Source organism: Taudactylus pleione, unplaced genomic scaffold (genome assembly GCF_031769625.1).
Source record: "Taudactylus pleione unplaced genomic scaffold, aTauple2 ptg000317l, whole genome shotgun sequence".
Lineage (NCBI taxonomy): Eukaryota > Metazoa > Chordata > Amphibia > Anura > Myobatrachidae > Taudactylus > Taudactylus pleione.
The window spans coordinates 5,261,615-5,389,986 of NW_028284718.1; the positions used below are offsets into that span (position 1 = coordinate 5,261,615).

Below are 128,372 nucleotides of genomic sequence, written 5' to 3' on the forward strand. Positions count from 1 at the left end.
CCACCTTGTATACATTAGTGACTGCTTTAAAATAATAAAATTTTCACATAAAAACAGTAAAGAAATCAAATAAAACATGCTTATTTGATGACTCTATCATTCTCACTTTGGGTGCGAGAGGTCACGGGTTCAAATCCCGGACGAGCCCAAATTTTTAGATTCTTTGACATGGTTCCTTTATCTTATTGAAGTCAATTTCCAGAGTGAATTTCAACTGAATATTGTTTTTTCAAAACTCTCAAAATAGATTGGATTTACTTATTTGCACAATTGAATTTTGTTTTTTGTCAAACTGCTAAAATTATTTGTAAGTACTTATCTGAACATAGCATGTGACATGTCTTGGGTTTTATCCATCAGAAAAACTCTGCTGGGCATCATAAAACTTTGCACAGCAATTTCCAAGCAAGTATACTTAGAAAAATATTGACTATTAGGAAATATTTTATTTATGCTAATTTTTCCTCCTTGTATACATTAGTGACTGCTTTAAAAGAACACCATTTTCACATAAAATAGTTAAGAAATCAAATAAAACAGACTTGTTTCAGTTGGCTCGTTAGTCTAGGGGTATGATTCTCGCTTTGGGTGTGAGAGGTCCCAGGTTCAAATCCCGGACGACCCCTCTATTTCGTTTTTATGGTGCTTCTCCTGGTTTATATATATCTGATTTTCTCAATTGGCTAAGTTAATAGCATCAACTGAGTTTTGTTTTTGCCATACTCCCAATAGAATTTGTACATACTTATGAATCTTGCCTTCATCATTTTTCAATTGCCTTTCTTCTATTTATGCATGATTTACACATAGCTTTTGACAAGTCTTGGGTTTTATCGATCAGACAAGTCCAAACTCTGTAGCCATTTTTAAATCTTGTCACTGCACTTTCCAAATAAGCACACAAAGAAAACTATCAATAGAATCTTACGGAAACATTTTAGTTGTTCTAAAAATAAGAGCATACTTATTCAAATTTCAACTGTATTGTAGAATATTAGGAAACCTGCAGGTTCCCTACTGTCTAGATAGCTTTGAATGTTTTAAAAGAATAGTCTCATTTTGAAACACAAAAAGTTCAAAAATGAAATTGCAAGGTTTTCTTTTGCCTTTCTTCTGTGTCTGGAAGCATGATTTGTACATTGCATATGACAAGTCTTTAGCTTTGTCCATGAGAGAAGTCCAAACTCTGGAGGCACTCACAAATCTTGTCCCTGCACTTTTCCTATATGCATACTTAGAAAACTATCTACTGGACCATAAGGAAATATTTTATTTATTCTACAAATTCATTTTTACATAAATGTATATGGTGTTTTTAAAAACAAAAAGCTATTTTCATTAAATCAATTGAAAAATCAATAGAAAAATGTTCAGGTAGGTGGCTTGTTGGTCTAGGGTTAAGATTCTCGCTTAGAGTGTGAGAGGTCCCAGGTTCAAATCATGGACGAGCCCAAATTTTCAGATTCTTTTACATAGTTCCATTATCTTATTGAATACATTTTCCTGAGTAAAATCTTCAAATGAATATTATTTTTTAAAAACTCACAAAATTGATTGGATTTACTTATTTGCACAATTGAATTTTGTTTTTTGTCAAACTGCTAAAATTATTTGTAATTACTTACCTGCACATAGCATGTGACATGTCTTGGGTTTTATCCATCAGAAAAACTCTGCTGGGCATCATAAAACTTTGCACAGCAATTTCCAAGCAAGCATACTTAGAAAAATATTGACTATTAGGAAATATTTTATTTATGCTAATATTTCCACCTTGTATACATTAGTGACTGCTTTAAAATAATACAATTTTCACATAAAAACAGTTAAGAAATCAAATAAAACATGCTTACTTGATGACTCTATCATTCCCACTTTGGGTGCGAGAGGTCACGGGTTCAAATCCCGGAAGAGCCCAAATTTTTAGATTCTTTGACATGGTTCCATTATCTTATTGAAGTCAATTTCCAGAGTGAATTTCAACTGAATATTGTTTTTTCAAAACTCTCAAAATAGATTGGATTTACTTATTTGCACAATTGTATTTTGTTTTTTGTCAAACTGCTAAAATTATTTGTAATTACTTACCTGCACATAGCACGTGACATGTCTTGGGTTTTATCCGTCAGAAAAACTCTGCTGGGCATCATAAAACTTTGCACAGCAATTTCCAAGCAAGTATACTTAGAAAAATATTGACTATTAGGAAATATTTTATTTATGCTAATATTTCCACCTTGTATACATTAGTGACTGCTTTAAAATAATACAATTTTCACATAAAAACAGTTAAGAAATCAAATAAAACATGCTTACTTGATGACTCTATCATTCTCACTTTGGGTGCGAGAGGTCACGGGTTCAAATCCCGGACGAGCCCAAATTTTTAGATTCTTTGACATTTTTCCATTATCTTATTGAAGTCAATTTCCAGAGTGAATTTCAACTGAATATTGTTTTTTCAAAACTCTCAAAATAGATTGGATTTACTTATTTGCACAATTGAATTTTGTTTTTTGTCAAACTGCTAAAATTATTTGTAATTACTTACCTGCACATAGCATGTGACATGTCTTGGGTTTTATCCGTCAGAAAAACTCTCCTGGGCATCATAAAACTTTGCACAGCAATTTCCAAGCAAGTATACTTAGAAAAATATTGACTATTAGGAAATATTTTATTTATGCTAATATTTCCACCTTGTATACATTAGTGACTGCTTTAAAATAATACAATTTTCACATAAAAACAGTTAAGAAATCAAATAAAACATGCTTACTTGATGACTTTATCATTCTCACTTTGGGTGCGAGAGGTCACGGGTTCAAATCCCGGACGAGCCCAAATTTTTAGATTCTTTGACATGGTTCCATTATCTTATTGAAGTCAATTTCCAGAGTGAATTTCAACTGAATATTGTTTTTTCAAAACTCTCAAAATAGATTGGATTTACTTATTTGCACAATTGAATTTTGTTTTTTGTCAAACTGCTAAAATTATTTGTAATTACTTACCTGCACATAGCATGTGACATGTCTTGGGTTTTATCCATCAGAAATACTCTGCTGGGCATCATAAAACTTTGCACAGCAATTTCCAAGCAAGTATACTTAGAAAAATATTGACTATTAGGAAATATTTTATTTATGCTAATATTTCCACCTTGTATACATTAGTGACTGCTTTAAAATAATACAATTTTCACATAAAAACAGTTAAGAAATCAAATAAAACATGCTTACTTGATGACTCTATCATTCTCACTTTGGGTGCGAGAGGTCATGGGTTCAAATCCCGGACATGCCCAAATTTTTAGATTCTTTGACATGGTTCCATTATCTTATTGAAGTCAATTTCCAGAGTGAATTTCAACTGAATATTGTTTTTTCAAAACTCTCAAAATAGATTGGATTTACTTATTTGCACAATTAAATTTTGTTTTTTGTCAAACTGCTAAAATTATTTGTAAGTACTTATCTGAACATAGCATGTGACATATCTTGGGTTTTATCCATCAGAAAAACTCTGCTGGGCATCATAAAACTTTGCACAGCAATTTCCAAGCAAGTATAGTTAGAAAAATATTGACTATTAGGAAATATTTTATTTATGCTATTATTTCCACCTTGTATACATTAGTGACTGCTTTAAAATAATAAAATTTTCACATAAAAACAGTAAAGAAATCAAATAAAACATGCTTATTTGATGACTCTATCATTCTCACTTTGGGTGCGAGAGGTCACGGGTTCAAATCCCGGACGAGCCCAAATTTTTAGATTCTTTGACATGGTTCCTTTATCTTATTGAAGTCAATTTCCAGAGTGAATTTCAACTGAATATTGTTTTTTCAAAACTCTCAAAATAGATTGGATTTACTTATTTGCACAATTGAATTTTTTTTTTGTCAAACTGCTAAAATTATTTGTAAGTACTTATCTGAACATAGCATGTGACATGTCTTGGGTTTTATCCATCAGAAAAACTCTGCTGGGCATCATAAAACTTTGCACAGCAATTTCCAAGCAAGTATACTTAGAAAAATATTGACTATTAGGAAATATTTTATTTATGCTAATTTTTCCTCCTTGTATACATTAGTGACTGCTTTAAAAGAACACCATTTTCACATAAAATAGTTAAGAAATCAAATAAAACAGACTTGTTTCAGTTGGCTCGTTAGTGTAGGGGTATGATTCTCGCTTTGGGTGCGAGAGGTCCCGGGTTCAAATCCCGGACGACCCCTCTATTTCGTTTTTATACCCCTCTCATGGTTTATATATATCTGATTTTCTCAATTGGCTAAGTTAATAGCATCAACTGAGTTTTGTTTTTGCCATACTCCCAATAGAATTTGTACATACTTATGAATCTTGCCTTCATCATTTTTCAATTGCCTTTCTTCTATTTATGCATGATTTACACATAGCTTTTGACAAGTCTTGGGTTTTATCGATCAGACAAGTCCAAACTCTGTAGCCATTTTTAAATCTTGTCACTGCACTTTCCAAATAAGCACACAAAGAAAACTATCAATAGAATCTTACGGAAACATTTTAGTTGTTCTAAAAATAAGAGCATACTTATTCAAATTTCAACTGTATTGTAGAATATTAGGAAACCTGCAGGTTCCCTACTGTCTAGATAGCTTTGAATGTTTTAAAAGAATAGTCTCATTTTGAAACACAAAAAGTTCAAAAATGAAATTGCAAGGTTTTCTTTTGCCTTTCTTCTGTGTCTGGAAGCATGATTTGTACATTGCATATGACAAGTCTTTAGCTTTGTCCATGAGAGAAGTCCAAACTCTGGAGGCACTCACAAATCTTGTCCCTGCACTTTTCCTATATGCATACTTAGAAAACTATCTACTGGACCATAAGGAAATATTTTATTTATTCTACAAATTCATTTTTACATAAATGTATATGGTGTTTTTAAAAACAAAAAGCTATTTTCATTAAATCAATTGAAAAATCAATAGAAAAATGTTCAGGTAGGTGGCTTGTTGGTCTAGGGTTAAGATTCTCGCTTAGAATGTGAGAGGTCCCAGGTTCAAATCATGGACGAGCCCAAATTTTCAGATTCTTTGACATAGTTCCATTATCTTATTGAATACATTTTCCTGAGTAAAATCTTCAAATGAATATTATTTTTTAAAAACTCACAAAATTGATTGGATTTACTTATTTGCACAATTGAATTTTGTTTTTTGTCAAACTGCTAAAATTATTTGTAATTACTTACCTGCACATAGCATGTGACATGTCTTGGGTTTTATCCATCAGAAAAACTCTGCTGGGCATCATAAAACTTTGCACAGCAATTTCCAAGCAAGTATACTTAGAAAAATATTGACTATTAGGAAATATTTTATTTATGCTAATATTTCCACCTTGTATACATTAGTGACTGCTTTAAAATAATACAATTTTCACATAAAAACAGTTAAGAAATCAAATAAAACATGCTTACTTGATGACTCTATCATTCCCACTTTGGGTGCGAGAGGTCACGGGTTCAAATCCCGGAAGAGCCCAAATTTTTAGATTCTTTGACATGGTTCCATTATCTTATTGAAGTCAATTTCCAGAGTGAATTTCAACTGAATATTGTTTTTTCAAAACTCTCAAAATAGATTGGATTTACTTATTTGCACAATTGTATTTTGTTTTTTGTCAAACTGCTAAAATTATTTGTAATTACTTACCTGCACATAGCACGTGACATGTCTTGGGTTTTATCCGTCAGAAAAACTCTGCTGGGCATCATAAAACTTTGCACAGCAATTTCCAAGCAAGTATACTTAGAAAAATATTGACTATTAGGAAATATTTTATTTATGCTAATATTTCCACCTTGTATACATTAGTCACTGCTTTAAAATAATACAATTTTCACATAAAAACAGTTAAGAAATCAAATAAAACATGCTTACTTGATGACTCTATCATTCTCACTTTGGGTGCGAGAGGTCACGGGTTCAAATCCCGGACGAGCCCAAATTTTTAGATTCTTTGACATGGTTCCATTATCTTATTGAAGTCAATTTCCAGAGTGAATTTCAACTGAATATTGTTTTTTCAAAACTCTCAAAATAGATTGGATTTACTTATTTGCACAATTGAATTTTGTTTTTTGTCAAACTGCTAAAATTATTTGTAATTACTTACCTGCACATAGCATGTGACATGTCTTGGGTTTTATCCATCAGAAAAACTCTGCTGGGCATCATAAAACTTTGCACAGCAATTTCCAAGCAAGTATACTTAGAAAAATATTGACTATTAGGAAATATTTTATTTATGCTAATATTTCCACCTTGTATACATTAGTGACTGCTTTAAAATAATACAATTTTCACATAAAAACAGTTAAGAAATCAAATAAAACATGCTTACTTGATGACTCTATCATTCTCACATTGGGTGCGAGAGGTCACGGGTTCAAATCCCGGACGTGCCCAAATTTTTAGATTCTTTGACATGGTTCCATTATCTTATTGAAGTCAATTTCCAGAGTGAATTTCAACTGAATATTGTTTTTTCAAAACTCTCAAAATAGATTGGATTTACTTATTTGCACAATTAAATTTTGTTTTTTGTCAAACTGCTAAAATTATTTGTAAGTACTTATCTGAAGATAGCATGTGACATGTCTTGGGTTTTATCCATCAGAAAAACTCTGCTGGGCATCATAAAACTTTGCACAGCAATTTCCAAGCAAGTATACTTAGAAAAATATTGACTATTAGGAAATATTTTATTTATGCTATTATTTCCACCTTGTATACATTAGTGACTGCTTTAAAATAACACAATTTTCACATAAAAACAGTTAAGAAATCAAATAAAACATGCTTATTTGATGACTCTATCATTCTCACTTTGGGTGCGAGAGGTCACGGGTTCAAATCCCGGACGAGCCCAAATTTTTAGATTCTTTGACATGGTTCCATTATCTGATTGAAGTCAATTTCCAGAGTGAATTTCAACTGAATATTGCTTTTTCAAAACTCTCAAAATAGATTGGATTTACTTATTTGCACAATTGAATTTTGTTTTTTGTCAAACTGCTAAAATTATTTGTAAGTACTTATCTGAACATAGCATGTGACATGTCTTGGGTTTTATCCATCAGAAAAACTCTGCTGGGCATCATAAAACTTTGCACAGCAATTTCCAAGCAAGTATACTTAGAAAAATATTGACTATTAGGAAATATTTTATTTATGCTAATTTTTCCTCCCTGTATACATTAGTGACTGCTTTAAAAGAACACCATTTTCACATAAAATAGTTAAGAAATCAAATAAAACAGACTTGTTTCAGTTGGCTTGTTAGTCTAGGGGTATGATTCTCGCTTTGGGTGCGAGAGGTCCCAGGTTCAAATCCCGGACTACCCCTCTATTTCTTTTTTACGGTGCTTCTCATGGTTTATATATATCTGATTTTCTCAATTGGCTAAGTTAATAGCATCAACTGAGTTTTGTTTTTGCCATACTCCCAATAGAATTTGTACATACTTATGAATCTTGCCTTCATCATTTTTCAATTGCCTTTCTTCTAGTTATGCATGATTTACACATAGCTTTTGACAAGTCTTGGGTTTTATCGATCAGACAAGTCCAAACTCTGTAGCCATTTTTAAATCTTGTCACTGCACTTTCCAAATAAGCACACAAAGAAAACTACCAATAGAATCTTACGGAAACATTTTAGTTGTTCTAAAAATAAGAGCATACTTATTCAAATTTCAACTGTATTGTGGTATATTAGGAAAACTGCAGGTTCCCTACTGTCTAGATAGCTTTGAATGTTTTAAAAGAATAGTCTCATTTTGAAACACAAAAAGTTCAAAAATGAAATTGCAAGGTTTTCTTTTGCCTTTCTTCTTTGTCTGGAAGCATGATTTGTACATTGCATATGACAAGTCTTTAGCTTCGTCCATGAGAGAAGTCCAAACTCTGTAGGCACTCACAAATCTTGTCCCTGCACTTTTCCTATATGCATACTTAGAAAACTATCTACTGGACCATAAGGAAAAATTTTATTTATTCTACAAATTCATTTTTACATAAATGTATATGGTGTTTTTAAAAACAAAAAGCTATTTTCTTTAAATCAATTGAAAAATCAATAGAAAAATGTTCAGGTAGGTGGCTTGTTGGTCTAGGGTTAAGATTCTCGCTTAGGGTGTGAGAGGTCCCAGGTTCAAATCATGGACGAGCCCAAATTTTCAGATTCTTTGACTTAGTTTCATTATCTTATTGAAGTCAATTTCCTGAGTAAAATCTTCAATTGAATATTATTTTTTAAAACTCACAAAATAGATTGGATTTACTTATTTGCACAATTGAATTTTGTTTTTTGTCAAACGGCTAAAATTATTTGTAATTACTTACCTGCACATAGCATGTGACATGTCTTGGGTTTTATCCATCAGAAAAACTCTGCTGGGCATCATAAAACTTTGCACAGCAATTTCCAAGCAAGTATACTTAGAAAAATATTGACTATTAGGAAATATTTTATTTATGCTAATATTTCCACCTTGTATACATTAGTGACTGCTTTAAAATAATACAATTTTCACATAAAAACAGTTAAGAAATCAAATAAAACATGCTTACTTGATGACTCTATCATTCCCACTTTGGGTGCGAGAGGTCACGGGTTCAAATCCCGGACGAGCCCAAATTTTTAGATTCTTTGACATGGTTCCATTATCTTATTGAAGTCAATTTCCAGAGTGAATTTCAACTGAATATTGTTTTTTCAAAACTCTCAAAATAGATTGGATTTACTTATTTGCACAATTGAATTTTGTTTTTTGTCAAACTGCTAAAATTATTTGTAATTACTTTCCTGCACATAGCATGTGACATGTGTTGGGTTTTATCCATCAGAAAAACTCTGCTGGGCATCATAAAACTTTGCACAGCAATTTCCAAGCAAGTATACTTAGAAAAATATTGACTATTAGGAAATATTTTATTTATGCTAATATTTCCACCTTGTATACATTAGTGACTGCTTTAAAAGAACACAATTTTCACATAAAAACAGTTAAGAAATCAAATAAAACATGCTTACTTGATGACTCTATCATTCTCACTTTGGGTGCGAGAGGTCATGGGTTCAAATCCCGGACGAGCCCTAATTTTTATATTCTTTGACATGGTTCCATTATCTTATTGAAGTCAATTTCCAGAGTGAATTTCAACTGAATATTGTTTTTTCAAAACTCTCAAAATAGATTGGATTTACTTATTTGCACAATTGAATTTTGTTTTTTGTCAAACTGCTATAATTATTTGTAAGTACTTATCTGAACATAGCATGTGACATGTCTTGGGTTTTATCCATCAGAAAAACTCTGCTGGGCATCATAAAACTTTGCACAGCAATTTCCAAGCAAGTATACTTAGAAAAATATTGACTATTAGGAAATATTTTATTTATGCAAATTTTTCCTCCTTGTATACATTAGTGATTGCTTTAAAAGAACACCATTTTCACATAAAATAGTTAAGAAATCAAATAAAACAGGCTTGTTTCAGTTGGCTCGTTAGTCTAGGGGTATGATTCTCGCTTTGGGTGCGAGAGGTCCCGGGTTCAAATCCAGGACGAGCCCTCTATTTCTTTTTTACGGTGCTTCTCATGGTTTATATATATCTGATTTTCTCAATTGGCTAAGTTAATAGCATCAACTGAGTTTTGTTTTTGCCATACTCCCAATAGAATTTGTACATACTTATGAATCTTGCCTTCATCATTTTTCAATTGCCTTTCTTCTAGTTATGCATGATTTACACATAGCTTTTGACAAGTCTTGGGTTTTATCGATCAGACAAGTCCAAACTCTGTAGCCATTTTTAAATCTTGTCACTGCACTTTCCAAATAAGCACACAAAGAAAACTATCAATAGAATCTTACGGTACATTTTAGTTGTTCTAAAAATAAGAGCATACTTATTCAAATTTCAACTGTATTGTGGTATATTAGGAAAACTGCAGGTTCCCTACTGTCTAGATAGCTTTGAATGTTTTAAAAGAATAGTCTCATTTTGAAACACAAAAAGTTCAAAAATGAAATTGAAAGGTTTTCTTTTGCCTTTCTTCTGTGTCTGGAAGCATGATTTGTACATTGCATATGACAAGTCTTTAGCTTCATCGATGAGAGAAGTCCAAACTCTGGAGGCACTCACAAATCTTGTCCCTGCACTTTTCCTATATGCATACTTAGAAAACTATCTACTGGACCATAAGGAAATATTTTATTTATTCTACAAATTCATTTTTACATAAATGTATATGGTGTTTTTAAAAACAAAAAGCTATTTTCATTAAATCAATTGAAAAATCAATAGAAAAATGTTCAGGTATGTGGCTTGTTGGTCTAGGGTTAAGATTCTCGCTTAGGGTGTGAGAGGTCCCAGGTTCAAATCATGGACGAACCCAAATTTTCAGGTTCTTTTACATAGTTCCATTATCTTATTGAAGTCAATTTCCAGAGTGAATTTCAACTGAATATTGTTTTTTCAAAACTCTCAAAATAGATTGGATTTACTTATTTGCACAATTGAATTTTGTTTTTTGTCAAACTGCTAAAATTATTTGTAATTACTTACCTGCACATAGCATGTGACATGTCTTGGGTTTTATCCATCAGAAATACTCTGCTGGGCATCATAAAACTTTGCACAGCAATTTCCAAGCAAGTATACTTAGAAAAATATTGACTATTAGGAAATATTTTATTTATGCTAATATTTCCACCTTGTATACATTAGTGACTGCTTTAAAATAATACAATTTTCACATAAAAACAGTTAAGAAATCAAATAAAACATGCTTACTTGATGACTCTATCATTCTCACTTTGGGTGCGAGAGGTCATGGGTTCAAATCCCGGACGTGCCCAAATTTTTAGATTCTTTGAAATGGTTCCATTATCTTATTGAAGTCAATTTCCAGAGTGAATTTCAACTGAATATTGTTTTTTCAAAACTCTCAAAATAGATTGGATTTACTTATTTGCACAATTAAATTTTGTTTTTTGTCAAACTGCTAAAATTATTTGTAAGTACTTATCTGAACATAGCATGTGACATATCTTGGGTTTTATCCATCAGAAAAACTCTGCTGGGCATCATAAAACTTTGCACATCAATTTCCAAGCAAGTATAGTTAGAAAAATATTGACTATTAGGAAATATTTTATTTATGCTATTATTTCCACCTTGTATACATTAGTGACTGCTTTAAAATAATAAAATTTTCACATAAAAACAGTAAAGAAATCAAATAAAACATGCTTATTTGATGACTCTATCATTCTCACTTTGGGTGCGAGAGGTCACGGGTTCAAATCCCGGACGAGCCCAAATTTTTAGATTCTTTGACATGGTTCCTTTATCTTATTGAAGTCAATTTCCAGAGTGAATTTCAACTGAATATTGTTTTTTCAAAACTCTCAAAATAGATTGGATTTACTTATTTGCACAATTGAATTTTGTTTTTTGTCAAACTGCTAAAATTATTTGTAAGTACTTATCTGAACATAGCATGTGACATGTCTTGGGTTTTATCCATCAGAAAAACTCTGCTGGGCATCATAAAACTTTGCACAGCAATTTCCAAGCAAGTATACTTAGAAAAATATTGACTATTAGGAAATATTTTATTTATGCTAATTTTTCCTCCTTGTATACATTAGTGACTGCTTTAAAAGAACACCATTTTCACATAAAATAGTTAAGAAATCAAATAAAACAGACTTGTTTCAGTTGGCTCGTTAGTCTAGGGGTATGATTCTCGCTTTGGGTGTGAGAGGTCCCAGGTTCAAATCCCGGACGACCCCTCTATTTCGTTTTTATGGTGCTTCTCCTGGTTTATATATATCTGATTTTCTCAATTGGCTAAGTTAATAGCATCAACTGAGTTTTGTTTTTGCCATACTCCCAATAGAATTTGTACATACTTATGAATCTTGCCTTCATCATTTTTCAATTGCCTTTCTTCTATTTATGCATGATTTACACATAGCTTTTGACAAGTCTTGGGTTTTATCGATCAGACAAGTCCAAACTCTGTAGCCATTTTTAAATCTTGTCACTGCACTTTCCAAATAAGCACACAAAGAAAACTATCAATAGAATCTTACGGAAACATTTTAGTTGTTCTAAAAATAAGAGCATACTTATTCAAATTTCAACTGTATTGTAGAATATTAGGAAACCTGCAGGTTCCCTACTGTCTAGATAGCTTTGAATGTTTTAAAAGAATAGTCTCATTTTGAAACACAAAAAGTTCAAAAATGAAATTGCAAGGTTTTCTTTTGCCTTTCTTCTGTGTCTGGAAGCATGATTTGTACATTGCATATGACAAGTCTTTAGCTTTGTCCATGAGAGAAGTCCAAACTCTGGAGGCACTCACAAATCTTGTCCCTGCACTTTTCCTATATGCATACTTAGAAAACTATCTACTGGACCATAAGGAAATATTTTATTTATTCTACAAATTCATTTTTACATAAATGTATATGGTGTTTTTAAAAACAAAAAGCTATTTTCATTAAATCAATTGAAAAATCAATAGAAAAATGTTCAGGTAGGTGGCTTGTTGGTCTAGGGTTAAGATTCTCGCTTAGAGTGTGAGAGGTCCCAGGTTCAAATCATGGACGAGCCCAAATTTTCAGATTCTTTTACATAGTTCCATTATCTTATTGAATACATTTTCCTGAGTAAAATCTTCAAATGAATATTATTTTTTAAAAACTCACAAAATTGATTGGATTTACTTATTTGCACAATTGAATTTTGTTTTTTGTCAAACTGCTAAAATTATTTGTAATTACTTACCTGCACATAGCATGTGACATGTCTTGGGTTTTATCCATCAGAAAAACTCTGCTGGGCATCATAAAACTTTGCACAGCAATTTCCAAGCAAGCATACTTAGAAAAATATTGACTATTAGGAAATATTTTATTTATGCTAATATTTCCACCTTGTATACATTAGTGACTGCTTTAAAATAATACAATTTTCACATAAAAACAGTTAAGAAATCAAATAAAACATGCTTACTTGATGACTCTATCATTCCCACTTTGGGTGCGAGAGGTCACGGGTTCAAATCCCGGAAGAGCCCAAATTTTTAGATTCTTTGACATGGTTCCATTATCTTATTGAAGTCAATTTCCAGAGTGAATTTCAACTGAATATTGTTTTTTCAAAACTCTCAAAATAGATTGGATTTACTTATTTGCACAATTGTATTTTGTTTTTTGTCAAACTGCTCAAATTATTTGTAATTACTTACCTGCACATAGCACGTGACATGTCTTGGGTTTTATCCGTCAGAAAAACTCTGCTGGGCATCATAAAACTTTGCACAGCAATTTCCAAGCAAGTATACTTAGAAAAATATTGACTATTAGGAAATATTTTATTTATGCTAATATTTCCACCTTGTATACATTAGTGACTGCTTTAAAATAATACAATTTTCACATAAAAACAGTTAAGAAATCAAATAAAACATGCTTACTTGATGACTCTATCATTCTCACTTTGGGTGCGAGAGGTCACGGGTTCAAATCCCGGACGAGCCCAAATTTTTAGATTCTTTGACATTTTTCCATTATCTTATTGAAGTCAATTTCCAGAGTGAATTTCAACTGAATATTGTTTTTTCAAAACTCTCAAAATAGATTGGATTTACTTATTTGCACAATTGAATTTTGTTTTTTGTCAAACTGCTAAAATTATTTGTAATTACTTACCTGCACATAGCATGTGACATGTCTTGGGTTTTATCCATCAGAAAAACTCTGCTGGGCATCATAAAACTTTGCACAGCAATTTCCAAGCAAGTATACTTAGAAAAATATTGACTATTAGGAAATATTTTATTTATGCTAATATTTCCACCTTGTATACATTAGTGACTGCTTTAAAATAATACAATTTTCACATAAAAACAGTTAAGAAATCAAATAAAACATGCTTACTTGATGACTCTATCATTCTCACTTTGGGTGCGAGAGGTCACGGGTTCAAATCCCGGACGTGCCCAAATTTTTAGATTCTTTGACATGGTTCCATTATCTTATTGAAGTCAATTTCCAGAGTGAATTTCAACTGAATATTGTTTTTTCAAAACTCTCAAAATAGATTGGATTTACTTATTTGCACAATTAAATTTTGTTTTTTGTCAAACTGCTAAAATTATTTGTAAGTACTTATCTGAACATAGCATGTGACATGTCTTGGGTTTTATCCATCAGAAAAACTCTGCTGGGCATCATAAAACTTTGCACAGCAATTTCCAAGCAAGTATACTTAGAAAAATATTGACTATTAGGAAATATTTTATTTATGCTATTATTTCCACCTTGTATACATTAGTGACTGCTTTAAAATAATACAATTTTCACATAAAAACAGTTAAGAAATCAAATAAAACATGCTTATTTGATGACTCTATCATTCTCACTTTGGGTGCGAGAGGTCACGGGTTCAAATCCCGGATGAGCCCAAATTTTTAGATTCTTTGACATGGTTCCATTATCTGATTGAAGTCAATTTCCAGAGTGAATTTCAACTGAATATTGCTTTTTCAAAACTCTCAAAATAGATTGGATTTACTTATTTGCACAATTGAATTTTGTTTTTTGTCAAACTGCTAAAATTATTTGTAAGTACTTATCTGAACATAGCATGTGACATGTCTTGGGTTTTATCCATCAGAAAAACTCTGCTGGGCATCATAAAACTTTGCACAGCAATTTCCAAGCAAGTATACTTAGAAAAATATTGACTATTAGGAAATATTTTATTTATGCTAATTTTTCCTCCTTGTATACATTAGTGACTGCTTTAAAAGAACACCATTTTCACATAAAATAGTTAAGAAATCAAATAAAACAGACTTGTTTCAGTTGGCTCGTTAGTCTAGGGGTATGATTCTCGCTTTGGGTGCGAGAGGTCCCGGGTTCAAATCCCGGACTACCCCTCTTTTTCTTTTTTACGGTGCTTCTCATGGTTTATATATATCTGATTTTCTCAATTGGCTAAGTTAATAGCATCAACTGAGTTTTGTTTTTGCCATACTCCCAATAGAATTTGTACATACTTATGAATCTTGCCTTCATCATTTTTCAATTGCCTTTCTTCTAGTTATGCATGATTTACACATAGCTTTTGACAAGTCTTGGGTTTTATCGATCAGACAAGTCCAAACTCTGTAGCCATTTTTAAATCTTGTCACTGCACTTTCCAAATAAGCACACAAAGAAAACTATCAATAGAATATTACGGAAACATTTTAGTTGTTCTAAAAATAAGAGCATACTTATTCAAATTTCAACTGTATTGTGGTATATTAGGAAAACTGCAGGTTCCCTACTGTCTAGATAGCTTTGAATGTTTTAAAAGAATAGTCTCATTTTGAAACACAAAAAGTTCAAAAATGAAATTGCAAGGTTTTCTTTTGCCTTTCTTCTTTGTCTGGAAGCATGATTTGTACATTGCATATGACAAGTCTTTAGCTTTGTCCATGAGAGAAGTCCAAACTCTGTAGGCACTCACAAATCTTGTCCCTGCACTTTTCCTATATGCATACTTAGAAAACTATCTACTGGACCATAAGGAAAAATTTTATTTATTCTACAAATTCATTTTTACATAAATGTATATGGTGTTTTTAAAAACAAAAAGCTATTTTCTTTAAATCAATTGAAAAATCAATAGAAAAATCTTCAGGTAGGTGGCTTGTTGGTCTAGGGTTAAGATTCTCGCTTAGGGTGTGAGAGGTCCCAGGTTCAAATCATGGACGAGCCCAAATTTTCAGATTCTTTGACTTAGTTTCATTATCTTATTGAAGTCAATTTCCTGAGTAATATCTTCAATTGAATATTATTTTTTAAAACTCACAAAATAGATTGGATTTACTTATTTGCACAATTGAATTTTGATTTTTGTCAAACGGCTAAAATTATTTGTAATTACTTACCTGCACATAGCATGTGACATGTCTTGGGTTTTATCCATCAGAAAAACTCTGCTGGGCATCATAAAACTTTGCACAGCAATTTCCAAGCAAGTATACTTAGAAAAATATTGACTATTAGGAAATATTTTATTTATGCTAATATTTCCACCTTGTATACATTAGTGACTGCTTTAAAATAATACAATTTTCACATAAAAACAGTTAAGAAATCAAATAAAACATGCTTACTTGATGACTCTATCATTCCCACTTTGGGTGCGAGAGGTCACGGGTTCAAATCCCGGACGAGCCCAAATTTTTAGATTCTTTGACATGGTTCCATTATCTTATTGAAGTCAATTTCCAGAGTGAATTTCAACTGAATATTGTTTTTTCAAAACTCTCAAAATAGATTGGATTTACTTATTTGCACAATTGAATTTTGTTTTTTGTCAAACTGCTAAAATTATTTGTAATTACTTTCCTGCACATAGCATGTGACATGTGTTGGGTTTTATCCATCAGAAAAACTCTGCTGGGCATCATAAAACTTTGCACAGCAATTTCCAAGCAAGTATACTTAGAAAAATATTGACTATTAGGAAATATTTTATTTATGCTAATATTTCCACCTTGTATACATTAGTGACTGCTTTAAAAGAACACAATTTTCACATAAAAACAGTTAAGAAATCAAATAAAACATGCTTACTTGATGACTCTATCATTCTCACTTTGGGTGCGAGAGGTCATGGGTTCAAATCCCGGACGAGCCTTAATTTTTATATTCTTTGACATGGTTCCATTATCTTATTGAAGTCAATTTCCAGAGTGAATTTCAACTGAATATTGTTTTTTCAAAACTCTCAAAATAGATTGGATTTACTTATTTGCACAATTGAATTTTGTTTTTTGTCAAACTGCTATAATTATTTGTAAGTACTTATCTGAACATAGCATGTGACATGTCTTGGGTTTTATCCATCAGAAAAACTCTGCTGGGCATCATAAAACTTTGCACAGCAATTTCCAAGCAAGTATACTTAGAAAAATATTGACTATTAGGAAATATTTTATTTATGCAAATTTTTCCTCCTTGTATACATTAGTGATTGCTTTAAAAGAACACCATTTTCACATAAAATAGTTAAGAAATCAAATAAAACAGGCTTGTTTCAGTTGGCTCGTTAGTCTAGGGGTATGATTCTCGCTTTGGGTGCGAGAGGTCCCGGGTTCAATTCCAGGACGAGCCCTCTATTTCTTTTTTACGGTGCTGCTCATGGTTTATATATATCTGATTTTCTCAATTGGCTAAGTTAATAGCATCAACTGAGTTTTGTTTTTGCCATACTCCCAATAGAATTTGTACATACTTATGAATCTTGCCTTCATCATTTTTCAATTGCCTTTCTTCTAGTTATGCATGATTTACACATAGCTTTTGACAAGTCTTGGGTTTTATCGATCAGACAAGTCCAAACTCTGTAGCCATTTTTAAATCTTGTCACTGCACTTTCCAAATAAGCACACAAAGAAAACTATCAATAGAATCTTACGGTACATTTTAGTTGTTCTAAAAATAAGAGCATACTTATTCAAATTTCAACTGTATTGTGGTATATTAGGAAAACTGCAGGTTCCCTACTGTCTAGATAGCTTTGAATGTTTTAAAAGAATAGTCTCATTTTGAAACACAAAAAGTTCAAAAATGAAATTGAAAGGTTTTCTTTTGCCTTTCTTCTGTGTCTGGAAGCATGATTTGTACATTGCATATGACAAGTCTTTAGCTTCATCCATGAGAGAAGTCCAAACTCTGGAGGCACTCACAAATCTTGTCCCTGCACTTTTCCTATATGCATACTTAGAAAACTATCTACTGGACCATAAGGAAATATTTTATTTATTCTACAAATTCATTTTTACATAAATGTATATGGTGTTTTTAAAAACAAAAAGCTATTTTCATTAAATCAATTGAAAAATCAATAGAAAAATGTTCAGGTATGTGGCTTGTTGGTCTAGGGTTAAGATTCTCGCTTAGGGTGTGAGAGGTCCCAGGTTCAAATCATGGACGAACCCAAATTTTCAGGTTCTTTTACATAGTTCCATTATCTTATTGAAGTCAATTTCCAGAGTGAATTTCAACTGAATATTGTTTTTTCAAAACTCTCAAAATAGATTGGATTTACTTATTTGCACAATTGAATTTTGTTTTTTGTCAAACTGCTAAAATTATTTGTAATTACTTACCTGCACATAGCATGTGACATGTCTTGGGTTTTATCCATCAGAAATACTCTGCTGGGCATCATAAAACTTTGCACAGCAATTTCCAAGCAAGTATACTTAGAAAAATATTGACTATTAGGAAATATTTTATTTATGCTAATATTTCCACCTTGTATACATTAGTGACTGCTTTAAAATAATACAATTTTCACATAAAAACAGTTAAGAAATCAAATAAAACATGCTTACTTGATGACTCTATCATTCTCACTTTGGGTGCGAGAGGTCATGGGTTCAAATCCCGGACGTGCCCAAATTTTTAGATTCTTTGACATGGTTCCATTATCTTATTGAAGTCAATTTCCAGAGTGAATTTCAACTGAATATTGTTTTTTCAAAACTCTCAAAATAGATTGGATTTACTTATTTGCACAATTAAATTTTGTTTTTTGTCAAACTGCTAAAATTATTTGTAAGTACTTATCTGAACATAGCATGTGACATATCTTGGGTTTTATCCATCAGAAAAACTCTGCTGGGCATCATAAAACTTTGCACATCAATTTCCAAGCAAGTATAGTTAGAAAAATATTGACTATTAGGAAATATTTTATTTATGCTATTATTTCCACCTTGTATACATTAGTGACTGCTTTAAAATAATAAAATTTTCACATAAAAACAGTAAAGAAATCAAATAAAACATGCTTATTTGATGACTCTATCATTCTCACTTTGGGTGCGAGAGGTCACGGGTTCAAATCCCGGACGAGCCCAAATTTTTAGATTCTTTGACATGGTTCCTTTATCTTATTGAAGTCAATTTCCAGAGTGAATTTCAACTGAATATTGTTTTTTCAAAACTCTCAAAATAGATTGGATTTACTTATTTGCACAATTGAATTTTGTTTTTTGTCAAACTGCTAAAATTATTTGTAAGTACTTATCTGAACATAGCATGTGACATGTCTTGGGTTTTATCCATCAGAAAAACTCTGCTGGGCATCATAAAACTTTGCACAGCAATTTCCAAGCAAGTATACTTAGAAAAATATTGACTATTAGGAAATATTTTATTTATGCTAATTTTTCCTCCTTGTATACATTAGTGACTGCTTTAAAAGAACACCATTTTCACATAAAATAGTTAAGAAATCAAATAAAACAGACTTGTTTCAGTTGGCTCGTTAGTCTAGGGGTATGATTCTCGCTTTGGGTGTGAGAGGTCCCAGGTTCAAATCCCGGACGACTCCTCTATTTCGTTTTTATGGTGCTTCTCCTGGTTTATATATATCTGATTTTCTCAATTGGCTAAGTTAATAGCATCAACTGAGTTTTGTTTTTGCCATACTCCCAATAGAATTTGTACATACTTATGAATCTTGCCTTCATCATTTTTCAATTGCCTTTCTTCTATTTATGCATGATTTACACATAGCTTTTGACAAGTCTTGGGTTTTATCGATCAGACAAGTCCAAACTCTGTAGCCATTTTTAAATCTTGTCACTGCACTTTCCAAATAAGCACACAAAGAAAACTATCAATAGAATCTTACGGAAACATTTTAGTTGTTCTAAAAATAAGAGCATACTTATTCAAATTTCAACTGTATTGTAGAATATTAGGAAACCTGCAGGTTCCCTACTGTCTAGATAGCTTTGAATGTTTTAAAAGAATAGTCTCATTTTGAAACACAAAAAGTTCAAAAATGAAATTGCAAGGTTTTCTTTTGCCTTTCTTCTGTGTCTGGAAGCATGATTTGTACATTGCATATGACAAGTCTTTAGCTTTGTCCATGAGAGAAGTCCAAACTCTGGAGGCACTCACAAATCTTGTCCCTGCACTTTTCCTATATGCATACTTAGAAAACTATCTACTGGACCATAAGGAAATATTTTATTTATTCTACAAATTCATTTTTACATAAATGTATATGGTGTTTTTAAAAACAAAAAGCTATTTTCATTAAATCAATTGAAAAATCAATAGAAAAATGTTCAGGTAGGTGGCTTGTTGGTCTAGGGTTAAGATTCTCGCTTAGAGTGTGAGAGGTCCCAGGTTCAAATCATGGACGAGCCCAAATTTTCAGATTATTTTACATAGTTCCATTATCTTATTGAATACATTTTCCTGAGTAAAATCTTCAAATGAATATTATTTTTTAAAAACTCACAAAATTGATTGGATTTACTTATTTGCACAATTGAATTTTGTTTTTTGTCAAACTGCTAAAATTATTTGTAATTACTTACCTGCACATAGCATGTGACATGTCTTGGGTTTTATCCATCAGAAAAACTCTGCTGGGCATCATAAAACTTTGCACAGCAATTTCCAAGCAAGCATACTTAGAAAAATATTGACTATTAGGAAATATTTTATTTATGCTAATATTTCCACCTTGTATACATTAGTGACTGCTTTAAAATAATACAATTTTCACATAAAAACAGTTAAGAAATCAAATAAAACATGCTTACTTGATGACTCTATCATTCCCACTTTGGGTGCGAGAGGTCACGGGTTCAAATCCCGGAAGAGCCCAAATTTTTAGATTCTTTGACATGGTTCCATTATCTTATTGAAGTCAATTTCCAGAGTGAATTTCAACTGAATATTGTTTTTTCAAAACTCTCAAAATAGATTGGATTTACTTATTTGCACAATTGTATTTTGTTTTTTGTTAAACTGCTAAAATTATTTGTAATTACTTACCTGCACATAGCACGTGACATGTCTTGGGTTTTATCCGTCAGAAAAACTCTGCTGGGCATCATAAAACTTTGCACAGCAATTTCCAAGCAAGTATACTTAGAAAAATATTGACTATTAGGAAATATTTTATTTATGCTATTATTTCCACCTTGTATACATTAGTGACTGCTTTAAAATAATACAATTTTCACATAAAAACAGTTAAGAAATCAAATAAAACATGCTTACTTGATGACTCTATCATTCTCACTTTGGGTGTGAGAGGTCACGGGTTCAAATCCCGGACGAGCCCAAATTTTTAGATTCTTTGACATTTTTCCATTATCTTATTGAAGTCAATTTCCAGAGTGAATTTCAACTGAATATTGTTTTTTCAAAACTCTCAAAATAGATTGGATTTACTTATTTGCACAATTGAATTTTGTTTTTTGTCAAACTGCTAAAATTATTTGTAATTACTTACCTGCACATAGCATGTGACATGTCTTGGGTTTTATCCATCAGAAAAACTCTGCTGGGCATCATAAAACTTTGCACAGCAATTTCCAAGCAAGTATACTTAGAAAAATATTGACTATTAGGAAATATTTTATTTATGCTAATATTTCCACCTTGTATACATTAGTGACTGCTTTAAAATAATACAATTTTCACATAAAAACAGTTAAGAAATCAAATAAAACATGCTTACTTGATGACTCTATCATTCTCACTTTGGGTGCGAGAGGTCACGGGTTCAAATCCCGGACGTGCCCAAATTTTTAGATTCTTTGACATGGTTCCATTATCTTATTGAAGTCAATTTCCAGAGTGAATTTCAACTGAATATTGTTTTTTCAAAACTCTCAAAATAGATTGGATTTACTTATTTGCACAATTAAATTTTGTTTTTTGTCAAACTGCTAAAATTATTTGTAAGTACTTATCTGAACATAGCATGTGACATGTCTTGGGTTTTATCCATCAGAAAAACTCTGCTGGGCATCATAAAACTTTGCACAGCAATTTCCAAGCAAGTATACTTAGAAAAATATTGACTATTAGGAAATATTTTATTTATGCTATTATTTCCACCTTGTATACATTAGTGACTGCTTTAAAATAATACAATTTTCACATAAAAACAGTTAAGAAATCAAATAAAACATGCTTATTTGATGACTCTATCATTCTCACTTTGGGTGCGAGAGGTCACGGGTTCAAATCCCGGATGAGCCCAAATTTTTAGATTCTTTGACATGGTTCCATTATCTGATTGAAGTCAATTTCCAGAGTGAATTTCAACTGAATATTGCTTTTTCAAAACTCTCAAAATAGATTGGATTTACTTATTTGCACAATTGAATTTTGTTTTTTGTCAAACTGCTAAAATTATTTGTAAGTACTTATCTGAACATAGCATGTGACATGTCTTGGGTTTTATCCATCAGAAAAACTCTGCTGGGCATCATAAAACTTTGCACAGCAATTTCCAAGCAAGTATACTTAGAAAAATATTGACTATTAGGAAATATTTTATTTATGCTAATTTTTCCTCCTTGTATACATTAGTGACTGCTTTAAAAGAACACCATTTTCACATAAAATAGTTAAGAAATCAAATAAAACAGACTTGTTTCAGTTGGCTCGTTAGTCTAGGGGTATGATTCTCGCTTTGGGTGCGAGAGGTCCCGGGTTCAAATCCCGGACTACCCCTCTTTTTCTTTTTTACGGTGCTTCTCATGGTTTATATATATCTGATTTTCTCAATTGGCTAAGTTAATAGCATCAACTGAGTTTTGTTTTTGCCATACTCCCAATAGAATTTGTACATACTTATGAATCTTGCCTTCATCATTTTTCAATTGCCTTTCTTCTAGTTATGCATGATTTACACATAGCTTTTGACAAGTCTTGGGTTTTATCGATCAGACAAGTCCAAACTCTGTAGCCATTTTTAAATCTTGTCACTGCACTTTCCAAATAAGCACACAAAGAAAACTATCAATAGAATATTACGGAAACATTTTAGTTGTTCTAAAAATAAGAGCATACTTATTCAAATTTCAACTGTATTGTGGTATATTAGGAAAACTGCAGGTTCCCTACTGTCTAGATAGCTTTGAATGTTTTAAAAGAATAGTCTCATTTTGAAACACAAAAAGTTCAAAAATGAAATTGCAAGGTTTTCTTTTGCCTTTCTTCTTTGTCTGGAAGCATGATTTGTACATTGCATATGACAAGTCTTTAGCTTCGTCCATGAGAGAAGTCCAAACTCTGTAGGCACTCACAAATCTTGTCCCTGCACTTTTCCTATATGCATACTTAGAAAACTATCTACTGGACCATAAGGAAAAATTTTATTCTACAAATTCATTTTTACATAAATGTATATGGTGTTTTTAAAAACAAAAAGCTATTTTCTTTAAATCAATTGAAAAATCAATAGAAAAATCTTCAGGTAGGTGGCTTGTTGGTCTAGGGTTAAGATTCTCGCTTAGGGTGTGAGAGGTCCCAGGTTCAAATCATGAACGAGCCCAAATTTTCAGATTCTTTGACTTAGTTTCATTATCTTATTGAAGTCAATTTCCTGAGTAAAATCTTCAATTGAATATTATTTTTTAAAAACTCACAAAATAGATTGGATTTACTTATTTGCACAATTGAATTTTGTTTTTTGTCAAACGGCTAAAATTATTTGTAATTACTTACCTGCACATAGCATGTGACATGTCTTGGGTTTTATCCATCAGAAAAACTCTGCTGGGCATCATAAAACTTTGCACAGCAATTTCCAAGCAAGTATACTTAGAAAAATATTGACTATTAGGAAATATTTTATTTATGCTAATATTTCCACCTTGTATACATTAGTGACTGCTTTAAAATAATACAATTTTCACATAAAAACAGTTAAGAAATCAAATAAAACATGCTTACTTGATGACTCTATCATTCCCACTTTGGGTGCGAGAGGTCACGGGTTCAAATCCCGGACGAGCCCAAATTTTTATATTCTTTGACATGGTTCCATTATCTTATTGAAGTCAATTTCCAGAGTGAATTTCAACTGAATATTGTTTTTTCAAAACTCTCAAAATAGATTGGATTTACTTATTTGCACAATTGAATTTTGTTTTTTGTCAAACTGCTAAAATTATTTGTAAGTACTTATCTGAACATAGCATGTGACATGTCTTGGGTTTTATCCATCAGAAAAACTCTGCTGGGCATCATAAAACTTTGCACAGCAATTTCCAAGCAAGTATACTTAGAAAAATATTGACTATTAGGAAATATTTTATTTATGCAAATTTTTCCTCCTTGTATACATTAGTGACTGCTTTAAAAGAACACCATTTTCACATAAAATAGTTAAGAAATCAAATAAAACAGGCTTGTTTCAGTTGGCTCGTTAGTCTAGGGGTATGATTCCCGCTTTGGGTGCGAGAGGTCCCGGGTTCAAATCCAGGACGAGCCCTCTATTTCTTTTTTACGGTGCTTCTCATGGTTTATATATATCTGATTTTCTCAATTGGCTAAGTTAATAGCATCAACTGAGTTTTGTTTTTGCCATACTCCCAATAGAATTTGTACATACTTATGAATCTTGCCTTCATCATTTTTCAATTGCCTTTCTTCTAGTTATGCATGATTTACACATAGCTTTTGACAAGTCTTGGGTTTTATCGATCAGACAAGTCCAAACTCTGTAGCCATTTTTAAATCTTGTCACTGCACTTTCCAAATAAGCACACAAAGAAAACTATCAATAGAATCTTACGGAAACATTTTAGTTGTTCTAAAAATAAGAGCATACTTATTCAAATTTCAACTGTATTGTGGTATATTAGGAAAACTGCAGGTTCCCTACTGTCTAGATAGCTTTGAATGTTTTAAAAGAATAGTCTCATTTTGAAACACAAAAAGTTCAAAAATGAAATTGCAAGGTTTTCTTTTGCCTTTCTTCTGTGTCTGGAAGCATGATTTGTACATTGCATATGACAAGTCTTTAGCTTCGTCCATGAGAGAAGTCCAAACTCTGGAGGCACTCACAAATCTTGTCCCTGCACTTTTCCTATATGCATACTTAGAAAACTTTCTACTGGACCATAAGGAAAAATTTTATTTATTCTACAAATTCATTTTTACATAAATGTATATGGTGTTTTTAAAAACAAAAAGCTATTTTCTTTAAATCAATTGAAAAATCAATAGAAAAATGTTCAGGTAGGTGGCTTTTTGGTCTAGGGTTAAGATTCTCGCTTAGGGTGTGAAAGGTCCCAGGTTCAAATCATGGACGAGCCCAAAATTTCAGATTCTTTGAAATAGTTCCATTATCTTATTGAAGTCAATTTCCTGAGTAAAATCTTCAATTGAATATTATTTTTTAAAAACTCACAAAATAGATTGGATTTACTTATTTGCACAATTGAATTTTGTTTTTTGTCAAACTGGTAAAATTATTTGTAAGTACTTATCTGCACATAGCATATGACATGTCTTGGGTTTTATCCATCAGAAAAACTCTGCTGGGCATCATAAAACTTTGCAAAGCAATTTCCAAGCAAGTATACTTAGAAAAATATTGACTATTAGGAAATATTTTATTTATGCGAATATTTCCACCTTGTATACATTAGTGACTGCTTTAAAATAATACAATTTTCACATAAAAACAGTTAAGAAATCAAATAAACCATGCTTACTTGATGACTCTATCATTCTCACTTTGGGTGCGAGAGGTCACGGGTTCAAATCCCGGACGAGCCCAAATTTTTAGATTCTTTGACCTGGTTCCATTATCTTATTGAAGTCAATTTCCAGAGTGAATTTCAACTGAATATTGTTTTTTCAAAACTCTCAATATAGATTGGATTTACTTATTTGCACAATTGAATTTTGTTTTTTGTCAAACTGCTAAAATTATTTGTAATTACTTACCTGCACATAGCATGTGACATGTCTTGGGTTTTATCCATCAGAAAAACTCTGCTGGGCATCATAAAACTTTGCACAGCAATTTCCAAGCAAGTATACTTAGAAAAATATTGACTATTAGGAAATATTTTATTTATGCTAATATTTCCACCTTGTATACATTAGTGACTGCTTTAAAATAATACAATTTTCACATAAAAACAGTTAAGAAATCAAATAAAACATGCTTACTTGATGACTCTATCATTCTCACTTTGGGTGCGAGAGGTCACGGGTTCAAATCCCGGACGAGCTCAAATTTATAGATTCTTTGACATGGTTCCATTATCTTATTGAAGTCAATTTCCAAGGTGAATTTCAACTGAATATTGATTTTTCAAAACTCTCAAAATAGATTGGATTTACTTATTTGCACAATTGAATTTTGTTTTTTGTCAAACTGCTAAAATTATTTGTAAATACTTATCTGAACATAGCATGTGACATGTCTTGGGTTTTATCCATCAGAAAAACTCTGCTGGGCATCATAAAACTTTGCACAGCAATTTCCAAGCAAGTATACTTAGAAAAATATTGACTATTAGGAAATATTTTATTTATGCTAATATTTCCACCTTGTATACATTAGTGACTGCTTTAAAATAATACAATTTTCACATAAAAACAGTTAAGAAATCAAATAAAACATGCTTACTTGATGACTCTATCATTCTCATTTTGGGTGCGAGAGGTCACAGGTTCAAATCCCGGACGAGCCCAAATTTTTAGATTCTTTGACATGGTTCCATTATCTTATTGAAGTCAATTTCCAGAGTGAATTTCAACTGAATATTGTTTTTTCAAAACTCTCAAAATAGATTGGATTTACTTATTTGCACAATTGAATTTTGTTATTTGTCAAACTGCTAAAATTATTTGTAATTACTTACCTGCACATAGCATGTGACATGTCTTGGGTTTTATCCATCAGAAAAACTCTGCTGGGCATCTTAAAACTTTGCACAGCAATTTCCAAGCAAGTATACTTAGAAAAATATTGACTATTAGGAAATATTTTATTTATGCTAATATTTCCACCTTGTATACATTAGTGACTGCTTTAAAATAATACAATTTTCACATAAAAACAGTTAAGAAATCAAATAAAACATGCTTACTTGATGACTCTATCATTCTCACTTTGGGTGCGAGAGGTCACGGGCTCAAATCCCGGACGAGCCCAAATTTACAGATTCTTTGACATGGTTCCATTATCTTATTGAAGTCAATTTCCAGAGTGAATTTCAACTGAATATTGTTTTTTCAAAACTCTCAAAATAGATTGGATTTACTTATTTGCACAATTGAATTTTGTTTTTTGTCAAACTGCTAAAATTATTTGTAAGTACTTATCTGAACATAGCATGTGACATGTCTTGGGTTTTATCCATCAGAAAAACTCTGCTGGGCATCATAAAACTTTGCACAACAATTTCCAAGCAAGTATACTTAGAAAAATATTGACTATTAGGAAATATTTTATTTATGCTAATATTTCCACCTTGCATACATTAGTGACTGCTTTAAAATAATACAATTTTCACATAAAAACAGTTAAGAAATCAAATAAAACATGCTTACTTGATGACTCTATCATTCTCACTTTGGGTGCGAGAGGTCACGGGTTGAAATCCCGGACGAGCCCAAATTTTTAGATTCTTTGACATGGTTCCATTATCTTATTGAAGTCAATTTCCAGAGTGAATTTCAACTGAATATTGTTTTTTCAAAACTCTCAAAATAGATTGGATTTACTTATTTGCACAATTGAATTTTGTTTTTTGTCAAACTGCTAAAATTATTTGTAAGTACTTATCTGAACATAGCATGTGACATGTCTTGGGTTTTATCCATCAGAAAAACTCTGCTGGGCATCATAAAACTTTGCACAGCAATTTCCAAGCAAGTATACTTAGAAAAATATTGACTATTAGGAAATATTTTATTTATGCTAATTTTTCCTCCTTGTATACATTAGTGACTGCTTTAAAAGAACACCATTTTCACATAAAATAGTTAAGAAATCAAATAAAACAGACTTGTTTCAGTTGGCTCGTTAGTCTAGGGGTATGATTCTTGCTTTGGGTGCGAGAGGTCCTGTGTTCAAATCCCGGACGAGCCCTCTATTTCTTTTTTACGGTGCTTCTCATGGTTTATATATATCTGATTTTTGCAATTGGCTAAGTTAATAGCATCAACTAAGTTTTGTTTTTGCCATACTCCCAATAGAATTTGTACATACTTATGAATCTTGCCTTCATCATTTTTCAATTGCCTTTCTTCTAGTTATGCATGATTTACACATAGCTTTTGACAAGTCTTGGGTTTTATCGATCAAACAAGTCCAAACTCTGTAGCCATTTTTAAATCTTGTCACTGCACTTTCCAAATAAGCACACAAAGAAAACTATCAATAGAATCTTACGGAAACATTTTAGTTGTTCTAAAAATAAGAGCATACTTATTCAAATTTCAACTGTATTGTGGTATATTAGGAAAACTGCAGGTTCCCTACTGTCTAGATAGCTTTGAATGTTTTAAAAGAATAGTCTCATTTTGAAACACAAAAAGTTCAAAAATGAAATTGCAAGGTTTTCTTTTGCCTTTCATCTTTGTCTGGAAGCATGATTTGTACATTGCATATGACAAGTCTTTAGCTTCGTCCATGAGAGAAGTCCAAACTCTGGAGGCACTCACAAATCTTGTCCCTGCACTTTTCCTATATGCATACTTAGAAAACTATCTACTGGACCATAAGGAAAAATTTTATTTATTCTACAAATTCATTTTTACATAAATGTGTATGGTGTTTTTAAAAACAAAAAGCTATTTTCTTTAAATCAATTGAAAAATCAATAGAAAAAATGTTCAGGTAGGTGGCCTGCAGGTCTAGGGTTATGATTCTCGCTTAGGGTGTGAGAGGTCCCAGGTTCAAATCATGGACGAGCCCAAATTTTCATTTTCTTTGACATAGTTCCATTATCTTATTGAAGTCAATTTCCTGAGTAAAATCTTCAACTGAATATTATTTTTTAAAAACTCACAAAATAGATTGGATTTACTTATTTGCACAATTGAATTTTGTTTTTTGTCAAACTGCTAAAATTATTTGTAATTACTTACCTGCACATAGCATGTGACATGTCTTGGGTTTTATCCATCAGAAAAACTCTGCTCGTCCTCATAAAACTTTGCACAGCAATTTCCAAGCAAGTATACTTAGAAAAATATTGACTATTAGGAAATATTTTATTTATGATAATATTTCCTCCTTGTATACATTAGTGACTGCTTTAAAATAATACAATTTTCACATAAAAACAGTTAAGAAATCAAATAAAACATGCTTACTTGATGACTCTTTGATTCTCACTTTGGGTGCGAGAGGTCACGGGTTCAAATCCCGGACAAGCCCAAATTTTTAGATTCTTTGACATGGTTCCATTATCTTATTGAAGTCAATTTCCAGAGTGAATTTTAACTGAATATTGTTTTTTCAAAACTCTCAAAATAGATTGGATTTACTTATTTGCAGAATTGAGTTTTGTTTTTTGTCAAACTGCTAAAATTATTTGTAAGTAAGTATCTGCACATAGCATGTGACATGTCTTGGGTTTTATCCATCAGAAAAACTCTGCTGGGCATCATAAAACTTTGCACAGCAATTTCCAAGCAAGTATACTTAGAAAAATATTGACTATTAGGAAACATTTTATTTATGCTAATATTTCCTCCTTGTTTATATATATCTGATTTTCTCAATTGGCTAAGTCAATAGCATCAACTGAGTTTTGTTTTTGCCATACTCCCAATATAATTTGTACATACTTATGAATCTTGCCTTCATCATTTTTCAATTGCCTTTCTTCTATTTATGCATGATTTACACATAGCTTTTGACAAGTCTTGGGTTTTATCGATCAGACAAGTCCAAACTCTGTAGCCATTTTTTAATCTTGTCACTGCACTTTCCAAATAAGCACACAAAGAAAACTATCAATAGAATCTTACGGAAACATTTTAGTTGTTCTAAAAATAAGAGCATACTTATTCAAATTTCAACTGTATTGTGGAATATTAGGAAAACTGCAGGTTCCCTACTGTCTAGATAGCTTTGAATGTTTTAAAAGAATAGTCTCATTTTGAAACACAAAAAGTTCAAAAATGAAATTGCAAGGTTTTCTTTTGCCTTTCTTCTGTGTCTGGAAGCATGATTTGTACATTGCATATGACAAGTCTTTAGCTTCGTCCATGAGAGAAGTCCAAACTCTGTAGGCACTCACAAATCTTGTCTCTGCACTTTTCCTATATGCATACTTAGAAAACTATCTACTGGACCATAAGGAAATATTTTATTTATTCTACAAATTCATTTTTACATAAATGTATATGGTGTTTTTAAAAACAAAAAGCTATTTTCTTTAAATCAATTGAAAAATCAATAGAAAAATGTTCAGGTAGGTGGCTTGTTGGTCTGGGCTTATGATTCTCGCTTAGGGTGTGAGAGGTCCCAGGTTCAAATCATGGACGAGCCCAAATTTTCAGATTCTTTGACATAGTTCCATTATCTTATTGAAGACAATTTCCTGAGTAAAATCTTCAAAAGAATATTATTTTTTAAAAACTCACAAAATAGATTGGATTTACTTATTTGCACAATTGAATTTTGTTTTTTGTCAAACTGCTAAAATTATTTGTAATTACTTACCTACACAGAGCATTTGACATGTCTTGGGTTTTATCCATCAGAAAAACTCTGCTGGGCATCATAAAACTTTGCACAGCAATTTCCAAGCAAGTATACTTAGAAAAATATTGACTATTAGGAAACATTTTATTTATGCTAATATTTCCACCTTGTATACATAAGTGACTGCTTTAAAATAATACAATTTTCACATAAAAACAGTTAAGAAATCAAATAAAACATGCTTACTTGATGACTCTATCATTCTCACTTTGGGTGCGAGAGGTCAAGGGTTCAAATCCCGGACGATCCCAAATTTTTAGATTCTTTGACATGGTCCATTATCTTATTGAAGTCAATTTCCAGAGTGAATTTCAACTGAATATTGTTTTTTCAAAACTCTCAAAATAGATTGGATTTACTTATTTGCACAATTGAATTTTGTTTTTTGTCAAACTGCTAAAATTATTTGTAAGTACTTATCTGAACATAGCATGTGACATGTCTTGGGTTTTATCCATCAGAAAAACTCTGCTGGGCATCATAAAACTTTGCACAGCAATTTCCAAGCAAGTATACTTAGAAAAATATTGACTATTAGGAAATATTTTATTTATGCTAATTTTTCCTCCTTGTATACATTAGTGACTGCTTTAAAAGAACACCATTTTCACATAAAATAGTTAAGAAATCAAATAAAACAGACTTGTTTCAGTTGGCTCGTTAGTCTAGGGGTATGATTCTTGCTTTGGGTGCGAGAGGTCCTGTGTTCAAATCCCGGACGAGCCCTCTATTTCTTTTTTACGGTGCTTCTCATGGTTTATATATATCTGATTTTCTCAATTGGCTAAGTTAATAGCATCAACTGAGTTTTGTTTTTGCCATACTCCCAATAGAATTTGTACATACTTATGAATCTTGCCTTCATCATTTTTCAATTGCCTTTCTTCTAGTTATGCATGATTTACACATAGCTTTTGACAAGTCTTGGGTTTTATCGATCAAACAAGTCCAAACTCTGTAGCCATTTTTAAATCTTGTCACTGCACTTTCCAAATAAGCACACAAAGAAAACTATCAATAGAATCTTACGGAAACATTTTAGTTGTTCTAAAAATAAGAGCATACTTATTCAAATTTCAACTGTATTGTGGTATATTAGGAAAACTGCAGGTTCCCTACTGTCTAGATAGCTTTGAATGTTTTAAAAGAATAGTCTCATTTTGAAACACAAAAAGTTCAAAAATGAAATTGCAAGGTTTTCTTTTGCCTTTCATCTTTGTCTGGAAGCATGATTTGTGCATTGCATATGACAAGTCTTTAGCTTCGTCCATGAGAGAAGTCCAAACTCTGGAGGCACTCACAAATCTTGTCCCTGCACTTTTCCTATATGCATACTTAGAAAACTATCTACTGGACCATAAGGAAAAATTTTATTTATTCTACAAATTCATTTTTACATAAATGTGTATGGTGTTTTTAAAAACAAAAAGCTATTTTCTTTAAATCAATTGAAAAATCAATAGAAAAATTTTCAGGTAGGTGGCCTGCAGGTCTAGGGTTATGATTCTCGCTTAGGGTGTGAGAGGTCCCAGGTTCAAATCATGGACGAGCCCAAATTTTCATTTTCTTTGACATAGTTCCATTATCTTATTGAAGTCAATTTCCTGAGTAAAATCTTCAAAAGAATATTATTTTTTAAAAACTCACAAAATAGATTGGATTTACTTATTTGCACAATTGAATTTTGTTTTTTGTCAAACTGCTAAAATTATTTGTAATTACTTACCTACACATAGCATTTGACATGTCTTGGGTTTTATCCATCAGAAAAACTCTGCTGGGCATCATAAAACTTTGCACAGCAATTTCCAAGCAAGTATACTTAGAAAAATATTGACTATTAGGAAACATTTTATTTATGCTAATATTTCCACCTTGTATACATAAGTGACTGCTTTAAAATAATACAATTTTCACATAAAAACATTTAAGAAATCAAATAAAACATGCTTACTTGATGACTCTTTGATTCTCACTTTGGGTGCGAGAGGTCACGGGTTCAAATCCCAGACAAGCCCACATTTTTAGATTCTTTGACATGGTTCCATTATCTTATTGAAGTCAATTTCCAGAGTGAATTTCAACTGAATATTGTTTTTTCAAAACTCTCAAAATAGATTGGATTTACTTATTTGCACAATTGAATCTTGTTTTTTGTCAAACTGCTAAAATTATTTGTAAGTACATATCTGCACATAGCATGTGACATGTCTTGGGTTTTATCCATCAGAAAAACTCTGCTGGGCATCATAAAACTTTGCACAGCAATTTCCAAGCAAGTATACTTAGAAAAATATTGACTATTAGGAAATATTTTATTTATGCTAATATTTCCACCTTGTATACATTAGTGACTGCTTTAAAATAAGACAATTTTCACATAAAAACAGTTAAGAAATCAAATAAAACATGCTTACTTGATGACTCTATGATTCTCACTTTGGGTGCGAGAGGTCACGGGTTCAAATCCCGGACAAGCCCAAATTTTTAGATTCTTTGACATGGTTCCATTATCTTATTGAAGTCAATTTCCAGAGTGAATTTCAACTGAATATTGTTTTTTCAAAACTCTCAAAATAGATTGGATTTACTTATTTGCACAATTGAGTTTTGTTTTTTGTCAAACTGCTAAAATTATTTGTAAGTAAGTATCTGCACATAGCATTTGACATGTCTTGGGTTTTATCCATCAGAAAAACTCTGCTGGGCATCATAAAACTTTGCACAGCAATTTCCAAGCAAGTATACTTAGAAAAATATTCACTATTAGGAAACATTTTATTTATGCTAATATTTCCTCCTTGTATACATTAGTGACTGCTTTAAAAGAATACCATTTTTACATAAAAACAGTTAAGAAATCAAATAAACCACACTTATTTCAGTTGGCTCATTGGTCTAGGGGTATGATTCTCGCTTTGGGAGCGAGAGGTCTCGGGTTCAAATCCCGGACAAGCCCTCTATTTCTTTTGTATGGTGCATCTCATGGTTTATATATATCTGATTTTCTCAATTGGCTAAGTCAATAGCATCAACTGAGTTTTGTTTTTGCCATACTCCCAATATAATTTGTACATACTTATGAATCTTGCCTTCATCATTTTTCAATTGCCTTTCTTCTATTTATGCATGATTTACACATAGCTTTTGACAAGTCTTGGGTTTTATCGATCAGACAAGTCCAAACTCTGTAGCCATTTTTAAATCTTGTCACTGCACTTTCCAAATAAGCACACAAAGAAAACTATCAATAGAATCTTACGGAAACATTTTAATTGTTCTAAAAATAAGAGCATACTTATTCAAATTTCAACTGTATTGTGGAATATTAGGAAAACTGCAGGTTCCCTACTGTCTAGATAGCTTTGAATGTTTTAAAAGAATAGTCTCATTTTGAAACACAAAAAGTTCAAAAATGAAATTGCAAGGTTTTCTTTTGGCTTTCTTCTGTGTCTGGAAGCATGATTTGTACATTGCATATGACAAGTCTTTAGCTTCGTCCATGAGAGAAGTCCAAACTCTGTAGGCACTCACAAATCTTGTCTCTGCACTTTTCCTATATGCATACTTTGAAAACTATCTACTGGACCATAAGGAAATATTTTATTTATTCTACAAATTCATTTTTACATAAATGTATATGGTGTTTTTAAAAACAAAAAGCTATTTTCTTTAAATCAATTGAAAAATCAATAGAAAAATGTTCAGGTAGGTGGCTTGTTGGTCTGGGGTTATGATTCTCGCTTAGGGTGTGAGAGGTCCCAGGTTCAAATCATGGACGAGCCCAAATTTTCAGATTCTTTGACATAGTTCCATTATCTTATTGAAGACAATTTCCTGAGTAAAATCTTCAAAAGAATATTATTTTTTAAAAACTCACAAAATAGATTGGATTTACTTATTTGTACAATTGAATTTTGTTTTTGTCAAACTGCTAAAATTATTTGTAATTACTTACCTACACATAGCATTTGACCTGTCTTGGGTTTTATCCATCAGAAAAACTCTGCTGGGCATCATAAAACTTTGCACAGCAATTTCCAAGCAAGTATACTTAGAAAAATATTGACTATTAGGAAACATTTTATTTATGCTAATATTTCCACCTTGTATACATAAGTGACTGCTTTAAAATAATACAATTTTCACATAAAAACAGTTAAGAAATCAAATAAAACATGCTTACTTGATGACTCTATCATTCTCACTTTGGGTGCGAGAGGTCAAGGGTTCAAATCCCGGACGATCCCAAATTTTTAGATTCTTTGACATGGTTCCATTATCTTATTGAAGTCAATTTCCAGAGTGAATTTCAACTGAATATTGTTTTTTCAAAACTCTCAAAATAGATTGGATTTACTTATTTGCACAATTGAATTTTGTTTTTTGTCAAACTGCTATAATTATTTGTAAGTACTTATCTGAACATAGCATGTGACATGTCTTGGGTTTTATCCATCAGAAAAACTCTGCTGGGCATCATAAAACTTTGCACAGCAATTTCCAAGCAAGTATACTTAGAAAAATATTGACTATTAGGAAATATTTTATTTATGCTAATTTTTCCTCCTTGTATACATTAGTGACTGCTTTAAAAGAACACCATTTTCACATAAAATAGTTAAGAACTCAAATAAAACAGACTTGTTTCAGTTGGCTCGTTAGTCTAGGGGTATGATTCTCGCTTTGGGTGCGAGAGGTCCCGGGTTCAAATCCCGGACGAGCCCTCTATTTCTTTTTTACGGTGCTTCTCATGGTTTATATATATCTGATTTTCTCAATTGGCTAAGTTAATAGCATCAACTGAGTTTTGTTTTTGCCATACTCCCAATAGAATTTGTACATACTTATGAATCTTGCCTTCATCATTTTTCAATTGCCTTTCTTCTAGTTATGCATGATTTAAACATAGCTTTGGACAAGTCTTGGGTTTTATCGATCAGACAAGTCCAAACTCTGTAGCCATTTTTAAATCTTGTCACTGCACTTTCCAAATAAGCACACAAAGAAAACTATCAATAGAATGTTACGGAAACATTTTAGTTGTTCTAAAAATAAGAGCATACTTATTCAAATTTCAACTGTATTGTGGTATATTAGGAAAACTGCAGGTTCCCTACTGTCTAGATAGCTTTGAATGTTTTAAAAGAATAGTCTTATTTTAAAACACAAAAAGTTCAAAAATGAAATTGCAAGGTTTTCTTTTGCCTTTCTTTTGTTTCTGGAAGCATGATTTGTACATTGCATATGACAAGTCTTTAGCTTCGTCCATGAGAGAAGTCCAAACTCTGGAGGCACTCACAAATCTTGTCCCTGCACTTTTCCTATATGCATATTTAGAAAACTATCTACTGGACCATAAGGAAATATTTTATTTATTCTACAAATTCATTTTTACATAAATGTATATGGTGTTTTTAAAAACAAAAAGCTATTTTCTTTAAATCAATTGAAAAATCAATAGAAAAATGTTCAGGTAGGTGGCTTGTTGGTCTAGGGTTAAGATTCTCGCTTAGGGTGTGAGAGGTCCCAGGTACAAATCAAGGACGAGCCCAAATTTTTAGATTCTTTGACATAGATCCATTATCTTATTGAAGTCAATTTCCTGAGTAAAATCTTCAATTGAATATTATTTTTTAAAAACTCACAAAATAGATTGGATTTACTTATTTGCACAATTGAATTTTGTTTTTTGTGAAACTGCTAAAATTATTTGTAATTACTTACCTGCACATAGCATGTGACATGTCTTGGGTTTTATCCATCAGAAAAACTCTGCTGGGCTTCATAAAACTTTGCACAGCAATTTCCAAGCAAGTATACTTAGAAAAATATTGACTATTAGGAAATATTTTATTTATGCTAATATTTCCACCTTGTATACATTAGTGACTGCTTTAAAATAATACAATTTTCACATAAAAACAGTTAAGAAATCAAATAAAACATGCTTACTTGATGATTCTATGACTCTCACTTTGAGTGCGAGAGGTCCCGGGTTCAAATCCTGGACGAGCCCAACTTTTCAGATTCTTTGACATGGTTCCATTATCTTATTGAAGTCAATTTCCTGAGTGAATTTCAACTGAATGTTGTTTTTTCAAAACTCTCAAAATAGATTGGATTTACTTATTTGCACAATTGAATTTTGTTTTTTGTCAAACTGCTAAAATTATTTGTAAGTACTTATCTGCACATAGCATGTGACATGTCTTGGGTTTTATCCATCAGAAAAACTCTGCTGGGCATCATAAAATTTTGCACAGCAATTTCCAAGCAAGTATAGTTAGAAAAATATTGACTATTAGGAAATATTTTATTTATTCTAATATTTCCACCTTGTATACATTAGTGACAGCTTTAAAATAATACAATTTTCACATAAAAACAGTTAAGAAATCATATAAAACATGCTTACTTGATGATTCTATGACTCTCACTTTGGGTGCGAGAGGTCCCGCGTTCAAATCCCGGACGAGCCCAAATTTTTAGATTCTTTGACATGGTTCCATTATCTTACTGAAGTCAATTTCCAGAGAGAATTTCAACTGAATATTGTTTTTTCAAAACTCTCAAAATAGATTGGATTTACTTATTTACACAATTGAATTTTGTTTTTTGTCAAACTGGTAAAATTATTTGTAAGTACTTATCTGCACATAGCATGTGACATGTCTTGGGTTTTATCCATCAGAAAAACTCTGCTGGGCATCATAAAACTTTGCACAGCAATTTCCAAGCAAGTATACTTAGAAAAATATTGACTATTAGGAAACATTTTATTTATGCTAATATTTCCTCCTTGTATACATTAGTGACTGCTTTAAAAGAATAACATTTTCACATAAAAACAGTTAAGAAATCAAATAAACTACACTTATTTCAGTTGTTTCGTTGGTCTAGGGGTATGATTCTCGCTTTGAGTGTGAGAGATCCCTGGTTCAAATCCCGGACAAGCCCTCTATTTCTTTTGTACGGTGCATCTCATGGTTTATATATATCTGATTTTCTCAATTGGCTAAGTCAATAGCATCAACTGAGTTTTGTTTTTGCCATACTCCCAATAGAATTTGTACATACTTATGAATCTTGCCTTCATCATTTTTCAATTGCCTTTCTTCTAGTTATGCATGATTTACACATAGCTTTTGACAAGTCTTGGGTTTTATCGATCAAACAAGTCCAAACTCTGTAGCCATTTTTAAATCTTGTCACTGCACTTTCCAAATAAGCACACAAAGAAAACTATCAATAGAATCTTACGGAAACATTTTAGTTGTTCTAAAAATAAGAGCATACTTATTCAAATTTCAACTGTATTGTGGTATATTAGGAAAACTGCAGGTTCCCTACTGTCTAGATAGCTTTGAATGTTTTAAAAGAATAGTCTCATTTTGAAACACAAAAAGTTCAAAAATGAAATTGCAAGGTTTTCTTTTGCCTTTCATCTTTGTCTGGAAGCATGATTTGTGCATTGCATATGACAAGTCTTTAGCTTCGTCCATGAGAGAAGTCCAAACTCTGGAGGCACTCACAAATCTTGTCCCTGCACTTTTCCTATATGCATACTTAGAAAACTATCTACTGGACCATAAGGAAAAATTTTATTTATTCTACAAATTCATTTTTACATAAATGTGTATGGTGTTTTTAAAAACAAAAAGCTATTTTCTTTAAATCAATTGAAAAATCAATAGAAAAATGTTCAGGTAGGTGGCCTGCAGGTCTAGGGTTATGATTCTCGCTTAGGGTGTGAGAGGTCCCAGGTTCAAATCATGGACGAGCCCAAATTTTCATTTTCTTTGACATAGTTCCATTATCTTATTGAAGTCAATTTCCTGAGTAAAATCTTCAAAAGAATATTATTTTTTAAAAACTCACAAAATAGATTGGATTTACTTATTTGCACAATTGAATTTTGTTTTTTGTCAAACTGCTAAAATTATTTGTAATTACTTACCTACACATAGCATTTGACATGTCTTGGGTTTTATCCATCAGAAAAACTCTGCTGGGCATCATAAAACTTTGCACAGCAATTTCCAAGCAAGTATACTTAGAAAAATATTGACTATTAGGAAACATTTTATTTATGCTAATATTTCCACCTTGTATACATAAGTGACTGCTTTAAAATAATACAATTTTCACATAAAAACATTTAAGAAATCAAATAAAACATGCTTACTTGATGACTCTTTGATTCTCACTTTGGGTGCGAGAGGTCACGGGTTCAAATCCCAGACAAGCCCACATTTTTAGATTCTTTGACATGGTTCCATTATCTTATTGAAGTCAATTTCCAGAGTGAATTTCAACTGAATATTGTTTTTTCAAAACTCTCAAAATAGATTGGATTTACTTATTTGCACAATTGAATCTTGTTTTTTGTCAAACTGCTAAAATTATTTGTAAGTACATATCTGCACATAGCATGTGACATGTCTTGGGTTTTATCCATCAGAAAAACTCTGCTGGGCATCATAAAACTTTGCACAGCAATTTCCAAGCAAGTATACTTAGAAAAATATTGACTATTAGGAAATATTTTATTTATGCTAATATTTCCACCTTGTATACATTAGTGACTGCTTTAAAATAAGACAATTTTCACATAAAAACAGTTAAGAAATCAAATAAAACATGCTTACTTGATGACTCTATGATTCTCACTTTGGGTGCGAGAGGTCACGGGTTCAAATCTCGGACAAGCCCAAATTTTTAGATTCTTTGACATGGTTCCATTATCTTATTGATGTCAATTTCCAGAGTGAATTTCAACTGAATATTGTTTTTTCAAAACTCTCAAAATAGATTGGATTTACTTATTTGCACAATTGAGTTTTGTTTTTTGTCAAACTGCTAAAATTATTTGTAAGTAAGTATCTGCACATAGCATGTGACATGTCTTGGGTTTTATCCATCAGAAAAACTCTGCTGGGCATCATAAAACTTTGCACAGCAATTTCCAAGCAAGTATACTTAGAAAAATATTCACTATTAGGAAACATTTTATTTATGCTAATATTTCCTCCTTGTATACATTAGTGACTGCTTTAAAAGAATACCATTTTTACATAAAAACAGTTAAGAAATCAAATAAACCACACTTATTTCAGTTGGCTCGTTGGTATAGGGGTATGATTCTCGCTTTGGGAGCGAGAGGTCTCGGGTTCAAATCCCGGACAAGCCCTCTATTTCTTTTGTATGGTGCATCTCATGGTTTATATATATCTGATTTTCTCAATTGGCTAAGTCAATAGCATCAACTGAGTTTTGTTTTTGCCATACTCCCAATATAATTTGTACATACTTATGAATCTTGCCTTCATCATTTTTCAATTGCCTTTCTTCTATTTATGCATGATTTACACATAGCTTTTGACAAGTCTTGGGTTTTATCGATCAGACAAGTCCAAACTCTGTAGCCATTTTTAAATCTTGTCACTGCACTTTCCAAATAAGCACACAAAGAAAACTATCAATAGAATCTTACGGAAACATTTTAATTGTTCTAAAAATAAGAGCATACTTATTCAAATTTCAACTGTATTGTGGAATATTAGGAAAACTGCAGGTTCCCTACTGTCTAGATAGCTTTGAATGTTTTAAAAGAATAGTCTCATTTTGAAACACAAAAAGTTCAAAAATGAAATTGCAAGGTTTTCTTTTGGCTTTCTTCTGTGTCTGGAAGCATGATTTGTACATTGCATATGACAAGTCTTTAGCTTCGTCCATGAGAGAAGTCCAAACTCTGTAGGCACTCACAAATCTTGTCTCTGCACTTTTCCTATATGCATACTTAGAAAACTATCTACTGGACCATAAGGAAATATTTTATTTATTCTACAAATTCATTTTTACATAAATGTATATGGTGTTTTTAAAAACAAAAAGCTATTTTCTTTAAATCAATTGAAAAATCAATAGAAAAATGTTCAGGTAGGTGGCTTGTTGGTCTGGGGTTATGATTCTCGCTTAGGGTGTGAGAGGTCCCAGGTTCAAATCATGGACGAGCCCAAATTTTCAGATTCTTTGACATAGTTCCATTATCTTATTGAAGACAATTTCCTGAGTAAAATCTTCAAAAGAATATTATTTTTTAAAAACTCACAAAATAGATTGGATTTACTTATTTGCACAATTGAATTTTGTTTTTTGTCAAACTGCTAAAATTATTTGTAATTACTTACCTACACATAGCATTTGACCTGTCTTGGGTTTTATCCATCAGAAAAACTCTGCTGGGCATCATAAAACTTTGCACAGCAATTTCCAAGCAAGTATACTTAGAAAAATATTGACTATTAGGAAACATTTTATTTATGCTAATATTTCCACCTTGTATACATAAGTGACTGCTTTAAAATAATACAATTTTCACATAAAAACAGTTAAGAAATCAAATAAAACATGCTTACTTGATGACTCTATCATTCTCACTTTGGGTGCGAGAGGTCAAGGGTTCAAATCCCGGACGATCCCAAATTTTTAGATTCTTTGACATGGTTCCATTATCTTATTGAAGTCAATTTCCAGAGTGAATTTCAACTGAATATTGTTTTTTCAAAACTCTCAAAATAGATTGGATTTACTTATTTGCACAATTGAATTTTGTTTTTTGTCAAACTGCTATAATTATTTGTAAGTACTTATCTGAACATAGCATGTGACATGTCTTGGGTTTTATCCATCAGAAAAACTCTGCTGGGCATCATAAAACTTTGCACAGCAATTTCCAAGCAAGTATACTTAGAAAAATATTGACTATTAGGAAATATTTTATTTATGCTAATTTTTCCTCCTTGTATACATTAGTGACTGCTTTAAAAGAACACCATTTTCACATAAAATAGTTAAGAAATCAAATAAAACAGACTTGTTTCAGTTGGCTCGTTAGTCTAGGGGTATGATTCTCGCTTTGGGTGCGAGAGGTCCCGGGTTCAAATCCCGGACGAGCCCTCTATTTCTTTTTTACGGTGCTTCTCATGGTTTATATATATCTGATTTTCTCAATTGGCTAAGTTAATAGCATCAACTGAGTTTTGTTTTTGCCATACTCCCAATAGAATTTGTACATACTTATGAATCTTGCCTTCATCATTTTTCAATTGCCTTTCTTCTAGTTATGCATGATTTAAACATAGCTTTTGACAAGTCTTGGGTTTTATCGATCAGACAAGTCCAAACTCTGTAGCCATTTTTAAATCTTGTCACTGCACTTTCCAAATAAGCACACAAAGAAAACTATCAATAGAATGTTACGGAAACATATTAGTTGTTCTAAAAATAAGAGCATACTTATTCAAATTTCAACTGTATTGTGGTATATTAGGAAAACTGCAGGTTCCCTACTGTCTAGATAGCTTTGAATGTTTTAAAAGAATAGTCTCATTTTAAAACACAAAAAGTTCAAAAATGAAATTGCAAGGTTTTCTTTTGCCTTTCTTTTGTTTCTGGAAGCATGATTTGTACATTGCATATGACAAGTCTTTAGCTTCGTCCATGAGAGAAGTCCAAACTCTGGAGGCACTCACAAATCTTGTCCCTGCACTTTTCCTATATGCATATTTAGAAAACTATCTACTGGACCATAAGGAAATATTTTATTTATTCTACAAATTCATTTTTACATAAATGTATATGGTGTTTTTAAAAACAAAAAGCTATTTTCTTTAAATCAATTGAAAAATCAATAGAAAAATGTTCAGGTAGGTGGCTTGTTGGTCTAGGGTTAAGATTCTCGCTTAGGGTGTGAGAGGTCCCAGGTACAAATCAAGGACGAGCCCAAATTTTCATTTTCTTTGACATAGTTCCATTATCTTATTGAAGTCAATTTCCTGAGTAAAATCTTCAATTGAATATTATTTTTTAAAAACTCACAAAATAGATTGGATTTACTTATTTGCACAATTGAATTTTGTTTTTTGTGAAACTGCTAAAATTATTTGTAATTACTTACCTGCACATAGCATGTGACATGTCTTGGGTTTTATCCATCAGAAAAACTCTGCTGGGCTTCATAAAACTTTGCACAGCAATTTCCAAGCAAGTATACTTAGAAAAATATTGACTATTAGGAAATATTTTATTTATGCTAATATTTCCACCTTGTATACATTAGTGACTGCTTTAAAATAATACAATTTTCACATAAAAACAGTTAAGAAATCAAATAAAACATGCTTACTTGATGATTCTATGACTCTCACTTTGAGTGCGAGAGGTCCCGGGTTCAAATCCTGGACGAGCCCAACTTTTCAGATTCTTTGACATGGTTCCATTATCTTATTGAAGTCAATTTCCTGAGTGAATTTCAACTGAATGTTGTTTTTTCAAAACTCTCAAAATAGATTGGATTTACTTATTTGCACAATTGAATTTTGTTTTTTGTCAAACTGCTAAAATTATTTGTAAGTACTTATCTGCACATAGCATGTGACATGTCTTGGGTTTTATCCATCAGAAAAACTCTGCTGGGCATCATAAAATTTTGCACAGCAATTTCCAAGCAAGTATAGTTAGAAAAATATTGACTATTAGGAAATATTTTATTTATTCTAATATTTCCACCTTGTATACATTAGTGACAGCTTTAAAATAATACAATTTTCACATAAAAACAGTTAAGAAATCATATAAAACATGCTTACTTGATGATTCTATGACTCTCACTTTGGGTGCGAGAGGTCCCGCGTTCAAATCCCGGACGAGCCCAAATTTTTAGATTCTTTGACATGGTTCCATTATCTTACTGAAGTCAATTTCCAGAGAGAATTTCAACTGAATATTGTTTTTTCAAAACTCTCAAAATAGATTGGATTTACTTATTTACACAATTGAATTTTGTTTTTTGTCAAACTGGTAAAATTATTTGTAAGTACTTATCTGCACATAGCATGTGACATGTCTTGGGTTTTATCCATCAGAAAAACTCTGCTGGGCATCATAAAACTTTGCACAGCAATTTCCAAGCAAGTATACTTAGAAAAATATTGACTATTAGGAAACATTTTATTTATGCTAATATTTCCTCCTTGTATACATTAGTGACTGCTTTAAAAGAATACCATTTTCACATAAAAACAGTTAAGAAATCAAATAAACTACACTTATTTCAGTTGTTTCGTTGGTCTAGGGGTATGATTCTCGCTTTGAGTGTGAGAGATCCCTGGTTCAAATCCCGGACAAGCCCTCTATTTCTTTTGTACGGTGCATCTCATGGTTTATATATATCTGATTTTCTCAATTGGCTAAGTCAATAGCATCAACTGAGTTTTGTTTTTGCCATACTCCCAATAGAATTTGTACATACTTATGAATCTTGCCTTCATCATTTTTCAATTGCCTTTCTTCTAGTTATGCATGATTTACACATAGCTTTTGACAAGTCTTGGGTTTTATCGATCAAACAAGTCCAAACTCTGTAGCCATTTTTAAATCTTGTCACTGCACTTTCCAAATAAGCACACAAAGAAAACTATCAATAGAATCTTACGGAAACATTTTAGTTGTTCTAAAAATAAGAGCATACTTATTCAAATTTCAACTGTATTGTGGTATATTAGGAAAACTGCAGGTTCCCTACTGTCTAGATAGCTTTGAATGTTTTAAAAGAATAGTCTCATTTTGAAACACAAAAAGTTCAAAAATGAAATTGCAAGGTTTTCTTTTGCCTTTCATCTTTGTCTGGAAGCATGATTTGTGCATTGCATATGACAAGTCTTTAGCTTCGTCCATGAGAGAAGTCCAAACTCTGGAGGCACTCACAAATCTTGTCCCTGCACTTTTCCTATATGCATACTTAGAAAACTATCTACTGGACCATAAGGAAAAATTTTATTTATTCTACAAATTCATTTTTACATAAATGTGTATGGTGTTTTTAAAAACAAAAAGCTATTTTCTTTAAATCAATTGAAAAATCAATAGAAAAATGTTCAGGTAGGTGGCCTGCAGGTCTAGGGTTATGATTCTCGCTTAGGGTGTGAGAGGTCCCAGGTTCAAATCATGGACGAGCCCAAATTTTCATTTTCTTTGACATAGTTCCATTATCTTATTGAAGTCAATTTCCTGAGTAAAATCTTCAAAAGAATATTATTTTTTAAAAACTCACAAAATAGATTGGATTTACTTATTTGCACAATTGAATTTTGTTTTTTGTCAAACTGCTAAAATTATTTGTAATTACTTACCTACACATAGCATTTGACATGTCTTGGGTTTTATCCATCAGAAAAACTCTGCTGGGCATCATAAAACTTTGCACAGCAATTTCCAAGCAAGTATACTTAGAAAAATATTGACTATTAGGAAACATTTTATTTATGCTAATATTTCCACCTTGTATACATAAGTGACTGCTTTAAAATAATACAATTTTCACATAAAAACATTTAAGAAATCAAATAAAACATGCTTACTTGATGACTCTTTGATTCTCACTTTGGGTGCGATAGGTCACGGGTTCAAATCACAGACAAGCCCACATTTTTAGATTCTTTGACATGGTTCCATTATCTTATTGAAGTCAATTTCCAGAGTGAATTTCAACTGAATATTGTTTTTTCAAAACTCTCAAAATAGATTGGATTTACTTATTTGCACAATTGAATCTTGTTTTTTGTCAAACTGCTAAAATTATTTGTAAGTACATATCTGCACATAGCATGTGACATGTCTTGGGTTTTATCCATTAGAAAAACTCTGCTGGGCATCATAAAACTTTGCACAGCAATTTCCAAGCAAGTATACTTAGAAAAATATTGACTATTAGGAAATATTTTATTTATGCTAATATTTCCACCTTGTATACATTAGTGACTGCTTTAAAAGAATACCATTTTTACATAAAAACAGTTAAGAAATCAAATAAACCACACTTATTTCAGTTGGCTCGTTGGTCTAGGGGTATGATTCTCGCTTTGGGAGCGAGAGGTCTCGGGTTCAAATCCCGGACAAGCCCTCTATTTCTTTTGTATGGTGCATCTCATGGTTTATATATATCTGATTTTCTCAATTGGCTAAGTCAATAGCATCAACTGAGTTTTGTTTTTGCCATACTCCCAATATAATTTGTACATACTTATGAATCTTGCCTTCATCATTTTTCAATTGCCTTTCTTCTATTTATGCATGATTTACACATAGCTTTTGACAAGTCTTGGGTTTTATCGATCAGACAAGTCCAAACTCTGTAGCCATTTTTAAATCTTGTCACTGCACTTTCCAAATAAGCACACAAAGAAAACTATCAATAGAATCTTACGGAAACATTTTAATTGTTCTAAAAATAAGAGCATACTTATTCAAATTTCAACTGTATTGTGGAATATTAGGAAAACTGCAGGTTCCCTACTGTCTAGATAGCTTTGAATGTTTTAAAAGAATAGTCTCATTTTGAAACACAAAAAGTTCAAAAATGAAATTGCAAGGTTTTCTTTTGGCTTTCTTCTGTGTCTGGAAGCATGATTTGTACATTGCATATGACAAGTCTTTAGCTTCGTCCATGAGAGAAGTCCAAACTCTGTAGGCACTCACAAATCTTGTCTCTGCACTTTTCCTATATGCATACTTAGAAAACTATCTACTGGACCATAAGGAAATATTTTATTTATTCTACAAATTCATTTTTACATAAATGTATATGGTGTTTTTAAAAACAAAAAGCTATTTTCTTTAAATCAATTGAAAAATCAATAGAAAAATGTTCAGGTAGGTGGCTTGTTGGTCTGGGGTTATGATTCTCGCTTAGGGTGTGAGAGGTCCCAGGTTCAAATCATGGACGAGCCCAAATTTTCAGATTCTTTTACATAGTTCCATTATCTTATTGAAGACAATTTCCTGAGTAAAATCTTCAAAAGAATATTATTTTTTAAAAACTCACAAAATAGATTGGATTTACTTATTTGCACAATTGAATTTTGTTTTTTGTCAAACTGCTAAAATTATTTGTAATTACTTACCTACACATAGCATTTGACCTGTCTTGGGTTTTATCCATCAGAAAAACTCTGCTGGGCATCATAAAACTTTGCACAGCAATTTCCAAGCAAGTATACTTAGAAAAATATTGACTATTAGGAAACATTTTATTTATGCTAATATTTCCACCTTGTATACATAAGTGACTGCTTTAAAATAATACAATTTTCACATAAAAACAGTTAAGAAATCAAATAAAACATGCTTACTTGATGACTCTATCATTCTCACTTTGGGTGCGAGAGGTCAAGGGTTCAAATCCCGGACGATCCCAAATTTTTAGATTCTTTGACATGGTTCCATTATCTTATTGAAGTCAATTTCCAGAGTGAATTTCAACTGAATATTGTTTTTTCAAAACTCTCAAAATAGATTGGATTTACTTATTTGCACAATTGAATTTTATTTTTTGTCAAACTGCTATAATTATTTGTAAGTACTTATCTGAACATAGCATGTGACATGTCTTGGGTTTTATCCATCAGAAAAACTCTGCTGGGCATCATAAAACTTTGCACAGCAATTTCCAAGCAAGTATACTTAGAAAAATATTGACTATTAGGAAATATTTTATTTATGCTAATTTTTCCTCCTTGTATACATTAGTGACTGCTTTAAAAGAACACCATTTTCACATAAAATAGTTAAGAAATCAAATAAAACAGACTTGTTTCACTTGGCTCGTTAGTCTAGGGGTATGATTCTCGCTTTGGGTGCGAGAGGTCCCGGGTTCAAATCCCGGACGAGCCCTCTATTTCTTTTGTATGGTGCATCTCATGGTTTATATATATCTGATTTTCTCAATTGGCTAAGTCAATAGCATCAACTGAGTTTTGTTTTTGCCATACTCCCAATATAATTTGTACATACTTATGAATCTTGCCTTCATCATTTTTCAATTGCCTTTCTTCTAGTTATGCATGATTTAAACATAGCTTTTGACAAGTCTTGGGTTTTATCGATCAGACAAGTCCAAACTCTGTAGCCATTTTTAAATCTTGTCACTGCACTTTCCAAATAAGCACACAAAGAAAACTATCAATAGAATGTTACGGAAACATTTTAGTTGTTCTAAAAATAAGAGCATACTTATTCAAATTTCAACTGTATTGTGGTATATTAGGAAAACTGCAGGTTCCCTACTGTCTAGATAGCTTTGAATGTTTTAAAAGAATAGTCTCATTTTAAAACACAAAAAGTTCAAAAATGAAATTGCAAGGTTTTCTTTTGCCTTTCTTTTGTTTCTGGAAGCATGATTTGTACATTGCATATGACAAGTCTTTAGCTTCGTCCATGAGAGAAGTCCAAACTCTGGAGGCACTCACAAATCTTGTCCCTGCACTTTTCCTATATGCATATTTAGAAAACTATCTACTGGACCATAAGGAAATATTTTATTTATTCTACAAATTCATTTTTACATAAATGTATATGGTGTTTTTAAAAACAAAAAGCTATTTTCTTTAAATCAATTGAAAAATCAATAGAAAAATGTTCAGGTAGGTGGCTTGTTGGTCTAGGGTTAAGATTCTCGCTTAGGGTGTGAGAGGTCCCAGGTACAAATCAAGGACGAGCCCAAATTTTCAGATTCTTTGACATAGTTCCATTATCTTATTGAAGTCAATTTCCTGAGTAAAATCTTCAATTGAATATTATTTTTTAAAAACTCACAAAATAGATTGGATTTACTTATTTGCACAATTGAATTTTGTTTTTTGTCAAACTGCTAAAATTATTTGTAATTACTTACCTGCACATAGCATGTGACATGTCTTGGGTTTTATCCATCAGAAAAACTCTGCTGGGCTTCATAAAACTTTGCACAGCAATTTCCAAGCAAGTATACTTAGAAAAATATTGACTATTAGGAAATATTTTATTTATGCTAATATTTCCACCTTGTATACATTAGTGACTGCTTTAAAATAATACAATTTTCACATAAAAACAGTTAAGAAATCAAATAAAACATGCTTACTTGATGATTCTATGACTCTCACTTTGAGTGCGAGAGGTCCCGGGTTCAAATCCTGGACGAGCCCAACTTTTCAGATTCTTTGACATGGTTCCATTATCTTATTGAAGTCAATTTCCTGAGTGAATTTCAACTGAATGTTGTTTTTTCAAAACTCTCAAAATAGATTGGATTTACTTATTTGCACAATTGAATTTTGTTTTTTGTCAAACTGCTAAAATTATTTGTAAGTACTTATCTGCACATAGCATGTGACATGTCTTGGGTTTTATCCATCAGAAAAACTCTGCTGGGCATCATAAAATTTTGCACAGCAATTTCCAAGCAAGTATAGTTAGAAAAATATTGACTATTAGGAAATATTTTATTTATTCTAATATTTCCACCTTGTATACATTAGTGACAGCTTTAAAATAATACAATTTTCACATAAAAACAGTTAAGAAATCATATAAAACATGCTTACTTGATGATTCTCTGACTCTCACTTTGGGTGCGAGAGGTCACGCGTTCAAATCCCGGACGAGCCCAAATTTTTAGATTCTTTGACATGGTTCCATTATCTTACTGAAGTCAATTTCCAGAGAGAATTTCAACTGAATATTGTTTTTTCAAAACTCTCAAAATAGATTGGATTTACTTATTTGCACAATTGAATTTTGTTTTTTGTCAAACTGGTAAAATTATTTGTAAGTACTTATCTGCACATAGCATGTGACATGTCTTGGGTTTTATCCATCAGAAAAACTCTGCTGGGCATCATAAAACTTTGCACAGCAATTTCCAAGCAAGTATACTTAGAAAAATATTGACTATTAGGAAACATTTTATTTATGCTAATATTTCCTCCTTGTATACATTAGTGACTGCTTTAAAAGAATACCATTTTCACATAAAAACAGTTAAGAAATCAAATAAACTACACTTATTTCAGTTGTTTCGTTGGTCTAGGGGTATGATTCTCGCTTTGAGTGTGAGAGATCCCTGGTTCAAATCCCGGACAAGCCCTCTATTTCTTTTGTACGGTGCATCTCATGGTTTATATATATCTGATTTTCTCAATTGGCTAAGTCAATAGCATCAACTGAGTTTTGTTTTTGCCATACTCCCAATAGAATTTGTACATACTTATGAATCTTGCCTTCATCATTTTTCAATTGCCTTTCTTCTATTTATGCATGATTTACACATAGCTTTTGACAAGTCTTGGGTTTTATCGATCAGACAAGTCCAAACTCTGTAGCCATTTTAAAATCTTGTCACTGCACTTTCCAAATAAGCACACAAAGAAAACTATCAATAGAATCTTACGGAAACATTTTAGTTGTTCTAAAAATAAGAGCATACTTATTCAAATTTCAACTGTATTGTGGAATATTAGGAAAACTGCAGGTTCCCTACTGTCTAGATAGCTTTGGATGTTTTAAAAGAATAGTCTCATTTTGAAACACAAAAAGTTCAAAAATGAAATTGCAAGGTTTTCTTTTGCCTTTCTTCTGTGTCTGGAAGCAGGATTTGTACATTGCATATGACAAGTCTTTAGCTTTGTCCATGAGAGAAGTCCAAACTCTGTAGGCACTCACAAATCTTGTCCCTGCACTTTTCCTATATGCATACTTAGAAAACTATCTACTGGACCATAAGGAAATATTTTATTTATTCTACAAATTCATTTTTACATAAATGTATATGGTGTTTTTAAAAACAAAAAGCTATTTTCATTAAATCAATTGAAAAATCAATAGAAAAATGTTCAGGTAGGTGGCTTGTTGGTCTAGGGTTAAGATTCTCACTTAGGGTGTGAGAGGTCCCAGGTTCAAATCATGGACGAGCCCAAATTTTCAGATTCTTTGACATAGTTCCATTATCTTATTGAAGACAATTTCCTGAGTAAAATCTTCAAAAGAATATTATTTTTTAAAAACTCACAAAATAGATTGGATTTACTTATTTGCACAATTGAATTTTGTTTTTTGTCAAACTGCTAAAATTATTTGTAATTACTTACCTACACATAGCATTTGACTTGTCTTGGGTTTTATCCATCAGAAAAACTCTGCTGGGCATCATAAAACTTTGCACAGCAATTTCCAAGCAAGTATACTTAGAAAAATATTGACTATTAGGAAACATTTTATTTATGCTAATATTTCCACCTTGTATACATAAGTGACTGCTTTAAAATAATACAATTTTCACATAAAAACAGTTAAGAAATCAAATAAAACATGCTTACTTGATGACTCTATCATTCTCACTTTGGGTGCGAGAGGTCAAGGGTTCAAATCCCGGAAGATCCCAAATTTTTAGATTCTTTGACATGGTTCCATTATCTTATTGAAGTCAATTTCCAGAGTGAATTTCAACTGAATATTGTTTTTTCAAAACTCTCAAAATAGATTGTATTTATTTATTTGCACAATTGAATTTTGTTTTTTGTCAAACTGCTATAATTATTTGTAAGTACTTATTTGAACATAGCATGTGACATGTCTTGGGTTTTATCCATCAGAAAAACTCTGCTGGGCATCATAAAACTTTGCACAGCAATTTCCAAGCAAGTATACTTAGAAAAATATTGACTATTAGGAAATATTTTATTTATGCTAATTTTTCCTCCTTGTATACATTAGTGACTGCTTTAAAAGAACACCATTTTCACATAAAATAGTTAAGAAATCAAATAAAACAGACTTGTTTCAGTTGGCTCGTTAGTCTAGGGGTATGATTCTCGCTTTGGGTGCGAGAGGTCCCGGGTTCAAATCCCGGACGAGCCCTCTATTTCTTTTTTACGGTGCTTCTCATGGTTTATATATATCTGATTTTCTCAATTGGCTAAGTTAATAGCATCAACTGAGTTTTGTTTTTGCTATACTCCCAATAGAATTTGTACATACTTATGAATCTTGCCTTCATCATTTTTCAATTGCCTTTCTTCTATTTATGCATGATTTAAACATAGCTTTTGACAAGTCTTGGGTTTTATCGATCAGACAAGTCCAAACTCTGTAGCCATTTTTAAATCTTGTCACTGCACTTTCCAAATAAGCACACAAAGAAAACTATCAATAGAATCTTACGGAAACATTTTAGTTGTTCTAAAAATAAGAGCATACTTATTCAAATTTCAACTGTATTGTGGTATATTAGGAAAACTGCAGGTTCCCTACTGTCTATATAGCTTTGAATGTTTTAAAAGAATAGTCTCATTTTAAAACACAAAAAGTTCAAAAATGAAATTGCAAGGTTTTCTTTTGCCTTTCTTTTGTTTCTGGAAGCATGATTTGTACATTGCATATGACAAGTCTTTAGCTTCGTCCATGAGAGAAGTCCAAACTCTGGAGGCACTCACAAATCTTGTCCCTGCACTTTTCCTATATGCATATTTAGAAAACTATCTACTGGACCATAAGGAAATATTTTATTTATTCTACAAATTCATTTTTACATAAATGTATATGGTGTTTTTAAAAACAAAAAGCTATTTTCATTAAATCAATTGAAAAATCAATAGAAAAATGTTCAGGTAGGTGGCTTGTTGGTCTAGGGTTAAGATTCTCGCTTAGGGTGTGAGAGGTCCCAGGTACAAATCAAGGACGAGCCCAAATTTTCAGATTCTTTGACATAGTTCCATTATCTTATTGAAGTCAATTTCCTGAGTAAAATCTTCAATTGAATATTATTTTTTAAAAACTCACAAAATAGATTGGATTTACTTATTTGCACAATTGAATTTTGTTTTTTGTGAAACTGCTAAAATTATTTGTAATTACTTACCTGCACATAGCATGTGACATGTCTTGGGTTTTATCCATCAGAAAAACTCTGCTGGGCTTCATAAAACTTTGCACAGCAATTTCCAAGCAAATATACTTAGAAAAATATTGACTATTAGGAAATATTTTATTTATGCTAATATTTCCACCTTGTATACATTAGTGACTGCTTTAAAATAATACAATTTTCACATAAAAACAGTTAAGAAATCAAATAAAACATGCTTACTTGATGACTCTATCATTCTCACTTTGGGTGCGAGAGGTCACGGGTTCAAATCCCGGACGAGCCCAAATTTTTAGATTCTTTGACATGGTTCCATTATCTTATTGAAGTCAATTTCCAGAGTGAATTTCAACTGAATATTGTTTTTTCAAAACTCTCAAAATAGATTGGATTTACTTATTTGCACAATTGAATTTTGTTTTTTGTCAAACTGCTAAAATTATTTGTAATTACTTACCTGCACATAGCATGTGACATGTCTTGGGTTTTATCCATCAGAAATACTCTGCTGGGCATCATAAAACTTTGCACAGCAATTTCCAAGCAAATATACTTAGAAAAATATTGACTATTAGGAAATATTTTATTTATGCTAATATTTCCACCTTGTATACATTAGTGACTGCTTTAAAATAATACAATTTTCACATAAAAACAGTTAAGAAATCAAATAAAACATGCTTACTTGATGACTCTATCATTCTCACTTTGGGTGCGAGAGGTCATGGGTTCAACTCCCGGACGTGCCCAAATTTTTAGATTCTTTGACATGGTTCCATTATCTTATTGAAGTCAATTTCCAGAGTGAATTTCAACTGAATATTGTTTTTCAAAACTCTCAAAATAGATTGGATTTACTTATTTGCACAATTAAATTTTGTTTTTTGTCAAACTGCTAAAATTATTTGTAAGTACTTATCTGAACATAGCATGTGACATATCTTGGGTTTTATCCATCAGAAAAACTCTGCTGGGCATCATAAAACTTTGCACAGCAATTTCCAAGCAAGTATACTTAGAAAAATATTGACTATTAGGAAATATTTTATTTATGCTATTATTTCCACCTTGTATACATTAGTGACTGCTTTAAAATAATAAAATTTTCACATAAAAACAGTAAAGAAATCAAATAAAACATGCTTATTTGATGACTCTATCATTCTCACTTTGGGTGCGAGAGGTCACGGGTTCAAATCCCGGACGAGCCCAAATTTTTAGATTCTTTGACATGGTTCCATTATCTTATTGAAGTCAATTTCCAGAGTGAATTTCAACTGAATATTGTTTTTTCAAAACTCTCAAAATAGATTGGATTTACTTATTTGCACAATTGAATTTTGTTTTTTGTCAAACTGCTAAAATTATTTGTAATTACTTACATACACATAGCATGTGACATGTCTTGGGTTTTATCCATCAGAAATACTCTGCTGGGCATCATAAAACTTTGCACAGCAATTTCCAAGCAAGTATACTTAGAAAAATATTGACTATTAGGAAATATTTTATTTATGCTATTATTTCCACCTTGTATACATTAGTGACTGCTTTACAATAATACAATTTTCACATAAAAACAGTTAAGAAATCAAATAAAACATGCTTTTGATGACTCTATCATTCTCACTTTGGGTGCGAGAGGTCACGGGTTCAAATCCCGGACGAGCCCAAATTTTTAGATTCTTTGACATGGTTCCATTATCTTATTGAAGTCAATTTCCAGAGTGAATTTCAACTGAATATTGTTTTTTCAAAACTCTCAAAATAGATTGGATTTACTTATTTGCACAATTGAATTTTGTTTTTTGTCAAACTGCTAAAACTATTTGTAAGTACTTATCTGAACATAGCATGTGACATGTCTTGGGTTTTATCCATCAGAAAATCTCTGCTGGGCATCATAAAACTTTGCACAGCAATTTCCAAGCAAGTATACTTAGAAAAATATTGACTATTAGGAAATATTTTATTTATGCTAATTTTTCCTCCTTGTATACATTAGTGACTGCTTTAAAAGAACACCATTTTCACATAAAATAGTTAAGAAATCAAATAAAACAGACTTGTTTCAGTTGGCTCGTTAGTCTAGGGGTATGATTCTCGCTTTGGGTGCGAGAGGTCCCGGGTTCAAATCCCGGATGACCCCTCTATTTCGTTTTTATACCCCTCTCATGGTTTATATATATCTGATTTTCTCAATTGGCTAAGTTAATAGCATCAACTGAGTTTTGTTTTTGCCATACTCCCAATAGAATTTGTACATACTTATGAATTTTGCCTTCATCATTTTTCAATTGCCTTTCTTCTATTTATGCATGATTTACACATAGCTTTTGACAAGTCTTGGGTTTTATCGATCAGACAAGTCCAAACTCTGTAGCCATTTTTAAATCTTGTCACTGCACTTTCCAAATAAGCACACAAAGAAAACTATCAATAGAATCTTACGGAAACATTTTAGTTGTTCTAAAAATAAGAGCATACTTATTCAAATTTCAACTGTATTGTAGAATATTAGGAAACCTGCAGGTTCCCTACTGTCTAGATAGCTTTGAATGTTTTAAAAGAATAGTCTCATTTTGAAACACAAAAAGTTCAAAAATGAAATTGCAAGGTTTTCTTTTGCCTTTCTTCTGTGTCTGGAAGCATGATTTGTACATTGCATATGACAAGTCTTTAGCTTTGTCCATGAGAGAAGTCCAAACTCTGTAGGCACTCACAAATCTTGTCCCTGCACTTTTCCTATATGCATACTTAGAAAACTATCTACTGGACCATAAGGAAAAATTTTATTTATTCTACAAATTCATTTTTACATAAATGTATATGGTGTTTTTAAAAACAAAAAGCTATTTTCTTTAAATCAATTGAAAAATCAATAGAAAAATGTTCAGGTAGGTGGCTTGTTGGTCTAGGGTTAAGATTCTCGCTTAGGGTGTGAGAGGTCCCAGGTTCAAATCATGGACGAGCCCAAATTTTCAGATTCTTTGACTTAGTTTCATTATCTTATTGAAGTCAATTTCATTGGTAAAATCTTCAATTGAATATTATTTTTTAAAACTCACAAAATAGATTGGATTTACTTATTTGCACAATTGAATTTTGTTTTTTGTCAAACTGCTAAAATTATTTGTAATTACTTACCTGCACATAGCATGTGACATGTCTTGGGTTTTATCCATCAGAAAAACTCTGCTGGGCATCATAAAACTTTGCACAGCAATTTCCAAGCAAGTATACTTAGAAAAATATTGACTATTAGGAAATATTTTATTTATGCTAATATTTCCACCTTGTATACATTAGTGACTGCTTTAAAATAATACAATTTTCACATAAAAACAGTTAAGAAATCAAATAAAACATGCTTACTTGATGACTCTATCATTCCCACTTTGGGTGCGAGAGGTCACGGGTTCAAATCCCGGAAGAGCCCAAATTTTTAGATTCTTTGACATGGTTCCATTATCTTATTGAAGTCAATTTCCAGAGTGAATTTCAACTGAATATTGTTTTTTCAAAACTCTCAAAATAGATTGGATTTACTTATTTGCACAATTGTATTTTGTTTTTTGTCAAACTGCTAAAATTATTTGTAATTACTTTCCTGCACATAGCATGTGACATGTGTTGGGTTTTATCCATCAGAAAAACTCTGCTGGGCATCATAAAACTTTGCACAGCAATTTCCAAGCAAGTATACTTAGAAAAATATTGACTATTAGGAAATATTTTATTTATGCTAATATTTCCACCTTGTATACATTAGTGACTGCTTTAAAATAATACAATTTTCACATAAAAACAGTTAAGAAATCAAATAAAACATGCTTACTTGATGACTCTATCATTCTCACTTTGGGTGCGAGAGGTCATGGGTTCAAATCCCAGACGAGCCCTAATTTTTATATTCTTTGACATGGTTCCATTATCTTATTGAAGTCAATTTCCAGAGTGAATTTCAACTGAATATTGTTTTTTCAAAACTCTCAAAATAGATTGGATTTACTTATTTGCACAATTGAATTTTGTTTTTTTGTCAAACTGCTATAATTATTTGTAAGTACTTATCTGAACATAGCATGTGACATGTCTTGGGTTTTATCCATCAGAAAAACTCTGCTGGGCATCATAAAACTTTGCACAGCAATTTCCAAGCAAGTATACTTAGAAAAATATTGACTATTAGGAAATATTTTATTTATGCTAATATTTCCACCTTGTATACATTAGTGACTGCTTTAAAAGAACACCATTTTCACATAAAATAGTTAAGAAATCAAATAAAACAGGCTTGTTTCAGTTGGCTCGTTAGTCTAGGGGTATGATTCTCGCTTTGGGTGCGAGAGGTCCCGGGTTCAAATCCAGGACGAGCCCTCTATTTCTTTTTTACGGTGCTTCTCATGGTTTATATATATCTGATTTTCTCAATTGGCTAAGTTAATAGCATCAACTGAGTTTTGTTTTTGCCATACTCCCAATAGAATTTGTACATACTTATGAATCTTGCCTTCATCATTTTTCAATTGCCTTTCTTCTAGTTATGCATGATTTACACATAGCTTTTGACAAGTCTTGGGTTTTATCGATCAGACAAGTCCAAACTCTGTAGCCATTTTTAAATCTTGTCACTGCACTTTCCAAATAAGCACACAAAGAAAACTATCAATAGAATCTTACGGTACATTTTAGTTGTTCTAAAAATAAGAGCATACTTATTCAAATTTCAACTGTATTGTGGTATATTAGGAAAACTGCAGGTTCCCTACTGTCTAGATAGCTTTGAATGTTTTAAAAGAATAGTCTCATTTTGAAACACAAAAAGTTCAAAAATGAAATTGAAAGGTTTTCTTTTGCCTTTCTTCTGTGTCTGGAAGCATGATTTGTACATTGCATATGACAAGTCTTTAGCTTCATCCATGAGAGAAGTCCAAACTCTGGAGGCACTCACAAATCTTGTCCCTGCACTTTTCCTATATGCATACTTAGAAAACTATCTACTGGACCATAAGGAAATATTTTATTTATTCTACAAATTCATTTTTACATAAATGTATATGGTGTTTTTAAAAACAAAAAGCTATTTTCATTAAATCAATTGAAAAATCAATAGAAAAATGTTCAGGTATGTGGCTTGTTGGTCTAGGGTTAAGATTCTCGCTTAGGGTGTGAGAGGTCCCAGGTTCAAATCATGGACGAACCCAAATTTTCAGATTCTTTTACATAGTTCCATTATCTTATTGAAGTCAATTTCCAGAGTGAATTTCAACTGAATATTGTTTTTTCAAAACTCTCAAAATAGATTGGATTTACTTATTTGCACAATTGAATTTTGTTTTTTGTCAAACTGCTAAAATTATTTGTAATTACTTACCTGCACATAGCATGTGACATGTCTTGGGTTTTATCCATCAGAAATACTCTGCTGGGCATCATAAAACTTTGCACAGCAATTTCCAAGCAAGTATACTTAGAAAAATATTGACTATTAGGAAATATTTTATTTATGCTAATATTTCCACCTTGTATACATTAGTGACTGCTTTAAAATAATACAATTTTCACATAAAAACAGTTAAGAAATCAAATAAAACATGCTTACTTGATGACTCTATCATTCTCACTTTGGGTGCGAAAGGTCATGGGTTCAAATCCCGGACGTGCCCAAATTTTTAGATTCTTTGACATGGTTCCATTATCTTATTGAAGTCAATTTCCAGAGTGAATTTCAACTGAATATTGTTTTTTCAAAACTCTCAAAATAGATTGGATTTACTTATTTGCACAATTAAATTTTGTTTTTTGTCAAACTGCTAAAATTATTTGTAAGTACTTATCTGAACATAGCATGTGACATATCTTGGGTTTTATCCATCAGAAAAACTCTGCTGGGCATCATAAAACTTTGCACAGCAATTTCCAAGCAAGTATAGTTAGAAAAATATTGACTATTAGGAAATATTTTATTTATGCTATTATTTCCACCTTGTATACATTAGTGACTGCTTTAAAATAATAAAATTTTCACATAAAAACAGTAAAGAAATCAAATAAAACATGTTTATTTGATGACTCTATCATTCTCACTTTGGGTGCGAGAGGTCACGGGTTCAAATCCCGGACGAGCCCAAATTTTTAGATTCTTTGACATGGTTCCTTTATCTTATTGAAGTCAATTTCCAGAGTGAATTTCAACTGAATATTGTTTTTTCAAAACTCTCAAAATAGATTGGATTTACTTATTTGCACAATTGAATTTTGTTTTTTGTCAAACTGCTAAAATTATTTGTAAGTACTTATCTGAACATAGCATGTGACATGTCTTGGGTTTTATCCATCAGAAAAACTCTGCTGGGCATCATAAAACTTTGCACAGCAATTTCCAAGCAAGTATACTTAGAAAAATATTGACTATTAGGAAATATTTTATTTATGCTAATTTTTCCTCCTTGTATACATTAGTGACTGCTTTAAAAGAACACCATTTTCACATAAAATAGTTAAGAAATCAAATAAAACAGACTTGTTTCAGTTGGCTCGTTAGTCTAGGGGTATGATTCTCGCTTTGGGTGTGAGAGGTCCCAGGTTCAAATCCCGGACGACCCCTCTATTTCGTTTTTATGGTGCTTCTCATGGTTTATATATATCTGATTTTCTCAATTGGCTAAGTTAATAGCATCAACTGAGTTTTGTTTTTGCCATACTCCCAATAGAATTTGTACATACTTATGAATCTTGCCTTCATCATTTTTCAATTGCCTTTCTTCTATTTATGCATGATTTACACATAGCTTTTGACAAGTCTTGGGTTTTATCGATCAGACAAGTCCAAACTCTGTAGCCATTTTTAAATCTTGTCACTGCACTTTCCAAATAAGCACACAAAGAAAACTATCAATAGAATCTTACGGAAACATTTTAGTTGTTCTAAAAATAAGAGCATACTTATTCAAATTTCAACTGTATTGTAGAATATTAGGAAACCTGCAGGTTCCCTACTGTCTAGATAGCTTTGAATGTTTTAAAAGAATAGTCTCATTTTGAAACACAAAAAGTTCAAAAATGAAATTGCAAGGTTTTCTTTTGCCTTTCTTCTGTGTCTGGAAGCATGATTTGTACATTGCATATGACAAGTCTTTAGCTTTGTCCATGAGAGAAGTCCAAACTCTGGAGGCACTCACAAATCTTGTCCCTGCACTTTTCCTATATGCATACTTAGAAAACTATCTACTGGACCATAAGGAAATATTTTATTTATTCTACAAATTCATTTTTACATAAATGTATATGGTGTTTTTAAAAACAAAAAGCTATTTTCATTAAATCAATTGAAAAATCAATAGAAAAATGTTCAGGTAGGTGGCTTGTTGGTCTAGGGTTAAGATTCTCGCTTAGAGTGTGAGAGGTCCCAGGTTCAAATCATGGACGAGCCCAAATTTTCAGATTCTTTTACATAGTTCCATTATCTTATTGAATACATTTTCCTGAGTAAAATCTTCAAATGAATATTATTTTTTAAAAACTCACAAAATTGATTGGATTTACTTATTTGCACAATTGAATTTTGTTTTTTGTCAAACTGCTAAAATTATTTGTAATTACTTACCTGCACATAGCATGTGACATGTCTTGGGTTTTATCCATCAGAAAAACTCTGCTGGGCATCATAAAACTTTGCACAGCAATTTCCAAGCAAGCATACTTAGAAAAATATTGACTATTAGGAAATATTTTATTTATGCTAATATTTCCACCTTGTATACATTAGTGACTGCTTTAAAATAATACAATTTTCACATAAAAACAGTTAAGAAATCAAATAAAACATGCTTACTTGATGACTCTATCATTCCCACTTTGGGTGCGAGAGGTCACGGGTTCAAATCCCGGAAGAGCCCAAATTTTTAGATTCTTTGACATGGTTCCATTATCTTATTGAAGTCAATTTCCAGAGTGAATTTCAACTGAATATTGTTTTTTCAAAACTCTCAAAATAGATTGGATTTACTTATTTGCACAATTGTATTTTGTTTTTTGTCAAACTGCTAAAATTATTTGTAATTACTTACCTGCACATAGCACGTGACATGTCTTGGGTTTTATCCGTCAGAAAAACTCTGCTGGGCATCATAAAACTTTGCACAGCAATTTCCAAGCAAGTATACTTAGAAAAATATTGACTATTAGGAAATATTTTATTTATGCTAATATTTCCACCTTGTATACATTAGTGACTGCTTTAAAATAATACAATTTTCACATAAAAACAGTTAAGAAATCAAATAAAACATGCTTACTTGATGACTCTATCATTCTCACTTTGGGTGCGAGAGGTCACGGGTTCAAATCCCGGACGAGCCCAAATTTTTAGATTCTTTGACATTTTTCCATTATCTTATTGAAGTCAATTTCCAGAGTGAATTTCAACTGAATATTGTTTTTTCAAAACTCGCAAAATAGATTGGATTTACTTATTTGCACAATTGAATTTTGTTTTTTGTCAAACTGCTAAAATTATTTGTAATTACTTACCTGCACATAGCATGTGACATGTCTTGGGTTTTATCCATCAGAAAAACTCTGCTGGGCATCATAAAACTTTGCACAGCAATTTCCAAGCAAGTATACTTAGAAAAATATTGACTATTAGGAAATATTTTATTTATGCTAATATTTCCACCTTGTATACATTAGTGACTGCTTTAAAATAATACAATTTTCACATAAAAACAGTTAAGAAATCAAATAAAACATGCTTACTTGATGACTCTATCATTCTCACTTTGGGTGCGAGAGGTCACGGGTTCAAATCCCGGACGTGCCCAAATTTTTAGATTCTTTGACATGGTTCCATTATCTTATTGAAGTCAATTTCCAGAGTGAATTTCAACTGAATATTGTTTTTTCAAAACTCTCAAAATAGATTGGATTTACTTATTTGCACAATTAAATTTTGTTTTTTGTCAAACTGCTAAAATTATTTGTAAGTACTTATCTGAACATAGCATGTGACATGTCTTGGGTTTTATCCATCAGAAAAACTCTGCTGGGCATCATAAAACTTTGCACAGCAATTTCCAAGCAAGTATACTTAGAAAAATATTGACTATTAGGAAATATTTTATTTATGCTATTATTTCCACCTTGTATACATTAGTGACTGCTTTAAAATAATACAATTTTCACATAAAAACAGTTAAGAAATCAAATAAAACATGCTTATTTGATGACTCTATCATTCTCACTTTGGGTGCGAGAGGTCACGGGTTCAAATCCCGGATGAGCCCAAATTTTTAGATTCTTTGACATGGTTCCATTATCTGATTGAAGTCAATTTCCAGAGTGAATTTCAACTGAATATTGCTTTTTCAAAACTCTCAAAATAGATTGGATTTACTTATTTGCACAATTGAATTTTGTTTTTTGTCAAACTGCTAAAATTATTTGTAAGTACTTATCTGAACATAGCATGTGACATGTCTTGGGTTTTATCCATCAGAAAAACTCTGCTGGGCATCATAAAACTTTGCACAGCAATTTCCAAGCAAGTATACTTAGAAAAATATTGACTATTAGGAAATATTTTATTTATGCTAATTTTTCCTCCTTGTATACATTAGTGACTGCTTTAAAAGAACACCATTTTCACATAAAATAGTTAAGAAATCAAATAAAACAGACTTGTTTCAGTTGGCTCGTTAGTCTAGGGGTATGATTCTCGCTTTGGGTGCGAGAGGTCCCGGGTTCAAATCCCGGACTACCCCTCTATTTCTTTTTTACGGTGCTTCTCATGGTTTATATATATCTGATTTTCTCAATTGGCTAAGTTAATAGCATCAACTGAGTTTTGTTTTTGCCATACTCCCAATAGAATTTGTACATACTTATGAATCTTGCCTTCATCATTTTTCAATTGCCTTTCTTCTAGTTATGCATGATTTACACATAGCTTTTGACAAGTCTTGGGTTTTATCGATCAGACAAGTCCAAACTCTGTAGCCATTTTTAAATCTTGTCACTGCACTTTCCAAATAAGCACACAAAGAAAACTATCAATAGAATCTTACGGAAACATTTTAGTTGTTCTAAAAATAAGAGCATACTTATTCAAATTTCAACTGTATTGTGGTATATTAGGAAAACTGCAGGTTCCCTACTGTCTAGATAGCTTTGAATGTTTTAAAAGAATAGTCTCATTTTGAAACACAAAAAGTTCAAAAATGAAATTGCAAGGTTTTCTTTTGCCTTTCTTCTGTGTCTGGAAGCATGATTTGTACATTGCATATGACAAGTCTTTAGCTTCGTCCATGAGAGAAGTCCAAACTCTGGAGGCACTCACAAATCTTGTCCCTGCACTTTTCCTATATGCATACTTAGAAAACTATCTACTGGACCATAAGGAAACATTTTATTTATTCTACAAATTCATTTTTACATAAATGTATATGATGTTTTTAAAAACAAAAAGCTATTTTCTTTAAATCAATTGAAAAATCAATAGAAAAATGTTCAGGTAGGTGGCTTTTTGGTCTAGGGTTAAGATTCTCGCTTAGGGTGTGAAAGGTCCCAGGTTCAAATCATGGACGAGCCCAAAATTTCAGATTCTTTGAAATAGTTCCATTATCTTATTGAAGTCAATTTCCTGAGTAAAATCTTCAATTGAATATTATTTTTTAAAAACTCACAAAATAGATTGGATTTACTTATTTGCACAATTGAATTTTGTTTTTTGTCAAACTGGTAAAATTATTTGTAAGTACTTATCTGCACATAGCATATGACATGTCTTGGGTTTTATCCATCAGAAAAACTCTGCTGGGCATCATAAAACTTTGCACAGCAATTTCCAAGCAAGTATACTTAGAAAAATATTGACTATTAGGAAATATTTTATTTATGCTAATATTTCCACCTTGTATACATTAGTGACTGCTTTAAAATAATACAATTTTCACATAAAAACAGTTAAGAAATCAAATAAACCATGCTTACTTGATGACTCTATCATTCTCACTTTGGGTGCGAGAGGTCACGGGTTCAAATCCCGGACGAGCCCAAATTTTTAGATTCTTTGACCTGGTTCCATTATCTTATTGAAGTCAATTTCCAGAGTGAATTTCAACTGAATATTGTTTTTTCAAAACTCTCAATATAGATTGGATTTACTTATTTGCACAATTGAATTTTGTTTTTTGTCAAACTGCTAAAATTATTTGTAATTACTTACCTGCACATAGCATGTGACATGTCTTGGGTTTTATCCATCAGAAAAACTCTGCTGGGCATCATAAAACTTTGCACAGCAATTTCCAAGCAAGTGTACTTAGAAAAATATTGACTATTAGGAAATATTTTATTTATGCTAATATTTCCACCTTGTATACATTAGTGACTGCTTTAAAATAATACAATTTTCACATAAAAACAGTTAAGAAATCAAATAAAACATGCTTACTTGATGACTCTATCATTCTCACTTTGGGTGCGAGAGGTCACGGGTTCAAATCCCGGACGAGCCCAAATTTATAGATTCTTTGACATGGTTCCATTATCTTATTGAAGTCAATTTCCAAGGTGAATTTCAACTGAATATTGTTTTTTCAAAACTCTCAAAATAGATTGGATTTACTTATTTGCACAATTGAATTTTGTTTTTTGTCAAACTGCTAAAATTATTTGTAAGTACTTATCTGAACATAGCATGTGACATGTCTTGGGTTTTATCCATCAGAAAAACTCTGCTGGGCATCATAAAACTTTGCACAGCAATTTCCAAGCAAGTATACTTAGAAAAATATTGACTATTAGGAAATATTTTATTTATGCTAATATTTCCACCTTGTATACATTAGTGACTGCTTTAAAATAATACAATTTTCACATAAAAACAGTTAAGAAATCAAATAAAACATGCTTACTTGATGACTCTATCATTCTCATTTTGGGTGCGAGAGGTCACAGGTTCAAATCCCGGACGAGCCCAAATTTTTAGATTCTTTGACATGGTTCCATTATCTTATTGAAGTCAATTTCCAGAGTGAATTTCAACTGAATATTGTTTTTTCAAAACTCTCAAAATAGATTGGATTTACTTATTTGCACAATTGAATTTTGTTTTTTGTCAAACTGCTAAAATTATTTGTAATTACTTACCTGCACATAGCATGTGACATGTCTTGGGTTTTATCCATCAGAAAAACTCTGCTGGGCATCTTAAAACTTTGCACAGCAATTTCCAAGCAAGTATACTTAGAAAAATATTGACTATTAGGAAATGTTTTATTTATGCTAATATTTCCACCTTGTATACATTAGTGACTGCTTTAAAATAATACAATTTTCACATAAAAACAGTTAAGAAATCAAATAAAACATGCTTACTTGATGACTCTATCATTCTCACTTTGGGTGCGAGAGGTCACGGGCTCAAATCCCGGACGAGCCCAAATTTACAGATTCTTTGACATGGTTCCATTATCTTATTGAAGTCAATTTCCAGAGTGAATTTCAACTGAATATTGTTTTTTCAAAACTCTCAAAATAGATTGGATTTACTTATTTGCACAATTGAATTTTGTTTTTGTCAAACTGCTAAAATTATTTGTAAGTACTTATCTGAACATAGCATGTGACATGTCTTGGGTTTTATCCATCAGAAAAACTCTGCTGGGCATCATAAAACTTTGCACAACAATTTCCAAGCAAGTATACTTAGAAAAATATTGACTATTAGGAAATATTTTATTTATGCTAATATTTCCACCTTGCATACATTAGTGACTGCTTTAAAATAATACAATTTTCACATAAAAACAGTTAAGAAATCAAATAAAACATGCTTACTTGATGACTCTATCATTCTCACTTTGGGTGCGAGAGGTCACGGGTTCAAATCCCGGACGAGCCCAAATTTTTAGATTCTTTGACATGGTTCCATTATCTGATTGAAGTCAATTTCCAGAGTGAATTTCAACTGAATATTGTTTTTTCAAAACTCTCAAAATAGATTGGATTTACTTATTTGCACAATTGAATTTTGTTTTTTGTCAAACTGCTAAAATTATTTGTAAGTACTTATCTGAACATAGCATGTGACATGTCTTGGGTTTTATCCATCAGAAAAACTCTGCTGGGCATCATAAAACTTTGCACAGCAATTTCCAAGCAAGTATACTTAGAAAAAAATTGACTATTAGGAAATATTTTATTTATGCTAATTTTTCCTCCTTGTACACATTAGTGACTGCTTTAAAAGAACACCATTTTCACATAAAATAGTTAAGAAATCAAATAAAACAGACTTGTTTCAGTTGGCTCGTTAGTCTAGGGGTATGATTCTTGCTTTGGGTGCGAGAGGTCCTGTGTTCAAATCCCCGACGAGCCCTCTATTTCTTTTTTACGGTGCTTCTCATGGTTTATATATATCTGATTTTCGCAATTGGCTAAGTTAATAGCATCAACTGAGTTTTGTTTTTGCCATACTCCCAATAGAATTTGTACATACTTATGAATCTTGCCTTCATCATTTTTCAATTGCCTTTCTTCTAGTTATGCATGATTTACACATAGCTTTTGACAAGTCTTGGGTTTTATCGATCAAACAAGTCCAAACTCTGTAGCCATTTTTAAATCTTGTCACTGCACTTTCCAAATAAGCACACAAAGAAAACTATCAATAGAATCTTACGGAAACATTTTAGTTGTTCTAAAAATAAGAGCATACTTATTCAAATTTCAACTGTATTGTGGTATATTAGGAAAACTGCAGTTTCCCTACTGTCTAGATAGCTTTGAATGTTTTAAAAGAATAGTCTCATTTTGAAACACAAAAAGTTCAAAAATGAAATTGCAAGGTTTTCTTTTGCCTTTCATCTTTGTCTGGAAGCATGATTTGTACATTGCATATGACAAGTCTTTAGCTTCGTCCATGAGAGAAGTCCAAACTCTGGAGGCACTCACAAATCTTGTCCCTGCACTTTTCCTATATGCATACTTAGAAAACTATCTACTGGACCATAAGGAAAAATTTTATTTATTCTACAAATTCATTTTTACATAAATGTGTATGGTGTTTTTAAAAACAAAAAGCTATTTTCTTTAAATCAATTGAAAAATCAATAGAAAAAATGTTCAGGTAGGTGGCCTGCAGGTCTAGGGTTATGATTCTCGCTTAGGGTGTGAGAGGTCCCAGGTTCAAATCATGGACGAGCCCAAATTTTCATTTTCTTTGACATAGTTCCATTATCTTATTGAAGTCAATTTCCTGAGTAAAATCTTCAACTGAATATTATTTTTTAAAAACTCACAAAATAGATTGGATTTACTTATTTGCACAATTGAATTTTGTTTTTTGTCAAACTGCTAAAATTATTTGTAATTACTTACCTGCACATAGCATGTGACATGTCTTGGGTTTTATCCATCAGAAAAACTCTGCTCGTCCTCATAAAACTTTGCACAGCAATTTCCAAGCAAGTATACTTAGAAAAATATTGACTATTAGGAAATATTTTATTTATGATAATATTTCCTCCTTGTATACATTAGTGACTGCTTTAAAATAATACAATTTTCACATAAAAACAGTTAAGAAATCAAATAAAACATGCTTACTTGATGACTCTTTGATTCTCACTTTGGGTGCGAGAGGTCACGGGTTCAAATCCCGGACAAGCCCAAATTTTTAGATTCTTTGACATGGTTCCATTATCTTATTGAAGTCAATTTCCAGAGTGAATTTTAACTGAATATTGTTTTTTCAAAACTCTCAAAATAGATTGGATTTACTTATTTGCAGAATTGAGTTTTGTTTTTTGTCAAACTGCTAAAATTATTTGTAAGTAAGTATCTGCACATAGCATGTGACATGTCTTGGGTTTTATCCATCAGAAAAACTCTGCTGGGCATCATAAAACTTTGCACAGCAATTTCCAAGCAAGTATACTTAGAAAAATATTGACTATTAGGAAACATTTTATTTATGCTAATATTTCCTCCTTGTTTATATATATCTGATTTTCTCAATTGGCTAAGTCAATAGCATCAACTGAGTTTTGTTTTTGCCATACTCCCAATATAATTTGTACATACTTATGAATCTTGCCTTCATCATTTTTCAATTGCCTTTCTTCTATTTATGCATGATTTACACATAGCTTTTGACAAGTCTTGGGTTTTATCGATCAGACAAGTCCAAACTCTGTAGCCATTTTTTAATCTTGTCACTGCACTTTCCAAATAAGCACACAAAGAAAACTATCAATAGAATCTTACGGAAACATTTTAGTTGTTCTAAAAATAAGAGCATACTTATTCAAATTTCAACTGTATTGTGGAATATTAGGAAAACTGCAGGTTCCCTACTGTCTAGATAGCTTTGAATGTTTTAAAAGAATAGTCTCATTTTGAAACACAAAACGTTCAAAAATGAAATTGCAAGGTTTTCTTTTGCCTTTCTTCTGTGTCTGGAAGCATGATTTGTACATTGCATATGACAAGTCTTTAGCTTCGTCCATGAGAGAAGTCCAAACTCTGTAGGCACTCACAAATCTTGTCTCTGCACTTTTCCTATATGCATACTTAGAAAACTATCTACTGGACCATAAGGAAATATTTTATTTATTCTACAAATTCATTTTTACATAAATGTATATGGTGTTTTTAAAAACAAAAAGCTATTTTCTTTAAATCAATTGAAAAATCAATAGAAAAATGTTCAGGTAGGTGGCTTGTTGGTCTGGGCTTATGATTCTCGCTTAGGGTGTGAGAGGTCCCAGGTTCAAATCATGGACGAGCCCAAATTTTCAGATTCTTTGACATAGTTCCATTATCTTATTGAAGACAATTTCCTGAGTAAAATCTTCAAAAGAATATTATTTTTTAAAAACTCACAAAATAGATTGGATTTACTTATTTGCACAATTGAATTTTGTTTTTTGTCAAACTGCTAAAATTATTTGTAATTACTTACCTACACAGAGCATTTGACATGTCTTGGGTTTTATCCATCAGAAAAACTCTGCTGGGCATCATAAAACTTTGCACAGCAATTTCCAAGCAAGTATACTTAGAAAAATATTGACTATTAGGAAACATTTTATTTATGATAATATTTCCACCTTGTATACATAAGTGACTGCTTTAAAATAATACAATTTTCACATAAAAACAGTTAAGAAATCAAATAAAACATGCTTACTTGATGACTCTATCATTCTCACTTTGGGTGCGAGAGGTCAAGGGTTCAAATCCTGGACGATCCCAAATTTTTAGATTCTTTGACATGGTTCCATTATCTTATTGAAGTCAATTTCCAGAGTGAATTTCAACTGAATATTGTTTTTTCAAAACTCTCAAAATAGATTGGATTTACTTATTTGCACAATTGAATTTTGTTTTTTGTCAAACTGCTAAAATTATTTGTAAGTACTTATCTGAACATAGCATGTGACATGTCTTGGGTTTTATCCATCAGAAAAACTCTGCTGGGCATCATAAAACTTTGCACAGCAATTTCCAAGCAAGTATACTTAGAAAAATATTGACTATTAGGAAATATTTTATTTATGCTAATTTTTCCTCCTTGTATACATTAGTGACTGCTTTAAAAGAACACCATTTTCACATAAAATAGTTAAGAAATCAAATAAAACAAACTTGTTTCATTTGGCTCGTTAGTCTAGGGGTATGATTCTTGCTTTGGGTGCGAGAGGTCCTGTGTTCAAATCCCCGACGAGCCCTCTATTTCTTTTTTACGGTGCTTCTCATGGTTTATATATATCTGATTTTCTCAATTGGCTAAGTTAATAGCATCAACTGAGTTTTGTTTTTGCCATACTCCCAATAGAATTTGTACATACTTATGAATCTTGCCTTCATCATTTTTCAATTGCCTTTCTTCAAAAGCATGATTTACACATAGCTTTTGACAAGTCTTGGGTTTTATCGATCAAACAAGTCCAAACTCTGTAGCCATTTTTAAATCTTGTCACTGCACTTTCCAAATAAGCACACAAAGAAAACTATCAATAGAATCTTACGGAAACATTTTAGTTGTTCTAAAAATAAGAGCATACTTATTCAAATTTCAACTGTATTGTGGTATATTAGGAAAACTGCAGGTTCCCTACTGTCTAGATAGCTTTGAATGTTTTAAAAGAATAGTCTCATTTTGAAACACAAAAAGTTCAAAAATGAAATTGCAAGGTTTTCTTTTGCCTTTCATCTTTGTCTGGAAGCATGATTTGTGCATTGCATATGACAAGTCTTTAGCTTCGTCCATGAGAGAAGTCCAAACTCTGGAGGCACTCACAAATCTTGTCCCTGCACTTTTCCTATATGCATACTTAGAAAACTATCTACTGGACCATAAGGAAAAATTTTATTTATTCTACAAATTCATTTTTACATAAATGTGTATGGTGTTTTTAAAAACAAAAAGCTATTTTCTTTAAATCAATTGAAAAATCAATAGAAAAATGTTCAGGTAGGTGGCCTGCAGGTCTAGGGTTATGATTCTCGCTTAGGGTGTGAGAGGTCCCAGGTTCAAATCATGGACGAGCCCAAATTTTCATTTTCTTTGACATAGTTCCATTATCTTATTGAAGTCAATTTCCTGAGTAAAATCTTCAAAAGAATATTATTTTTTAAAAACTCACAAAATAGATTGGATTTACTTATTTGCACAATTGAATTTTGTTTTTTGTCAAACTGCTAAAATTATTTGTAATTACTTACCTACACATAGCATTTGACATGTCTTGGGTTTTATCCATCAGAAAAACTCTGCTGGGCATCATAAAACTTTGCACAGCAATTTCCAAGCAAGTATACTTAGAAAAATATTGACTATTAGGAAACATTTTATTTATGCTAATATTTCCACCTTGTATACATTAGTGACTGCTTTAAAATAATACAATTTTCACATAAAAACATTTAAGAAATCAAATAAAACATGCTTACTTGATGACTCTTTGATTCTCACTTTGGGTGCGAGAGGTCACGGGTTCAAATCCCAGACAAGCCCACATTTTTAGATTCTTTGACATGGTTCCATTATCTTATTGAAGTCAATTTCCAGAGTGAATTTCAACTGAATATTGTTTTTTCAAAACTCTCAAAATAGATTGGATTTACTTATTTGCACAATTGAATCTTGTTTTTTGTCAAACTGCTAAAATTATTTGTAAGTACATATCTGCACATAGCATGTGACATGTCTTGGGTTTTATCCATCAGAAAAACTCTGCTGGGCATCATAAAACTTTGCACAGCAATTTCCAAGCAAGTATACTTAGAAAAATATTGACTATTAGGAAATATTTTATTTATGCTAATATTTCCACCTTGTATACATTAGTGACTGCTTTAAAATAAGACAATTTTCACATAAAAACAGTTAAGAAATCAAATAAAACATGCTTACTTGATGACTCTATGATTCTCACTTTGGGTGCGAGAGGTCACGGGTTCAAATCCCGGACAAGCCCAAATTTTTAGATTCTTTGACATGGTTCCATTATCTTATTGAAGTCAATTTCCAGAGTGAATTTCAACTGAATATTGTTTTTTCAAAACTCTCAAAATAGATTGGATTTACTTATTTGCACAATTGAGTTTTGTTTTTTGTCAAACTGCTAAAATTATTTGTAAGTAAGTATCTGCTATAGCATGTGACATGTCTTGGGTTTTATCCATCAGAAAAACTCTGCTGGGCATCATAAAACTTTGCACAGCAATTTCCAAGCAAGTATACTTAGAAAAATATTCACTATTAGGAAACATTTTATTTATGCTAATATTTCCTCCTTGTATACATTAGTGACTGCTTTAAAAGAATACCATTTTTACATAAAAACAGTTAAGAAATCAAATAAACCACACTTATTTCAGTTGGCTCGTTGGTCTAGGGGTATGATTCTCGCTTTGGGAGCGAGAGGTCTCGGGTTCAAATCCCGGACAAGCCCTCTATTTCTTTTGTATGGTGCATCTCATGGTTTATATATATCTGATTTTCTCAATTGGCTAAGTCAATAGCATCAACTGAGTTTTGTTTTTGCCATACTCCCAATATAATTTGTACATACTTATGAATCTTGCCTTCATCATTTTTCAATTGCCTTTCTTCTATTTATGCATGATTTACACATAGCTTTTGACAAGTCTTGGGTTTTATCGATCAGACAAGTCCAAACTCTGTAGCCATTTTTAAATCTTGTCACTGCACTTTCCAAATAAGCACACAAAGAAAACTATCAATAGAATCTTACGGAAACATTTTAATTGTTCTAAAAATAAGAGCATACTTATTCAAATTTCAACTGTATTGTGGAATATTAGGAAAACTGCAGGTTCCCTACTGTCTAGATAGCTTTGAATGTTTTAAAAGAATAGTCTCATTTTGAAACACAAAAAGTTCAAAAATGAAATTGCAAGGTTTTCTTTTGGCTTTCTTCTGTGTCTGGAAGCATGATTTGTACATTGCATATGACAAGTCTTTAGCTTCGTCCATGAGAGAAGTCCAAACTCTGTAGGCACTCACAAATCTTGTCTCTGCACTTTTCCTATATGCATACTTAGAAAACTATCTACTGGACCATAAGGAAATATTTTATTTATTCTACAAATTCATTTTTACATAAATGTATATGGTGTTTTTAAAAACAAAAAGCTATTTTCTTTAAATCAATTGAAAAATCAATAGAAAAATGTTCAGGTAGGTGGCTTGTTGGTCTGGGGTTATGATTCTCGCTTAGGGTGTGAGAGGTCCCAGGTTCAAATCATGGACGAGCCCAAATTTTCAGATTCTTTGACATAGTTCCATTATCTTATTGAAGACAATTTCCTGAGTAAAATCTTCAAAAGAATATTATTTTTTAAAAACTCACAAAATAGATTGGATTTACTTATTTGCACAATTGAATTTTGTTTTTTGTCAAACTGCTAAAATTATTTGTAATTACTTACCTACACATAGCATTTGACCTGTCTTGGGTTTTATCCATCAGAAAAACTCTGCTGGGCATCATAAAACTTTGCACAGCAATTTCCAAGCAAGTATACTTAGAAAAATATTGACTATTAGGAAACATTTTATTTATGCTAATATTTCCACCTTGTATACATAAGTGACTGCTTTAAAATAATACAATTTTCACATAAAAACAGTTAAGAAATCAAATAAAACATGCTTACTTGATGACTCTATCATTCTCACTTTGGGTGCGAGAGGTCAAGGGTTCAAATCCCGGACGATCCCAAATTTTTAGATTCTTTGACATGGTTCCATTATCTTATTGAAGTCAATTTCCAGAGTGAATTTCAACTGAATATTGTTTTTTCAAAACTCTCAAAATAGATTGGATTTACTTATTTGCACAATTGAATTTTGTTTTTTGTCAAACTGCTATAATTATTTGTAAGTACTTATCTGAACATAGCATGTGACATGTCTTGGGTTTTATCCATCAGAAAAACTCTGCTGGGCATCATAAAACTTTGCACAGCAATTTCCAAGCAAGTATACTTAGAAAAATATTGACTATTAGGAAATATTTTATTTATGCTAATTTTTCCTCCTTGTATACATTAGTGACTGCTTTAAAAGAACACCATTTTCACATAAAATAGTTAAGAAATCAAATAAAACAGACTTGTTTTACTTGGCTCGTTAGTCTAGGGGTATGATTCTCGCTTTGGGTGCGAGAGGTCCCGGGTTAAAATCCCGGACGAGCCCTCTATTTCTTTTGTATGGTGCATCTCATGGTTTATATATATCTGATTTTCTCAATTGGCTAAGTCAATAGCATCAACTGAGTTTTGTTTTTGCCATACTCCCAATATAATTTGTACATACTTATGAATCTTGCCTTCATCATTTTTCAATTGCCTTTCTTCTATTTATGCATGATTTACACATAGCTTTTGACAAGTCTTGGGTTTTATCGATCAGACAAGTCCAAACTCTGTAGCCATTTTTAAATCTTGTCACTGCACTTTCCAAATAAGCACACAAAGAAAACTATCAATAGAATCTTACGGAAACATTTTAATTGTTCTAAAAATAAGAGCATACTTATTCAAATTTCAACTGTATTGTGGAATATTAGGAAAACTGCAGGTTCCCTACTGTCTAGATAGCTTTGAATGTTTTAAAAGAATAGTCTCATTTTGAAACACAAAAAGTTCAAAAATGAAATTGCAAGGTTTTCTTTTGGCTTTCTTCTGTGTCTGGAAGCATGATTTGTACATTGCATATGACAAGTCTTTAGTTTCGTCCATGAGAGAAGTCCAAACTCTGTAGGCACTCACAAATCTTGTCTCTGCACTTTTCCTATATGCATACTTAGAAAACTATCTACTGGACCATAAGGAAATATTTTATTTATTCTACAAATTCATTTTTACATAAATGTATATGGTGTTTTTAAAAACAAAAAGCTATTTTCTTTAAATCAATTGAAAAATCAATAGAAAAATGTTCAGGTAGGTGGCTTGTTGGTCTGGGGTTATGATTCTCGCTTAGGGTGTGAGAGGTCCCAGGTTCAAATCATGGACGAGCCCAAATTTTCAGATTCTTTGACATAGTTCCATTATCTTATTGAAGACAATTTCCTGAGTAAAATCTTCAAAAGAATATTATTTTTTAAAAACTCACAAAATAGATTGGATTTACTTATTTGCACAATTGAATTTTGTTTTTTGTCAAACTGCTAAAATTATTTGTAATTACTTACCTACACATAGCATTTGACCTGTCTTGGGTTTTATCCATCAGAAAAACTCTGCTGGGCATCATAAAACTTTGCACAGCAATTTCCAAGCAAGTATAGTTAGAAAAATATTGACTATTAGGAAACATTTTATTTATGCTAATATTTCCACCTTGTATACATAAGTGACTGCTTTAAAATAATACAATTTTCACATAAAAACAGTTAAGAAATCAAATAAAACATGCTTACTTGATGACTCTATCATTCTCACTTTGGGTGCGAGAGGTCAAGGGTTCAAATCCCGGACGATCCCAAATTTTTAGATTCTTTGACATGGTTCCATTATCTTATTGAAGTCAATTTCCAGAGTGAATTTCAACTGAATATTGTTTTTTCAAAACTCTCAAAATAGATTGGATTTACTTATTTGCACAATTGAATTTTGTTTTTTGTCAAACTGCTATAATTATTTGTAAGTACTTATCTGAACATAGCATGTGACATGTCTTGGGTTTTATCCATCAGAAAAACTCTGCTGGGCATCATAAAACTTTGCACAGCAATTTCCAAGCAAGTATACTTAGAAAAATATTGACTATTAGGAAATATTTTATTTATGCTAATTTTTCCTCCTTGTATACATTAGTGACTGCTTTAAAAGAACACCATTTTCACATAAAATAGTTAAGAAATCAAATAAAACAGGCTTGTTTCACTTGGCTCGTTAGTCTAGGGGTATGATTCTCGCTTTGGGTGCGAGAGGTCCCGGGTTAAAATCCCGGACGAGCCCTCTATTTCTTTTGTATGGTGCATCTCATGGTTTATATATATCTGATTTTCTCAATTGGCTAAGTCAATAGCATCAACTGAGTTTTGTTTTTGCCATACTCCCAATATAATTTATACATACTTATGAATCTTGCCTTCATCATTTTTCAATTGCCTTTCTTCTATTTATGCATGATTTACACATAGCTTTTGACAAGTCTTGGGTTTTATCGATCAGACAAGTCCAAACTCTGTAGCCATTTTTAAATCTTGTCACTGCACTTTCCAAATAAGCACACAAAGAAAACTATCAATAGAATCTTACGGAAACATTTTAGTTGTTCTAAAAATAAGAGCATACTTATTCAAATTTCAACTGTATTGTGGTATATTAGGAAAACTGCAGGTTCCCTACTGTCTAGATAGCTTTGAATGTTTTAAAAGAATAGTCTCATTTTGAAACACAAAAAGTTCAAAAATGAAATTGCAAGGTTTTCTTTTGCCTTTCTTCTGTGTCTGGAAGCATGATTTGTACATTGCATATGACAAGTCTTTAGCTTCGTCCATGAGAGAAGTCCAAACTCTGTAGGCACTCACAAATCTTGTCTCTGCACTTTTCCTATATGCATACTTTGAAAACTATCTACTGGACCATAAGGAAATATTTTATTTATTCTACAAATTCATTTTTACATAAATGTATATGGTGTTTTTAAAAACAAAAAGCTATTTTCTTTAAATCAATTGAAAAATCAATAGAAAAATGTTCAGGTAGGTGGCTTGTTGGTCTGGGGTTATGATTCTCGCTTAGGGTGTGAGAGGTCCCAGGTTCAAATCATGGACGAGCCCAAATTTTCAGATTCTTTGACATAGTTCCATTATCTTATTGAAGACAATTTCCTGAGTAAAATCTTCAAAAGAATATTATTTTTTAAAAACTCACAAAATAGATTGGATTTACTTATTTGCACAATTGAATTTTGTTTTTGTCAAACTGCTAAAATTATTTGTAATTACTTACCTACACATAGCATTTGACCTGTCTTGGGTTTTATCCATCAGAAAAACTCTGCTGGGCATCATAAAACTTTGCACAGCAATTTCCAAGCAAGTATACTTAGAAAAATATTGACTATTAGGAAACATTTTATTTATGCTAATATTTCCACCTTGTATACATAAGTGACTGCTTTAAAATAATACAATTTTCACATAAAAACAGTTAAGAAATCAAATAAAACATGCTTACTTGATGACTCTATCATTCTCACTTTGGGTGCGAGAGGTCAAGGGTTCAAATCCCGGACGATCCCAAATTTTTAGATTCTTTGACATGGTTCCATTATCTTATTGAAGTTAATTTCCAGAGTGAATTTCAACTGAATATTGTTTTTTCAAAACTCTCAAAATAGATTGGATTTACTTATTTGCACAATTGAATTTTGTTTTTTGTCAAACTGCTATAATTATTTGTAAGTACTTATCTGAACATAGCATGTGACATGTCTTGGGTTTTATCCATCAGAAAAACTCTGCTGGGCATCATAAAACTTTGCACAGCAATTTCCAAGCAAGTATACTTAGAAAAATATTGACTATTAGGAAATATTTTATTTATGCTAATTTTTCCTCCTTGTATACATTAGTGACTGCTTTAAAAGAACACCATTTTCACATAAAATAGTTAAGAAATCAAATAAAACAGACTTGTTTCAGTTGGCTCGTTAGTCTAGGGGTATGATTCTCGCTTTGGGTGCGAGAGGTCCCGGGTTCAAATCCCGGACGAGCCCTTTTTTACGGTGCTTCTCATGGTTTATATATATCTGATTTTCTCAATTGGCTAAGTTAATAGCATCAACTGAGTTTTGTTTTTGCCATACTCCCAATAGAATTTGTACATACTTATGAATCTTGCCTTCATCATTTTTCAATTGCCTTTCTTCTAGTTATGCATGATTTAAACATAGCTTTTGACAAGTCTTGGGTTTTATCGATCAGACAAGTCCAAACTCTGTAGCCATTTTTAAATCTTGTCACTGCACTTTCCAAATAAGCACACAAAGAAAACTATCAATAGAATGTTACGGAAACATTTTAGTTGTTCTAAAAATAAGAGCATACTTATTCAAATTTCAACTGTATTGTGGTATATTAGGAAAACTGCAGGTTCCCTACTGTCTAGATAGCTTTGAATGTTTTAAAAGAATAGTCTCATTTTAAAACACAAAAAGTTCAAAAATGAAATTGCAAGGTTTTCTTTTGCCTTTCTTTTGTTTCTGGAAGCATGATTTGTACATTGCATATGACAAGTCTTTAGCTTCGTCCATGAGAGAAGTCCAAACTCTGGAGGCACTCACAAATCTTGTCCCTGCACTTTTCCTATATGCATATTTAGAAAACTATCTACTGGACCATAAGGAAATATTTTATTTATTCTACAAATTCATTTTTACATAAATGTATATGGTGTTTTTAAAAACAAAAAGCTATTTTCTTTAAATCAATTGAAAAATCAATAGAAAAATGTTCAGGTAGGTGGCTTGTTGGTCTAGGGTTAAGATTCTCGCTTAGGGTGTGAGAGGTCCCAGGTACAAATCAAGGACGAGCCCAAATTTTCAGATTCTTTGACATAGTTCCATTATCTTATTGAAGTCAATTTCCTGAGTAAAATCTTCAATTGAATATTATTTTTTAAAAACTCACAAAATAGATTGGATTTACTTATTTGCACAATTGAATTTTGTTTTTTGTGAAACTGCTAAAATTATTTGTAATTACTTACCTGCACATAGCATGTGACATGTCTTGGGTTTTATCCATCAGAAAAACTCTGCTGGGCTTCATAAAACTTTGCACAGCAATTTCCAAGCAAGTATACTTAGAAAAATATTGACTATTAGGAAATATTTTATTTATGCTAATATTTCCACCTTGTATACATTAGTGACTGCTTTAAAATAATACAATTTTCACATAAAAACAGTTAAGAAATTAAATAAAACATGCTTACTTGATGATTCTATGACTCTCACTTTGAGTGCGAGAGGTCCCGGGTTCAAATCCTGGACGAGCCCAACTTTTCAGATTCTTTGACATGGTTCCATTATCTTATTGAAGTCAATTTCCTGAGTGAATTTCAACTGAATGTTGTTTTTTCAAAACTCTCAAAATAGATTGGATTTACTTATTTGCACAATTGAATTTTGTTTTTTGTCAAACTGCTAAAATTATTTGTAAGTACTTATCTGCACATAGCATGTGACATGTCTTGGGTTTTATCCATCAGAAAAACTCTGCTGGGCATCATAAAATTTTGCACAGCAATTTCCAAGCAAGTATAGTTAGAAAAATATTGACTATTAGGAAATATTTTATTTATTCTAATATTTCCACCTTGTATACATTAGTGACAGCTTTAAAATAATACAATTTTCACATAAAAACAGTTAAGAAATCATATAAAACATGCTTACTTGATGATTCTATGACTCTCACTTTGGGTGCGAGAGGTCCCGCGTTCAAATCCCGGACGAGCCCAAATTTTTAGATTCTTTGACATGGTTCCATTATCTTACTGAAGTCAATTTCCAGAGAGAATTTCAACTGAATATTGTTTTTTCAAAACTCTCAAAATAGATTGGATTTACTTATTTGCACAATTGAATTTTGTTTTTTGTCAAACTGGTAAAATTATTTGTAAGTACTTATCTGCACATAGCATGTGACATGTCTTGGGTTTTATCCATCAGAAAAACTCTGCTGGGCATCATAAAACTTTGCACAGCAATTTCCAAGCAAGTATACTTAGAAAAATATTGACTATTAGGAAACATTTTATTTATGCTAATATTTCCTCCTTGTATACATTAGTGACTGCTTTAAAAGAATACCATTTTCACATAAAAACAGTTAAGAAATCAAATAAACTACACTTATTTCAGTTGTTTCGTTGGTCTAGGGGTATGATTCTCGCTTTGAGTGTGAGAGATCCCTGGTTCAAATCCCGGACAAGCCCTCTATTTCTTTTGTACGGTGCATCTCATGGTTTATATATATCTGATTTTCTCAATTGGCTAAGTCAATAGCATCAACTGAGTTTTGTTTTTGCCATACTCCCAATAGAATTTGTACATACTTATGAATCTTGCCTTCATCATTTTTCAATTGCCTTTCTTCTATTTATGCATGATTTACACATAGCTTTTGACAAGTCTTGGGTTTTATCGATCAGACAAGTCCAAACTCTGTAGCCATTTTAAAATCTTGTCACTGCACTTTCCAAATAAGCACACAAAGAAAACTATCAATAGAATCTTACGGAAACATTTTAGTTGTTCTAAAAATAAGAGCATACTTATTCAAATTTCAACTGTATTGTGGAATATTAGGAAAACTGCAGGTTCCCTACTGTCTAGATAGCTTTGGATATTTTAAAAGATTAGTCTCATTTTGAAACACAAAAAGTTCAAAAATGAAATTGCAAGGTTTTCTTTTGCCTTTCTTCTGTGTCTGGAAGCAGGATTTGTACATTGCATATGACAAGTCTTTAGCTTTGTCCATGAGAGAAGTCCAAACTCTGTAGGCACTCACAAATCTTGTCTCTGCACTTTTCCTATATGCATACTTTGAAAACTATCTACTGGACCATAAGGAAATATTTTATTTATTCTACAAATTCATTTTTACATAAATGTATATGGTGTTTTTAAAAACAAAAAGCTATTTTCTTTAAATCAATTGAAAAATCAATAGAAAAATGTTCAGGTAGGTGGCTTGTTGGTCTGGGGTTATGATTCTCGCTTAGGGTGTGAGAGGTCCCAGGTTCAAATCATGGACGAGCCCAAATTTTCAGATTCTTTGACATAGTTCCATTATCTTATTGAAGACAATTTCCTGAGTAAAATCTTCAAAAGAATATTATTTTTTAAAAACTCACAAAATAGATTGGATTTACTTATTTGCACAATTGAATTTTGTTTTTGTCAAACTGCTAAAATTATTTGTAATTACTTACCTACACATAGCATTTGACCTGTCTTGGGTTTTATCCATCAGAAAAACTCTGCTGGGCATCATAAAACTTTGCACAGCAATTTCCAAGCAAGTATACTTAGAAAAATATTGACTATTAGGAAACATTTTATTTATGCTAATATTTCCACCTTGTATACATAAGTGACTGCTTTAAAATAATACAATTTTCACATAAAAACAGTTAAGAAATCAAATAAAACATGCTTACTTGATGACTCTATCATTCTCACTTTGGGTGCGAGAGGTCAAGGGTTCAAATCCCGGACGATCCCAAATTTTTAGATTCTTTGACATGGTTCCATTATCTTATTGAAGTTAATTTCCAGAGTGAATTTCAACTGAATATTGTTTTTTCAAAACTCTCAAAATAGATTGGATTTACTTATTTGCACAATTGAATTTTGTTTTTTGTCAAACTGCTATAATTATTTGTAAGTACTTATCTGAACATAGCATGTGACATGTCTTGGGTTTTATCCATCAGAAAAACTCTGCTGGGCATCATAAAACTTTGCACAGCAATTTCCAAGCAAGTATACTTAGAAAAATATTGACTATTAGGAAATATTTTATTTATGCTAATTTTTCCTCCTTGTATACATTAGTGACTGCTTTAAAAGAACACCATTTTCACATAAAATAGTTAAGAAATCAAATAAAACAGACTTGTTTCAGTTGGCTCGTTAGTCTAGGGGTATGATTCTCGCTTTGGGTGCGAGAGGTCCTGGGTTCAAATCCCGGACGAGCCCTTTTTTACGGTGCTTCTCATGGTTTATATATATCTGATTTTCTCAATTGGCTAAGTTAATAGCATCAACTGAGTTTTGTTTTTGCCATACTCCCAATAGAATTTGTACATACTTATGAATCTTGCCTTCATCATTTTTCAATTGCCTTTCTTCTAGTTATGCATGATTTAAACATAGCTTTTGACAAGTCTTGGGTTTTATCGATCAGACAAGTCCAAACTCTGTAGCCATTTTTAAATCTTGTCACTGCACTTTCCAAATAAGCACACAAAGAAAACTATCAATAGAATGTTACGGAAACATTTTAGTTGTTCTAAAAATAAGAGCATACTTATTCAAATTTCAACTGTATTGTGGTATATTAGGAAAACTGCAGGTTCCCTACTGTCTAGATAGCTTTGAATGTTTTAAAAGAATAGTCTCATTTTAAAACACAAAAAGTTCAAAAATGAAATTGCAAGGTTTTCTTTTGCCTTTCTTTTGTTTCTGGAAGCATGATTTGTACATTGCATATGACAAGTCTTTAGCTTCGTCCATGAGAGAAGTCCAAACTCTGGAGGCACTCACAAATCTTGTCCCTGCACTTTTCCTATATGCATATTTAGAAAACTATCTACTGGACCATAAGGAAATATTTTATTTATTCTACAAATTCATTTTTACATAAATGTATATGGTGTTTTTAAAAACAAAAAGCTATTTTCTTTAAATCAATTGAAAAATCAATAGAAAAATGTTCAGGTAGGTGGCTTGTTGGTCTAGGGTTAAGATTCTCGCTTAGGGTGTGAGAGGTCCCAGGTACAAATCAAGGACGAGCCCAAATTTTCAGATTCTTTGACATAGTTCCATTATCTTATTGAAGTCAATTTCCTGAGTAAAATCTTCAATTGAATATTATTTTTTAAAAACTCACAAAATAGATTGGATTTACTTATTTGCACAATTGAATTTTGTTTTTTGTGAAACTGCTAAAATTATTTGTAATTACTTACCTGCACATAGCATGTGACATGTCTTGGGTTTTATCCATCAGAAAAACTCTGCTGGGCTTCATAAAACTTTGCACAGCAATTTCCAAGCAAGTATACTTAGAAAAATATTGACTATTAGGAAATATTTTATTTATGCTAATATTTCCACCTTGTATACATTAGTGACTGCTTTAAAATAATACAATTTTCACATAAAAACAGTTAAGAAATCAAATAAAACATGCTTACTTGATGATTCTATGACTCTCACTTTGAGTGCGAGAGGTCCCGGGTTCAAATCCTGGACGAGCCCAACTTTTCAGATTCTTTGACATGGTTCCATTATCTTATTGAAGTCAATTTCCTGAGTGAATTTCAACTGAATGTTGTTTTTTCAAAACTCTCAAAATAGATTGGATTTACTTATTTGCACAATTGAATTTTGTTTTTTGTCAAACTGCTAAAATTATTTGTAAGTACTTATCTGCACATAGCATGTGACATGTCTTGGGTTTTATCCATCAGAAAAACTCTGCTGGGCATCATAAAATTTTGCACAGCAATTTCCAAGCAAGTATAGTTAGAAAAATATTGACTATTAGGAAATATTTTATTTATTCTAATATTTCCACCTTGTATACATTAGTGACAGCTTTAAAATAATACAATTTTCACATAAAAACAGTTAAGAAATCATATAAAACATGCTTACTTGATGATTCTATGACTCTCACTTTGGGTGCGAGAGGTCCCGCGTTCAAATCCCGGACGAGCCCAAATTTTTAGATTCTTTGACATGGTTCCATTATCTTACTGAAGTCAATTTCCAGAGAGAATTTCAACTGAATATTGTTTTTTCAAAACTCTCAAAATAGATTGGATTTACTTATTTGCACAATTGAATTTTGTTTTTTGTCAAACTGGTAAAATTATTTGTAAGTACTTATCTGCACATAGCATGTGACATGTCTTGGGTTTTATCCATCAGAAAAACTCTGCTGGGCATCATAAAACTTTGCACAGCAATTTCCAAGCAAGTATACTTAGAAAAATATTGACTATTAGGAAACATTTTATTTATGCTAATATTTCCTCCTTGTATACATTAGTGACTACTTTAAAAGAATACCATTTTCACATAAAAACAGTTAAGAAATCAAATAAACTACACTTATTTCAGTTGTTTCGTTGGTCTAGGGGTATGATTCTCGCTTTGAGTGTGAGAGATCCCTGGTTCAAATCCCGGACAAGCCCTCTATTTCTTTTGTACGGTGCATCTCATGGTTTATATATATCTGATTTTCTCAATTGGCTAAGTCAATAGCATCAACTGAGTTTTGTTTTTGCCATACTCCCAATAGAATTTGTACATACTTATGAATCTTGCCTTCATCATTTTTCAATTGCCTTTCTTCTATTTATGCATGATTTACACATAGCTTTTGACAAGTCTTGGGTTTTATCGATCAGACAAGTCCAAACTCTGTAGCCATTTTAAAATCTTGTCACTGCACTTTCCAAATAAGCACACAAAGAAAACTATCAATAGAATCTTACGGAAACATTTTAGTTGTTCTAAAAATAAGAGCATACTTATTCAAATTTCAACTGTATTGTGGAATATTAGGAAAACTGCAGGTTCCCTACTGTCTAGATAGCTTTGGATGTTTTAAAAGAATAGTCTCATTTTGAAACACAAAAAGTTCAAAAATGAAATTGCAAGGTTTTCTTTTGCCTTTCTTCTGTGTCTGGAAGCAGGATTTGTACATTGCATATGACAAGTCTTTAGCTTTGTCCATGAGAGAAGTCCAAACTCTGTAGGCACTCACAAATCTTGTCCCTGCACTTTTCCTATATGCATACTTAGAAAACTATCTACTGGACCATAAGGAAATATTTTATTTATTCTACAAATTCATTTTTACATAAATGTATATGGTGTTTTTAAAAACAAAAAGCTATTTTCATTAAATCAATTGAAAAATCAATAGAAAAATGTTCAGGAAGGTGGCTTGTTGGTCTAGGGTTAAGATTCTCACTTAGGGTGTGAGAGGTCCCAGGTTCAAATCATGGACGAGCCCAAATTTTCAGATTCTTTGACATAGTTCCATTATCTTATTGAAGACAATTTCCTGAGTAAAATCTTCAAAAGAATATTATTTTTTAAAAACTCACAAAATAGATTGGATTTACTTATTTGCACAATTGAATTTTGTTTTTTGTCAAACTGCTAAAATTATTTGTAATTACTTACCTACACATAGCATTTGACTTGTCTTGGGTTTTATCCATCAGAAAAACTCTGCTGGGCATCATAAAACTTTGCACAGCAATTTCCAAGCAAGTATACTTAGAAAAATATTGACTATTAGGAAACATTTTATTTATGCTAATATTTCCACCTTGTATACATAAGTGACTGCTTTAAAATAATACAATTTTCACATAAAAACAGTTAAGAAATCAAATAAAACATGCTTACTTGATGACTCTATCATTCTCACTTTGGGTGCGAGAGGTCAAGGGTTCAAATCCCGGAAGATCCCAAATTTTTTGATTCTTTGACATGGTTCCATTATCTTATTGAAGTCAATTTCCAGAGTGAATTTCAACTGAATATTGTTTTTTCAAAACTCTCAAAATAGATTGTATTTACTTATTTGCACAATTGAATTTTGTTTTTTGTCAAACTGCTATAATTATTTGTAAGTACTTATTTGAACATAGCATGTGACATGTCTTGGGTTTTATCCATCAGAAAAACTCTGCTGGGCATCATAAAACTTTGCACAGCAATTTCCAAGCAAGTATACTTAGAAAAATATTGACTATTAGGAAATATTTTATTTATGCTAATTTTTCCTCCTTGTATACATTAGTGACTGCTTTAAAAGAACACCATTTTCACATAAAATAGTTAAGAAATCAAATAAAACAGACTTGTTTCAGTTGGCTCGTTAGTCTAGGGGTATGATTCTCGCTTTGGGTGCGAGAGGTCCCGGGTTCAAATCCCGGACGAGCCCTCTATTTCTTTTTTTACGGTGCTTCTCATGGTTTATATATATCTGATTTTCTCAATTGGCTAAGTTAATAGCATCAACTGAGTTTTGTTTTTGCTATACTCCCAATAGAATTTGTACATACTTATGAATCTTGCCTTCATCATTTTTCAATTGCCTTTCTTCTATTTATGCATGATTTAAACATAGCTTTTGACAAGTCTTGGGTTTTATCGATCAGACAAGTCCAAACTCTGTAGCCATTTTTAAATCTTGTCACTGCACTTTCCAAATAAGCACACAAAGAAAACTATCAATAGAATCTTACGGAAACATTTTAGTTGTTCTAAAAATAAGAGCATACTTATTCAAATTTCAACTGTATTGTGGTATATTAGGAAAACTGCAGGTTCCCTACTGTCTATATAGCTTTGAATGTTTTAAAAGAATAGTCTCATTTTAAAACACAAAAAGTTCAAAAATGAAATTGCAAGGTTTTCTTTTGCCTTTCTTTTGTTTCTGGAAGCATGATTTGTACATTGCATATGACAAGTCTTTAGCTTCGTCCATGAGAGAAGTCCAAACTCTGGAGGCACTCACAAATCTTGTCCCTGCACTTTTCCTATATGCATATTTAGAAAACTATCTACTGGACCATAAGGAAATATTTTATTTATTCTACAAATTCATTTTTACATAAATGTATATGGTGTTTTTAAAAACAAAAAGCTATTTTCTTTAAATCAATTGAAAAATCAATAGAAAAAAGTTCAGGTAGGTGGCTTGTTGGTCTAGGGTTAAGATTCTCGCTTAGGGTGTGAGAGGTCCCAGGTACAAATCAAGGACGAGCACAAATTTTCAGATTCTTTGACATAGTTCCATTATCTTATTGAAGTCAATTTCCTGAGTAAAATCTTCAATTGAATATTATTTTTTAAAAACTCACAAAATAGATTGGATTTACTTATTTGCACAATTGAATTTTGTTTTTTGTGAAACTGCTAAAATTATTTGTAATTACTTACCTGCACATAGCATGTGACATGTCTTGGGTTTTATCCATCAGAAAAACTCTGCTGGGCTTCATAAAACTTTGCACAGCAATTTCCAAGCAAGTATACTTAGAAAAATATTGACTATTAGGAAATATTTTATTTATGCTAATATTTCCACCTTGTATACATTAGTGACTGCTTTAAAATAATACAATTTTCACATAAAAACAGTTAAGAAATCAAATAAAACATGCTTACTTGATGATTCTATGACTCTCACTTTGAGTGCGAGAGGTCCCGGGTTCAAATCCTGGACGAGCCCAACTTTTCAGATTCTTTGACATGGTTCCATTATCTTATTGAAGTCAATTTCCTGAGTGAATTTCAACTGAATGTTGTTTTTTCAAAACTCTCAAAATAGATTGGATTTACTTATTTGCACAATTGAATTTTGTTTTTTGTCAAACTGCTAAAATTATTTGTAAGTACTTATCTGCACATAGCATGTGACATGTCTTGGGTTTTATCCATCAGAAAAACTCTGCTGGGCATCATAAAATTTTGCACAGCAATTTCCAAGCAAGTATAGTTAGAAAAATATTGACTATTAGGAAATATTTTATTTATTCTAATATTTCCACCTTGTATACATTAGTGACAGCTTTAAAATAATACAATTTTCACCATAAAAACAGTTAAGAAATCATATAAAACATGCTTACTTGATGATTCTATGACTCTCACTTTGGGTGCGAGAGGTCCCGGGTTCAAATCCCGGACGAGCCCAAATTTTTAGATTCTTTGACATGGTTCCATTATCTTACTGAAGTCAATTTCCAGAGAGAATTTCAACTGAATATTGTTTTTTCAAAACTCTCAAAATAGATTGGATTACTTATTTGCACAATTGAATTTTGTTTTTTGTCAAACTGGTAAAATTATTTGTAAGTACTTATCTGCACATAGCATGTGACATGTCTTGGGTTTCATCCATCAGAAAAACTCTGCTGGGCATCATAAAACTTTGCACAGCAATTTCCAAGCAAGTATACTTAGAAAAATATTGACTATTAGGAAACATTTTATTTATGCTAATATTTCCTCCTTGTATACATTAGTGACTGCTTTAAAAGAATACCATTTTCACATAAAAACAGTTAAGAAATCAAATAAACTACACTTATTTCAGTTGTTTCGTTGGTCTAGGGGTATGATTCTCGCTTTGAGTGTGAGAGATCCCTGGTTCAAATCCCGGACAAGCCCTCTATTTCTTTTGTACGGTGCATCTCATGGTTTATATATATCTGATTTTCTCAATTGGCTAAGTCAATAGCATCAACTGAGTTTTGTTTTTGCCATACTCCCAATAGAATTTGTACATACTTATGAATCTTGCCTTCATCATTTTTCAATTGCCTTTCTTCTATTTATGCATGATTTACACATAGCTTTTGACAAGTCTTGGGTTTTATCGATCAGACAAGTCCAAACTCTGTAGCCATTTTAAAATCTTGTCACTGCACTTTCCAAATAAGCACACAAAGAAAACTATCAATAGAATCTTACGGAAACATTTTAGTTGTTCTAAAAATAAGAGCATACTTATTCAAATTTCAACTGTATTGTGGAATATTAGGAAAACTGCAGGTTCCCTACTGTCTAGATAGCTTTGGATGTTTTAAAAGAATAGTCTCATTTTGAAACACAAAAAGTTCAAAAATGAAATTGCAAGGTTTTCTTTTGCCTTTCTTCTGTGTCTGGAAGCAGGATTTGTACATTGCATATGACAAGTCTTTAGCTTTGTCCATGAGAGAAGTCCAAACTCTGTAGGCACTCACAAATCTTGTCCCTGCACTTTTCCTATATGCATACTTAGAAAACTATCTACTGGACCATAAGGAAATATTTTATTTATTCTACAAATTCATTTTTACATAAATGTATATGGTGTTTTTAAAAACAAAAAGCTATTTTCATTAAATCAATTGAAAAATCAATAGAAAAATGTTCAGGTAGGTGGCTTGTTGGTCTAGGGTTAAGATTCTCACTTAGGGTGTGAGAGGTCCCAGGTTCAAATCATGGACGAGCCCAAATTTTCAGATTCTTTGACATAGTTCCATTATCTTATTGAAGACAATTTCCTGAGTAAAATCTTCAAAAGAATATTATTTTTTAAAAACTCACAAAATAGATTGGATTTACTTATTTGCACAATTGAATTTTGTTTTTTGTCAAACTGCTAAAATTATTTGTAATTACTTACCTACACATAGCATTTGACTTGTCTTGGGTTTTATCCATCAGAAAAACTCTGCTGGGCATCATAAAACTTTGCACAGCAATTTCCAAGCAAGTATACTTAGAAAAATATTGACTATTAGGAAACATTTTATTTATGCTAATATTTCCACCTTGTATACATAAGTGACTGCTTTAAAATAATACAATTTTCACATAAAAACAGTTAAGAAATCAAATAAAACATGCTTACTTGATGACTCTATCATTCTCACTTTGGGTGCGAGAGGTCAAGGGTTCAAATCCCGGAAGATCCCAAATTTTTAGATTCTTTGACATGGTTCCATTATCTTATTGAAGTCAATTTCCAGAGTGAATTTCAACTGAATATTGTTTTTTCAAAACTCTCAAAATAGATTGTATTTACTTATTTGCACAATTGAATTTTGTTTTTTGTCAAACTGCTATAATTATTTGTAAGTACTTATTTGAACATAGCATGTGACATGTCTTGGGTTTTATCCATCAGAAAAACTCTGCTGGGCATCATAAAACTTTGCACAGCAATTTCCAAGCAAGTATACTTAGAAAAATATTGACTATTAGGAAATATTTTATTTATGCTAATTTTTCCTCCTTGTATACATTAGTGACTGCTTTAAAAGAACACCATTTTCACATAAAATAGTTAAGAAATCAAATAAAACAGACTTGTTTCAGTTGGCTCGTTAGTCTAGGGGTATGATTCTCGCTTTGGGTTCGAGAGGTCCCGGGTTCAAATCCCGGACGAGCCCTCTATTTCTTTTTTACGGTGCTTCTCATGGTTTATATATATCTGATTTTCTCAATTGGCTAAGTTAATAGCATCAACTGAGTTTTGTTTTTGCTATACTCCCAATAGAATTTGTACATACTTATGAATCTTGCCTTCATCATTTTTCAATTGCCTTTCTTCTATTTATGCATGATTTAAACATAGCTTTTGACAAGTCTTGGGTTTTATCGATCAGACAAGTCCAAACTCTGTAGCCATTTTTAAATCTTGTCACTGCACTTTCCAAATAAGCACACAAAGAAAACTATCAATAGAATCTTACGGAAACATTTTAGTTGTTCTAAAAATAAGAGCATACTTATTCAAATTTCAACTGTATTGTGGTATATTAGGAAAACTGCAGGTTCCCTACTGTCTATATAGCTTTGAATGTTTTAAAAGAATAGTCTCATTTTAAAACACAAAAAGTTCAAAAATGAAATTGCAAGGTTTTCTTTTGCCTTTCTTTTGTTTCTGGAAGCATGATTTGTACATTGCATATGACAAGTCTTTAGCTTCGTCCATGAGAGAAGTCCAAACTCTGGAGGCACTCACAAATCTTGTCCCTGCACTTTTCCTATATGCATATTTAGAAAACTATCTACTGGACCATAAGGAAATATTTTATTTATTCTACAAATTCATTTTTACATAAATGTATATGGTGTTTTTAAAAACAAAAAGCTATTTTCTTTAAATCAATTGAAAAATCAATAGAAAAATGTTCAGGTAGGTGGCTTGTTGGTCTAGGGTTAAGATTCTCGCTTAGGGTGTGAGAGGTCCCAGGTACAAATCAAGGACGAGCCCAAATTTTCAGATTCTTTGACATAGTTCCATTATCTTATTGAAGTCAATTTCCTGAGTAAAATCTTCAATTGAATATTATTTTTTAAAAACTCACAAAATAGATTGGATTTACTTATTTGCACAATTGAATTTTGTTTTTTGTGAAACTGCTAAAATTATTTGTAATTACTTACCTACACATAGCATTTGACTTGTCTTGGGTTTTATCCATCAGAAAAACTCTGCTGGGCATCATAAAACTTTGCACAGCAATTTCCAAGCAAGTATACTTAGAAAAATATTGACTATTAGGAAACATTTTATTTATGCTAATATTTCCACCTTGTATACATAAGTGACTGCTTTAAAATAATACAATTTTCACATAAAAACAGTTAAGAAATCAAATAAAACATGCTTACTTGATGACTCTATCATTCTCACTTTGGGTGCGAGAGGTCAAGGGTTCAAATCCCGGAAGATCCCAAATTTTTAGATTCTTTGACATGGTTCCATTATCTTATTGAAGTCAATTTCCAGAGTGAATTTCAACTGAATATTGTTTTTTCAAAACTCTCAAAATAGATTGTATTTACTTATTTGCACAATTGAATTTTGTTTTTTGTCAAACTGCTATAATTATTTGTAAGTACTTATTTGAACATAGCATGTGACATGTCTTGGGTTTTATCCATCAGAAAAACTCTGCTGGGCATCATAAAACTTTGCACAGCAATTTCCAAGCAAGTATACTTAGAAAAATATTGACTATTAGGAAATATTTTATTTATGCTAATTTTTCCTCCTTGTATACATTAGTGACTGCTTTAAAAGAACACCATTTTCACATAAAATAGTTAAGAAATCAAATAAAACAGACTTGTTTCAGTTGGCTCGTTAGTCTAGGGGTATGATTCTCGCTTTGGGTTCGAGAGGTCCCGGGTTCAAATCCCGGACGAGCCCTCTATTTCTTTTTTACGGTGCTTCTCATGGTTTATATATATCTGATTTTCTCAATTGGCTAAGTTAATAGCATCAACTGAGTTTTGTTTTTGCTATACTCCCAATAGAATTTGTACATACTTATGAATCTTGCCTTCATAATTTTTCAATTGCCTTTCTTCTATTTATGCATGATTTAAACATAGCTTTTGACAAGTCTTGGGTTTTATCGATCAGACAAGTCCAAACTCTGTAGCCATTTTTAAATCTTGTCACTGCACTTTCCAAATAAGCACACAAAGAAAACTATCAATAGAATCTTACGGAAACATTTTAGTTGTTCTAAAAATAAGAGCATACTTATTCAAATTTCAACTGTATTGTGGTATATTAGGAAAACTGCAGGTTCCCTACTGTCTATATAGCTTTGAATGTTTTAAAAGAATAGTCTCATTTTAAAACACAAAAAGTTCAAAAATGAAATTGCAAGGTTTTCTTTTGCCTTTCTTTTGTTTCTGGAAGCATGATTTGTACATTGCATATGACAAGTCTTTAGCTTCGTCCATGAGAGAAGTCCAAACTCTGGAGGCACTCACAAATCTTGTCCCTGCACTTTTCCTATATGCATATTTAGAAAACTATCTACTGGACCATAAGGAAATATTTTATTTATTCTACAAATTCATTTTTACATAAATGTATATGGTGTTTTTAAAAACAAAAAGCTATTTTCTTTAAATCAATTGAAAAATCAATAGAAAAATGTTCAGGTAGGTGGCTTGTTGGTCTAGGGTTAAGATTCTCGCTTAGGGTGTGAGAGGTCCCAGGTACAAATCAAGGACGAGCCCAAATTTTCAGATTCTTTGACATAGTTCCATTATCTTATTGAAGTCAATTTCCTGAGTAAAATCTTCAATTGAATATTATTTTTTAAAAACTCACAAAATAGATTGGATTTACTTATTTGCACAATTGAATTTTGTTTTTTGTCAAACTGCTAAAATTATTTGTAATTACTTACCTGCACATAGCATGTGACATGTCTTGGGTTTTATCCATCAGAAAAACTCTGCTGGGCTTCATAAAACTTTGCACAGCAATTTCCAAGCAAGTATACTTAGAAAAATATTGACTATTAGGAAATATTTTATTTATGCTAATATTTCCACCTTGTATACATTAGTGACTGCTTTAAAATAATACAATTTTCACATAAAAACAGTTAAGAAATCAAATAAAACATGCTTACTTGATGATTCTATGACTCTGACTTTGAGTGCGAGAGGTCCCGGGTTCAAATCCTGGACGAGCCCAACTTTTCAGATTCTTTGACATGGTTCCATTATCTTATTGAAGTCAATTTCCTGAGTGAATTTCAACTGAATGTTGTTTTTTCAAAACTCTCAAAATAGATTGGATTTACTTATTTGCACAATTGAATTTTGTTTTTTGTCAAACTGCTAAAATTATTTGTAAGTACTTATCTGCACATAGCATGTGACATGTCTTGGGTTTTATCCATCAGAAAAACTCTGCTGGGCATCATAAAATTTTGCACAGCAATTTCCAAGCAAGTATAGTTAGAAAAATATTGACTATTATGAATTATTTTATTTATTCTAATATTTCCACCTTGTATACATTAGTGACAGCTTTAAAATAATACAATTTTCACATAAAAACAGTTAAGAAATCATATAAAACATGCTTACTTGATGATTCTATGACTCTCACTTTGGGTGCGAGAGGTCCCGGGTTCAAATCACGGACGAGCCCAAATTTTTAGATTCTTTGACATGGTTCCATTATCTTACTGAAGTCAATTTCCAGAGAGAATTTCAACTGAATATTGTTTTTTCAAAACTCTCAAAATAGATTGGATTACTTATTTGCACAATTGAATTTTGTTTTTTGTCAAACTGGTAAAATTATTTGTAAGTACTTATCTGCACATAGCATGTGACATGTCTTGGGTTTCATCCATCAGAAAAACTCTGCTGGGCATCATAAAACTTTGCACAGCAATTTCCAAGCAAGTATACTTAGAAAAATATTGACTATTAGGAAACATTTTATTTATGCTAATATTTCCTCCTTGTATACATTAGTGACTGCTTTAAAAGAATACCATTTTCACATAAAAACAGTTAAGAAATCAAATAAACTTCACTTATTTCAGTTGTTTCGTTGGTCTAGGGGTATGATTCTCGCTTTGAGTGTGAGAGATCCCTGGTTCAAATCTCGGATGAGCCCTCTATTTCTTTTGTACGGTGCATCTCATGGTTTATATATATCTGATTTTCTCAATTGGCTAAGTCAATAGCATCAACTGAGTTTTGTTTTTGCCATACTCCCAATAGAATTTGTACATACTTATGAATCTTGCCTTCATCATTTTTCAATTGCCTTTCTTCTATTTATGCATGATTTACACATAGCTTTTGACAAGTCTTGGGTTTTATCGATCAGACAAGTCCAAACTCTGTAGCCATTTTAAAATCTTGTCACTGCACTTTCCAAATAAGCACACAAAGAAAACTATCAATAGAATCTTACGGAAACATTTTAGTTGTTCTAAAAATAAGAGCATACTTATTCAAATTTCAACTGTATTGTGGAATATTAGGAAAACTGCAGGTTCCCTACTGTCTAGATAGCTTTGGATGTTTTAAAAGAATAGTCTCATTTTGAAACACAAAAAGTTCAAAAATGAAATTGCAAGGTTTTCTTTTGCCTTTCTTCTGTGTCTGGAAGCAGGATTTGTACATTGCATATGACAAGTCTTTAGCTTTGTCCATGAGAGAAGTCCAAACTCTGTAGGCACTCACAAATCTTGTCCCTGCACTTTTCCTATATGCATACTTAGAAAACTATCTACTGGACCATAAGGAAATATTTTATTTATTCTACAAATTCATTTTTACATAAATGTATATGGTGTTTTTAAAAACAAAAAGCTATTTTCATTAAATCAATTGAAAATCAATAGAAAAATGTTCAGGTAGGTGGCTTGTTGGTCTAGGGTTAAGATTCTCGCTTAGGGTGTGAGAGGTCCCAGGTTCAAATCATGGACGAGCCCAAATTTTCAGATTCTTTGACATAGTTCCATTATCTTATTGAAGACAATTTCCTGAGTAAAATCTTCAAAAGAATATTATTTTTTAAAAACTCACAAAATAGATTGGATTTACTTATTTGCACAATTGAATTTTGTTTTTTGTCAAACTGCTAATATTATTTGTAAGTACTTATCTGCACATAGCATGTGACATGTCTTGGGTTTTATCCATCAGAAAAACTCTGCTAGGCATCATAAAACTTTGCACAGCAATTTCCAAGCAAGTATACTTAGAAAAATATTGACTATTAGGAAATATTTTATTTATGCTAATATTTCCTCCTTGTATACATTAGTGACTGCTTTAAAAGAAAACCATTTTCACATAAAAACAGTTAAGAAAACAAATAAAACATGCTTACTTGATGACTCTATGATTCTCACTTTGAGTGCGAGAGGTCATGGGTTCAAATCCTGGATGAGCCCAACTTTTCAGATTCTTTGACATGGTTCTATTATCTTATTGAAGTCAATTTCCTGAGTGAATTTCAACTGAATGTTGTTTTTTCAAAACTCTCAATATAGATTGGATTTACTTATTTGCAGAATTGAATTTAGTTTTTTGTCAGACTGCTAAAATTATTTGTAAGTACTTATCTGATTAAAGCATGTGACATGTCTTGGATTTTATCCATCAGAAAAACTCTGCTGGGCATCATAAAACTTTGCACAGCAATTTCCAAGTAAGTATACTTAGAAAAATATTGACTATTAGGAAATATATTACTTATGCTAATATTTCTACCTTGTATACATTAGTGACTGCTTTAAAATAATACAATTTTCACATAAAAACAGTTAAGAAATCAAATAAAACATGCTTACTTGATGACTCTATCATTCTCACTTTGGGTGCGAGAGGTCAAGGGTTCAAATCCCGGACGATCCCAAATTTTTAGATTCTTTGACATGGTTCCATTATCTTATTGAAGTTAATTTCCAGAGTGAATTTCAACTGAATATTGTTTTTTCAAAACTCTCAAAATAGATTGGATTTACTTATTTGCACAATTGAATTTTGTTTTTTGTCAAACTGCTATAATTATTTGTAAGTACTTATCTGAACATAGCATGTGACATGTCTTGGGTTTTATCCATCAGAAAAACTCTGCTGGGCATCATAAAACTTTGCACAGCAATTTCCAAGCAAGTATACTTAGAAAAATATTGACTATTAGGAAATATTTTATTTATGCTAATTTTTCCTCCTTGTATACATTAGTGACTGCTTTAAAAGAACACCATTTTCACATAAAATAGTTAAGAAATCAAATAAAACAGACTTGTTTCAGTTGGCTCGTTAGTCTAGGGGTATGATTCTCGCTTTGGGTGCGAGAGGTCCCGGGTTCAAATCCCGGACGAGCCCTTTTTTACGGTGCTTCTCATGGTTTATATATATCTGATTTTCTCAATTGGCTAAGTTAATAGCATCAACTGAGTTTTGTTTTTGCCATACTCCCAATAGAATTTGTACATACTTATGAATCTTGCCTTCATCATTTTTCAATTGCCTTTCTTCTAGTTATGCATGATTTAAACATAGCTTTTGACAAGTCTTGGGTTTTATCGATCAGACAAGTCCAAACTCTGTAGCCATTTTTAAATCTTGTCACTGCACTTTCCAAATAAGCACACAAAGAAAACTATCAATAGAATGTTACGGAAACATTTTAGTTGTTCTAAAAATAAGAGCATACTTATTCAAATTTCAACTGTATTGTGGTATATTAGGAAAACTGCAGGTTCCCTACTGTCTAGATAGCTTTGAATGTTTTAAAAGAATAGTCTCATTTTAAAACACAAAAAGTTCAAAAATGAAATTGCAAGGTTTTCTTTTGCCTTTCTTTTGTTTCTGGAAGCATGATTTGTACATTGCATATGACAAGTCTTTAGCTTCGTCCATGAGAGAAGTCCAAACTCTGGAGGCACTCACAAATCTTGTCCCTGCACTTTTCCTATATGCATATTTAGAAAACTATCTACTGGACCATAAGGAAATATTTTATTTATTCTACAAATTCATTTTTACATAAATGTATATGGTGTTTTTAAAAACAAAAAGCTATTTTCTTTAAATCAATTGAAAAATCAATAGAAAAATGTTCAGGTAGGTGGCTTGTTGGTCTAGGGTTAAGATTGTCGCTTAGGGTGTGAGCGGTCCCAGGTACAAATCAAGGACGAGCCCAAATTTTCAGATTCTTTGACATAGTTCCATTATCTTATTGAAGTCAATTTCCTGAGTAAAATCTTCAATTGAATATTATTTTTTAAAAACTCACAAAATAGATTGGATTTACTTATTTGCACAATTGAATTTTGTTTTTTGTGAAACTGCTAAAATTATTTGTAATTACTTACCTGCACATAGCATGTGACATGTCTTGGGTTTTATCCATCAGAAAAACTCTGCTGGGCTTCATAAAACTTTGCACAGCAATTTCCAAGCAAGTATACTTAGAAAAATATTGACTATTAGGAAATATTTTATTTATGCTAATATTTCCACCTTGTATACATTAGTGACTGCTTTAAAATAATAAAATTTTCACATAAAAACAGTTAAGAAATCAAATAAAACATGCTTACTTGATGATTCTATGACTCTCACTTTGAGTGCGAGAGGTCCCGGGTTCAAATCCTGGACGAGCCCAACTTTTCAGATTCTTTGACATGGTTCCATTATCTTATTGAAGTCAATTTCCTGAGTGAATTTCAACTGAATGTTGTTTTTTCAAAACTCTCAAAATAGATTGGATTGACTTATTTGCACAATTGAATTTTGTTTTTTGTCAAACTGCTAAAATTATTTGTAAGTACTTATCTGCACATAGCATGTGACATGTCTTGGGTTTTATCCATCAGAAAAACTCTGCTGGGCATCATAAAATTTTGCACAGCAATTTCCAAGCAAGTATAGTTAGAAAAATATTGACTATTAGGAAATATTTTATTTATTCTAATATTTCCACCTTGTATACATTAGTGACAGCTTTAAAATAATACAATTTTCACCATAAAAACAGTTAAGAAATCATATAAAACATGCTTACTTGATGATTCTATGACTCTCACTTTGGGTGCGAGAGGTCCCGGGTTCAAATCCCGGACGAGCCCAAATTTTTAGATTCTTTGACATGGTTCCATTATCTTACTGAAGTCAATTTCCAGAGAGAATTTCAACTGAATATTGTTTTTTCAAAACTCTCAAAATAGATTGGATTACTTATTTGCACAATTGAATTTTGTTTTTTGTCAAACTGGTAAAATTATTTGTAAGTACTTATCTACACATAGCATGTGACATGTCTTGGGTTTCATCCATCAGAAAAACTCTGCTGGGCATCATAAAACTTTGCACAGCAATTTCCAAGCAAGTATACTTAGAAAAATATTGACTATTAGGAAACATTTTATTTATGCTAATATTTCCTCCTTGTATACATTAGTGACTGCTTTAAAAGAATACCATTTTCACATAAAAACAGTTAAGAAATCAAATAAACTACACTTATTTCAGTTGTTTCGTTGGTCTAGGGGTATGATTCTCGCTTTGAGTGTGAGAGATCCCTGGTTCAAATCCCGGACAAGCCCTCTATTTCTTTTGTACGGTGCATCTCATGGTTTATATATATCTGATTTTCTCAATTGGCTAAGTCAATAGCATCAACTGAGTTTTGTTTTTGCCATACTCCCAATAGAATTTGTACATACTTATGAATCTTGCCTTCATCATTTTTCAATTGCCTTTCTTCTATTTATGCATGATTTACACATAGCTTTTGACAAGTCTTGGGTTTTATCGATCAGACAAGTCCAAACTCTGTAGCCATTTTAAAATCTTGTCACTGCACTTTCCAAATAAGCACACAAAGAAAACTATCAATAGAATCTTACGGAAACATTTTAGTTGTTCTAAAAATAAGAGCATACTTATTCAAATTTCAACTGTATTGTGGAATATTAGGAAAACTGCAGGTTCCCTACTGTCTAGATAGCTTTGGATGTTTTAAAAGAATAGTCTCATTTTGAAACACAAAAAGTTCAAAAATGAAATTGCAAGGTTTTCTTTTGCCTTTCTTCTGTGTCTGGAAGCAGGATTTGTACATTGCATATGACAAGTCTTTAGCTTTGTCCATGAGAGAAGTCCAAACTCTGTAGGCACTCACAAATCTTGTCCCTGCACTTTTCCTATATGCATACTTAGAAAACTATCTACTGGACCATAAGGAAATATTTTATTTATTCTACAAATTCATTTTTACATAAATGTATATGGTGTTTTTAAAAACAAAAAGCTATTTTCATTAAATCAATTGAAAAATCAATAGAAAAATGTTCAGGTAGGTGGCTTGTTGGTCTAGGGTTAAGATTCTCACTTAGGGTGTGAGAGGTCCCAGGTTCAAATCATGGACGAGCCCAAATTTTCAGATTCTTTGACATAGTTCCATTATCTTATTGAAGACAATTTCCTGAGTAAAATCTTCAAAAGAATATTATTTTTTAAAAACTCACAAAATAGATTGGATTTACTTATTTGCACAATTGAATTTTGTTTTTTGTCAAACTGCTAAAATTATTTGTAATTACTTACCTACACATAGCATTTGACTTGTCTTGGGTTTTATCCATCAGAAAAACTCTGCTGGGCATCATAAAACTTTGCACAGCAATTTCCAAGCAAGTATACTTAGAAAAATATTGACTATTAGGAAACATTTTATTTATGCTAATATTTCCACCTTGTATACATAAGTGACTGCTTTAAAATAATACAATTTTCACATAAAAACAGTTAAGAAATCAAATAAAACATGCTTACTTGATGACTCTATCATTCTCACTTTGGGTGCGAGAGGTCAAGGGTTCAAATCCCGGAAGATCCCACATTTTTAGATTCTTTGACATGGTTCCATTATCTTATTGAAGTCAATTTCCAGAGTGAATTTCAACTGAATATTGTTTTTTCAAAACTCTCAAAATAGATTGTATTTACTTATTTGCACAATTGAATTTTGTTTTTTGTCAAACTGCTATAATTATTTGTAAGTACTTATTTGAACATAGCATGTGACATGTCTTGGGTTTTATCCATCAGAAAAACTCTGCTGGGCATCATAAAACTTTGCACAGCAATTTCCAAGCAAGTATACTTAGAAAAATATTGACTATTAGGAAATATTTTATTTATGCTAATTTTTCCTCCTTGTATACATTAGTGACTGCTTTAAAAGAACACCATTTTCACATAAAATAGTTAAGAAATCAAATAAAACAGACTTGTTTCAGTTGGCTCGTTAGTCTAGGGGTATGATTCTCGCTTTGGGTTCGAGAGGTCCCGGGTTCAAATCCCGGACGAGCCCTCTATTTCTTTTTTACGGTGCTTCTCATGGTTTATATATATCTGATTTTCTCAATTGGCTAAGTTAATAGCATCAACTGAGTTTTGTTTTTGCTATACTCCCAATAGAATTTGTACATACTTATGAATCTTGCCTTCATCATTTTTCAATTGCCTTTCTTCTATTTATGCATGATTTAAACATAGCTTTTGACAAGTCTTGGGTTTTATCGATCAGACAAGTCCAAACTCTGTAGCCATTTTTAAATCTTGTCACTGCACTTTCCAAATAAGCACACAAAGAAAACTATCAATAGAATCTTACGGAAACATTTTAGTTGTTCTAAAAATAAGAGCATACTTATTCAAATTTCAACTGTATTGTGGTATATTAGGAAAACTGCAGGTTCCCTACTGTCTATATAGCTTTGAATGTTTTAAAAGAATAGTCTCATTTTAAAACACAAAAAGTTCAAAAATGAAATTGCAAGGTTTTCTTTTGCCTTTCTTTTGTTTCTGGAAGCATGATTTGTACATTGCATATGACAAGTCTTTAGCTTCGTCCATGAGAGAAGTCCAAACTCTGGAGGCACTCACAAATCTTGTCCCTGCACTTTTCCTATATGCATATTTAGAAAACTATCTACTGGACCATAAGGAAATATTTTATTTATTCTACAAATTCATTTTTACATAAATGTATATGGTGTTTTTAAAAACAAAAAGCTATTTTCTTTAAATCAATTGAAAAATCAATAGAAAAATGTTCAGGTAGGTGGCTTGTTGGTCTAGGGTTAAGATTCTCGCTTAGGGTGTGAGAGGTCCCAGGTACAAATCAAGGACGAGCCCAAATTTTCAGATTCTTTGACATAGTTCCATTATCTTATTGAAGTCAATTTCCTGAGTAAAATCTTCAATTGAATATTATTTTTTAAAAACTCACAAAATAGATTGGATTTACTTATTTGCACAATTGAATTTTGTTTTTTGTGAAACTGCTAAAATTATTTGTAATTACTTACCTACACATAGCATTTGACTTGTCTTGGGTTTTATCCATCAGAAAAACTCTGCTGGGCATCATAAAACTTTGCACAGCAATTTCCAAGCAAGTATACTTAGAAAAATATTGACTATTAGGAAACATTTTATTTATGCTAATATTTCCACCTTGTATACATAAGTGACTGCTTTAAAATAATACAATTTTCACATAAAAACAGTTAAGAAATCAAATAAAACATGCTTACTTGATGACTCTATCATTCTCACTTTGGGTGCGAGAGGTCAAGGGTTCAAATCCCGGAAGATCCCAAATTTTTAGATTCTTTGACATGGTTCCATTATCTTATTGAAGTCAATTTCCAGAGTGAATTTCAACTGAATATTGTTTTTTCAAAACTCTCAAAATAGATTGTATTTACTTATTTGCACAATTGAATTTTGTTTTTTGTCAAACTGCTATAATTATTTGTAAGTACTTATTTGAACATAGCATGTGACATGTCTTGGGTTTTATCCATCAGAAAAACTCTGCTGGGCATCATAAAACTTTGCACAGCAATTTCCAAGCAAGTATACTTAGAAAAATATTGACTATTAGGAAATATTTTATTTATGCTAATTTTTCCTCCTTGTATACATTAGTGACTGCTTTAAAAGAACACCATTTTCACATAAAATAGTTAAGAAATCAAATAAAACAGACTTGTTTCAGTTGGCTCGTTAGTCTAGGGGTATGATTCTCGCTTTGGGTTCGAGAGGTCCCGGGTTCAAATCCCGGACGAGCCCTCTATTTCTTTTTTACGGTGCTTCTCATGGTTTATATATATCTGATTTTCTCAATTGGCTAAGTTAATAGCATCAACTGAGTTTTGTTTTTGCTATACTCCCAATAGAATTTGTACATACTTATGAATCTTGCCTTCATCATTTTTCAATTGCCTTTCTTCTATTTATGCATGATTTAAACATAGCTTTTGACAAGTCTTGGGTTTTATCGATCAGACAAGTCCAAACTCTGTAGCCATTTTTAAATCTTGTCACTGCACTTTCCAAATAAGCACACAAAGAAAACTATCAATAGAATCTTACGGAAACATTTTAGTTGTTCTAAAAATAAGAGCATACTTATTCAAATTTCAACTGTATTGTGGTATATTAGGAAAACTGCAGGTTCCCTACTGTCTATATAGCTTTGAATGTTTTAAAAGAATAGTCTCATTTTAAAACACAAAAAGTTCAAAAATGAAATTGCAAGGTTTTCTTTTGCCTTTCTTTTGTTTCTGGAAGCATGATTTGTACATTGCATATGACAAGTCTTTAGCTTCGTCCATGAGAGAAGTCCAAACTCTGGAGGCACTCACAAATCTTGTCCCTGCACTTTTCCTATATGCATATTTAGAAAACTATCTACTGGACCATAAGGAAATATTTTATTTATTCTACAAATTCATTTTTACATAAATGTATATGGTGTTTTTAAAAACAAAAAGCTATTTTCTTTAAATCAATTGAAAAATCAATAGAAAAATGTTCAGGTAGGTGGCTTGTTGGTCTAGGGTTAAGATTCTCGCTTAGGGTGTGAGAGGTTCCAGGTACAAATCAAGGACGAGCCCAAATTTTCAGATTCTTTGACATAGTTCCATTATCTTATTGAAGTCAATTTCCTGAGTAAAATCTTCAATTGAATATTATTTTTTAAAAACTCACAAAATAGATTGGATTTACTTATTTGCACAATTGAATTTTGTTTTTTGTGAAACTGCTAAAATTATTTGTAATTACTTACCTGCACATAGCATGTGACATGTCTTGGGTTTTATCCATCAGAAAAACTCTGCTGGGCTTCATAAAACTTTGCACAGCAATTTCCAAGCAAGTATACTTAGAAAAATATTGACTATTAGGAAATATTTTATTTATGCTAATATTTCCACCTTGTATACATTAGTGACTGCTTTAAAATAATACAATTTTCACATAAAAACAGTTAAGAAATCAAATAAAACATGCTTACTTGATGATTCTATGACTCTGACTTTGAGTGCGAGAGGTCCCGGGTTCAAATCCTGGACGAGCCCAACTTTTCAGATTCTTTGACATGGTTCCATTATCTTATTGAAGTCAATTTCCTGAGTGAATTTCAACTGAATGTTGTTTTTTCAAAACTCTCAAAATAGATTGGATTTACTTATTTGCACAATTGAATTTTGTTTTTTGTCAAACTGCTAAAATTATTTGTAAGTACTTATCTGCACATAGCATGTGACATGTCTTGGGTTTTATCCATCAGAAAAACTCTGCTGGGCATCATAAAATTTTGCACAGCAATTTCCAAGCAAGTATAGTTAGAAAAATAATGACTATTATGAAATATTTTATTTATTCTAATATTTCCACCTTGTATACATTAGTGACAGCTTTAAAATAATACAATTTTCACATAAAAACAGTTAAGAAATCATATAAAACATGCTTACTTGATGATTCTATGACTCTCACTTTGGGTGCGAGAGGTCCCGGGTTCAAATCACGGACGAGCCCAAATTTTTAGATTCTTTGACATGGTTCCATTATCTTACTGAAGTCAATTTCCAGAGAGAATTTCAACTGAATATTGTTTTTTCAAAACTCTCAAAATAGATTGGATTACTTATTTGCACAATTGAATTTTGTTTTTTGTCAAACTGGTAAAATTATTTGTAAGTACTTATCTGCACATAGCATGTGACATGTCTTGGGTTTCATCCATCAGAAAAACTCTGCTGGGCATCATAAAACTTTGCACAGCAATTTCCAAGCAAGTATACTTAGAAAAATATTGACTATTAGGAAACATTTTATTTATGCTAATATTTCCTCCTTGTATACATTAGTGACTGCTTTAAAAGAATACCATTTTCACATAAAAACAGTTAAGAAATCAAATAAACTTCACTTATTTCAGTTGTTTCGTTGGTCTAGGGGTATGATTCTCGCTTTGAGTGTGAGAGATCCCTGGTTCAAATCTCGGATGAGCCCTCTATTTCTTTTGTACGGTGCATCTCATGGTTTATATATATCTGATTTTCTCAATTGGCTAAGTCAATAGCATCAACTGAGTTTTGTTTTTGCCATACTCCCAATAGAATTTGTACATACTTATGAATCTTGCCTTCATCATTTTTCAATTGCCTTTCTTCTATTTATGCATGATTTACACATAGCTTTTGACAAGTCTTGGGTTTTATCGATCAGACAAGTCCAAACTCTGTAGCCATTTTAAAATCTTGTCACTGCACTTTCCAAATAAGCACACAAAGAAAACTATCAATAGAATCTTACGGAAACATTTTAGTTGTTCTAAAAATAAGAGCATACTTATTCAAATTTCAACTGTATTGTGGAATATTAGGAAAACTGCAGGTTCCCTACTGTCTAGATAGCTTTGGATGTTTTAAAAGAATAGTCTCATTTTGAAACACAAAAAGTTCAAAAATGAAATTGCAAGGTTTTCTTTTGCCTTTCTTCTGTGTCTGGAAGCAGGATTTGTACATTGCATATGACAAGTCTTTAGCTTTGTCCATGAGAGAAGTCCAAACTCTGTAGGCACTCACAAATCTTGTCCCTGCACTTTTCCTATATGCATACTTAGAAAACTATCTACTGGACCATAAGGAAATATTTTATTTATTCTACAAATTCATTTTTACATAAATGTATATGGTGTTTTTAAAAACAAAAAGCTATTTTCATTAAATCAATTGAAAAATCAATAGAAAAATGTTCAGGTAGGTGGCTTGTTGGTCTAGGGTTAAGATTCTCACTTAGGGTGTGAGAGGTCCCAGGTTCAAATCATGGACGAGCCCAAATTTTCAGATTCTTTGACATAGTTCCATTATCTTATTGAAGACAATTTCCTGAGTAAAATCTTCAAAAGAATATTATTTTTTAAAAACTCACAAAATAGATTGGATTTACTTATTTGCACAATTGAATTTTGTTTTTTGTCAAACTGCTAAAATTATTTGTAATTACTTACCTACACATAGCATTTGACTTGTCTTGGGTTTTATCCATCAGAAAAACTCTGCTGGGCATCATAAAACTTTGCACAGCAATTTCCAAGCAAGTATACTTAGAAAAATATTGACTATTAGGAAACATTTTATTTATGCTAATATTTCCACCTTGTATACATAAGTGACTGCTTTAAAATAATACAATTTTCACATAAAAACAGTTAAGAAATCAAATAAAACATGCTTACTTGATGACTCTATCATTCTCACTTTGGGTGCGAGAGGTCAAGGGTTCAAATCCCGGAAGATCCCACATTTTTAGATTCTTTGACATGGTTCCATTATCTTATTGAAGTCAATTTCCAGAGTGAATTTCAACTGAATATTGTTTTTTCAAAACTCTCAAAATAGATTGTATTTACTTATTTGCACAATTGAATTTTGTTTTTTGTCAAACTGCTATAATTATTTGTAAGTACTTATTTGAACATAGCATGTGACATGTCTTGGGTTTTATCCATCAGAAAAACTCTGCTGGGCATCATAAAACTTTGCACAGCAATTTCCAAGCAAGTATACTTAGAAAAATATTGACTATTAGGAAATATTTTATTTATGCTAATTTTTCCTCCTTGTATACATTAGTGACTGCTTTAAAAGAACACCATTTTCACATAAAATAGTTAAGAAATCAAATAAAACAGACTTGTTTCAGTTGGCTCGTTAGTCTAGGGGTATGATTCTCGCTTTGGGTTCGAGAGGTCCCGGGTTCAAATCCCGGACGAGCCCTCTATTTCTTTTTTACGGTGCTTCTCATGGTTTATATATATCTGATTTTCTCAATTGGCTAAGTTAATAGCATCAACTGAGTTTTGTTTTTGCTATACTCCCAATAGAATTTGTACATACTTATGAATCTTGCCTTCATCATTTTTCAATTGCCTTTCTTCTATTTATGCATGATTTAAACATAGCTTTTGACAAGTCTTGGGTTTTATCGATCAGACAAGTCCAAACTCTGTAGCCATTTTTAAATCTTGTCACTGCACTTTCCAAATAAGCACACAAAGAAAACTATCAATAGAATCTTACGGAAACATTTTAGTTGTTCTAAAAATAAGAGCATACTTATTCAAATTTCAACTGTATTGTGGTATATTAGGAAAACTGCAGGTTCCCTACTGTCTATATAGCTTTGAATGTTTTAAAAGAATAGTCTCATTTTAAAACACAAAAAGTTCAAAAATGAAATTGCAAGGTTTTCTTTTGCCTTTCTTTTGTTTCTGGAAGCATGATTTGTACATTGCATATGACAAGTCTTTAGCTTCGTCCATGAGAGAAGTCCAAACTCTGGAGGCACTCACAAATCTTGTCCCTGCACTTTTCCTATATGCATATTTAGAAAACTATCTACTGGACCATAAGGAAATATTTTATTTATTCTACAAATTCATTTTTACATAAATGTATATGGTGTTTTTAAAAACAAAAAGCTATTTTCTTTAAATCAATTGAAAAATCAATAGAAAAATGTTCAGGTAGGTGGCTTGTTGGTCTAGGGTTAAGATTCTCGCTTAGGGTGTGAGAGGTCCCAGGTACAAATCAAGGACGAGCCCAAATTTTCAGATTCTTTGACATAGTTCCATTATCTTATTGAAGTCAATTTCCTGAGTAAAATCTTCAATTGAATATTATTTTTTAAAAACTCACAAAATAGATTGGATTTACTTATTTGCACAATTGAATTTTGTTTTTTGTGACACTGCTAAAATTATTTGTAATTACTTACCTACACATAGCATTTGACTTGTCTTGGGTTTTATCCATCAGAAAAACTCTGCTGGGCATCATAAAACTTTGCACAGCAATTTCCAAGCAAGTATACTTAGAAAAATATTGACTATTAGGAAACATTTTATTTATGCTAATATTTCCACCTTGTATACATAAGTGACTGCTTTAAAATAATACAATTTTCACATAAAAACAGTTAAGAAATCAAATAAAACATGCTTACTTGATGACTCTATCATTCTCACTTTGGGTGCGAGAGGTCAAGGGTTCAAATCCCGGAAGATCCCAAATTTTTAGATTCTTTGACATGGTTCCATTATCTTATTGAAGTCAATTTCCAGAGTGAATTTCAACTGAATATTGTTTTTTCAAAACTCTCAAAATAGATTGTATTTACTTATTTGCACAATTGAATTTTGTTTTTTGTCAAACTGCTATAATTATTTGTAAGTACTTATTTGAACATAGCATGTGACATGTCTTGGGTTTTATCCATCAGAAAAACTCTGCTGGGCATCATAAAACTTTGCACAGCAATTTCCAAGCAAGTATACTTAGAAAAATATTGACTATTAGGAAATATTTTATTTATGCTAATTTTTCCTCCTTGTATACATTAGTGACTGCTTTAAAAGAACACCATTTTCACATAAAATAGTTAAGAAATCAAATAAAACAGACTTGTTTCAGTTGGCTCGTTAGTCTAGGGGTATGATTCTCGCTTTGGGTTCGAGAGGTCCCGGGTTCAAATCCCGGACGAGCCCTCTATTTCTTTTTTACGGTGCTTCTCATGGTTTATATATATCTGATTTTCTCAATTGGCTAAGTTAATAGCATCAACTGAGTTTTGTTTTTGCTATACTCCCAATAGAATTTGTACATACTTATGAATCTTGCCTTCATCATTTTTCAATTGCCTTTCTTCTATTTATGCATGATTTAAACATAGCTTTTGACAAGTCTTGGGTTTTATCGATCAGACAAGTCCAAACTCTGTAGCCATTTTTAAATCTTGTCACTGCACTTTCCAAATAAGCACACAAAGAAAACTATCAATAGAATCTTACGGAAACATTTTAGTTGTTCTAAAAATAAGAGCATACTTATTCAAATTTCAACTGTATTGTGGTATATTAGGAAAACTGCAGGTTCCCTACTGTCTATATAGCTTTGAATGTTTTAAAAGAATAGTCTCATTTTAAAACACAAAAAGTTCAAAAATGAAATTGCAAGGTTTTCTTTTGCCTTTCTTTTGTTTCTGGAAGCATGATTTGTACATTGCATATGACAAGTCTTTAGCTTCGTCCATGAGAGAAGTCCAAACTCTGGAGGCACTCACAAATCTTGTCCCTGCACTTTTCCTATATGCATATTTAGAAAACTATCTACTGGACCATAAGGAAATATTTTATTTATTCTACAAATTCATTTTTACATAAATGTATATGGTGTTTTTAAAAACAAAAAGCTATTTTCTTTAAATCAATTGAAAAATCAATAGAAAAATGTTCAGGTAGGTGGCTTGTTGGTCTAGGGTTAAGATTCTCGCTTAGGGTGTGAGAGGTTCCAGGTACAAATCAAGGACGAGCCCAAATTTTCAGATTCTTTGACATAGTTCCATTATCTTATTGAAGTCAATTTCCTGAGTAAAATCTTCAATTGAATATTATTTTTTAAAAACTCACAAAATAGATTGGATTTACTTATTTGCACAATTGAATTTTGTTTTTTGTGAAACTGCTAAAATTATTTGTAATTACTTACCTGCACATAGCATGTGACATGTCTTGGGTTTTATCCATCAGAAAAACTCTGCTGGGCTTCATAAAACTTTGCACAGCAATTTCCAAGCAAGTATACTTAGAAAAATATTGACTATTAGGAAATATTTTATTTATGCTAATATTTCCACCTTGTATACATTAGTGACTGCTTTAAAATAATACAATTTTCACATAAAAACAGTTAAGAAATCAAATAAAACATGCTTACTTGATGATTCTATGACTCTGACTTTGAGTGCGAGAGGTCCCGGGTTCAAATCCTGGACGAGCCCAACTTTTCAGATTCTTTGACATGGTTCCATTATCTTATTGAAGTCAATTTCCTGAGTGAATTTCAACTGAATGTTGTTTTTTCAAAACTCTCAAAATAGATTGGATTTACTTATTTGCACAATTGAATTTTGTTTTTTGTCAAACTGCTAAAATTATTTGTAAGTACTTATCTGCACATAGCATGTGACATGTCTTGGGTTTTATCCATCAGAAAAACTCTGCTGGGCATCATAAAATTTTGCACAGCAATTTCCAAGCAAGTATAGTTAGAAAAATAATGACTATTATGAAATATTTTATTTATTCTAATATTTCCACCTTGTATACATTAGTGACAGCTTTAAAATAATACAATTTTCACATAAAAACAGTTAAGAAATCATATAAAACATGCTTACTTGATGATTCTATGACTCTCACTTTGGGTGCGAGAGGTCCCGGGTTCAAATCACGGACGAGCCCAAATTTTTAGATTCTTTGACATGGTTCCATTATCTTACTGAAGTCAATTTCCAGAGAGAATTTCAACTGAATATTGTTTTTTCAAAACTCTCAAAATAGATTGGATTACTTATTTGCACAATTGAATTTTGTTTTTTGTCAAACTGGTAAAATTATTTGTAAGTACTTATCTGCACATAGCATGTGACATGTCTTGGGTTTCATCCATCAGAAAAACTCTGCTGGGCATCATAAAACTTTGCACAGCAATTTCCAAGCAAGTATACTTAGAAAAATATTGACTATTAGGAAACATTTTATTTATGCTAATATTTCCTCCTTGTATACATTAGTGACTGCTTTAAAAGAATACCATTTTCACATAAAAACAGTTAAGAAATCAAATAAACTTCACTTATTTCAGTTGTTTCGTTGGTCTAGGGGTATGATTCTCGCTTTGAGTGTGAGAGATCCCTGGTTCAAATCTCGGATGAGCCCTCTATTTCTTTTGTACGGTGCATCTCATGGTTTATATATATCTGATTTTCTCAATTGGCTAAGTCAATAGCATCAACTGAGTTTTGTTTTTGCCATACTCCCAATAGAATTTGTACATACTTATGAATCTTGCCTTCATCATTTTTCAATTGCCTTTCTTCTATTTATGCATGATTTACACATAGCTTTTGACAAGTCTTGGGTTTTATCGATCAGACAAGTCCAAACTCTGTAGCCATTTTAAAATCTTGTCACTGCACTTTCCAAATAAGCACACAAAGAAAACTATCAATAGAATCTTACGGAAACATTTTAGTTGTTCTAAAAATAAGAGCATACTTATTCAAATTTCAACTGTATTGTGGAATATTAGGAAAACTGCAGTTTCCCTACTGTCTAGATAGCTTTGGATGTTTTAAAAGAATAGTCTCATTTTGAAACACAAAAAGTTCAAAAATGAAATTGCAAGGTTTTCTTTTGCCTTTCTTCTGTGTCTGGAAGCAGGATTTGTACATTGCATATGACAAGTCTTTAGCTTTGTCCATGAGAGAAGTCCAAACTCTGTAGGCACTCACAAATCTTGTCCCTGCACTTTTCCTATATGCATACTTAGAAAACTATCTACTGGACCATAAGGAAATATTTTATTTATTCTACAAATTCATTTTTACATAAATGTATATGGTGTTTTTAAAAACAAAAAGCTATTTTCATTAAATCAATTGAAAATCAATAGAAAAATGTTCAGGTAGGTGGCTTGTTGGTCTAGGGTTAAGATTCTCGCTTAGGGTGTGAGAGGTCCCAGGTTCAAATCATGGACGAGCCCAAATTTTCAGATTCTTTGACATAGTTCCATTATCTTATTGAAGACAATTTCCTGAGTAAAATCTTCAAAAGAATATTATTTTTTAAAAACTCACAAAATAGATTGGATTTACTTATTTGCACAATTGAATTTTGTTTTTTGTCAAACTGCTAATATTATTTGTAAGTACTTATCTGCACATAGCATGTGACATGTCTTGGGTTTTATCCATCAGAAAAACTCTGCTAGGCATCATAAAACTTTGCACAGCAATTTCCAAGCAAGTATACTTAGAAAAATATTGACTATTAGGAAATATTTTATTTATGCTAATATTTCCTCCTTGTATACATTAGTGACTGCTTTAAAAGAAAACCATTTTCACATAAAAACAGTTAAGAAAACAAATAAAACATGCTTACTTGATGACTCTATGATTCTCACTTTGAGTGCGAGAGGTCATGGGTTCAAATCCTGGATGAGCCCAACTTTTCAGATTCTTTGACATGGTTCTATTATCTTATTGAAGTCAATTTCCTGAGTGAATTTCAACTGAATGTTGTTTTTTCAAAACTCTCAATATAGATTGGATTTACTTATTTGCAGAATTGAATTTAGTTTTTTGTCAGACTGCTAAAATTATTTGTAAGTACTTATCTGATTAAAGCATGTGACATGTCTTGGATTTTATCCATCAGAAAAACTCTGCTGGGCATCATAAAACTTTGCACAGCAATTTCCAAGTAAGTATACTTAGAAAAATATTGACTATTAGGAAATATATTACTTATGCTAATATGTCTACCTTGTATACATTAGTGACTGCTTTAAAATAATACAATTTTCACATAAAAACAGTTAAGAAATCATATAAAACATGCTTACTTGAAGATTCTATGACTCTCAATTTGGGTGCGAGAGGTCCCTGGTTCAAATCCCGGACAAGCCCAAATTTTTAGATTCTTTGACATGGTTCCATTATCTTATTGAAGTCAATTTCCAGAGTGAATTTCAACTGAATGTTGTTTTTTCAAAACTCTCAAAATAGATTGGATTTACTTATTTGCAGAATTGAATTTTGTTTTTTGTCAAACTGCTAAAATTATTTGCAAGCACTTATCTGCACATAGCATGTGACATGTCTTGGGTTTCATCCATCAGAAAAACTCTGCTGGGCATCATAAAACTTTGCACAGCAATTTCCAAGCAAGTATACTTGACTATTAGGAAATATTTTATTTATTCTAATATTTCCACCTTGTATACATTAGTGACTGCTTTAAAATAATACAATTTTCACATAAAAACAGTTAAGAAATCAAATAAAACATGCTTACTTGATGACTCTATGATTCTCACTTTGGGAGCGAGAGGTCACGGGTTCAAATCCCGGATGAGCCCAAATTTTTAGATTCTTTGACATGGTTCCATTAGCTTATTGAAGTCAATTTCCAGAGTGAATTTCAACTGAATGTTGCTTTTTCAAAACTCTCAAAATAGATTGGATTTACTTATTTGCAGAATTGAATTTTGTTTTTTGTCAAACTGCTAAAATTATTTGTAAGTACTTATCTGCACATAGCATGTGACATGTCTTGGGTTTTATCCATCAGAAAAATTCTGCTGGGCATTATAAAACTTTGCACAGCAATTTCCAAGCAAGTATACTTAGAAAAATATTGACTATTAGGAAATATTTTATTTATGCTAATATTTCCTCCTTGTATACATTAGTGACTGCTTTAAAAGAATACCATTTTCATATAAAATAGTTAAGAAATCAAATAAAACAGACTTATTTCAGTTGGCACATTGGTCTAGGGGTATGATTCTCACTTTGGGTGCGAGAGGTCCCGGGTTCAAATCACGGACGAGCCCTCTATATCTTTTTTACGGTGCATCTCATGGTTTATATATATCTGATTTTCTCAATTGGCTAAGTCAATAGTATCAATTGAGTTTTGTTTTTGCCATACTCCCAATAGAATTTGTACATACTTATGAATCTTGCCTTCATCATTTTTCAATTGCCTTTCTTCTATTTATGCATGATTTACACATAGCTTTTGACAAGTCTTGGGTTTTATCGATCAGACAAGTCCAAACTCTGTAGCCATTTTTAAATCTTGTCACTGCACTTTCCAAATAAGCACACAAAGAAAACTATCAATAGAATCTTACGGAAACATTTTAGTTGTTCTAAAAATAAGAGCATACTTATTGAAATTTCAACTGTATTGTGGAACATTAGGAAAACTGCAGGTTCCCTACTGTCTAGATAGCTTTGAATGTTTTAAAAGAATAGTCTCATTTTGAAACACAAAAAGTTCAAAAATGAAATTGCAAGGTTTTCTTTTGCCTTTCTTCTGTGTCTGGAAGCATGATTTGTACATTGCCTATGACAAGTCTTTAGCTTCGTCCATGAGAGAAGTCCAAACTCTGTAGGCACTCACAAATCTTGTCCCTGCACTTTTCCTATATGCATACTTAGAAAACTATCTACTGGACCATAAGGAAATATTTTATTTATTCTACAAATTCATTTTTACATAAATGTATATGGTGTTTTTAAAAACAAAAAGCTATTGTCTTTAAATCAATTTAAAAATCAATAGAAAAATGTTCAGGTAGGTGGCTTGTTGGTCTAGGGTTATGATTCTTGCTTAGGGTGTGAGAGGTCCCAGGTTCAAATCATGGACGAGGCCAAATTTTCAGATTCTTTGACATAGTTCCATTATCTTATTGAAGTCAATTTCCTGAGTAAAATCTTCAACTGAATATTATTTTTTAAAAACTCACAAAATAGATTGGATTTACTTATTTGCACAATTGAATTTTGTTTTTTGTCAAACTGCTAAAATTATTTGTAAGTACTTACCTGCACATAGCATGTGACATGTCTTGGGTTTTATCCATCAGAAAAACTCTGCTGGGCATCATAAAACTTTGCACAGCAATTTCCAAGCAAGTATACTTAGAAAAATATTTACTATTAGGAAATATTTTATTTATGGTAATATTTCCTCCTTGTATACATTAGTGACTGCTCTAAAAGAATACCATTTTCATATAAAAACAGTTAAGAAATCAAATAAAACATGCTTACTTGATGATTCTATGACTCTCACTATGGGTGCGAGAGGTCCCTTGTTCAAATCCTGGATGAGCCCAACTTTTCAGATTTTTTGACATGGTTCCATTATCTTATTGAAGTCAATTTCCTGAGTGAATTTCAACTGAATGTTGTTTTTTCAAAACTCTCAAAATAGATTGGATTTACTTATTTGCACAATTGAATTTTGTTTTTTGTCAAACTGCTAAAATTATTTGTAAGTACTTATCTGCACATAGCATGTGACATGTCTTGGGTTTTATCCATCAGAAAAAATCTGCTAGGCATCATAAAACTTTGCACAGCAATTTCCAAGCAAGTACACTTAGAAAAATATTGACTATTAGGAAACATTTTATTTATGCTAATATTTCCTCCTTGTATACAATAGTGACTGCTTTAAAATAATACCATGTTCACATAAAAACAGTTAAGAAATCAAATAAACCACACTTGTTTCAGTTGGCTCGTTGGTCTAGGGGTATGATTCTCGCTTTGGGTGCGAGAGGTCCCAGGTTCAAATCGTGGACGAACCCAAATTTTCAGATTCTTTGACATGGACATACTGATGTGAATTTCAACTGAATGTTGTTTTTTCAAAACTCTCAAAATAGATTGGATTTACTTATTTGCACAATTGAATTTTGTTTTTTGTCAAACTGCTAATATTATTTGTAAGTACTTATCTGCACATAGCATGTGACATGTCTTGGGTTTTATCCATCAGAAAAACTCTGCTAGGCATCATAAAACTTTGCACAGCAATTTCCAAGCAAGTATACTTAGAAAAATATTGACTATTAGGAAATATTTTATTTATGCTAATATTTCCTCCTTGTATACATTAGTGACTGCTTTAAAAGAATACCATTTTCACATAAAAACAGTTAAGAAATCAAATAAAACATGCTTACTTGATGACTCTATGATTCTCACTTTGAGTGCGAGAGGTCATGGGTTCAAATCCTGGATGAACCCAACTTTTCAGATTCTTTGACATGGTTCCATTATCTTATTGAAGTCAATTTCCTGAGTGAATTTCAACTGAATGTTGTTTTTTCAAAACTCTCAATATAGATTGGATTTACTTATTTGCAGAATTGAATTTAGTTTTTTGTCAGACTGCTAAAATTATTTGTAAGTACTTATCTGAATAAAGCTTGTGACATGTCTTGGGTTTTATCCATCAGAAAAACTCTGCTGGGCATCATAAAACTTTGCACCGCAATTTCCAAGTAAGTATACTTAGAAAAATATTGACTATTAGGAAATATTTTATTTATGCTAATATTTCCTCCTTGTATACATTAGTGACTGCTTTAAAAGAATACCATTTTCACATAAAAACAGTTAAGAAATCAAATAAAACATGCTTACTTGATGACTCTATGATTCTCACTTTGAGTGCGAGAGGTCATGGGTTCAAATCCTGGATGAACCCAACTTTTCAGATTCTTTGACATGGTTCCATTATCTTATTGAAGTCAATTTCCTGAGTGAATTTCAACTGAATGTTGTTTTTTCAAAACTCTCAATATAGATTGGATTTACTTATTTGCAGAATTGAATTTAGTTTTTTGTCAGACTGCTAAAATTATTTGTAAGTACTTATCTGAATAAAGCTTGTGACATGTCTTGGGTTTTATCCATCAGAAAAACTCTGCTGGGCATCATAAAACTTTGCACCGCAATTTCCAAGTAAGTATACTTAGAAAAATATTGACTATTAGGAAATATATTACTTATGCTAATATTTCTACCTTGTATACATTAGTGACTGCTTTAAAATAATACAATTTTCACTTAAAAACAGTTAAGAAATCATATAAAACATGCTTACTTGAAGATTCTATGACTCTCACTTTGGGTGCGAGAGGTCCCGGGTTCAAATCCCGGACAAGCCCAAATTTTTAGATTCTTTGACATGGTTCCATTATCTTATTGAAGTCAATTTCCAGAGTGAATTTCAACTGAATGTTGTTTTTTCAAAACTCTCAAAATAGATTGGATTTACTTATTTGCAGAATTGAATTTTGTTTTTTGTCAAACTGCTAAAATTATTTGTAAGTACTTATCTGCACATAGCATGTGACATGTCATGGGTTTTATCCATCAGAAAAATTCTGCTGGGCATTATAAAACTTTGCACAGCAATTTCCAAGCTAGTATACTTAGAAAAATATTGACTATTAGGAAATATTTTATTTATGCTAATATTTCCTCCTTGTATACATTAGTGACTGCTTTAAAAGAATACCATTTTCATATAAAATAGTTAAGTAATCAAATAAAACAGACTTATTTCAGTTGGCACATTAGTCTAGGGGTATGATTCTCACTTTGGGTGCGAGAGGTCCCGGGTTCAAATCACGGACGAGTCCTCTATTTCTTTTTTACGGTGCATCTCATGGTTTATATATATCTGATCTTCTCAATTGGCTAAGTCAATAGTATCAACTGAGTTTTGTTTTTGCCATACTCCCAATAGAATTTGTACATACTTATGAATCTTTCCTTCATCATTTTTCAATTGCCTTTCTTCTATTTATGCATGATTTACACATAGCTTTTGACAAGTCTTGGGTTTTATCGATCAGACAAGTCCAAACTCTGTAGCCATTTTTAAATCTTGTCACTGCACTTTCCAAATAAGCACACAAAGAAAACTATCAATAGAATCTTACGGAAACATTTTAGTTGTTCTAAAAATAAGAGCATACTTATTCAAATTTCAACTGTATTGTGGTATATTAGGAAAACTGCAGGTTCCCTACTGTCTAGATAGCTTTGAATGTTTTAAAAGAATAGTCTCATTTTGAAACACAAAAAGTACAAAAATGAAATTGCAAGGTTTTCTTTTGCCTTTCTTCTGTGTCTGGAAGCATGATTTGTACATTGCATATGACAAGTCTTTAGCTTCATCCATGAGAGAAGTAAAAACTCTGTAGGCACTCGCAAATCTTGTCCCTGCACTTTTCCTATATGCATACTTAGAAAACTATCTACTGGACCATAAGGAAATATTTTATTTATTCTACAAATTCATTTTTACATAAATGTATATGGTGTTTTTAAAAACAAAAAGCTATTTTCATTAAATCAATTGAAAAATCAATAGAAAAATGTTCAGGTATGTGGCTTGTTGGTCTAGGGTTAAGATTCTCGCTTAGGGTGTGAGAGGTCCCAGGTTCAAATCATGGACGAGCCCAAATTTTCAGATTCTTTTACATAGTTCCATTATCTTATTGAAGTCAATTTCCTGAGTAAATTCTTCAATTGAATATTATTTTTTAAAAACTCACAAAATAGATTGGATATACTTATTTGCACAATTGAATTTTGTTTTTTGTCAAACTGCTAAAATTATTTGTAATTACTTACCTGCACATAACATGTGACATGTCTTGGGTTTTATCCATCAGAAAAACTCTGCTGGGCATCATAAAACTTTGCACAGCAATTTCCAAGCAAGTGTACTTAGAAAAATATTGACTATTTGGAAATATTTTATTTATGATAATATTTCCTCCTTGTATACATTAGTGACTGCTTTAAAAGAATACCATTTTCATATAAAAACAGTTAAGAAATCAAATAAAACATGCTTACTTGATGATTCTATGACTCTCACTATGGGTGCGAGAGGTCCCGGGTTCAAATCCTGGATGAGCCCAACTTTTCAGATTTTTTGACATGGTTCCATTATCTTATTGAAGTCAATTTCCTGAGTGAATTTCAACTGAATGTTGTTTTTTCAAAACTCTCAAAATAGATTGGATTTACTTATTTGCACAATTGAATTTTGTTTTTTGTCAAACTGCTAAAATTATTTGTAAGTACTTATCTGCACATAGCATGTGACATGTCTTGGGTTTTATCCATCAGAAATCTCTGCTGGCATCATAAAACTTTGCACAGCAATTTCCAAGCAAGTATACTTCGAAAATTATTTACTATTAGGAAATATTTCATTTATTCTAATGTTTCCACCTTGTATACATTAGTGACTACTTTAAAATAATACAATTTTCACATAAAAACAGTTAAGAAATCAAATAAAACAGACTTATTTCATTTGGCTCGTTGGTCTAGGGGTATGATTCTTGCTTTGGGTGCGAGAGGTCCCTGGTTCAAATCCCAGACGAGCCCTCTATTTCTTTAGTATGGTGCATCTCATGGTTTTTATATATCTGATTTTCTCAATTGGCTAAGTCAATAGCATCAACTGAGTTTTGTTTTTGCCATACTCCCAATAGAAATTGTAAATACTTATGAATCTTGCATTCATCATTTTTCAATTGCCTTTCTTCTATTTATGCATGATTTACACATAGCTTTTGACAAGTCTTGGGTTTTATCGATCAGACAAGTCCAAACTCTGTAGCCATTTTTAAATCTTGTCACTGCACTTTCCAAATAAGCACACAAAGAAAACTATCAATAGAATCTTACGGAAACATTTTAGTTGTTCTAAAAATAAGAGCATACTTATTCAAATTTCAACTGTATTGTGGTATATTAGGAAAACTGCAGGTTCCCTACTGTCTAGATAGCTTTGAATGTTTTAAAAGAATAGTCTCATTTTGAAACACAAAAAGTTCAAAAATGAAATTGCAAGGTTTTCTTTTGCCTTTCTTCTGTGTCTGGAAGCATGATTTGTACATTGCATATGACAAGTCTTTAGCTTCGTCTATGAGAAAAGTCCAAACTCTGTAGGCACTCACAAATCTTGTACCTGCACTTTTCCTATATGTATACTTAGAAAACTATCTACTGGACCATAAGGAAATATTTTATTTATTCTACAAATTCATTTTTACATAAATGTATATGGTGTTTTTAAAAACAAAAAGCTATTTTCTTTAAATCAATTGAAAAACCAATAGAAATATGTTCTGGTAGGAGGCTTGGTGGTCTAGGGTTATGATTCTCGCTTAGGGTGTGAGAGGTCCCAGGATCAAATCGTGGACGAGCTCAAATTTTCAGATTCTTTGACATGGACTTATTGAAGTCAATTTCAAGCGTGAATTTCAACTGAATGTTGTTTTTTCAAAACTCTCAAAATATATTGGATTTACTTATTTGCAGAATTGAATTTTGTTTTTTGTCAAACTGCTAATATTATTTGTAAGTACTTATCTGCACATAGCATGTGACATGTCTTGGGTTTTATCCATCAGAAAAACTCTGCTGGGCATCATAAAACTTTGCACAGCAATTTCCAAGCAAGTATACTTAGAAAAATATTGACTATTAGGAAATATATTTCTTATGCTAATATTTCTACCTTGTATACATTAGTGACTGCTTTAAAATAATACAATTTTCACATAAAAACAGTTAAGAAATCATATAAAACATGCTTACTTGAAGATTCTATGACTCTCACTTTGGGTGTGAGAGGTCCCGGGTTCAAATCCCAGACGAGCATAAATTTTTAGATTCTTTGACATGGTCCATTATCTTATTGAAGTCAATTTCCAGAGTGAATTTCAACTGAATGTTGTTTTTTCAAAACTCTCAAAATAGATTGGATTTACTTATTTGCAGAATTGAATTTTGTTTTTTGTCAAACTGCTAAAATTATTTGCAAGCACTTATCTGCACATAGCATGTGACATGTCTTGGGTTGGTTCCATCAGAAAAATTCTGCTGGGCATTATAAAACTTTGCACAGCAATTTCCAAGCAAGTATACTTAGAAAAATATTGACTATTAGGAAATATTTTATTTATGCTAATATTTCCTCCTTGTATACATTAGTGACTGCTTTAAAAGAATACCATTTTCATATAAAATAGTTAAGAAATCAAATAAAACAGACTTATTTCATTTGGCACATTGGTGTAGGGGTATGATTCTCACTTTGGGTGCGAGAGGTCCCTGGTTCAAATCCCGGATGAGCCCTCTATTTCTTTTTTACGGTGCATCTCATGGTTTATATATATCTGATTTTCTCAATTGGCTAAGTCAATAGCATCAACTGAGTTTTGTTTTTGCCATACTCCCAATAGAATTTGTACATACTTATGAATCTTGCCTTCATCATTTTTCAATTGCCTTTCTTCTATTTATGCATGATTTACACATAGCTTTTGACAAGTCTTGGGTTTTATCGATCAGACAAGTCCAAACTCTGTAGCCATTTTTAAATCTTGTCACTGCACTTTCCAAATAAGCACACAAAGAAAACTATCAATAGAATCTTACGGAAACATTTTAGTTATTCTAAAAATAAGAGCATACTTATTCAAATTTCAACTGTATTGTGGTAAATTAGGAAAACTGCAGGTTCCCTACTGTCTAGATAGCTTTGAATGTTTTAAAAGAATAGTCTCATTTTGAAACACAAAAAGTTCAAAAATGAAATTGCAAGGTTTTCTTTTGCCTTTCTTCTGTGTCTGGAAGCATGATTTGTAAATTGCATATGACAAGTCTTTAGCTTCGTCCATGAGAGAAGTCCAAACTCTGGAGGCACTCACAAATCTTGTCCCTACACTTTTCCTATATGCATACTTAGAAAACTATCTACTGGACCATAAGGAAATATTTTATTTATTCTACAAATTCATTTTTACATAAATGTGTATGGGGTTTTTAAAAACAAAAAGCTATTTTCTTTAAATCAATTGAAAAATCAATAGAAAAATGTTCAGGTAGGTGGCTTGTTGGTCTAGGGTTATGATTCTTGCTTAGGGTGCGACAGGTCCCATGTTCAAATCGTGAACGAACCCAAATTTTCAGATTCTTTGACAGGGTTCCATTATCTTATTGAAGTCAATTTCCTGAGTAAAATCTTCAACTGAATATTATTTTTTAAAAACTCTCAAAATAGATTGGATTTACTTATTTGCACAATTGAATTTTGTTTTTTGTCAAACTGCTAAAATTATTTGTAATTACTTACCTGCACATAGCATGTGACATGTCTTGGGTTTTATCCATCAGAAAAACTCTGCTGGGCATCATAAAACTTTGCACAGCAATTTCCAAGCAAGTATACTTAGAAAATTATTGACTATTAGGAAATATTTTATTTATGCTAATATTTCCTCCTTGTATACATTAGTGACTGCTTTAAAATAATACAATTTTCACATAAAAACAGTTAAGAAATCAAATAAAACATGCTTACTTGATGATTCTATGACTCTCACTTTGGGTGCGAGAGGTCCCTGGTTCAAATCCTGGACGAGCCTAACTTTTCAGATTCTTTGACATGGTTCCATTATCTTACTGAAGTCAATTTCTTGAGTGAATTTCAACTGAACGTTGTTTTTTCAAAACTCTCAAAAAAGATTGGATTTACTTATTTGCACAATTGAATTTTGTTTTTTGTCAAACTGCTAATATTATTTGTAAGTACTTATCTGCACATAGCATGTGACATGTCTTGGGTTTCATCCATCAGAAAAACTCTGCTGGGCATCATAAAACTTTGCACAGCAATTTCCAAGCAAGTATACTTAGAAAAATATTGACTATTTCAAATATTTTATTTATGCTAATATTTTCTCCTTGTATACATTAGTGACTGCTTTAAAATAATACAATTTTCACATAAAAACAGTTAAGAAATCAAATAAAACATGCTTACTTGATGACTCTATGATTCTCACTTTGGGTGCGAGAGGTCACGGGTTCAAATCCCGGACGAGCCCAATTTTTTAGATTCTTTGACATGGTTCCATTATCTTATTGAAGTCAATTTCCAGAGTGAATTTCAACTGAATATTGTTTTTTCAAAACTCTCAAAATAGATTGGATTTACTTATTTGCAGAATTGAATTTTGTTTTTTGTCAAACTGCTAAAATTATTTGTAAGTACTTATCTGCACATAGCATGTGACATGTCTTGGGTTTTATCCATCAGAAAAACTCTGCTGGGCATCATAAAACTTTGCACAGCAATTTCCAAGCAAGTATACTTAGAAAAATATTGACTATTAGGAAACATTTATTTTATGCTAATATTTCCTCCTTGTATACATTAGTGACTACTTTAAAATAATACAATTTTCATATAAAAACAGTTAAGAAATCAAATAAAACATGCTTACTTGATGATTCTATGACTCTCACTATGGGTGCGAGAGGTCCCGGGTTCAAATCCTGGATGAGCCCAACTTTTCAGATTTTTTGACATGGTTCCATTATCTTATTGAAGTCAATTTCCTGAGTAAAATCTTCAACTGAATACTATTTTTAAAAAACTCACAAAATAGATTGGATTTACTTATTTGCACAATTGAATTTTGTTGTTTGTCAAACTGCTAAAATTATTTGTAAGTACTTATCTGCACATAGCATGTGACATGTCTTGGGTTTTATCCATCAGAAATCTCTGCTGGCATCATAAAACTTTGCACAGCAATTTCCAAGCAAGTATACTTCGAAAATTATTTACTATTAGGAAATATTTCATTTATTCTAATGTTTCCACCTTGTATACATTAGTGACTACTTTAAAATAATACAATTTTCACATAAAAACAGTTAAGAAATCAAATTAAACATGCTTACTTGATGACTCTATGATTCTCACTTCGGGTGCAAGAGGTCACGGGTTCAAATCCCGGACGAGCCCAAATTTTTAGATACTTAGACATGGTTCCATTATCTTATTGAATTCAATTTCCAGAGTGAATTTCAACTGAATGTTGTTGTTTCAAAACTCTCAAAATAGATTGGATTTACTTATTTGCACAATTGAATTTTGTTTTTTGTCAAACTGCTAAAATTATTTGTAAGTACTTATCTGCACATAGCATGTGACATGTCTTGGGTTTTATCCATCAGAAAAACTCTGCTGGGCATCATAAAACTTTGCACAGCAATTTCCAAGCAAGTATACTTAGAAAAATATTGACTATTAGGAAATATTTTATTTATTCTAATATTTCCACCTTGTATACATTAGTGACTGCTTTATAATAATACAATTTTTACATAAAAACAGTTAAGAAAGCAAATAAAACAGACTTATTTCGTTTGGCTCGTTGGTCTAGGGGTATGATTCTTGCTTTGGGTGCGAGAGGTCCCTGGTTCAAATCCCAGACGAGCCCTCTATTTCTTTAGTACGGTGCATCTCATGGTTTTTATATATCTGATTTTCTCAATTGGCTAAGTCAATAGCATCAACTGAGTTTTGTTTTTGCCATACTCCCAATAGAAATTGTAAATACTTATGAATCTTGCATTCATCATTTTTCAATTGCCTTTCTTCTAATTATGCATGATTTACACATAGCTTTTGACAAGTCTTGGGTTTTATCGATCAGACAAGTCCAAACTCTGTAGCCATTTTTAAATCTTGTCACTGCACTTTCCAAATAAGCACACAAAGAAAACTATCAATAGAATCTTACGGAAACATTTTAGTTGTTCTAAAAATAAGAGCATACTTATTCAAATTTCAACTGTATTGTGGTATATTAGGAAAACTGCAGGTTCCCTACTGTCTAGATAGCTTTGAATGTTTTAAAAGAATAGTCTCATTTTGAAACACAAAAAGTTCAAAAATGAAATTGCAAGGTTTTCTTTTGCCTTTCTTCTGTGTCTGGAAGCATGATTTGTACATTGCATATGACAAGTCTTTAGCTTCGTCTATGAGAAAAGTCCAAACTCTGTAGGCACTCACAAATCTTGTACCTGCACTTTTCCTATATGTATACTTAGAAAACTATCTACTGGACCACAAGGAAATATTTTATTTATTCTACAAATTCATTTTTACATAAATGTGTATGGTGTTTTTAAAAACAAAAAGCTATTTTCTTTAAATCAATTGAAAAATCAATAGAAAAATGTTCAGGTAGGTGGCTTGTTGGTCTAGGGTTATGATTCTCACTTAGGGTGCGAGAGGTCCCAGGTTCAAATCATGGACGAGGCCAAATTTTCAGATTCTTTGACATGGTTCCATTATCTTATTGAAGTCAATTTCCTGAGTAAAATCTTCAACTGAATACTATTTTTTAAAAACTCACAAAATAGATTGGATTTGCTTATTTGCACAATTGAATTTTGTTTTTTGTCAAACTGCTAAAATTATTTGTAATTACTTACCTGCACATAACATGTGACATGTCTTGGGTTTTATCCATCAGAAAAACTCTGCTGGGCATCATAAAACTTTGCACAGCAATTTGTCAAGCAAGTGTACTTAGAAAAATATTGACTATTAGGAAATATTTTATTTATGATAATATTTCCTCCTTGTATACATTAGTGACTGCTTTAAAATAATACAATTTTCACATAAAAACAGTTAAGAAATCATATAAAACATGCTTACTTGAAGATTCCATGACTCTCACTTTGGGTGTGAGAGGTCCCGGGTTCAAATCCCAGACGAGCCCAAATTTTTAGATTCTTTGACATGGTCCATTATCTTATTGAAGTCAATTTCCAGAGTGAATTTCAACTGAATGTTGTTTTTTCTAAACTCTCAAAATAGATTGGATTTACTTATTTGCAGAATTGAATTTTGTTTTTTGTCAAACTGCTAAAATTATTTGCAAGCACTTATCTGCACATAGCATGTGACATGTCTTGGGTTTCATCCATCAGAAAAATTCTGCTGGGCATTATAAAACTTTGCACAGCAATTTCCAAGCAAGTATACTTAGAAAAATATTGACTATTAGGAAATATTTTATTTATGCTAATATTTAATCCTTGTATACATTAGTGACTACTTTAAAAGAATACCATTTTCATATAAAATAGTTAAGAAATCAAATAAAACAGACTTATTTCATATTGCACATTGGTCTAGGGGTATGATTCTCACTTTGGGTGCGAGAGGTCCCTGGTTCAAATCCCGGATGAGCCCTCTATTTCTTTTTTACAGTGCATCTCATGGTTTATATATATCTGATTTTCTCAATTGGCTAAGTCAATAGCATCAACTGAGTTTTGTTTTTGCCATACTCCCAATAGAATTTGTACATACTTATGAATCTTGCCTTCATCATTTTTCAATTGCCTTTCTTCTATTTATGCATGATTTACACATAGCTTTTGACAAGTCTTGGGTTTTATCGATCAGACAAGTCCAAACTCTGTAGCCATTTTTAAATCTTGTCACTGCACTTTCCAAATAAGCACACAAAGAAAACTATCAATAGAATCTTACGGAAACATTTTAGTTATTCTAAAAATAAGAGCATACTTATTCAAATTTCAACTGTATTGTGGTATATTAGGAAAACTGCAGGTTCCCTACTGTCTAGATAGATTTGAATGTTTTAAAAGAATAGTCTCATTTTGAAACACAAAAAGTTTAAAAATGAAATTGCAATGTTATCTTTTGCCTTTCTTCTGTGTCTGGAAGCATGATTTGTACATTGCATTTGACAAGTCTTTAGCTTCGTCCATGAGAGAAGTCCAAACTCTGTAGGCACTCGCAAATCTTGTCCCTGCACTTTTCCTATATGCATACTTAGAAAACTATCTACTGGACCATAAGGAAATATTTTATTTATTCTACAAATTCATTTTTACATAAATGTGTATGGTGTTTTTAAAAACAAAAAGCTATTTTCTTTAAATCAATTGAAAAATCAATAGAAAAATGTTAAGGTAGGTGGCTTGTTGGTCTAGGGTTATGATTCTCACTTAGGGTGCGAGAGGTCCCAGGTTCAAATCATGGACGAGGCCAAATTTTCAGATTCTTTGACATGGTTCCATTATCTTATTGAAGTCAATTTCCTGAGTAAAATCTTAAACTGAATACTATTTTTTAAAAACTCACAAAATAGATTGGATTTGCTTATCTGCACAATTGAATTTTGTTTTTTGTCAAACTGCTAAAATTATTTGTAATTACTTACCTGCGCATAACATGTGACATGTCTTGGGTTTTATCCATCAGAAATCTCTGCTGGCATCATAAAACTTTGCACAGCAATTTCCAAGCAAGTATACTTAGAAAAATATTGACTATTAGGAAATATTTTATTTATTCTAATATTTCCACCTTGTATACATTAGTGACTGCTTTAAAATAATACAATTTTTACATAAAAACAGTTAAGAAATCAAATAAAACAGACTTATTTCATTTGGCTCGTTGGTCTAGGGGTATGATTCTTGCTTTGGGTGCGAGAGGTCCCGGGTTCAAATCCCAAACGAGCCCTCTATTTCTTTAGTACGGTGCATCTCATGGTTTTTATATATCTGATTTTCTCAATTGGCTAAGTCAATAGCATCAACTGAGTTTTGTTTTTGCCATACTCCCAATAGAAATTGTAAATACTTATGAATCTTGCATTCATCATTTTTCAATTGCCTTTCTTCTATTTATGCATGATTTACACATAGCTTTTGACAAGTCTTGGGTTTTATCGATCAGACAAGTCCAAACTCTGTCGCCATTTTTATATCTTGTCACTGCACTTTCCAAATAAGCACACAAAGAAAACTATCAATAGAATCTTACGGAAACATTTTAGTTGTTCTAAAAATAAGAGCATACTTATTCAAATTTCAACTGTATTGTGGTATATTAGGAAAACTGCAGGTTCCCTACTGTCTAGATAGCTTTGAATGTTTTAAAAGAATAGTCTCATTTTGAAACACAAAAAGTTCAAAAATGAAATTGCAAGGTTATCTTTTGCCTTTCTTCTGTGTCTGGAAGCATGATTTGTACATTGCATATGACAAGTCTTTAGCTTCGTCCATGAGAGAAGTCCAAACTCTGTAGGCACTCGCAAATCTTGTCCCTGCACTTTTCCTATATGCATACTTAGAAAACTATCTACTGGACCATAAGGAAATATTTTATTTATTCTACAAATTCATTTTTACATAAATGTGTATGGTGTTTTTAAAAACAAAAAGCTATTTTCTTTAAATCAATTGAAAAATCAATAGAAAAATGTTCAGGTAGGTGGCTTGTTGGTCTAGGGTTATGATTCTCACTTAGGGTGCGAGAGGTCCCAGGTTCAAATCATGGACGAGGCCAAATTTTCAGATTCTTTGACATGGTTCCATTATCTTATTGAAGTCAATTTCCTGAGTAAAATCTTCAACTGAATACTATTTTTTAAAAACTCACAAAATAGATTGGATTTGCTTATTTGCACAATTGAATTTTGTTTTTTGTCAAACTGCTAAAATTATTTGTAATTACTTACCTGCACATAACATGTGACATGTCTTGGATTTTATCCATCAGAAAAACTCTGCTGGGCATCATAAAACTTTGCACAGCAATTTCCAAGCAAGTGTACTTAGAAAAATATTGACTATTAGGAAATATTTTATTTATGATAATATTTCCTCCTTGTATACATTAGTGACTGCTTTAAAAGAATACCATTTTCATATAAAAACAGTTAAGAAATCAAATAAAACATGCTTACTTGATGATTCTATGACTCTCACAATGGGTGCGAGAGGTCCCGGGTTCAAATCCTGGATGAGCCCAACTTTTCAGATTTTTTGACATGGTTCCATTATCTTATTGAAGTCAATTTCCTGAGTGAATTTCAACTGAATGTTGTTTTTTCAAAACTCTCAAAATAGATTGGATTTACTTATTTGCACAATTGAATTTTGTTTTTTGTCAAACTGCTAAAATTATTTGTAAGTACTTATCTGCACATAGCATGTGACATGTCTTGGGTTTTATCCATCAGAAAAACTCTGCTGGGCATCATAAAACTTTGCACAGCAATTTCCAAGCAAGTATACTTAGAAAAATATTGACTATTAGGAAATATTTTATTTATTCTAATATTTCCACCTTGTATACATTAGTGACTGCTTTAAAATAATACAATTTTTACATAAAAACAGTTAAGAAATCAAATAAAACAGACTTATTTTATTTGGCTCGTTGGTCTAGGGGTATGATTCTTGCTTTGGGTGCGAGAGGTCCCGGGTTCAAATCCCAGACGAGCCCTCTATTTCTTTAGTACGGTGCATCTCATGGTTTTTATATATCTGATTTTCTCAATTGGCTAAGTCAATAGCATCAACTGAGTTTTGTTTTTGCCATACTCCCAATAGAAATTGTAAATACTTATGAATCTTGCATTCATCATTTTTCAATTGCCTTTCTTCTATTTATGCATGATTTACACATAGCTTTTGACAAGTCTTGGGTTTTATCGATCAGACAAGTCCAAACTCTGTAGCCATTTTTAAATCTTGTCACTGCACTTTCCAAATAAGCACACAAAGAAAACTATCAATAGAATCTTACGGAAACATTTTAGTTATTCTAAAAATAAGAGCATACTTATTCAAATTTCAACTGTATTGTGGTATATTAGGAAAACTGCAGGTTCCCTACTGTCTAGATAGATTTGAATGTTTTAAAAGAATAGTCTAATTTTGAAACACAAAAAGTTTAAAAATGAAATTGCAATGTTATCTTTTGCCTTTCTTCTGTGTCTGGAAGCATGATTTGTACATTGCATTTGACAAGTCTTTAGCTTCGTCCATGAGAGAAGTCCAAACTCTGTAGGCACTCGCAAATCTTGTCCCTGCACTTTTCCTATATGCATACTTAGAAAACTATCTACTGGACCATAAGGAAATATTTTATTTATTCTACAAATTCATTTTTACATAAATGTGTATGGTGTTTTTAAAAACAAAAAGCTATTTTCTTTAAATCAATTGAAAAATCAATAGAAAAATGTTAAGGTAGGTGGCTTGTTGGTCTAGGGTTATGATTCTCACTTAGGGTGCGAGAGGTCCCAGGTTCAAATCATGGACGAGGCCAAATTTTCAGATTCTTTGACATGGTTCCATTATCTTATTGAAGTCAATTTCCTGAGTAAAATCTTAAACTGAATACTATTTTTTAAAAACTCACAAAATAGATTGGATTTGCTTATCTGCACAATTGAATTTTGTTTTTTGTCAAACTGCTAAAATTATTTGTAATTACTTACCTGCACATAACATGTGACATGTCTTGGGTTTTATCCATCAGAAATCTCTGCTGGCATCATAAAACTTTGCACAGCAATTTCCAAGCAAGTATACTTAGAAAAATATTGACTATTAGGAAATATTTTATTTATGATAATATTTCCACCTTGTATACATTAGTGACTGCTTTAAAAGAATACCATTTTCATATAAAAACAGTTAAGAAATCAAATAAAACATGCTTACTTGATGATTCTATGACTCTCACAATGGGTGCGAGAGGTCCCGGGTTCAAATCCTGGATGAGCCCAACTTTTCAGATTTTTTGACATGGTTCCATTATCTTATTGAAGTCAATTTCCTGAGTGAATTTCAACTGAATGTTGTTTTTTCAAAACTCTCAAAATAGATTGGATTTACTTATTTGCACAATTGAATTTTGTTTTTTGTCAAACTGCTAAAATTATTTGTAAGTACTTATCTGCACATAGCATGTGACATGTCTTGGGTTTTATCCATCAGAAAAACTCTGCTGGGCATCATAAAACTTTGCACAGCAATTTCCAAGCAAGTATACTTAGAAAAATATTGACTATTAGGAAATATTTTATTTATTCTAATATTTCCACCTTGTATACATTAGTGACTGCTTTAAAATAATACAATTTTTACATAAAAACAGTTAAGAAATCAAATAAAACAGACTTATTTTATTTGGCTCGTTGGTCTAGGGGTATGATTCTTGCTTTGGGTGCGAGAGGTCCCGGGTTCAAATCCCAGACGAGCCCTCTATTTCTTTAGCACGGTGCATCTCATGGTTTTTATATATCTGATTTTCTCAATTGGCTAAGTCAATAGCATCAACTGAGTTTTGTTTTTGCCATACTCCCAATAGAAATTGTAAATAC

The 128,372-nt window shown here is 31.7% G+C and overlaps 24 non-coding genes across 24 annotated transcripts; all 24 read left to right on the forward strand.

Moving 5' to 3' along the window:
- Positions 1-9,561: 9,561 nt before the first annotated feature.
- TRNAP-UGG (transfer RNA proline (anticodon UGG)) lies at positions 9,562-9,633 on the forward strand. Its single transcript has one exon. It is a non-coding gene; the product is annotated as a tRNA-Pro (tRNA).
- Positions 9,634-17,179: 7,546 nt separating this feature from the next.
- TRNAP-UGG (transfer RNA proline (anticodon UGG)) lies at positions 17,180-17,251 on the forward strand. The gene has a single exon. It is a non-coding gene; the product is annotated as a tRNA-Pro (tRNA).
- Positions 17,252-35,307: 18,056 nt separating this feature from the next.
- TRNAP-UGG (transfer RNA proline (anticodon UGG)) lies at positions 35,308-35,379 on the forward strand. Its single transcript has one exon. It is a non-coding gene; the product is annotated as a tRNA-Pro (tRNA).
- A 6,163-nt stretch (positions 35,380-41,542) lies between these two features.
- Positions 41,543-41,614, forward strand: TRNAP-UGG (transfer RNA proline (anticodon UGG)). Its single transcript has one exon. It is a non-coding gene; the product is annotated as a tRNA-Pro (tRNA).
- Positions 41,615-45,545: 3,931 nt separating this feature from the next.
- Positions 45,546-45,617, forward strand: TRNAP-UGG (transfer RNA proline (anticodon UGG)). The gene has a single exon. It is a non-coding gene; the product is annotated as a tRNA-Pro (tRNA).
- Positions 45,618-47,314: 1,697 nt separating this feature from the next.
- Positions 47,315-47,386, forward strand: TRNAP-UGG (transfer RNA proline (anticodon UGG)). The gene has a single exon. It is a non-coding gene; the product is annotated as a tRNA-Pro (tRNA).
- A 3,930-nt stretch (positions 47,387-51,316) lies between these two features.
- TRNAP-UGG (transfer RNA proline (anticodon UGG)) lies at positions 51,317-51,388 on the forward strand. Its single transcript has one exon. It is a non-coding gene; the product is annotated as a tRNA-Pro (tRNA).
- A 3,083-nt stretch (positions 51,389-54,471) lies between these two features.
- Positions 54,472-54,543, forward strand: TRNAP-UGG (transfer RNA proline (anticodon UGG)). The gene has a single exon. It is a non-coding gene; the product is annotated as a tRNA-Pro (tRNA).
- A 2,159-nt stretch (positions 54,544-56,702) lies between these two features.
- TRNAP-UGG (transfer RNA proline (anticodon UGG)) lies at positions 56,703-56,774 on the forward strand. The gene has a single exon. It is a non-coding gene; the product is annotated as a tRNA-Pro (tRNA).
- Positions 56,775-71,293: 14,519 nt separating this feature from the next.
- On the forward strand, positions 71,294-71,365 carry TRNAP-UGG (transfer RNA proline (anticodon UGG)). Its single transcript has one exon. It is a non-coding gene; the product is annotated as a tRNA-Pro (tRNA).
- Positions 71,366-73,062: 1,697 nt separating this feature from the next.
- TRNAP-UGG (transfer RNA proline (anticodon UGG)) lies at positions 73,063-73,134 on the forward strand. Its single transcript has one exon. It is a non-coding gene; the product is annotated as a tRNA-Pro (tRNA).
- Positions 73,135-74,831: 1,697 nt separating this feature from the next.
- On the forward strand, positions 74,832-74,903 carry TRNAP-UGG (transfer RNA proline (anticodon UGG)). The gene has a single exon. It is a non-coding gene; the product is annotated as a tRNA-Pro (tRNA).
- Positions 74,904-76,599: 1,696 nt separating this feature from the next.
- On the forward strand, positions 76,600-76,671 carry TRNAP-UGG (transfer RNA proline (anticodon UGG)). Its single transcript has one exon. It is a non-coding gene; the product is annotated as a tRNA-Pro (tRNA).
- Positions 76,672-80,592: 3,921 nt separating this feature from the next.
- On the forward strand, positions 80,593-80,664 carry TRNAP-UGG (transfer RNA proline (anticodon UGG)). Its single transcript has one exon. It is a non-coding gene; the product is annotated as a tRNA-Pro (tRNA).
- Positions 80,665-84,586: 3,922 nt separating this feature from the next.
- TRNAP-UGG (transfer RNA proline (anticodon UGG)) lies at positions 84,587-84,658 on the forward strand. The gene has a single exon. It is a non-coding gene; the product is annotated as a tRNA-Pro (tRNA).
- A 3,931-nt stretch (positions 84,659-88,589) lies between these two features.
- Positions 88,590-88,661, forward strand: TRNAP-UGG (transfer RNA proline (anticodon UGG)). The gene has a single exon. It is a non-coding gene; the product is annotated as a tRNA-Pro (tRNA).
- A 1,697-nt stretch (positions 88,662-90,358) lies between these two features.
- TRNAP-UGG (transfer RNA proline (anticodon UGG)) lies at positions 90,359-90,430 on the forward strand. The gene has a single exon. It is a non-coding gene; the product is annotated as a tRNA-Pro (tRNA).
- A 4,391-nt stretch (positions 90,431-94,821) lies between these two features.
- TRNAP-UGG (transfer RNA proline (anticodon UGG)) lies at positions 94,822-94,893 on the forward strand. The gene has a single exon. It is a non-coding gene; the product is annotated as a tRNA-Pro (tRNA).
- Positions 94,894-98,815: 3,922 nt separating this feature from the next.
- TRNAP-UGG (transfer RNA proline (anticodon UGG)) lies at positions 98,816-98,887 on the forward strand. The gene has a single exon. It is a non-coding gene; the product is annotated as a tRNA-Pro (tRNA).
- Positions 98,888-100,584: 1,697 nt separating this feature from the next.
- Positions 100,585-100,656, forward strand: TRNAP-UGG (transfer RNA proline (anticodon UGG)). The gene has a single exon. It is a non-coding gene; the product is annotated as a tRNA-Pro (tRNA).
- Positions 100,657-104,585: 3,929 nt separating this feature from the next.
- On the forward strand, positions 104,586-104,657 carry TRNAP-UGG (transfer RNA proline (anticodon UGG)). Its single transcript has one exon. It is a non-coding gene; the product is annotated as a tRNA-Pro (tRNA).
- A 1,697-nt stretch (positions 104,658-106,354) lies between these two features.
- TRNAP-UGG (transfer RNA proline (anticodon UGG)) lies at positions 106,355-106,426 on the forward strand. The gene has a single exon. It is a non-coding gene; the product is annotated as a tRNA-Pro (tRNA).
- A 19,986-nt stretch (positions 106,427-126,412) lies between these two features.
- TRNAP-UGG (transfer RNA proline (anticodon UGG)) lies at positions 126,413-126,484 on the forward strand. Its single transcript has one exon. It is a non-coding gene; the product is annotated as a tRNA-Pro (tRNA).
- Positions 126,485-128,180: 1,696 nt separating this feature from the next.
- On the forward strand, positions 128,181-128,252 carry TRNAP-UGG (transfer RNA proline (anticodon UGG)). The gene has a single exon. It is a non-coding gene; the product is annotated as a tRNA-Pro (tRNA).
- Positions 128,253-128,372: the final 120 nt, after the last annotated feature.